Here is a 144,179-nt window from a genome sequence, read left to right on the forward strand (position 1 = left end):
TACTTGAATGTACCTAATCACCCTATACCGTAGTTTTATGTATGCTTCGAGAGAGAGAGAGAGAGAGAGAGAGAGAGAGAGAGAGAGAGAGAGAGAGAGAGAGAGAGAGAGAGGGTAAACAAATACGTATAAAGTACTTGAACGTACCTAATCATCTTATACCGTAGTTTTACGTATGCTGAGAGAGAGAGAGAGAGAGAGAGAGAGAGAGAGAGAGAGAGAGAGAGAGAGAGAGAGAGAGAGCTCTTCTTTACAATTGAGCCAATCCGGCTACACATGAAGCGATTGAAACCTGTTTAAACCAGCTTTAGTGACCTTAAGGTTTTTTTTCTATTTTTTTTTTTTCGTAGTTCTCTTGCCATTTCGCTGGACAGCAACGAAGCTGCGATAAATATAGACCAAATTTTGGAATGATCTTCCCAATCGAATTGTATCGAATTCGTTATATCGGTGGAATTTTTAAAAATTCAATATTTGTGGTAATGCTTTTCCGTTGAGCAGGCTGACAAATGCTTCTTATGTAGTATAACAGCGTTTTATATATATATATATATATATATATATATATATATATATATATATATATATATATATATATATATATATATATATATAGTTTGTTTCTTCATTTCTTTTCCGTAAGGAACTGCTTTCCATATTGGCGACCTTTGGCTCATAGCATTTTGCTCTTACAAATAGGGGTGTACCTTGGCTAGTTGAGAGCCATAAACGCCGTTTCCTCCTTGGGAGGGATTATCCCCAGAAAAGTAAATCCTTCTGGATCCTCAATGTGTCTTTAGAGGTGAGGTTGCAGGCCCCTCACTCTTCTTGACACAAGAGAAAAAGGCTTGTGTGTGATAGTCCAGGATTGAACTCTATCCCCTGGAAATCGTCAGCCGAGTAATGTACAGTTGGACACAAGAGTTCCTGGCACACCTCACTCTGAAGAAGTGCACCCTTTCGCGCCCTTACTTCGCTTCGAGTAACCAGACAGGAATGTAATGGTAGAGGTTTAAAGATTCAAAAGTCGCACATGAATGGCAGAGGCAAGGGACAGTGACATTGCCTTGGCAAGCAGGACAATGCCCTAGAGACTGACTATATCTACATATGATCAGCGCCCAAGCCCCTCTCCATCCAAGCTAGGACCAAGGAGTTCTAGACAAGAGCTGCTGCTGACTCAGCAGATAGACCTATCCTTAGCTCACAAGGATCGTGAGGTTGCAGCGATCAAAGAAACTATCCAGTTTAATCAGCGCCCAAGCCCTTCTCCATCCAAGCCAGGACCAAGGAGGGGTAGACAATGGCTGCTGATGACAGCAGATAGACCTATAGGCTCCCCCAAGCCCCCCATCCTTAGCTCATAAGAATCGTGAGGTTACAGCGACCAAAGAAACTATCCAGTTTGAGCGGAACTCGAACCCCATTGTGGCGTATACCAGTCAAGAACGTTACCACATCGACCACCACAACCCTGTGTGGAATTGCACCCCTGGGTGACGGCCTATTACGGTTGAGCAGCCAAGATCATACATATGAATTTTTGCATAGTCCAAAGGAAATAAAAAAAAAAGTTTATTGATACATTGATATAAGCTATTTCGTTTTAGTTTTGTATGTTAGTGAAATACATATATCCAATTTCCTATTTTCTGTGAATATTTTCTTTTTAAAATAACACTATTTTTGTCTATGTTTTTTCTTACATTATGAAATTAATAACAAAATTTATCTTTTGAATGATGCCAGCACCTTTAGACTATAGTCAATTCTTTTTAAAGAGGCAGATGCACCGACTCGCAGCGGTGCCCTTTTAGCTCGGAAAAGTTTCCTGATCGCTGATTGGTTGGATAAGATCATTCTAACCAATCAGATAGCAGGAAACTTTTCCGAGCTATAATGGCACCGCTGCGAGTCAGTGCAAAGGCGCCTCATTAAAAAAAAAAAAAAAAAAAAAAAAAAAAAAAGATTAAGTGTAGTATGAAGAATAATATATTATTCAAACCAAACAGCACATAAGTCTAGAGGCGTTTCACCAAAATTATAAGGATACATTTACTGTTCTGCATTTCCAAACTGAAGTAATTTATACCATTAACATTTGTATCCGAATCCAAAAAGTTATAACAATATCTTGTTTGTTTTCTGTCTTAAGCAGTTGATACATTTATCAAAAACTAACAATTTTCCTCACACACCCCATCATTTTCGAATATACATTCGTACCTTCCTTTTCCAGGTAGCACGTATTCAATATCATCCTCATCATCTCCTCCTACGCCTATTGACGCAAAGGGCCTCGGTTAGATTTCGCCAGTCGTCTCTATCTTGAGCTTTCAATTCAATACTTCTCCATTCAGCGTCTCCTACTTCACGCTTCTAGGAGATGGACACTCCAAAATCAAAACATCGTTCTGTAGCCTTGGGTAGTGCCATAGCCTCTGTACTATGATCTTCCACTGTCTTGGGTTAGAGTTCTCTTGCTTGAGGGTACACTCGGCCACACTATTCTATCTAATTTCTCTTCCTCTTGTTTTGTTAAAGTTTGTATAGTTTATATAGGAGATATTTATATTAATGAGGTTACTCTTCTTAAAATGTTTTATTTTTCATATTATCCTTTCCTCGCTGGGCTATTTTCTCTGTTGGAGCCCCTGGGCTAATAGCATTCTGCTTTTCCAACTAGGGATGTATCTTAGCAAGTAATAGTAATAATAATATAGGCTTATGTTATTTATGTTCCATCGTTATAACTTTATGAACATTATCACAAATTGCTTTTCAAATTTCAGTGTCCTCTGCTTCAATTTTCTGTAATGTCATACATTAATAATTGTCTGTAGGTGATGACTTATGTCAACCTATGCATCAGTTAAATTTGGTTTCCATTTCAAAAAAAAAAAAAAAAAAAAAAAAAAAACTTCTCAGTGATTTTACACGAAAATAATGGGCACCTTAAAACAAATTATTTTTCTTAAAGAAAAGATCCTTTAGCTTTGTAAGCAGCTCTTCTAGGAGAAGGACACTCCAAAATCAAAACATTGTTCTCTAGCCTTGGGTAGTGCCATAGCCTTTGTACCAATGGTTTTTCACTGTCTTGGGTTAGAATTCTCTTGCTTGAGGGTACACACGGGCACACTATTCTATTTTATTTCTCTTCCTGTTGTTTCGTTAAAGTTTTTATTGATTATTTAGAAAATATTTATTTTAATGTTTTTACTGTTCTTAAAATATTTTATTTTTCCTATTTTCCTTTCGTCGCTAGGCTATTTTCCCTGTTGAAACCTCTAGGCTTATATCATCCTGCTTCTCCAACTAGGTTTGTAGCTTAGCAAATAATAATAATAATAATAATAATAATAATAATAATAATAATAATAATAATAATAACAACTATATTTGGTTATCCTACCCTTCCCCATTTTAGAGTCGGGCATTTTCATCACAAATACATCATATCTTTCAATATTTTTTTCCTGGGGTTATCAATTCTAGAGTCGATTTTCATCGACCATATATATTTCAAGAAATCGTAGATTTTTTGGCAAATGGCATATTCTAATTCATTAATTCTACTCCGAATTCTACAATATAATTAAATTGACGTTCATTTTATCTCTTATGTCAACAATTAGTATATGCTTTTCTACTGTCGTTCGCCATTGAATGCAATTAAGACGTATGCTAAGTCTTTGAATCAAATTTCTGTTACAACCAGTCCTGATTTAAACTACCTATATGTTAAATCAACATCGAATCGGTAAGTCATTTTACATATAATAATTGAGTCAATAAATGAAATCACACTGGTAAAGCTAGATAAGAAAACGAGCTATATAATCATACATATGCAATCGAAATGTACATAAAATTATCAGATAAAGCCATTTTCGACAGATGCCGTGACATTAAAATTGTTTCATAAAATACTGCTTTGCCATTATTGGCGTTATAAATCATCGCATGAAAAGGAAGGATTAATAAGTTGCAACTGTTCAGATGCACTCGTATTCAGCCACTGCTGTTGCAAATCGAGATAAAAGCTTATTTCGGGAAAAAAAAAGCTAGACAATCAAAGTACGATAATTTAACACAACCAGCACGATAGACGACCTCAGCGACTCAAGGGCCCAGAACATTTTTTCGTCCCAGTATCGTGACGGCGAGGCACCGAGTAAGGTGGAAACTATCTTGTTGTGAGAGGTGTTCACCGTGCTCATGTGCTGTAATAAACTTCTATGTCTCGAAGATTTGATTCAACCGACAAAATTACGTCATTAAGAGGGCCCCGGTCGTCAGTCCAGGTTAGATAAGAGATAAATTTGTTATTTTGAGAGTTGTTAAAAGTCAACTTGTGAGATATGTTTGGTGCCGCCAGTGTTCTTAGGCAAACTTCTTCAGTTGCCACAATTGCCTATGTTTACCTATTGCTGGTGACTCGATATTTGCATTAATTAGAGAAATTTCTTCATGGAAATTTGAATTTTTGTTAATGGGAATTGGAACTGTTAATTTTCGGGAATTACAAGAATTAACGTCATTCTAGTATGCAGTGTATCGACACCATATTAGCGTAACTTTATTTAACTCCTACCGGAGATTCTGTAATTGCCCTGTAATACAGTAAAATAGTACCCCATGATCTGTAGCCTTTAAATTTGTAGTAGGCAAACTGCTGAATCACATTGTTTAGGGATAATCCAACTTGAGCAAAATCAAACTATTGTTCTCTAGTCTTGGGTAGTCCCATAGCCTATGTACCGTGGTCTTCCACTGTTTTGGGTTAGAGTTCTCTTACTTGAGGGTATACTTGGGCACACTAAAAATCTTGTTTTTCTTCCTCTTGTTTTGTTAAAAAAAAATTTATAGTTTAGGAAATATATATATTAATGTTACTCATCTTAATAATTTTATTCTTCCTTGTTTCTTTTTTAATCTTCCTTGTTTCTTTTCCTCACTGGGCTATTTTCCATGTTGGAGCCCATAAGCTTATATCATCCTGATTTTCCAACTAGAGTTGTAGCTTAGCAAGTAATAGTAATAATAATAACAGAAAGGTGCAAACGGGTTGTAAGATATATCTGGGTCTAGTAAATAATCGCAAGTAAGTTTTGCACTCGCCACGATAAGCTAGTCTGCATTGCATGGGATTTTGGAATATTTTAAGCCCTAGGAGCCTTTGTATATCAGCGGCCAGTTCCTCACACGCTCATTAAAAATGGACATCAACTAACATAAACTTGATCCTTCACCTAACCTACAAGCCGTATCTTCACATCATATGGTGCAGTGTCCTTTCTCAGACCTTGTGGAGCTTAAACACTTAATCATTGTGCTTATTTGGCGTTATTTTACATTTACATAATCACTGGGGTGTATGTATGATAGCGGCTGCCTAAGAATACGGCAGTGTGATGGGGGTCGCCGGTGGGCGTTTGCCCCCAGTTCTGTAAGTAGGTGAGGACATGGCTTTTAGGTTAGGTTAAGGGGGAAAGTTTAGGCTAGTTGTGCATTTTTTATGCATGCGGGAGGAACTGGCTGCCGATATGCAAAGGCTCCCAATTACCCCAAATTATTTTAATCGGCATATTTCAATAAAAAAATACTAGTGAATTCATTTAAACCCATGACCATGAAGCGCTTGGTAATAATGACCAGGATAATCAAATTCTCAAGTTTGTATAATTGATAATAACACTGAAATGTTAGCCCACAGGGTTAATACGCATAGCGAAACATGTTCCGCTTGCCAGAACATAGGAGCAATGGGAATGTTCAATCGCGAATGAAGCGTGCATACGGCAGAGGAAAAACCAATAAATAATTAGCTAAATTAAGTTAGAAGGTAGTAATACTGTGAATGCCGTTACAAAAGACTTCTTAGAAAATCAGATGGAAGGCCACGTTTTCTATGCGTCCAGAAATCCTGGTGAACGATAGCTCTAGTGGTTTGACCGCGTTTCACTAATATTACTCTGTAGTCTATGCATCATAACTCAGAACGTATGGATTTCTGCCTGAAATTATCAAAAACGTTCAAAATGCCTTTATATACTTATTTTTCTCGTTTTTTAAAGCCATATAACCCAGTTTTAATATAATAATTCAATGCTTTCGTTAATATTACTCTGTAGCTTACCTGCTATAACTCAAAACCTAAGAATTTTCGCCAGAAATCATTATCAAAAGCGTTCAAAATGCCTGTAAATACACATTCCGGTTTTTAAACGGTAAAAATCAGTTTTAATGTGAGAATTTACCACTTTTCTTATCCTTTACCTGGGGAAATATTAAAATTGAATGAGCATTTGTATTTCATTGGAATAGACCAATGATTATTATTTATTAATATTAATCATTTATAGATATTATCACCATTATTGTTATTATTAACTCCAGGGAGTTATTGGGTCCTTTGACTGTCCAGACAGTAGTATATTGGGTCCTCTTTGGTTACGGCCAATTTTCCCCTTGCCTACATGTACACTGAATAGTCAGGCCTATTCTTTCCACATGCTCCTCTCTTCATATGCATGACAACATTGAGATTACGAAACAATTCTTCTACGCTCTAGGGTTTAATTGTAATTGGTTAGGGGCTTCTTTCCTCTTGATAAGTGTAGAAGAGACACTAGCAATGGTAAGCAGCTCTCTCACTAAAGAGTCATCTAGGAGGATACTCCAAAATAAAATTTCAAAAATATTGAGTGAAGGACCACATTTTAAAAGAAAAACAAACACAAGAACACCTAACTCGAAGTTCCCCACCTAACCTAACCTAGGAGCCGCATTCTTACCTACTGGGGGCGTATTGTTTGGCTTCCCACCCAGCTTCACTCCTGACGAGGTAACGCTAAATCATACATATTTTGTAAAGCATAAAACTATATTCGTATTGTATTTCAGACCAAAATAATCATCAACTTCTCCATAATGAAAATTGATTTGACAAGTAATAATGTTTGCACCTGAATTGAATTTTATTTCAATATTGTATAAATTATTTGTCCCTTAATTTGGTGGGTTGAAACAAATTACTTTTTCTAAGTACATATAAAAAATCAATTATTTAATTTAAACCAGATTTTTATTGAAATAATTATTTATTGATTTTTTTTCCATAATTTTCTGCTGGTGATTATTTGTTTTAGCTTTATAAGGGATTTTCTATTATTAAATTTGATCAATGTTGAATGAAACCATAGTTTAATATACATTCCTCAAGATAGTTTTTCTCTTAAAAGTCAAAATTCAGACAAAAGATTTAATCAGAGCGGAGAAGTTATAGTAATTAGTGCCTAAATGTAAAAAAAAAAGGTGAAACAGCAATCAAACAAAAATACAAATTACAGAAGTTTTATTTTAACATGCATAAAACAAAAAATATATTAGGGACTTCTCCAATTGTGTACTGTACTAGCAAGAATAATTTGTAATTCCTAAGAGCGCTGTTAATAAAATAAATACTTTTATAATTTGTATAGTTGCAACAACAACAACAGTGTTCTTAAGAACACCAAGTTTACCCGAAATGGTATTGCTATTAACTAGGATTTTGTTTAAATGTTGCAGTACTTGAAAATAGTAACTAGTTTTGGAACTTTTCTTTTTTTTTCCCAAGGTAATATCTGACAGTGCATTTCATTTTGATTAAAATCCTGATCTTTTTTTTAATTGTGATTTCAATCTATTTGAATAATTTGATGCAAATCAAATCAACCCTTATAATTTGGCATTGAATAATTTGTAGTATATGGAGAGCCTGGTCTTGTAAACAGATACCCATTATTCTTTCCTTAGCTCTTTGAGTTGTAACTAGCTTATGTTCTTAGGCTTTAGTAAAACTCCAAGTTTCTTATGCATAAGTTGATACTAGTAGGACCATCTGATCAAATACTTTTCTTTTTAGAGATAAAGGCATTTTACATTTCATGATGTCATTATGTTCCCATGCTTATCCTTCTTTTAATTTTAATCTTGTATCTTGATCCTTAAAAACTCTTTGTAGGTATGCTATGAATAATTTAGGAGTGAAGGGGTCTTTCTGTCTAACTCCTTTCTCAATTGGAATTTTGTAGTTTTTGAATTGCTCTACTTCTTTTATAGGCTAGGTATTGTCAAGTGTACTAACACAAGATTTGTCTATTCTTTGTTTTTGAAGGGTTTTCATTACTGCTGAGCTTTTGACAAAATCAAAAGCTTTTTTCATAGTCTGTTAATGCCATACCCTGTACATAGTGGTTTGTCATACTGTTGAATTTTTCCATTTGTTGGTTAATTGCTGTACATGTCAATAATCAGTTGTTGAATACCTACATCTAAAGCGTGTCTGGTCTATCGGTTGATTGAAGTCTAGCTGTCTTTCTATTCGGCCTAATATGATCTTTGTAAATATTTTATATGTTGTGGAGAGTAAACTTATTGGGCAGTAATTTTTCAGGTTTCTTGTGTCCCTTTTTGTGATTTAGTATAATGAAGTTTTTTGAAGCAGTAGGTATATAGAGCATTTTTGCAGACATTTGGTGTAGAGTTCAATGAGTTTTAGTACTGAACTATGAAATCTCCATCAATTATTGGAAATTTTTATAGGCCATCCTCTGCTGCTTTGCCTTTTTTCCATGCTTCATATTGTTATGTTTGGTACCAGGTGAAGTGTTTCATTATTTATATTGAAGTTATTTCTTATAACACTATTGTATATTAAGTAAATATCCATTGGCACTCTGTTCCAAGTCTTCTTTTCATCAATTTAATGCTTCCTTTCTGTAGTGTTCCTCAATCGCCAAATCATTTGTCAATAATACAATTTCAGAAACTGTAAGTTGATAAATTAACAATTACATAAACCCAAAACAATAATGTATACAATATCAGACTAGTTAAAAAGTGATTGAATAGTAATAGAAACAAATTATTTCTTGTGCTACAGATATAATAGCATGATAATTCTGGCACCAATTTTGGATCAATCATAACACATAAGAATCATAGTCTTCTTCCACTAGCGTGCTTTTTTCCCATTTGTATGGGGTAACACGGTTGCCTTCTTTTGGAGGACATTGCTTTGGCCTTTGGGGTGGACCGATGTCCCGACCAGCTGCCCTGCCTGACGTCGCTTATACCCCTGTAGCGTATATTTGTGTGTTGTACTCGCCACCATTGCCCTTCCTCCCAGCAGCAAGGAGTCATGGCGTAGTTAGGTCAACAGTTCTAGACGTATGAGATGTCTGTTATCTTTTTAGGTGTTGGAATGGCTGTGTATGTGTGTGTATTAGTCTGTAACACCCATTTGTTTTACGCAAACCTATCTGTCGATAACATACATAATCCTAAGGTGTCTACACGGATAGCAAAGTGTCCACCTTTCTGACTGGCTGGGTGCGGAGTTGAACCCACACCACAGATATCTACGAAGCCTAAGCTTGCTGCCCAAACCGACGTAGCTATCGAGGCTCCAGAAGAATCATAGAGTAAACATGATAATGTTGCTGACATCAATATTTATAAAGGAAGTACATATGTAAATATTAATGTAAAGGTACATACTGTATCTGTGTATACATTCACTTTAGACTGACTATACAAAAAGCAGTTTCTGCCACAACCTAAACAACATATTCCACGAGTACTTCGTTGGGAACGTGAAAAATAAGCACGTGATCTCGGTACAAAGAATTTGACCTGAATAATGGGCTAACATGTTTCTTCACATATGCCATATGCTACTTTCATTAGAAATAATAGTGAGTTGGCTATTACTTTTAATTCCTTTATAGTTTATTTATGAAAGTTTTATTTTAGTGTTACTGTTCTTGGAGTACAGTATTTCATTTTAATTGTTCATTACTTCTCTTCCAGTTTACTTCTCTATTTAGTTTCCTCACTGGGCTATTTTCCATGTTAGAGCCTTTGGGCTTTTAGCATCCTGCTTTTTCACCTAGGTTTATAGATAAGCAAGTAATAATAATATTGTGACAGGATTGTTCCTTAATTTAATAAAAAAAAATAGTGTCTCATCTACTACCATTACAATTGATGAAAAGCCTTTGATATAAATTACATTTAGGAAAACTGGTTTCATAAATAGTAATTACCAGTGGTAGTCCTTTAACCCTGGATAGGTACGGTGGGTCGTTTGCGACCCCGAGCGTCAAAAAAAAACAGGTTTTTCTCACGTGACTCACCCCCGTGACTGAATTTGTGGGTGATCGACCTGCAGGAGGTGTCTCCCCTACACGCTCTAGTAGTGTCCAGATGTGCATTGCTGTAGCTGTACTCCTTCCCCGATTTCTGAGACGCGTCGGGGTCGTTCGCGTCCGAGTTTACCCTTCTAGGGTAGTTTGCATAATTATCAAAGTTATTACGTATTATGAAATTGTCGTAGAATGGTGCAACTTGTATAGGTTATCAGTTGTGGAAAGTCTTGGTGGATTGTTTGGCTACCATGTGCATGTTTTTTTTTTTAGTTAAAATGTCGTTCATAACCACGAGGACCATTTTACCGCGAGTGCCCCTTTTTCATTTTTTTTCATTTTTTTGCCAAGTCATTTTTCCGTAAGATATTGCCAAATAGTGTCGTAAAACTTTTGCTTGTTTAGTGTTGGAAAGTGTGTCTAGATGATCTGGCTACCCATGCATGACTTTGTTTTTGTCAGATACGACGTAGTTATTGGTATATTGGGTATTTAACTGCGGTTACCAATTTGTTTTTTTTCAATATTTGTAAAAATTACTACGTAGTAAGGAATTGCCGTATATTATTCATTTTTTTTTCATGTTTATGTGTTAGAAAGTGTGCCTTGATGGTTGGGCTAACACGTGCATGTCTTTTTTTTTATCTGAGATGTCGTATATTAGAATGTCGGGCATTTTACCGCGAGTGTCCCTTTTTCATTTTTTTTCATTTTTTTGCCAAGTCATTTTTCCGTAAGATATTGCGAAATAGTGTCGTAAAACTTTTGCTTTTTTAGTGTTGGAAAGTGTGTCTAGATGATCTGGCTACCCATGCGTGATTTTGTTTTTGTCAGATACGACGTAGTTATTGGTATATTGGGTATTTAACTGCGGTTGCCAATTTGTTTTTTTTCAATATTTGTAAAAATTTACTACGTAGTAAGGAATTGCCGTATATTATTGATTTTTTTTTTCATGTTTATGTGTTAGAAAGTGTGCCTTGATGGTTGGGCTAACACGTGCATGTCTTTTTTTTTTATCTGAGATGCCGTATATTAGAATGTTGGGCATTTTTCCGCGAGTGCCCCTTATTATTTGTTTTGCATTTTTTTGCTTAGTCATGTTACCGTAAGGAATTGGCAAGTAGTGTCGCAAAACTTATATTTTTATAGTGTTGGAAAGTGTTTCTAGATGATCTGGCTACCCATGCCTATTTTTTTTTTAGCTAGATATGGCGTATATATAAGTATGTGTTCGATTTTCCTGTGATTGCCATTTTTTCGTTTTTTCCCATTTCTTTCAAAATTACTACGTACTAAGGAACTATCACAGAGTAATATTTCATTTATATGTTTATTTGTCGGAAAATATGCCTTGATGGTTTGCCTAGCACGTGGCTGAAATTTTTTTTTTCTGAAATGCCGTATATTAGAATGGCCATTTTTCCACGAGTGCCCCTTTTTATTTGTTTTGCATTTTTTTGCTTAGTCATGTTACCGTAAGGAATTGGCAAGTAGTGTCGCAAAACTTATAATTTTATAGTGTTGGAAAGTGTTTCTAGATGATCTGGCTACCCATGCCTATCTTCTTTTTTTAGCCAGATATGGCGTATATATAGGTATGTGTCCGATTTTCCTGTGATTGCCATTTTTTCGTTTTTTCCCATTTCTTTCAAAATTACTACGTACTAAGGAACTATCACAGAGTAATTATTCATTTAGATGTTTATTTGTCGGAAAATGTGCCTTGATGGTTTGCCTAGCACGTGGCTGAATTTTTTTTTCTGAAATGCCGTATATTAGAATGTTAGCCATTTTTCCGAGAGTGCCCCTTTTTATTTGTTTTGCATTTTTTTGCTTAGTCATGTTACCGTAAGGAATTGGCAAGTAGTGTCGCAAAACTTATATTTTTTTAGTGTTGGAAAGTGTTTCTAGATGATCTGGCTACCCATGCCTATCTTTTTTTTAGCCAGATATGGCGTATATATAGGTATGTGTTCGATTTTCCGGTGATTGCCATTTTTTCGTTTTTTCCCAATTCTTTCAAAATTACTACGTACTAAGGAACTATCACAGAGTAATGATTCCTCTAGATGTTTATTTGTCGGAAAATTTTGTTTACTTTTTTTTTGATTGAATATCATCAAATTTTTTTAGCTAAAATATTGTTTTACATTTTTTTTTCGATTTTATTTCCCTTCAAAAAAATTTTTTGGGTCAGAATTTTAATTTTATAGTCGTAAAATAATCGACAATTATCCAGCAACCCACCATACAATTTTTATGCATATCCAATAATAATTAGATTAGTAAATAACACCTTGAAATTGACATACCCTTCCTACATTTCAAGTGGCAGATTAGGGAGTCTGAGTCAGTGTGGTTGGCGGCCATTTTGTGGACATATCCGAAGCGTAAGCTGCCCTATCTATATATATTCTTGTTCCCTATAGAATTTGTGATATTTTGGTATATTTTTACCTGCATAAATATCATATTATATATTAGATATATGTATTTTTTTACGAAATTTCTAAGTACTCAAAAAATTACCTTTAGATATGGCCCCTGATATAAATGTAATTTACAAAATAATGAAGATTTTTTTACATATTTCTATTTTAGGATAACATATGTTTATTCCCTAAAAAAATTAGCCACTTCCTATTTCATTTGGGTACCCAAAAAAATTCATGAAATTTGGACAAATTTTTTTGGCCAAAAAAAGTTACCCTTTTTTTCTCATTTCAGATCTTCACCTCCATGGGTCTGACTTCATCCAAAATACATCAAGATGTGTCCTAAACATTCAAGAATCAATTCCTAAAAGGATTTGTGTATATATGTATAAACTTTTTTTTTATGAATTTTTATGTCAGGTCTTTTTTTTTTCTACTTAATTTTTTAAAATATTTATAATAAATAGTTTTTCTGCAGATGAGTAGTATTTATCTATACAGTTGTTTTAAGCATTCATTGAAGTTTTTTTTGGCAAAAGAAAAAAGGAGGTTACTGCAAAAACTGATTTTTCAAGAATTTTTTTTGGCGCCGGGGTCGTTGGCGTCCGAGTATACCCTTAAAGGGGTGTCCGAGGAGCGTACCTATCCAGGGTTAAATGACATACGATTTTATACTTGGGTGCATTCACTAACTTTAGGAATTAAGAAATCCTTGTTATAATAAACTGAGTCACCTTTCATAAGGAATTTATTCCATTTACATATGAACAAGGATTTCTTGGTAACTTAACCACTTGTAAACAGTGTAACTATGGTGGTGTAAATCACGCTTCCAAAAGACGTTGCAAACCACAAGGTTTATAATTTAGCGGCTTTGAATAATACTAGAACAACTACAGTATACTGTATATTCATTTCTATTTTATATACTTTATTATTGCTCGTTATAAACGGCCTGATATTTACCCATGTGGCAGACTGGCTTATCAAAATAGCATGTACGGCATCCCAAAACAGGGGAGCAAGGAGATCATATTAAATTGAGAGTGGGGCGAGCCACGGGTTAGCAAAGACCAATTAAAGTAAGTAGGTCAATTAGGTAATTAGGTTAATCCCCAAAAACTTGCTACTGCACATAGCAAAGTATGTACTGCTTACCAAAGCAGGAGCAAGGGAATATGTTTAATTGCAGTTGAAGTGAACCAAATAATGATAATTGAAGTAACATCGTTACACTGTTAATTAGATGTGGGTCACGACAGACTTGCATAGGAAGAACTTCTATTTAATGGGATAGAACTCCCATTTTGTATGGAAGTGGTGGCTTGATCCACTGACCTAGAGGTTCCCAAAATACTAACAAAGCTATTTTAAGTTTACTTAACATTTAAGGGATTCGGTAAGAATTCTCAAGTTGTATTCCTGTGCACATTACCTGCTTCCTTGAGGTCTGTCAAGAGGCAGAAGTTTGACTGCACACAACTATTGGCAAGTCCTTCTCTAAACTAATAACAAGTCTATTTTACATTTTAAGTTTGGTGAACTAATCTCTCTTGGGGAGTGTGAAGAGCATGTTATAGCGTTTGTAATTCTCTTTATATCTCATACATCTGGGTGTGGAGCCAATGGTGCTAATTGTGGCAGGTGGTTTATACCAGTTCCTGGCCACAGGGGATATTTCCTGATGAAAGCTAATTCAACGAATGCTCATCGCTGACCTAAGTAACTGTCGGAAAAGTTGCAACAGTTGTGCCATGTTTCTTTTTGTTATGATTGAGTAATGATGCAGTACTATAACAGTGAGTTTTTATAGCATTGACATTTTACAAAGTAATTGTATTTGTTATAACCATTATACGGTATCCGTTTTTTTTTTATAGTATTTGTGTAATACAGAGTCGTATATATGGCTGTGTGGTTTTTATCCTCAAGCACACTTCGACCTTCTTCGTAAATTTTAATTTTCTTTGAAGTTTGCTGCATTGCTTATACAGTAACTATACTTCATTATTTAGAGATTCTTTTCATTTTACATTTCAGTTTACTGTATTCACAATATGATGCAAATTTCTTTAAATTACACTAAACAATTTTCAAGAGACTGTAGTTGATGCAATTTTTTTCATGAAGGTCTAGAAATTCTTGAGACCAAGGACATTGATCATTTTATCCTAAAGTGGGATGGTTTTGAGAAGTCAAGTCTGCGGGTGATGAGGTATCGTTTCCCATCGCCCATTCTTTTAGAAAACACGTGCACATAGTGACAGGTGTTTTTTTGACAAGTTTTTGTGATTGAACGACTTGTGGCAATGCTTAAAAGAACTTGCCTACCTTAACTACAGACTAGTTATTTGTTCATTAACTCAATAGGGTAGAAACTTTGTACACCGCATGAGGTATTTTATCATACAAGCGTTTATCACCTAAGCATAAGAAACAACTTTGGACCTATGCAGGTCAAAAGGTTATGTGCTTTCCCAATATGCCGAGATGGCAGTCTGAGACACTAATATCCATGTGTCTGCATGAGACAGGTATTTGTTGCTGGAGTTGAAAAGACTACACTCTTAATATTTTACTCAAGGATGTATTTAAATCTTTCAATCTATTTCTGATCCTCTAAGGATCCATGTTCAATTATTGTCGCTACGTATATAGAAAATGTACAGTATTTAGCTTTCTAATGCTTTTTTTTTTCATACAAAATATTAATACAAGTAGGTCAATACGTGACGGTCAATGCTTCCTGGCCAAAGTCATAAACTTCACAGCGACTTTGTTATGGCCGGGAACACCAGTGTGTTAATGCCAACAGAGTTCATAGTTCTGGAATCACATTATGTACTCTAGGTTGTAGGTTTGCAACACAAAGTATTTTATTTATCCAATAAGAAGAATGGCTATTCTCTGGAACCAGGGGGTAGACCTTTTTGGTATTTATCAATTACTGTATGTCCATAGACATGTCGCTCCCACTTATGAGGCTCGGAGATTAAACTTCCTGCTGGCCAAGACTAACCATGAAGAAGATACATGTAGATAATCATTGAAGACACATTTGAAACCTGGTTGGGAGCTTAAGCATCATCAATGTCATTTTATGAGGCTTTCCATTCAAGTGGTTTGTTGCGTGTTGAAAAATATCTCCGCCTTTAATAGTTTTCACACTATATTTCTTGTCTTAGACTAAGCCAGTTTTCCATGATCTTATAGACTTAGGCCTCGCCACTGTTTGCTCCTCTTCAAAGAGCAAATGCCCAAATAATGGGCTTAGTGTTTGCAGCTTCTGAACGTCCGTATTTCTCTTGTTCTGTTATCCACATACATTCTTGGAATTCCTGGTATTGTTATCACAAACTATACCAGAAATTTATTTCTTTCGTTTGCTAGAGCTTTTGCCTATTGGGCTACGGAGCAAGTGTGAGTTTACTAATGAATTTATTCCAAGTAAATAAAAAAGGAAAACGATGAGGCTTGATTCCCGAGAGGTAAAATATCTGCATGTGGGAAAGGAAATAATAAACGAATCAAGGGGGAATATTTCAACTCTTAGCGTAGATGGATGGAATAAATGTACGCTAAATAAACCAGGGATTGCAGACTCCTAGGGTGTTTCAAGGCTATTGTTTTTAAGCAAATGCAACTGTGGCGGAGTTCTCTTGGTTGAGCGTACACTCGGGCACACTGTTCTATTGTTTCTCGTCCTCTTATTTTGTTAAGAGATTTTGTAGTTTATATATGAAATGTTTATTTTAGTGTTACGGTTCCTAAAATATTTTTATTTTAGTTGTTAATTGCTCCTCTTATTTCCTTGTTTCCTTTCCTCACTGGGGTATTTTCCCTTTTGGACCCCCTGGGCTTGTAGCATCCCACTTTTCCAACTAGGGTTCTGGCTTAGCAAGTAATAATGATAATAATAATACAATACGGAATCTGTAACTTGATCTATCACTTTTGATTGTCCTTACTTAATACAGTGTAGTATTTTGCAATCAGATTCCCTGAATCCAAAAGACATTCCATTCTGCACCATTAATTATCCCCTTTAGGGTTGTGGTGGCCGATGTGGTAATGTCGGTGACTGGTGAACGCCAGACTAGTGTTAGTCCCGCTGAAACTCTTCAATTTCTTTGGTTGCTGCAACCTCGCCATCCTTGTGAGGTAAGGATGGGTGGTTTAGGGGAGCTTATAGATCTATATGAGTCATCAGCAGCCATTGCCTGGCCCTCCTTGTTCTTAGCTTGGGTGGAGAGGGGGCTTAGACACTGATCATATGTGCATATGATCAGTCTCTAGGGCATAGTCTTGCACAAAAGGGCAATGTCACTGTCCCTTGCTCCTGCCATTCATGAGTGGCTTTTGAACCATAATCATGGGTTTGCTAACATGATCTTCAGTCTTTTATGAAACTTCAATATTGTAGCGAATACTTCTCCACCATAAGTAGACTCGTCCAATATATATAGGAAGTCAAAAAGATATCTACCATTAAAGGTTTAAAGGCCACTCATGAAAAGCAGGAGCAAGGGACAGCGACATTGCCATATCGAGCAGGACAATGCCCTAGAGACTGACCATGCACACACATGATCAGCGCCTAAGCCCCCCCCCCCCCCCCCCCCCCCTCTCCACCCAAGCTAGGACCAAGGAGGGCCAGGCAATGGCTGATGATGACTCAGCAGATAGACCCCCATCTTTAGCTCACAACGACGGTGAGGTTGCAGCGACCAAAGAAACTAACGATTCTGAGCGGTATTCAAACCCCAGTCTGGCATTCACCATTCAGGATGTTACCACATCGGCCACCACAACCTATTATTGGACGTAAATATTTAGACTTAAAAAGTCTGCCTCGTAAGTAATGAGTATGAAATAAACTTTCACTGATGCATATGGGTGGCAAATATTGGTGCTCTTTTTAGCTAGTATCATGCAAAGATGATAAGTCTTTTTACTTAATATAAGACCAATTAAGGCAACTTGCACTGATTTGGGTAACATGCCGTTCTTGTTAATGATTGATACTAAACTATACTTATAATTTGTATTTTGCAAATGGATATTACACATACTGTAGTTGAATATCATGTAATTCTGTGCTCTGGATAAAAGGATTGATAAAACTCTTTGCTCGTGTTTTCAGTATTACATAATATTTCTAGATAAAAATATGCTATCTATGGAGTTCTTTTGTTAGCCAAATTTGAATCAGAATATTGTAGATAAAATATGTAATCAGATCACCTCTTGGGAACTATAGGGTAGGGTTTAAAAGTACCCATACAGTGTTATATCTACATTTAATTTGTTTTGGTTTTTTAATCTTGTCAACTTTTATGTGCTGTAATCTTAGCATTGTGAGGAAAGATAACTACTGTATAGTTGTTGTCAGGAGAGGGTTTTAACATGGCATTCCTTTGTGGTTGCTATTAAGGTAAATAATTAGAGGTGGCTCAATATTAGGAAGGACTGTGGATTGTGGTGGCCGATGTGGTAACGTCCCTGACTGGTGAATGTCAGATTAGGGTTCAAGTCCTGCTCAAACTCTTTGGTTGCTGCAATCTCACTATCCTTGTGAGGTAAGGATGGGGGGCCATCGGCAGCCATTGCCTGGCCCTCCTTTAGACTAGCTTGGGTGGTGTTGTAGTTAGAAAATGAGGGGAATACATGAATTACTATTTGTGCAACCATTTCACAAGAATTAACTTTTTTTTTGTATAACAATTTCCCCCATTAGATAAAGAAAAATGTTTTTGAAGTCTCATCAATTTTTACCTTTTTTACGTAACTATGTATTGTTGGCTGCCATGAAAACAACAGATCAAACAAATTATCTAGTTTTGAGTTAGTAATTTTGATGCACACATGAAAAGGCAAAGCCTGATGTCAACACTTGTAGAAATTCCCAAAGGAATATTTATTGGTTGGTCTTCACATTTCAGTGGCATCTTGATACATGCTGGGCTTTGTATCATAAAGTTGTAAGAATGAAAGGAGCCTTAAGTATAATGAGTGCCATTATATATTATAAGCTTTTTATATTTTTTATTTATAAATAGATCCTCCTTAGTTTGTTTTTAAGATGTTTCAGATACCAAGAATTACGAAGAGAAAAAATGCATAAGTTATTTAATGCCGTGTTTTTTTTTTTCTGATTAAATTGGGTCATTACCAAATGGAAGTGGTGGTTACTAGATCTCATGAGTTGGTTTATTCAGCAGACTGGAGGTTGTGGGGACTGCACCAGCCAGCCTCCACCTCCTTCTCTATTGATTTACTTGGGAAAGGAAGCAGTTGCCATGTTTGGAAATTTTTGTATTGATTTGTTTGTTGCTTTGCATGTGGTGTCATAAGTTTATTTTGAAGGGAACAATTGCTTTTCTTCAGTATAAAACGTAACTCATTGCTATTCGTGACATTTATCAAAAGAAATAAGGGTAATTAAATGAGAAATTGGTATCTGCAGCTTGGCCTGTACCAGACATGCTCATTCACTTCCGTGCAGCTCTTCTGAATAGATCACTCCAGTTTCCTCTCTCTTTTTTCCTGACGTGGATTTTCTCCTGAAGGGTTATCTTCGGCTGTTCTCTGGTGGTCCTGCAACGTGTGGTACGGGCCCACCCCCCGCCACTGTCCTTTTTGGGGGGTACCCTGATCCACACTGGAAAAGGCTGGGAGAGAAAGAGCTCAGAAAGTGGTCATTTGCTGTTTGTGATTCAGTGGAAAAAAAAAACATTATTCATTTGGAATTTTCATCCTTGAGAAGACAGTTATTTAATTTCTCATCAGGATTACAAGTGATTGTGTTTTGTGATCTGGAATTTTTTGGGGATTAGGCAAGGTTCCGTTGGAAAAGCATTTTTTGGAATTGATTCTTTGTGCCAAACCTGAAAACAGTATTAAGCTACAGTATGGAGCCAGAAGCATCAATCCTCGCTCAGCTCTACTGACAGTTACTGGGCAAGCACACATACCCTGTATGGCGTGTTTATGATGTATGGGAAACTAAGATCTTAAGGTGAGTATGGAAAAATTAAGTATTATAAAGATACAGATGAAACTTCAAAGTCATATTGCTGTTACATGTATGGGTTACCCACAGGATTATATAATACTGTATATTAGGTTCAAAAATTGGACATGATATATGACAAGTTTGCTAAGTGGGAATGAGCCAAAGGGAATGCATGAAAAATGTTTTATTGATTTTCATATATAGAGGTCAAAGGGATGACCTGTGGATAATGCCAACTGTGTGCCACATTGAGCACGCCGTAGACGTGGCCCCTCCTTTAGTGAATGGAAATGTGATACATACGTACAATTTGCCATTAGGGGTTTCTTTAAATATTTCTATGTACTGCACTGTACATTATTACTTTGGGAACTCTCATAAACATTTTTGCCTCCTTTTTCTACCTCTGTCCCACACTTCATCACCAGTTAATCCCTTTGATCAAAGGTCATCCTTGATACAGTCCATCCATCTTCACTTTGATCTCCCTCTCCTTCTTGTTCCCTGTACCTCCTTTTCTTGGGAAAAGATGCAGCCAAAGAAGAAGAATAATAATTGTTAAAATGCAATATTCTTTGTAAATGGGAAGCATTAGTTTCTTATGCTGCTAAGGTTACTTCCATGTGGTTTGGCCTAGAAAACAAGCTTGTTGCATGTGCAGATGATGCTACTCTGCATCAATTCCATCCCCTGAATGTAGATCTGGGGTTGGTGAATCCCTTAATAGAGATTTAGCTAAAATTAGTGCATGGTGCAAATTATGGGGTATGAAGTTGAATCCTAACAAAACTCAAAGTATGATTGTAAGTAGGTCAAGGACGGTGGCTCCTCAACATCCGGATCTCAGTATTGATAATGTTTCTTTAAATTTGTATGACACTTTTAAAATTTTATCTGTGATTCTCGACAGCAAATTTACTTTTGAGAAACACATTAGGTCTGTCTCTTCTTCAATTGCACAAAAAAAAATAGGCTTATTGACAAAGTCTTACAAGATTTTCGGTGATCAATCTATTCTGAAGAAGTGTTTTAATTCTTTCATTCTACCTTGTTTTTAGTATTGTTCTCCTGTCTGGTGTTCAGCTGCTGATTCTCATCTTAATTTGTTGGACAGAAACTTACGGTCTATTAAATTTCTTATTCCTGATCTAGATATTAATCTTTGGCACCATCGTTCAATTAGTTCATTATGCATTTTGCATAAGATTTTTCATAACTCTGACCATCCTTTACATTCAACTCTCCCTGGAAAATTCTATCCTGTTCGTAATACTAGGCAGGCAGTTAATTCTAATAGCCAGGCCTTCTCCATCATGAGGCTCAATACTACACAGTATTCTAGAAGTTTTATTCCAGCTGTTACCAAGTTGTGGAATGATCATTCTAATCGGGTAGTTGAAGCAGTAGAACTTCAAAAGTTCAAACTTGCAGCAAATGTTTTTATGTTGACCAGGCTGACATGAGTCATTTTATTGTTTATATGACATATCTGTTTTTTACATTGTTAATAGTTTATATAGTACATATCTGTTTTGACACTGTTACTGTTTTTAGAATGATATATTGTTAATTTATTCTCATCATTTATTTATTTCCTTATTTCCTTTCCTCACTGGGCTATTTTTCCCTGTTGGAGCCCTTGGGCTTATAGCAGCTTGCTTTTCCAACTAGGGTTGTAGCTTGGCTAGTAATAATGATAATAATAATAATGTACTGCACATTATCATCTTCATCTGCTTTGGATGTTTCTATGTAAAATTTTATAAGTTTATCTGCTTTGGCAATTTTAACGTACAGTCGATACTGTTTGCGGCTTTAGAAAAATTTTCGCTGCTTTACTTCATAGGCTTTTGTGTCATCTTTTTCTTCTTAGGAATCTTTTATGAACATCAGAAACCTTTTATATCCCTTTTAGGTTTTCATGGAGTGTCTTCTTGGTGTAATCCACCTGTTTAAGTTGGCTTTATAGCAGGAGGGAAAACTATCTTACCCAGTAAGGTAATGAAAAGTGAATTCTTAAATCATGCTGCTCAACATCGTGGGAAACATGTTTTTACGGGTGGTTCTGAATTGGCTGTAGGAGTTCAAAGTGTTATTGTGGTGGGAGATATTGTTATAAGGAGCACACTACCATCCCTTTGTTTTGCATTTACTGCTGGGCTGTATGCAATAATTCTTGCAGTCCGACATGTTTTTAAAAATGGTGTGCAAAATAGTTTTTATACCATTTTTACAGATTCTAATAGTAGTCTACTTTTAATATCCCATCATTTAGTACAAGAGGTGCGGGACTGGCTAGTACTTCTGCAGGTTAGGAAGAATATCAGTGTTCACTCCGTTGGATCCCAGCTTACGTTGGGATGGATTGGAATATGACAGCTAAGGAAGCCTCGGGGCTACTTAACACATCCCCCATAAGTATTTCTTATAAAAATCTTAAAAGTAATGTACATTTCCACTGTAAGAATAAGTGGCAGACTCAATGGTTTGAACTGACCACCAATACAAACTTGAAACTAATCCACTCTTCAGTGGATAATGGTCAGCTTGTAATTCTACAAGTGGGGGGATGACATTTTAACCAAGCTGTGTATTTGCCATACACATGCTACCAACAGTTATTTAATGAAGAGTGGAGAGGGGAGGAGGCCCTCTTCTTGATACATGTCAAGTGAATATTTTTTTTTAGATTGTCCTATTTTTAATCCCTAGAGAACACATTCACTTCAGGACAAACCTTCAAGAGATATAATTGGAAAAAATTGTAGTACCTTGAACTTGAAAAGATTTATTATTATTATTATTATTTATTATTATTAATTGCTAAGCTACAACCCTAGTTGGAAAAGCAAGATGCTATAAGCCCTGGGGCTTAAATATCCCGTTGAGGAAAGGAAACTGGAAAAAAAGAAATTTAAAAACATTAAAGTTAATATTTCCTATATAAATTATATTAACTAACAAAACAAGTGAAAGAAATAAGATAAAAGTGTGCTCGACTGTACGCTCAAGCTAGTATTATGTTTTAGCCCTAGTGTTAATTGATTTATTTACTTAATCTTTTTAATTGTCTTATTTCAAATTTAGATGTTATTGTATGAAAGTGGTGTGGTTGGTTTTATAGGTTGAAATTACACCAAATAGTGTAAATGTACGTATACAATTCTTCTTCACCCAAGAGGCTACCTACTGCACTGTTACTGTTCAAGGGCTACTTTCATCTTGGTAAGGGTAGAGGAGAGACTAGCTATGTTGAGCAGCTCTTCTAGGAGGACACTCCAAAGTCAAACCATTGTTCTCTAGTCTTGGGTAGTGCCACAGCCTCTGTACCATGGTCTTCCACTGTCTTAGGTTTAAAGTTTTCTTGCTTGAGGGTACACTCGGGCACACTATCTAATTTCTCTCTCTTGTTTTGTTAAAGTTTTGATAGTTTACATAGGAAATATTTAGATTCTGTTCTTGAAATCTTTCTTTTTTCCTCATTTCCTTTCCTCACTGGGCTGTTTTCCATGTTGGGGACCCTGGGGTTATAGCATCTTGCTTTTCCAATTAGGTTTGTTGCTTAGCAATTAATGATAATAATACAGTTGATTAATTTGTATCGTGTAACATTGAAGGACCTTCAATGCCACAGTGCATGGTTAGAGGCCTAAATTTTACAAATTAATCTTTTAGGATGTTTCTCTATAGATTTGTCATGCTTTTATGCTTTGAAAGCTTTCATGAAAACTCGCCTATCTTTTTTCTGTTTTTGGTACTTTTACATACATACTCATCATTGTTCACTGCTATCAAACCCTTCATAAAATTATTGCTGTTTTTTGTACTGCTTAGGATGTCTTGTGTATCGTCATAATCCCTTTCTGCTTTGAAACATTTCATGATCCGTTATAGTTACAAGAGGATTTTGTAAAACAAATACTTTTGAACCACAACTCTTGTGAATTAAGTTCTTTATGTTGTACCAGATTTTTTACGCTGAACATTTAAGAAAGCTTTTCATATATGATATATATGTGTATATATATATGTGTGTGTGTATATATATATATATATATATATATATATATATATATGTGTGTGTGTATATATATATATATATGTGTGTGTGTGTGTGTGTGCGTGCGTGCGTGCGTGTGTATATGTGTATGTATATATAAAACTTAGAAATGAAAAGGAATTTATTAAATACAGTATTTAATGATCCAGTTGTACCAGTATGCTTAAGGAGTTCTGCTTTAAATTTGTATAGAATGGTGCAGGAGTAAGTTTGAAGTTATCCTACTATTAACTTAGGTTACAACATCAGTACTACTAACTTGTTGCATTCATTACAAAAGTCATGCTTAATGATGCAACATTAAATGGCCATTGCTGTAGAATATGCAGCTGTTTAAAGGCTGCTCATGAATGGCAGAGGTAAGGGACAGTGACATTGCCCTATCAAGCAGGACAATGCCCTAGAGACTGACCATATTGTGTATACATATGAACAGTGCTCAAGCTAGCACCAAGGTGGGCCAGGCAATGGCTGCTGATGACCCGGAAGATTTACCTATAGGCTCCCCCAAGCCTCCCATCCTTAGCTCACAAGGATGGTGAGGTTGCAGCGACCAAAGAAATTAACGAGTTTGAGCGGGACTCGAACCCATCTGGCATTCACCAGTCAGGGACTTTACCTAATCGCCCCTAAAATAATGAACCATTACTGTATATACAAGTACAGTAGTTCACTTTATATAAGGATTCTTAAATTCTGTATTGTATACTTTATCATTTTTGTAAATCTATTCACAACAATGGAGTGGTTCTAAGCTGCTTGCGGGTGTATGTTGATACCGTATGTGCTCCGATAACATTTTGTTTTATGTTTTTTTCAGGGACGATACTCGGGATCCCGTCTGGACCAGTGTAGGTTCACCCTTTACGGGAGCAACTGGAGGTTCACACTTAACGGTTTGCCACCGTGGTACTGAGACTAACACGAGACCTTCATCCTGAGACATCGCAGGCCGTAACGAAGGTAAGGATCTCTCTATTTTCGTGTGTTATCATTGTAATGCGTTTCTGAATGTAACGGCACCTAAACCAGGATATAGTGATCCCACCACATTCTTTTCAACCCTATGGTAATGATTCACTACGCTGCAAAATTGAACTTCTGCGCCCATCCCCCAACATGTTTGGTATCAACATTAGCAAGTTTGAAAGTAAATACTGTACACCCATTTTTCTTGCAAGGGGATTATTTCTTTATTAAACGATTACATCACAAACTTTTAACTTACTGTAGTCTGTTGTTCAAGAAGGAGCACCAGCAAAAGATATCTTCCAGGCATGCTACCTTGAATGAATAATATCCTAAACTTGTTAAGCTTTATACAAAACCCCTCTGATTAATAATCAGTTGATATAATTTCTTGAATATTAGAATCTGGCAGCCAAGTAAATATTTATTTTAGCCATACCAAGGCTTTTCAACTAGGTTTTATCACTTCATACTGAACAGTAAACTTAAAAATACAAGTGGACCTTTAAAAGCCAGGTTGTACAATTTTATTTTATTTAAATGCTTCAGATATCCAGGTATTGTATTTAAAGATATAAGGAACAGTTTTCTGCCCTATTTCTATTACTGTGAAATGCAAAACCCAGCTGTCTTTTATATTCTGACGATTTTGTGCATCTAACACTAAAAAGAAACTTTTCTAATAAGGCTAATGATATCTGTTGGCTAAACTACTCATATTCCTAGGGTTTTCTTCCTCTTGTAGAAAAATTATATGGTGTGTAATATATATTAAGGGGTGAATGACACAACTTAAAACTCTAGAATACATTAATTGCATAAGCTTGTATATTGTACAAAGTTGTGTAGGATTAGCAGGTAGCATGATCCTGAAGATGTAACTTGTTTTGCAAGGCAGTCACATATTTAAATTTGATCTCCCCTTGAGAAATTGTTGTCTGATATCTGTAAGTGGATATGTCAGTCTCTCACTGCTTTCTAAGAACACAGTACTGGTCATTGTTTTTAGACTCTATAGTAGAGTACATGCTGTTTATTTAGAATATATTAAAGGAGTTTTAATTATCTTTTTCATTCCTATACAGATGAATTCTCTCGTTGATTTTATTCAGATTTGTGTCATTTTAACATCTTGTATCTACTGAACTTTATATTTAATTTTATCCCAAGAATTATCAAGTTATAGGTTTCATTCTCTACCAGTCAAGTTCTTAACTTTGTCAAACTTTTGGTTCATTTGTGTTCCCCAAATAGGTTGATACACATTTCCGTGGAGGTTACAGGAACCAAGAGAGACTGTTGAATAAGAACTGTGCCAGTTGAAAGGAAACTAAACGAGGCATTTTTAGATTTATTTTTTTATCGTGGAAATCATGAAGCTGGAGTGCGAATTCTTTACGGGCTCTGCCCGCATCATGCATCAAGAATCGACAATGGATGTTGTCAAGGAGATCGCCAACATGCCAGTTAGTATTATTTTTGTTTTTTAACTTTACATCATTATACTTTGATTATTGATATTTTCCTGAAACTATATACAGTAATAAGGACTATTCACTATATATTTTTTTTAGTATCTTATGTGTGGTTGGGTCCCAGTAACTTCCTCCTTTTGAAGTCCCATCTTTATGGGACCAACCAGCTTAAACTTTCATACAGAGTTGGTAAAACTTTGCTCAACATAAACCATATAGTTTTCTTTTAAATGTAAAAAGTAGTATATCTTTTATAAATTTTTTCCTGAGTACTATAAAGGGGTTTAGTGGTTTCTAGTTAAGGGTTGCCAACCTGAAGAAATATAGTCCTTCCAGAAAACTATCCAAATTCTCATGTCACAAGTGTGAACTACTCATAAATTTCTTTTCCCTCGTCTTCAGGGAAAACCTTCATTGTGATTTTGTTTATTACATTTATTAGATAAGCGTTTGGAAAGAGGTGTTCCCACCATGTGTTGATTCACACTTGAAAAAGTTTCAAAATGTTTACTTCTATTCAAAGGTTCAACATAAACTACAGTAAATGCTGTGTTGCAGCCTAAGTACATAGTTATGTATCAGTGGAAATAAAGATTGTATAAATATTAATCTTTTCAGGGACAGGAAGAACCTTTCTTTGTCCTGAATGTTGGCGATATCGTCCAGAAAATCAAAGTATGGCACTTGAAGATGCCGCGGGTCAAACCATTCTATGGTGAGTTTTTACGCATATATGTTATACATTTGGTATTAGCCCTTTTTTATCTTGATTAGTGTACAAATACCGTGCTGCCATAATCCAAAAGGCTTCTTATTAGTTGTTCTGTGAGTATTTTGGTGCCACGTTTGCATTTGAAGAGTGGTAATTAGTTAGTATCAGCTGTGAACTGGCCAAGTGTTGTTGACTTAACCAGTGGTTATGTTTGTTTTCTGCAGTAGGTAAAGGAAATTGCCGTTTCTTTCCTACTGAATGCAGTGTCACATAAGTATTGCCATGTTGCCCTAGTGGTTTAAAGGTGAATTTACAATTAGGGTAATCTGGATAGTTAGGCTTAGGGATATACTAAACCTTCATGTTATGCTATTAACAACTAAAGCATGAAAAGTTTTCCACTCTAGAATTTATTGTCGATTAGAAAAATTTCAATAATCTGCTCTGTAGTAAAAGCAATTTTTTATTAACCCTTTTACCCCCAAAGGATGTACTGGTACGTTCCACAAAACTCATCCCTTTACCCCCATGGACGTACTGGTACGTCCTTTCAAAAAAATGCTATTTCCATTTTATTTGCATATTTTATATAACTTTGAGAAACTTCAGGCATTTTCCAAAAGAATGAGACCAACCTGACCCCTCTATGACCAAAATTAAGGCTGTTAGAGCAATTTAGAAAATATATATTGCAAAATGTTCTTGAAAAAAAAAATGGCGGGGGGTTAAGGGTTGGAAAGTTCCAAATAGCTTGAGGGTAAAAGGGTTAACCTACATCAGGTACCGTATACAGTATACCCATTTATAAGATGACCCTTCAATCCAAAATTTCACCCCCTGAAATTGTGGGGCAGCTTATACAATCAGTCTGAACATTACACCTTGAAATCCAATTGATGTAATATCGGTAGGCTAACCTTGGCCTTTGTATGATAACCACTCGTGAAAAGATTCACATTATGAATTAGAAAAATATTAAAGGTAAATCAGTTTTTACATTGTAAGTTATTAGCGTAAATAGTCCATTTGAAAAATAATTTCATATTGCTGAAATCAAACTTTTGCCTATATAATGTCAGGTGGTGAAATGTGAAAAACATAGAATTTTCTGTTTAGTTTACTTTGAGTTTCTAAGGATATAAGTAAAATATTTGTAAATTCATTATGTTTATTGAAAGTTGGAAGTTTCATTAGTCATCACTTGGATGTATAAATACGTACATTTGTTTGTTCGTTTGTCTGTTCATTGTGAATGGCTATGAAACGTAAATAAAACTATGGTTTCTGTTTAAGGCGGCGTACTTAGGAAAAACATGATATAAAATCACCTTTTAATTTATTTTACATTTTTATGGATACAGTAAGTAAAACTAAACTAGTAATAACATCATTACAAACCAATATTAGGTAAGATATACGTGTTGCTGCAACAGCTAGCCTATATACAGATGGTTTTGTAACCTGTTGTCTCATACAGATAAAGTTTGTTTGCGACAACGTCGTCATAACTCAAAAATAGCTATTTTTCAGGAAAGCCATTTTAATCAACTAAAACACACTCATATTATGTTGTGTCGTTAGGACATTTAGCGCCTCTAGCGATCAATTTTTTAGCTACAATTATGAAACTTTTACCAAAAAAATCAGCATTTGAAGATGAATACATGTATACGGATAACTCAAAAATAAATTTTTTTGAGTTATGACGTTGTCGCAAGCGAGCGATAAGATAAATTTGGCCTAATTTTTGACGTGGCTTCTTTTATAGCAGTGGCCATTTGGCTGTAAAGTTTAATATTGATATAATGTATTTTGCATATGTAATTGTGCACAGGGTTTGCAGAAGCAATTGTGCACATAGACTTTTGTTGAATATATCGAAAGAGGAACTAGAATGTGTGGTTTATAGTAAGAAAGGGGTGGTAGTTTGTAAGGGGTGTTTTGTGTAATGAAGATGTAGTGTAGAATCTCTGTTTCTTGATGAATAAGTTTAAAAATCCTTTTGGATTCAGGGTTACCTTGAAAAATAATGAAGAGGTACTTAATCATTTTTTTATTGTACATAACTTATTTTTAAAATATTTGGTGACAAATATATTGCACATAGTTTCAAAGAAAGTTACATTAATATTGTGTGACATATACTGTGAATAGTTTCAAGTAAAGTTATATTTATTTTTCTAATGGCTTTAATTTTAAACGGTACTATAGTCAATTTTTTTTAGTGAGGCAGATTTGCACCAACTAGCAAGGGTGCCCTTTTAGCCCGGGAATAGTTTCCTAACAGCTGATTGGTCACAAGTATTTTTGTCCGAATACTTCCCACCAATCAGCGATCAGGAAACTTTCTGAGCTAAAAGGGCACCCCTGCGAGTCGGTGCAAATCTGCCTCCCTAAAAAAAATTGACTATAGAATATTTTCTGTTGGTAAGCTAGTTTTCAGTACCAAATACAGGTACTGCATCTTGTTAAATACTGTTCACCAACATATCAGGGAGATATTATTTCTATTTATTACAAAAGTATTTTACTCTGAAACTCTCTTAACATCTTTCCAGCTGTGAAGTGTAACGACAATCAGACTGTTTTGGAATTGCTAGCTGCTTTAGGCACTGGATTTGACTGCGCTTCTAAGGTAAGAGTTTTTTTTTAATTTGAATAGATTTTATAGTTTGTTTATGAAATATCTGTTTTATTTTTGTTAATGTTTTTAAAATATCTTATTTAAATCGTTCACTACTTATGTCGTTTATTTCCTTGATTCCTTTCCTCACTGGGCTATTTTTCCCTTTTGGAGCCCTTGGGCTTAGACCATCTTGCTTTTCCAACTAGGGCTGTAGCCTAGTTAGTATGATGATGATATAGTGGCAGTGTTCCTCATTGTTGTATTATGTGCATTTTAGTTATGTGTTTTTCTACTTTTTAGTAGTTTTATTGTTTTTTTCTTTTCTATTTTATGAAATTTTACTGTATAATTTTCTCTCATCACTCATGATAAATTCGCTTATAGATTTATCTTTCATCAGCAATCTAAGATTATTTTTTAACAACTTACATATTCTTGAATACAGATAGGTATATATTTTTTTTAAAAACAGGCCGAGATCCAGAAGGTATTGAACTTAGGAGTGGACCCGTCTCGTATCATCTATGCCCATCCTTGCAAACCTGCTTCTCACATGCGCCGTGCTGCAGAACAAAAGGTGTCATTGATGACATTTGATAACAAGAATGAACTGTACAAGGTGCAGGCTTACTATCCTGATGCAGAGTAAGTAGAGTAGCACCTTATTGTCTTGTAAATTATTTTCATTTCTTATATCCACAGGTAAGGGATTTCCTGGCCATTATTGCATATTAAAGTTTATTCCTTTTTTTTTTTTATTTCTTGGGCTGTATATACAGTAGTACCCTCGCCCTACATCATTAATTAGTTCTAAGAGATCCGATGTAAGATGATTTCCGGTTTAAATCTAGTTGTCGCCTTATAAAGTGATACGTGTTGCCTATACGCATGCTTAACACAAAATAGTACTAATAACCTGCCATCATTTTATAAATAAAGTAAATTCTCTCTTAACCCTTTTACCCCCAATGGACGTACTGGTACGTTTCACAAAACTCATCCCTTTACCCCCAGGGACGTACTGGTACGTCCTTGCAAAAAACTGCTATTTACATTTTTTTTTTTTAGCATATTTTTGATAACTGAGAAACTTCAGGCATTTTCCAAAAGAATGAGACCAACCTGACCTCTCTATGATGAAAATTAAGGCTGTTATTGCAAAATGTGCTTGGAAAAAAAAAATGCCTGGGTGTTAAGGGTTGGAAAGTTCCAAATAGCCTAGGGGTAAAAGGGTTAAGAGACAACTAAAAGGGACGCAACGAGGGGACTGGTAATCCATTTCCTGTATAGTTTTCTGCGAGATATCAGAGGAGGAGTTTGGGGGAGAGTGACTGTTCCCCACCAGGACTCACTTAGAACAGATCTGCCAGACTGAGGTTACGTGTAAAAATTTAAAACGTTCACTCCAACAGAAAAACTGGTGCTTTTAAGTGTCGGTGAAATGTGTGTAATGAATGTGTGGTGTTACAATCAAGGGACAGATATTCTATATAAGCTTCATTATAGGGTCTTGGGTATTACGAATAATGAGGGTTCATTTTCCAAGAGGAAGAATTTTATGCAACCTCCAAAAAAGGAGAAAGGTTCCCTTTCGTGCTTTTTATATAGTGTTAGCTACCCCCCAAAAATTAGGTGAATTGCCATGGTATATAGATAGATTAGTTTGAAGGTTTTACTTCAAATAAAGGCAAGTCTATTTATTGGTTTATTACCAGTTATGTAAACGAGGCTAGATCCAGGTAAAGCTCATCACCAACAAAACCTGGCTGGTTAAGTGAGTATTTAGGGTCATATCATCATCAACTCCTCAATAAACAATTATTTCCCCTTGAACTAGAAACGCTTCCATCAACAAACAATTGAGCTTGAAACTTTCCCCGAGAGAAACAGGAGACATTGTACTCTTTCCCAACGATTATTTAAAACAGTGCTGTCCATGTGCAGGGATGAAGATGAATTCAGCAGGGAAGCCAAATTACAATAATTGAAACTTGAAAATCTACATGGAAATATATATGAACATCACTGATGCGACGGGAATACCCCCTGACTTTCCTTGCCTTTATTGTATTTCATTAATTTATTGAGGTCATGTATATATCTATTGAAAGGAAAAGAGGGAAAATTTGGCTTAATTTTTCAGATAAACGCGATAACGGAGCTTCTTCCAGGCTGATTTGAGTCTTTTTATAGTATATTTATGACATCTGTTTTTGACGTTAGTAGTTTATATATGACATATCTATTTTGACGCTGTTACTGTTTTCAGAATGATTTATTGTTAATTTGTTCTCATTTATTTATTTCCTTATTTCCTTTCCTCACTGGGCTATTTTTCCCTATTGGAGCCCTTGGGCTTATAGCATCTTGCTTTTCCAACTAGGGTTGTACCTTGGCTAGTAATAATAATAATAATCTGTCAATAGGGAAATAAAAATTTTTGTTAAATTTCTGTTTATCGTCGTCATTATTGGACGAACTTGCCCTGGTTTTTCCCTTGTAAAGGCTTTCTATTCTGTGACAGAAATAACTAAGTTATTGTCCGCTTTAGCCTCGAGAAGCAGACATGTTTTGAATACCAATATTACAGACCTTCTCTCTTAGGATACTGTACATTAAGATTGGCCCGAGTGATTAATCTGAACCTAGTATGTTTTGCTTAGGCTCAAAGGTGTCATACCTGGTAAAAGTAGATTGTATAGCTAAAAGATTTCTAGATGGTAGATATTCAACCAAAGGAGTATTTGAGAGAGATCTATTTGCATTTGTTTGCCCAAGCCATCTACGAAAATAGAATTGTGTAAACAGGTGGATAAGGTTAGGATTGAACACGTGGAGACCGCATGGAGACACACAGGGTCGCACTGGGTGAAGAGAGCGCGGGGAGATGTTAATCACGTCGCGACCAGAAACTTGCTGACGACCGAGACCTGGCCGAGCACGCTCTCTGACCCTGGGTCGCCTCATGGCACGTATTCATCCGCCAGAGGTACCCACTATAGAAAACGGAGGTAGGGGAAACTACACAAAATTCTGGTCGGTTGGGAGGAGATCCCAGATACTCCTAAGAATGTAGTTCGAGGTAAATATTGTTAGGAAAAATACAAATTACCTAAAATTTGTGATTTTTCACCTCGGGTGGCAGTTTTAAATATTTAACTTGGCCGGTGAATATATAATAGCTGCAACTCTGTTGCCCGACAGACACATACAGTAAAAACTCGCCAGCGATCGCTATACAGGTTGCGGGTGTGCCCACCAGCGCCAACTGTCGGCCAGATACCACTCTCGATGTAAACAAAGACTCAATTTCTTCTCTGTCGACGTGTCGACAAGACGTACTTTACTCGCTGTTGAACCTGGAGTTTTTCCCATCATATTTGGTGAAGTACTTTAATTTGGTTTGAGCTTTCGCAGTACAGGTGTTTTTCTTCAAATAAATTCTTGAACTCTTTTTTGGATCGGATTAATTGTTGATGACTTAGATCGTTTTTTTGGAATTTTCCCTTGACTAATTCAAAATGGCTGACCCTTCACAAGTTCCCAAGTTCAGAAAATGTAATGCTAGGGACTGTCATAGGCGTCTTCCAAAGGCTTCTCTCGACCCTCACACTGTTTGTTCCAATTGTCGGGGTAAAACCTGTCAATTGGAAGATCGGTGTGAGGAATGCGTGGGCCTTTCGGAATTCGATTTTATCAAATTTGAGAAATATACACGCAGACTAGAGAGAGATAGGGTAAGGAGAAGTTCTTCTAGGTCGGTAGATTTTTCCTCTCCACATGCCCCTGAATCTAATCCTTCCCTTGTAGTGGTTGTTCCTAACCCCCCTCCTAGCACTCAGGAACCGTCGATGGCAGACATGATGCGTGTTATTCATGCCTTGGGGGAGAGAGTTGAGTCTTTAGCAAGTGACCGAAATCAACTCATGGCGGGCGTTAAGGAACTCAAGTGCCAAAGTGTCACGAAGGATAGTGTCAAAGTGCCTAGTGTTACGCAAAGTGTTGTGAACAGTGTTGCGCTCGAGGGTTCGTCTGTTCGTGCCTGTCGTCCTCCTAGTCCGGGACCTCTTGCAAGCTCCCAAGCCCAGGGGAGAAGCAATGTCGTACGACTCATGGGTTCGAGAGGCCTTGATCAGCGAACAGACGTTCCCTCTATGGTATCAGGCGTATCTCTCCAAGATCGCCCCTACCAACGTAAGACGAGAGAGCCCATTTTTACCTCGTCGTCCGAAGGTGTTTCTCGTAAAAAACCTTGGACCAAGGTCTCCAGACCTTTAAAGCGTAAGTCGGTCCCTTCAGGACAAGTCCAACGTCCCGGTTGTAGCCACTGGGACAGTTCGGACCCGTTGCCGTCATCTGATGACTGCTCGTCGCCTAAGAGAGGCAAAGTTGTGCCGTCTCAGTCGCTCACCCCGTCTGTTACCGCACCTGCTTCCGTAGACCCTAAATGGGTGTTACTGCAAGACATGCAGTCCAAGCTTGCGTCCTTGATGGAGGACTACAATACGGAGAAGGTTGCCGCTGAACCTACTGGCCAACAACCATCCAAGCGGTCTGTTGTGCGTCCTGTTGACGTTGAGGTAGCTTTCTCGCGTCAACCAGTTGGGGTAGTACCTCCACCGATGCGACCCAGTGTGGATTTCCAGCCGCACGTTGACGTTAAGCAACGCACGGATGTGGTTGGTGACGTTCAGGACGTTCATCAACCATCAGAGGTGACTTGTTTTGACGCGGTGCGTCAACCTCCGCAACCCGGTATGGTGTTGACTGCACAACCCAGACGGTCTAAACAGTCTCGGGTGGACGCTGTGCGTCCTCGCGCACCTGTGGTTGTTGACAGTTCCCAGACTGTTCAGCAGTTCCATGACGCTGCGTCCGGCTCCGTCACGTATGCACCAGTGCGACCGGACTCGGCGAGTCAAACGTTGCCCACACCTTTGCCGTTTTCTCATCAGTTATCGGATGAGGACGTTGCTGAACCACATCCTGAGGATCAACCTTCAGAACTTGATGAGCCTAAAGCAGTTCAACCATCCTTGGACTTTAGAAAAGTCATGGCTGTGTTTAAGGAGTTGTTCCCTGACCACTTTATTTCTGTGGCTCCTCGTTCGCCGCCGTCAGAGTTTGTCTTAGGCGTTCCTACTACCATGCCTGCCTTTACTAAACTCGTTCTCTCTCGCTCATCCAAGAGAGCTTTACGGCTGTTAGGCGATTGGTTAGAGACCAAGAGGAGTTCAGGGAAGACAGCATTTGCCTTCCCCCCATCTAAACTCTCGTCTAGATCGAGCGTCTGGTATGCCACAGGAGAAGTTCTCGGCTTGGGAGTTCCTGCCTCTGCCCAGGGCGACTTCTCAAGTCTTGTAGACTCTCCCCGCCGCCTTGCCATGAGACGCTCGAAGATTTGTTGGTCACCCTCAGACCTGGACCACCTTCTTAAAGGTATATTTAGGGCGTTCGAAGTCTTTAACTTCCTAGACTGGTGTTTAGGAGCCCTGAGTAGGAAAATCTCTTCTGCTGATAAGGATGTTTCCTTACTCATTATGTCCTGCATGGACAAGGCCGTCCGTGATGGGTCCAACGAACTTGCCGCTTCATTCACGTCCGGAGTCCTGAAGAAACGAGAGTCTCTATGTTCTTTCCTGTCTGCTGGAGTGACGCCATGCCAAAGATCTGAGCTACTCTTTGCGCCCTTATCCAAGTGCCTGTTTCCTGAAGTCTTGGTTAAGGAAATTGCCTTGTCTTTAGTGCAGAAGGACACCCACGATCTAGTTGCGTCCTCGGCTCGCAAAGCTCCCCCTTTGCCTGCATTGTCTGCTAGACCTAGGATAGACACTCCAGCGTCTCGGTTTATCCCGCCCTTTCGTGGCAGAGCCTCCAGCAGGGGAGGTGCTCGTGCCGAAGGGAAGAGAGGGAAGAGAAAAGGATCCAAGTCCTCTAAGGGCAGAGTCTGACTGCCCGCAACTTCAGACAGCAGTAGGTGCCAGACTCAAGAACTTCTGGCAAGCCTGGGAGAAGAGAGGCGCAGATCAACAATCTGTGAGGTTGCTCAGAGAGGGGTACAAAATCCATTTTGTACGCAAACCCCCTCTAGCGACGTCCCCCATCGATCTATCTCCCAGGTACAGAGAGGAAGAAAAGAGACAAGCCCTGAAACTGGAAGTATCTCTTTTGCTAGAGAAAGGAGCGGTGGTCAAAGTCTCGGACCTTCAATCACCGGAGTTTTACAACCGTCTCTTCCTAGTATCAAAGAAGACAGGAGGTTGGAGACCGGTGCTAGACGTCAGTGCTCTGAATCTCTTTGTCACAAAGACGAAGTTTACCATGGAGACCACAAAGTCAGTCTTAGCAGCGGTCAGAAAGGAAGACTGGATGGTCTCTCTAGACCTAAGGGACGCCTACTTCCACATCCCCATTCACTCAGATTCCCAACCCTTTCTGAGATTCGTCTTCGAAGATGTGGTGTACCAGTTTCGGGCACAGCTCCTCTCGTGTTTACGAGGCTTATGAGGAATGTGGCGAAATTCCTCCACTTATCGGACATCCGAGCCTCCCTTTATTTGGACGACTGGCTTCTCAGAGCCTCTTCCAGTCGTCGCTGTCTGAAGGATCTCAATTGGACTCTAGATCTGACCAAGGAATTGGGACTCCTAGTCAATTTGGAAAAGTCACAGCTGGTCCCATCCCAAACTATTCTGTATTTAGGGATGGAGATTCACAGTCAAGCTTTTCGGGCTTTTCCGTCGGCCCCCAGAATAGATCAAGCCCTGCTCTCCATCCAGAAGATGCTGAAGAAAGAACGCTGCTCAGTCAGGCTGTGGATGAGTCTGGTAGGGATGCTGTCATCCCTGGAGCAATTTGTCTCACTAGGAAGGCTACACCTCCGTCCTCTTCAATTCCATCTAGAGGCGGTCTCGATCCCAATTTCCGAAAAGATAAAGTCTTGTCTGACTTGGTGGAAGGACAATATCAGCCTACGAGAGGGTCTTCCCCTGGCAGTTCAGATACCCAACCACGTTCTCTTCTCGGACGCATCGGACATGGGCTGGGGCGCGACGCTGGACGGTCGGGAATGCTCAGGTCTGTGGAACTCGAGTCAGAGGAGCATGCATATCAACAGCAAGGAGCTTTTGGCGGTTCATCTGGCCTTGATAAGCTTCGAGAATCTCCTTCGAGGCAAAGTGGTGGAAGTAAACTCGGACAACACCACGGCCTTGGCGTACATTTCCAAACAGGGAGGTACCCACTCACTGACGTTGTACGAGATCGCAAGGGACCTGCTCATCTGGTCAAAAGATCGAGGCATCTCCCTAGTAACGAGGTTCATCCAGGGCGACTTGAACGTCCTAGCAGATTGTCTCAGTCGGAAAGGTCAAGTAATTCCAACCGAATGGACCCTCCACAAGGATGTGTGCAAGAGACTTTGGGCGACTTGGGGTCAACCCACCATAGATCTCTTTGCAACCTCACTGACCAAGAGGCTTCCAATCTATTGCTCTCCAGTCCCGGACCCAGCAGCAATACATATAGATGCCTTCCTCCTAGATTGGTCACATCTGGATCTTTACGCATTCCCACCATTCAAGATTGTCAACAAGGTACTGCAGAAATTTGCCTCTCACGAAGGGACAAGGTTGACGTTAGTTGCTCCCCTCTGGCCCGCGAGAGAATGGTTCACCGAGGTACTTCGATGGTTAGTAGACGTTCCCAGAAGTCTTCCTTTAAGAGTAGACCTTCTACGTCAGCCACACGTAAAGAAGGTACACCAAAGCCTCCACGCTCTTCGTCTGACTGCCTTCAGACTATCGAAAGACTCTCGAGAGCTAGAGGCTTTTCGAAGGAGGCAGCCAGTGCGATTGCTAGAGCAAGGAGAGCGTCTACCATTAGAGTCTACCAATCGAAGTGGGAAGTCTTCCGAGACTGGTGCAAGTCAGTTTCCGTATCCTCGACCAGTACCTCTGTAGCCCAAATAGCTGATTTTCTCTTATACATGAGAAAAGGACGATCCCTTTCAGCTCCCACTATCAAGGGCTACAGAAGCATGTTGGCCTCGGTCTTCCGGCATAGAGGCTTAGATCTTAACAACAATAAAGATCTGCAAGACCTCCTTAAGTCTTTCGAGACCACTAAGGAGCGTCGTTTGGCTACTCCTGGGTGGAATTTAGACGTGGTCCTAAGATTCCTCATGTCAGACAGGTTTGAGCCTTTACAGTCAGCCTCCCTGAAAGATCTCACTCTCAAGACTTTTCTTGGTATGCTTAGCCTCGGCTAAAAGAGTCAGTGAGCTTCATGCCTTCAGCAAGAACATCGGATTTTCGTCAGAAAAAGTTACTTATTCTCTGCAACTTGTTTTCCTAGCCAAAAATGAGCTACCTTCTCGTCCTTGGCCTAAATCTTTCGAAATTCCTAGCTTATCGGAGATCGTAGGCAATGAACTAGAAAGAGTCTTATGCCCTGTTAGAGCTCTTAAGTTCTACTTAGCTCGTACTAAACCTTTACGAGGCCAATCTGAAGCGTTATGGTGTTCGGTTAAGAAACCATCCTTGCCTATGTCAAAGAATGCTTTGTCATATTTTATCAGATTGTTAATACGAGAAGCTCATTCACACTTGAGTGAGGAAGACCAATCTTTGCTTAAGGTTAAGACGCACGAGGTTAGAGCTGTAGCAACGTCCGTGGCCTTTAAGCAAAATAGATCTCTGCAAAGTATCATGGACGCAACCTATTGGAGAAGCAAGTCAGTGTTCGCGTCATTTTACTTGAAAGATGTCCAGTCTCTTTACGAGAACTGCTACACACTGGGACCATTCGTAGCAGCGAGTGCAGTAGTGGGTGAGGGCTCAACCACTACAATTCCCTAATTCCATATCCTTTTAATCTTGTCTCTTGAAATGTTTTAATGTTGTTTTTATGGGTTGTCCGGAAGGCTAAGAAGCCTTTCGCATCCTGGTTGATTTGGCGGGTGGTCAAAGTCATTTCTTGAGAGCGCCCAGATTAGGGGTTTGATGAGGTCCTGTTGTATGGGTTGCAGCCCTTGATACTTCAGCTCCTGGGGGTCTGTCAGCATCCTAAGAGGATCGCTGGGCTCCGTAAGGAAGACGTACTTACAAGGCAGAGTAATCGTCTAAGTCGACTTCCTTACCAGGTACCTATTTATTTTGGTTTTGTTATATTGATAACTGTCAAAATGAAATAAAAAACTCTTAGCTTATACGATGTAAATATATTTAACTCTGGTCTCTACCCACCTCCTTGGGTGTGAATCAGCTATTATATATTCACCGGCTAAGTTAAATATTTAAAAATGATATTTTAATTATAAAATAAATTTTTGAATATACTTACCCGGTGAATATATAAATTAAACGACCCTCCCTTCCTCCCCAATAGAGACGCAGTGGGATGAGAAGAAATTGAGTCTTTGTTTACATCGAGAGTGGTATCTGGCCGACAGTTGGCGCTGGTGGGCACACCCGCAACCTGTATAGCGATCGCTGGCGAGTTTTTACTGTATGTGTCTGTCGAGCAATAGAGTTGCAGCTATTATGTATTCACTGGGTAAGTATATTCAAAAATTTATTTTATGATTAAAATATCATTTTTATTTAACTATTTTTGGCTCAAAGTTTTCGCTACTTTCAGGTTGGTTCTACGAATTCGTTGTGATGCCGAGGATGCGCAGTGTCCACTGGGAATCAAGTTTGGTGCATATCCAGAAGATGCTGCGACTCTCTTAGAAATTGCTAAATCATTGGATCTGAACGTTGTTGGAGTTTCTTTCCATGTGGGATCTGGATGCCGGGAACCTGCTGCATTCTATCGTGCAATTGCCACAGCTAAGCAGGTACAATATTATTTTGATTCTAGGGAGCACTGAAGTTAAAAAGCATTCTATAGTCAATTTCTTTTAGCGATGCAGATTTGCACCTTCTCGCAGCGGTGCCCTTTTAGCTCGAAAAAGTTTCCTGATCGCTGATTGGTTGGACGAGATAATTCTAACCAATCGGCGATCAGGAAACTTTTTCGAGCTAAAAGGGCACCGCTGCGAGTCGGTGCAAATCTGCCTCGATAAAAGAAATGGACTATAGTGTTACGAAACTACTCTGTGGCTATACTTTTTTTTCTTGGCTTTTTGGTATCTAAACATTTTGTAACTAACGAGGAGTTTTACTCCTTTGGATGATTAGCAGGTTTTTTTTAAAAGGAACTAGTTAAAATAGAGACTTAATTGATGCTTCAAGTGACCTGATAGAGCCTAAAGAAAGGAAGTTGGATTCTTCATGCTAAAGTCATCTTGCAATACAAACCTGTTAACCCTTTTACCCCCAAAGGACGTACTGGTACGTTTCACAAAACTCATCCCTTTACCCCCATGGACGTACTGGTACGTCCTTGCAAAAAACTGCTATTTACATTTTTTTTTTTTAGCATATTTTTGATAACTGAGAAACTCCAGGCATTTTCCAAAAGAATGAGACCAACCTGACCTCTCTATGACAAAAATTAAGGCTGTTAGAGCAATTTGAAAAATATATATAGCGAAATGTGCTTGGAAAAAAAAAATACCCTGGGGGTTAAGGGTTGGAAAGTCCCAAATAGCCTGGGGGTAAAAGGGTTAATCATTATATTGCTTAAACTCCGTGAAAATGTGGGCCGTCAGATCTGGTTAGCATTGCTCTTTCACTTTATTCTGTCCTGGTCCCGACTAGGATCAATCAGGTGCACTGCTTGTTCAGCCTATCAATCATTAGTTGAGTTGCCATTGAGGCTTGGCAGATTAAAGTGATGCTCCTTCAGAAAAAAAGGACCCATTCTTGTAAGATGCATCATTCAGTTTGTTTGTTTGTTCTTGGTCACAAACTAATTACAGCAGTAGTTGGAATCTGTTGAAAGGTTATAGGTGCCAGTCTGGTTCTGATCTATATATGCCTGCCATCTAATAGATCACTACCCATTGTCTGTACAACTTTGCTATCTTTGCACAGTTTCTAGTAAGGTGTCCAGACATGTGCGAGATAAAATTGCCCTAAGATTAAATTCTTTATCTTTGAGACTTCAGTGTTCTGAAGTATTAAGAAAGTGGTATTTCAGACTTCATCAGCATTAACCCTAAGGAGGGTTAGGTCCCGTGTGGAAGGGCATGCGAGTGTTTCAAAAATCATCTGTTTGATTCAGAGAGAAAGTTCTTAAGAGTCTGATCGTTTCCTCTAGTCTAGAATAAAGAGAAGCCTTGTTTGTGGTTTTCTATTAGTCCTTAACTTTGGAACAACCTGGAGAGTCCTGTCTAAGAGTCTTTTATCCTTGAGGTACTCCCTTAGGACCTGAAAGGGTAGAGCTGAGTACACACTTAAATGAAGCCGCCCTGGTATAATGAAAGGGCGAGTCATGGTGATGGAAGGACAACTGTTTGGCTTCTCTGCTAAAGATGAACTTTTATCTTTAGAAGGTAGAGATCTTTTAACCCTTTTACCCCCAAAGGACGTACTGGTACGTTTCTCAAAACCCATCCCTTTACCTCCATGGACGTACCGGTATCGTCCTTGCAAAAAAATGCTATAATTTTTTTTTTTTTTTCATATTTTTGATAATTTTTTGAGAAAATTCAGGCATTTTCCAAGAGAATGAGATCAACCTGACCTCTCTATGACAAAAATTAAGGCTGTTAGAGCAATTTAAAAAAGATATACTGCAAAATGTGCTGGGAAAAAAATAACCCCCTGGGGGTTAGGGGTTTGAAATTTCCAAATAGCCTGGGGGTAAAAGGGTTATTAGGTTGTTTTGAACAAATTGTGCTGTATGATAGCCTATGAAGACTCACTTTTCATCAGTTGGGAGTTTGAGGTCAGCTCAATCCCTGTAGTGTCTGTAACTTCACCATCATTATAAGCTAGGAATGGTTTTTTTGGGAGCACATAGATATACCTACCGAGATAATCAGCGGCCATTGTTTGGCTCGCCCTGGTCCTAGCTTGGGTTGAGAGCGGCCTTTGGCACTGCTCATATCCTGCCCCCTTTTCTCTGCCGCACTAAGAGCAACCTTTAAATAGTAAATATAACCAGACCAATGGATTAATTTTTTTTTACTTTATGCAAAGGAAGTAATACTTGTAAAGTCGTGAAGTGACGGATGGACAACTAGGTTTGGTTTAAATGTTTTCATAAGTAAAAGGTAAAGAGCATTGATTGGACTGTGGTTTTAATATTCGGCAATCTGCCATAATAAATGACAAATTGTTAGTAATGGTGATATTGGATTAACTGCATTATTGAGTACATTATGTATATACCTTGAGATTGATTTTTTAAGTAGTTGTAGACCATTCAAGTGTTCTTTTAAGTACTGTAGTTGTAGACCATTCAAGTGTTCTTTTAAGTAGTTGTAGACCATTCAAGTGTTCTTTTAAGTAGTTGTAGACCATTCAAGTGTTCTTTTAAGTAGTTGTAGACCATTCAAGTGTTCTTTTAAGTAATTGTAGACTATTCAAGTGTTCTTTTAGGTTAAAAATCTATTTTTAGTATCGTATCATCATAAACATTTAAAATATGTTTGGAAGTTTTTGAGAAGGCAGAAGCTCTCGAGTTTATACCTAAAATCTTGAGACACCATGGTGAAATTCAAGTATTCTTATAGCTTGAAAATCTGCTTTGTTCTATATCCATGAACATTTGAAATGTGCTTGCAGGTTTTTGAAGAGGCAGAAGCTCTAGGATTCAGCCCCAATATCTTGGACATTGGCGGAGGATTCCCTGGGGGGCGAGGGGAAAGCTTTGACGAGTGGTCTCGGTACGTCAATGAAGGCCTTGACGAGTTTTTCCCAGAGGACTGTGGAGTTAAGGTAATTGTGTTATTTGGAATATAATTAATACAACCTTTAAATTTATTTCATGGAAAGTCAGAAACAGGTTTTTGTATTGTTGTATTGTGATAACTCCTAACTTTACTGATATAATGTATACTCAATTTTTTTAATGAGGCAGATTTGCACCGATTCGCAGCGGTGCCCTTTTATCTCGGAAAAGTTTCCTGCTACCTGATTGGTTACAATTATCTTGTCCAACCAATCAGCAATCAGAAAACTTTTCTGAGCTAAAAGAGCACCCTTGCGAGTCGGTGCAAATCTGCCTCACTAAAAAGAATTGACTATAGTGAATTATATATTTAACCCTTTTACCCCCTAAGGATATACTGGTACGTTTCACAAAACCCATCTCTTTACCCCCATGGACGTACCGGTACGTCCTTGCAAAAAAAATGCTATAAAATTTTTTTTTTCATATTTTTGATAATTTTTTGAAAAAATTCAGGCATTTTCCAAGAGAATGAGACCAACCTGACCCCTCTATGACAAAAATTAAGGCTGTTAGAGCAATTTTAGAAAAATATACTGCAAAATGTGCTGGGAAAAAAATAACCCCTTGGGGGTTAAGGGTTGGAAATTTCCAAAGAGCCTGGGGGTAAAAGGGTTAATGAATTTAGAACTCTGTTTGTGAGGTTGACTTAATTTTTATTGCAGATAATTGCAGAGCCAGGGCGATATGTTGTCGCATCTGCTTTTACTCTAGCTACGTCAGTCATTGCCAAGCGTGAAGTTCTTGATGACAATGATGACCTGGTATCTACTATGTATTACACCAATGATGGTGTGTATGGATCTTTCAATTGCATTTTGTATGATCATCAAACTGTACATCCAGAAGTATTGAAGGTGAGAAAACAATTTTTAAAAACTTGTGACCTTTATGAAGGACGCAGTTCCGGTAGGCCCTGCTGCTTCCTCCGATGCCCTAGATGACCATGGAGGTAGCAGCAGTAGGGGATTCAGCATTATTAAGTTTCATCTGTGGTGGATAATGTGGGAGGGTGGGCTGTGGCATCCTAGCAGTACCAGCTGAATTCGGTCGAGTCCCTTGTCAGGCTGGGAGGAACGTAGAGAGTAGATGTCCCCTTTTTTGTTTTTGTTTCATTTGTTGATGTCGGCTACTCCCCAAAATTGGGGCAAGTGCCTTGGTATATGTATGTATGTATGAAGGAACTTTTCATTCTCAGAGGGGTAAAACCAATCCAAAGGTAATTCTCTCTCTCTCTCTCTCTCTCTCTCTCTCTCCTCTCTCTCTCTCTCTCTCTCTCTCTCTCTCTCTCTCTCTCTCTCTCTCTCTCCTCTCTCTCTCTCTCTCTCTCTCTCTCTCTCTCTCTCTCTCTCTCTCTCTCTCTCTCTCTCTCTCTCTCTCTCTCTCTCTCTCTCTGTGTGTGTGTGTGTGTGTGTGTGTGTGTGTGTGTGTGTGTGTGTGTGTGTGTGTGTGTGTGTGTGTGTGTGGGGAGATATTTTTTGGGTTCATTCATTTTCCAAAACCTGTTGTATTGCAAATAAGGTTTTCCTAATTTTCTCATAATTCAGCAAGATGTTACTGTAAATTTACCAAAGACATGTATGCCCATAATTATCTTTAGCAACTTCGGTAGAGGCGATGTAGTAACGTACATTATTTATAACGTTAGTCATTGGCAACGAGCTAGTGCTTTACAACTCGCCATATGCTCGTATTTACCTTTTCTTGCGTTCCCTTTGTTTTATTACAATACTTAGTACCATACTGTTTTTTTGATAATTCATTTGTATCATTAACGATGAAGATGGTTACCATTAAGTGTGCATGCATTGCATAGTGTAGAGTTATACAGAATAGCTTGAAGGTAATAGACAAAATTACCATATAGATAATCCCAAATGTATGGAAGTGTTCCAGTTTTGAATTTGTAAGTTTTCATTTAATTGCGCTCAATGTTGTGTCTATTGTAGGATTCTGCTGAGGAAGACCACATGCCCTGTTCCATCTGGGGACCAACGTGCGATGGCCTAGACCAGGTTGTCTCCGACATCAAGCTTCCAAGACTTGACTGCGGAGACTGGATTGTTTGGCATGACATGGGAGCATATACATTAGTAGCTGCTGGGACATTTAATGGTTTTCCTCTTCCAAAAGTTCATGTTGCTATACCACATCACACATGGTGAGTCGTCTTATTTTTCCTTCACTGCGAAGTTCTGAATATTTTATCAGCAAGCCGTTACCCAAAGTTTTATAAGGGTTTTCATGTAATTCTATCGTAACTTTTATGTTACCGTGTATTAGATATTAAAGCTGCATCATTAGATGCCATAAATAGCTCTTCTAGGAGGACACTCCCAAATAAAACCAGTGTTCTTTATAGAGTCTTGGGTAGTGCCATAGCCTCTGTACCATGGCTTTCCACTGTCTTCGGTAAGAATTCTTGCTCGAGGGTACACTCGGGCTCTAATTCTATTTTATTTCTCTTCCTCATGTTTTGTTAAAAGTTATCTAGAGTATATGGGAAATATTTATTTTAATAGTGTTACAGTTTTTAGAATTTTATTTTTCCTGGTTTCATTTCTTCACTGGGCTATTTTCCCTGCTGGAGCCTCTAGGCTTATAACATCTTGCTTTTCAAGTTAGGGTCATAGCTTAGCAAGTAATAATAATAATAATTATGAATTGGAATTTTTCTTTTTACAGGTTGTATTTGGAAGAGTACCTTGGAGCAAACTTGAACTTTTGTCCAGTTGATGGAGCTTCTGTGCAGAGTAATTACCTGGACTCAATTCTCACTCCAGCATTTTGTCACCTCGACGCAACCAATCATGACCACCCTGTGAGGTTTGAAGATCAGCTGGCACAGCTTGACATTATTGATATTGGAGAAATGTAAACTCCCTCCTTTAGTTTTCAAGATTATTGACAATGAAGCTTTTCAGCGAATTACAATCATGATGCTATTAGTAATGCAGTGACGTCATTTTAGTATTTTTATTTACTTTTTTAAGAGATGCTTAATCGTTGCTTTCGAGATGGACTTTTCATCGTGGCTGCTCTTGCCTCCAGCAAAGCAAGTCCCTTTTAACTGTAGTTTATAAACATGATCACTATACTAATTTTTTTTTTAATGAGGCACATCTACATGGACTCGTAGCGGTGCCCTTGTAGCTCGGAAATGTTTCCTAATCGCCGATTGGTTGGACATAGTAATTCTAACCAATCAACTAGCAGGAAACTTTTCCAAGCTAAAAGGACACCCCTACAAGTTAGTGGAAATGCGCCTCATTAAAGAAATTGAGTATAGTATGACTGTGGGTGTCAAGAGGTTTTCCCTTGAACACTGATATTCAGTTGTAGGGTTTATTTTTCTTTTTTATCAACTGACCAACCTTATGTCTAGTTAACAGATATAGATCAGGTATTTATTTGTTTGGTATATCAGGTTTAAAAGCCTACCGGTCTTAGATTTATTGTGTCGAAATTATTCGGGTAATGTCTACTGCTTGGGAAGTTCTTACCTGTCAGCTTGCAAAGTTTTATCCAATGTATTTTTTAAGTTATACTGTACTGAGATAAGGTATCAGTATTGACTGGACCTAATTGTCTTGAAGATTGTTGGCTATAGGACCACAGGGTTTGTGCTCAGTATTAATGTCTGTCTATTGGTAAATAGACGTCACCAGTTCTCTGGTGGAGCATGTAACCCCCACGGGATTGTGTATCATCAACTTACGGCACTCGTATGTAGTCCGTATATTATTATATCGTGTATGAATTGGCATATTAAATCTATTGATTTTAGGTTTTCCTTTATTTTCATTCCCCCACACATTAGACTGGTTAGAATGCAACTAATAAATGTGTTATAGTCATACTAAAAAATTCATTGAAGTCATAACCCTTTTACCCCCAGGCTATTTGGAAATTTCCAACCCTTAACCCCCAAGGGTTATTTTTTTTTTCAAGAACATTTTGCAGTATATTTTTTTAGATTGCTCTAACACCCTTAGTTTTCATCATAGAGAGGTCAGGTTGGTCTCATTCTCTTGGAAAATGCCTGAAGTTTCTCCAAAAATTATAAAAAAATATGCAAAAAAAATAGCTTTTTTTTTGCAAGGACGTACCGGTACGTCCACTGGGGGTAAAGGGATGAGTTTTGTGAAACGTACCAGTACGTTCTTTTGGGGGTAAAAGGTTTTAAGATTTAATTTCAAAACTTACTGGTAATTTAATAAGGAAATATAATACTGTTCTTCTGTCCTTTGCCCATTCAGTCTTACATGTTATTTGGAAGAAAGTGTAATCTTTTAACAATCTTGTAATATCACTAGTCATCAGATTCTATGGTACTGAAGATTAATTTCAGAAAATAGCAGTGAAGGACGAAAGATTTCGATTTCCTTTAACCTTGTATTATCTCTGAAATTATAAAGCTCTTCATTATGTAGCTCTGGAAATGTTATTCTGTAGGGCTTTTATCCTTATGTGGATAACCAAAATATCTGATTTACAGCACTAAACATCAACGGAAAAGGAGACATTAATTATTATTATTACTAGCCAAGCTACAACGCTAGTTGGAAAAGCAAAGTACTATAGGCCCAAGGGCTCTAACAGTGAAAAATAGCCCAGTGAGGAAAGGTAATAAATGAACGATGAGAAAAAATTAGCAATAAATTATTTTCAATATTAAACTTACCCGATTATCATGTAGCTGTCAACTCCGTTGCCCGACAGAATTCTACGGAAGGGATACGCCAGCGATCGCTATACAAGAGGGGGGTGTACTCACAAGCGCCACCTGTGGCCAGGTACTGCAGTACTTCTTGTTGACACCACTTCAATTTTTCCTCTGTCGTGCTTCCGGCAAGACGTTCATGGATACGCTTATAATTTTGGAGTCTTGTTCACGGTTTTTGGTGAAGTATTGCTCTAAGATTTCAGCTTTCGCTATTCAGGAAGTTTTATTATTAGCTTAGCTAGCTTTTGGAATTAATTTGATTAATTATGGTGACGAAGAGAGTATGAACTCTCTTTCACCTTTAAATGGCCGACCCTTCCCTTAGACGGAAGTGTTGGTGTCTAAGAGAGTATAGACTCTCTTTCTTAATTTTGCTCACAAAAGTTATAGATTTATTTTATATCTCCCCGCCATTTATAGGCCTCTTCGATTAACTTCCTTTTTTATAAAATTATTAAATTAATTTTTATATTTGTTTATATTCGACCTTTCCTAATAGTAGGCGGTCTTTTCTTGTACCGAAGTTAATTAACATTGAGCCCGTCATTTCGGTTTTACCTGTTAACATATTATGCTATTTTAATGTTTTTGAAAGAATTTCTTTGATAGTCTCGTACTGTTTCAAAGTTGAACTAACGTTTTGTTTTGTCTCTGCAGTTGTTGACGTTCAGAACGTTCAACTTGCGCTCTATCGTTACGATAGAGAGAGAATTTTCACGGTGTCACGTTGCAGTAAGAGTAAACCGTTTATAACGTTTTGTTCATTCTTTCTTAGCTTAATGGTTTTAATTCTAATAAAGGAACTTTTTATTTGGGAAATCTTTCAGTTTTTTTCCTTTAACAATAATATGTTTTAACGAGTATATATGATTGGGCTCTTCTCTCAGGTTCTAAGTCGAGAGAGAGAGAGAGAGATAGAGACGGAGGGAGAGAGAGCTGGATAAACGTTTCGTTCAAGCGAGTAACGTTGTTATCGTTTTTGCTCTTCTCCCTAGTCTCTTTAGGGGAAGAAGGTAAACGTTTCTAGAGTTTATTCTTGTTCTCAAGCTTTATGCGGTGAGAGATTTTAAACGTAGTTTATTTGATCTAGTGTTTAGTCTCTTTCCAGCCACTGAATTATTTATCTTTCATTAGATTTTTCTGTTACATTGTAATTCTGTTTTCGCAATTACTAACTTTTAAAGAAGGATAGAATTGCGTGTTTCAGGTACAAACCACTTAAAGTTTCGAGTTCAGTGAAATAAGTGCAAACAGAAATTCAAAAGTGATAAGTGATTAGCGCAAAGTGTGTCAGTGTTGTGCGTGAGGGTACTTCTTGCGTGCCAGTCGTCCTCCCAGTCCGGGACCTCTTGCAAGCTCCCAAGACCAGGGGAGAAGCAATGTCGAAGGGCAAAAGGGTTCGGCAGGCCTTGATCGGCGCACAGAAGTATCCTCGGTGGTTGCGGGCGTGTCTTACAGAGACCGTCACTCCCACCCGCAGACGATTGAGCCCTTATTTTACTCGTCTGCAGAAGAAATTTCGGGGAGATAACGCTGGACTCAGGTCTCAAGACCTCTTAAACGTAAAGTCCAGACCTCTAGAGTTCAACAACCCGGATGCAGTCATTGGGTTAGCTCTGACTCTCCGCAGTCATCAGGTGACTGCACACCTCCTAAGAGAGGTAAGGTGATGCCGCAACAGACCTCATCTTCTGTTAAGGCTTTGCCTCAGCAGACCTTAGCATCTGCCGACCCCAAGATGACTTTGCTGCAGTCCATGCAGTCACAGCTTGCGGTCTTAATGCGTGAGTGTCAGGCTGAGAAGGTTACACCTCCTCCTGCGATCGCTCCGCCTCACCGCAGTCCAGTCTGCCAGGCGTACGATGTTGAGGTTCCTCAGGATACCTTATACTGAGTTGCCAGTTACCAGCGGTGTGCAGCAACCTCCGCCTTCCTTAAGGCAACCTCAGCAATGGGAGCAGGAATCTTATGCCTTACTTCCTCCGCTTCCGCTTGCGGTTCCACCAGCGAGGCAACAATCTCTTGAGGTACGACAACCTCTTCCATCAATGAGGCAGCCACCTCAGCACTCGCTGCAGCGACCTCAACCCTCCTCAAGGCAAGAGCCTCAACTCCTTAGGCTAGCACCTCAGGAACCTCAACTCGCGAGACAAGAACTGCGTTCTGCGCAGCCGCTACCTCAACTCTCGCAGCTCACACCTCAGGAACCTTAACTCGTTCCTCAGGAACCTGCTACTGCGCATCCGCAACCCTTACAGCAAGCGCAACTCTTGAGGCAGCAACCTCATGCTATGAGTCAGCCACCTCAACGCATGCATCTGCCACTTTCTCCTCAACTTGAGCCTCTTCCCATTCAACTTGGAAATAACAAATGACAATAATAACACCTCATTACTTTCATAACTTGCATTTGTAATCATATACATGTATGCCTACACAAACATTATGATAATGGAGGTTATTTGTATTACTTATATAAAAATATATATGTATTCCTTGCAATATATTTTTAACAAAATCGCAAATATGGCAAAAATATCTTCAAAACAAAAATGAATCATGAGTTATGAATGTAAGGTAAATATTATGTTGATATTAAACCCCATGCAAGCATGCATGAAGTAATGCAGTGTTGCCAACAGGGCGAGTTTCCCTTTCCTGAGGTGAAGTAGATTATAGTACATTTAGTGTAGCTTAATTCTACGATTATCATGCCGGCTATCAAATTCATCAACAAAACAGTCTAAATCAATTCCCTCGGCACGTGCACTTTCAATGGACGGTAATGCGATATTACTCACTCTAGCACTGGTCATGGAATTTCTGAGAAATGTTACACGCCATGCAACACGCTCTGCTTACCTTACAGCATGCTCTACATACAGCATGCTCTGCATACAGCATGCTCTGCATACAACATGCTCTGCATACCTTACCGCATGCTTCTCAGTCACACATCTTTGGTTGTTGCCAACTCACTAGACTGTCAAGCAGTTTCATAACGTTGCCTTCTAGTCTGCTGCTTTTGCACCAGTGAAACCCTCACTGAGAGAACTTAGCTTTTCTCGGATATGGTCCCTGTAGATGAGAAAGTGCTTTTCTCCCTCCTTCTGATATTCCCTTGAGGACTCTGTCATTTGGAGAGGAGCCTTTAGCTGCGTAGCCTCCTATGGACTTTTATTTAAGCATAACATGCTCCCAGGGAAGGTAATGGTTCCACTTCAGTCGCTAACCCCGTCTGTTACCACACCTGCTCCCATAGACCTTGAGCTGTGTTGCAAGACATGCAGTCCAAGCTTAGTCCTTGTTAGAGGATTTTTTTTTGTTTACGGAGTCAGTGTGTCACTGGGAAGACGTTCAACAACCAGCAGAAGTGACTTGTTGTGACGCAGTGCGGCAACCTCAGCAACCCGATAAGGAGTTGTCTGTACGACCCAGACAGTCTAGACAGCTTCGGGTTGTCACTGTACTTCCTCGCTTCCCCATGGTTGACAGTTCACAGACTGTGCAGCAGTACCATGATCTTGTGTCCGGCTCCGTCAGACGACTGGCTTTTAAGAGCTCCCACAAGTCGTCGCTGTCTGGAGATTCTCAGATGGACTATGGATCTGACCAAGGAACTGGGCCTCCTGGTCAATTTTGAGGAGTCTCAGCTCGTCCCATCCCAGACCATTGTCTCCCTGGGTATGGATCTTCAGAGTCGAGCTTTTCGGGCTTTTCCGTCGGCCCCAAGGATCTTCCAAGCCCTAGAATGCATCCAGAGCATGCTGAGAAGGAACCGATGCTCAGTCAGGTAGTGGATGAGTCTAACAGGGACACTTTCATCGCTGGCCCTGTTCATCGTGTTAGGGAGACTCCACCTCCCCCCCTTCAGTATCATCTAGCTGCTCACTGGATAAAGGACATGACGCTAGAGACGGTCTCAGTTCCTGTTTCCGAAGAGAGGAGGTCTTCTCTCGCGTGGTGTAAGAACAGCTTTCTTCTCAAGGAAGTCTACTTTTGGCTGTTCAGAAACCCGACCGCCTTCTCCTCTCGGACGCATCAGACACGGGCTGGGGTGCGACTTTGGACGGACAGGAATGCTCGGGAACATGGAATCAGGAACAAAGGACACTTCACATCAATTGCAAGGAGTTGTTGGCGGTTCTTCTGGCCTTGATAAACTTCAAGTCCCTCCAGCTTAACAAAGTGGTGGAGGTGGACTCTGACAACACCACAGCCCTGGCTTACATCTTCAAGCAGGGAGGGACTCTTTCGTGAAGTTGTTCTAGATCGCAAGGGACCTCCTCATCTGGTCTAAAGATCGAAAGCTCACGCTGGTAACGAGGTTCATTCAGGGCGGTATGAATGTCATGGCAGATCACCTCAGCCGGAAGGGTCAGGTCATCCCCACAGAGTGGACCCTTCACAAGAATGTTTGCAGCAGACTTTGGGCCCTGTGGGGTCAGCCAACCATAGATCTGTTCGCTACCTCGATAACCTAGAGACTCCTGTTGTATTGTTCTCCAATTCCAGACCCAGCAGCAGTTCACGTGGATGCTTTTCTGCTGGATTGGTTCCATCTCGACCTGTATGCATTCCCGCCGTTCAAGATTGTCAACAGGGTACTTCAGAAGTTCTCCTCTCGCAAAGGGACACGGCTGACGTTGGTTGGCTCCGCTCTGGCCCGCGAGAGAATGGTTCTTAGAGGTACTGCAATGGCTGGTCGACATTCCCAGGACTCTTCCTCTAGGAGTGAACCTTCTACGTCTACCACACGTAAAGAAGGTACACCCAAACCTCCACGCTCTTCGTCTGACTGCCTTCAGACTTTCGAAAGACTCTCAAGAGCTAGGGGCTTTTCGAAGGAGGCAGCCAGAGCGATTGCCAAAGCAAGGAGAACATCCACTCTCAGAATCTATCAGTCTCAAGGGGAAGTCTTCCGTAGCTGGTACAAGACCAATGCAGTTTCCTCAACCAGTACCACTGTAACCCAGATTGCTGACTTCCTGTTATATCTAAGGAAAGTAAGATCCCTTTCAGCTCCTACGATCAAAGGTTACAGAAGTATGTTGGCAGCGGTTTTCCGCCACAGAGGCTTGGATCTTTCCACCTACAAAGATCTACAGGACCTCCCTAGGTCTTTTGAGACCTCAAAGGAACGTCGGTTGTCCACTCCAGGCTGGAATCTAGACGTGGTCCTAAGGTTCCTTATGTCATCAAGATTTGAACCTCTCCAATCAGCCTCTTTTTAGGACCTCACATTAAAAACTCTTTTCCTCGTGTGCTTGACAACAGCTAAAAGAGTAAATGAGATCCACACCTTCAGCAGGATCATTGTTTTCACATCTGAAACGGCTACATGTTCCTTGCAGCTCGGTTTTTGCTAAACGAGCTTCCTTCACGTCCTTGGCCTAAGTCGTTCGAGATCCCAAGCCTGTCCAACTTGGTGGGGAATGAACTGGAGAGAGTACTTTGCCCAGTTAGAGCTCTTAGGTACTATCTAAAAAGGTCTTAACCTTTACGAGGACAATCAGAAGCCTTATGGTGTGCTATCAAGAAACCTTCTTTTCCAAGTTCTAAGAACTCAGTTTCTTACTATTCAGGCTTCTGATTAGAGAAGCACATTCTCATCTGAAGGAAGAAGACCTTGCTTTGCTGAAGGTAAGGACACATGAAGTGGCAGCTGTGGCTACTTCAGTGGCCTTCAAACAGAGCCATTCTCTGCAGAGTGTTATGGATGCAACCTATTGGAGAAGCAAGTCAGTGTTCGCATCATTCTATCTCAAAGATGTCCAGTCTCTTTACGAGTACTGCTACACCCTGGGACCATTCGTAGCAACGAATGCAGTAGTAGGCGAGGGCTCAGCCACTACATTCCCATAATCCCATAACCTTTTAACCTTTCTCTTGAATACTTTTTATGGGTTGTACGGTCGGGAAAGAAGCCTTCCACATCCTTGTTGATTTGGCGGGTGGTCAATTCTTTCTTGAGAAGCGCCGAGGTTAAAGGTTGTGATGAGGTCCTTTAGTATGGGTTGCAGCCCTTGATACTTCAGCACCTTAGAGTTGTTCAGCCTCCTAAGAGGAACGCTGCGCTCAGTAAGGAAGACGAACTTATTTAAGGCAGAGTAATGGCTCAAGTCGACTTCCTTACCAGGTACTTGTAATTTCATTGTTATTTTGAATAACTGATAATATGAAATACGGGATACTTAGCTTCTTGATATACATGTACACTGGTTTTCACCCACCTCCCTGGGTGTGAATCAGCTATATGATTATCGGGTAAGTTTAATATTGAAAAATGTTATTTTCATTAGTAAAATAAATTTTTGAATATACTTACCCGATAATCATGATTTAATTGACCCACCCTTCCTCCCCATAGAACCAGTGGACCGAGGAAAAATTGAAGTGGTGTCAACAAGAAGTACTGCAGTACCTGGCCACAGGTGGCGCTTGTGAGTACACCCCCCTCTTGTATAGCGATCGCTGGCGTATCCCTTCCGTAGAATTCTGTCGGGCAACGGAGTTGACAGCTACATGATTATCGGGTAAGTATATTCAAAAATTTATTTTACTAATGAAAATAACATTTTTAAAAACAGAAAATAAATACAAGCATTGCTTGTTAATGGTATTACTATAAGAAAATTTCTCTTGCAGAGCTAATTATTGTAATAATCTATGTCGTGAGAATTTCTAAAAATATATACAAGCACTTGTAACTGGCTTTTCCTGTTAGTTGACTTATCTTTTTAGTGCCTTACAATTTTACGCCAAACTCAGGAACAAAAGTTAAAGGGAATGGGAGGAAGGAGTGTCCTCATTAATGACTGATTGGGTTTGTACATGAATGCCATTTTTTTTAAGTCATTCTAAAAATCCTTCAACTAAAGGATTGCTAGGTAAGCTTTTCATGTCTACCATATGGTAGAACCTGTAAGCCATTGTTCCTAAATTGGCAGACATCTTGGAATATCTTGTTACTAGGTATAGCAAGCTGGGAAACCACTTTTTATTTTTTGTGCCAACGGAATTAACCTTTTTAATAGTAGATTGCATGCTTTTCTCCACCGAAGAATGGCCACGTACACTAATGATAGAGGCTGTCATCAACAATAACATCTTCATTCTTCACTAGATGGAATTAAACCTACACTAATGATAGTGACTGTCATCAACAATATCTTGATTTTTTACTAGTTGGAATTTAACCTACACTAGTGATAGTGGCTGTCATCAACAATAACCTCCTGATTTCTTGTTAGTTGGAATTTAACCTACACTAATGATAGTGACTGTCATGAACAATATCTTGATTCTTTACTAGTTGGAATTTAACCTACACTAGTGATAGTGGCTTATCAACAATAACCTTGATTCTTTACTAGTTGGAATTTAGCCTACTCTATTGATAGTGACTGTCACCATCAATAACCTTGATTCTTTATTACCGGTAGTTGGAATTTAACCTCCACTAATGATAGTGACTGTCATCAACAATATCTTGATTCTTTACTAGTTGGAATTTAACCTGTACTAATAATGACTGTCTAGATTTAAAGGCTACTCATGAATGGCAGAGGCAAGGGACAGTGACATTGCCCTATCGAGCAGGACAGTGACCCAGAGACTGACCATATATACATATGATTAGCACCCAAGCCCCCTTTCCACCATAGCTAGGACCAAGGAGTGCCAGGTAATGGCTGCTGTTGGCTCAACAGATGGACATATAGGCTCCCCCAAACTCTCCATAGCTCACAAGGATGGTGAGATTGCAGCGACCAAAGAAACTCAACGGGTTTGATTGGGTCTTGAACCCAAGTCTGGCGTTCACCAGACAGGGACGTTACCACATCGGCCACCACACCGACTATTTAGCTTTCTACTTTCATCCCTGCTCCCTTCCTACAATCATGCTTGAGAGTACACACAGAAACACTAATATTTAATTACTCTTCTGGGTTTTTTTTTATATGAGAAATTTATTTTAATGTTCCCTTTCCTAATTTTTTTAATTTTAATTGTTCATTACTTTCCTTGTTTGTAGAAGATGACGAATAGAGAAGCATTGATTTAAAAGCTCAAGATAGAAAAGACTAGCAAATCTGACTTAGGCCCTTTGCGTCGATAGGCATGGGAGATGATGATGATGACATTTTTTTTAACTCGCTGTGCTATTATTCCTGCTCGAGCCATTGGGCATATAGCATCCTGCTTTCCCAACTAGAATTGTAGCTGGCCTAGTAAAGCTAGTAATGTTAATGATAATCATGCTATCTAGAAGTTGCACCTTATCACTGAAGTGCCTTTCCTTCCTTAGTACTGTGGCATATCACCGAGATCAGGAAAGGGACGCGTCCAAAGAACGTTGAAGGACATGTTAAAAGTGAAAAGGCCCTTCATTAAAGAAATGGTGCATGAATAAAAGTGCAATGCATCTAATAACCCGCAAAGTGCGTAATTTATATTTTCACCAAATGTCTGGACACAATTTGGTTGCTTACACTAAATTCTAAAAATCTCAAACTCTTAACTCTACTGTGCAAAACACACACACACAATATATATATATATATATATATATATATATATATATATATATATATATATATATATATATATATATATATATGATGAATTTTGCACATTTAAACGTGATTTTCATATTTCAAATAAGCCTTATATATCAACACATTAAAGTCTGGATTCTCTTAACAACCTGATCCCGAGGTTAAGAGAATCCAGACTTTAATGTGTTAATATATATGGCTTATTATATATATATATATATATATATATATATATATATATATATATATATATATATATATATATATATATATATATATATATATATATATATATATATATATTGTGTGTGTGTGTGTGTGTATTTAAATACACAACTTCCATGCGTTTATAAATAAAGTAACCCATAACGTATGAAAAATGAAATTTATTTTGCTTACGAAGGGACCATATCCCTTCCTCGTCAGAAAACAAATGGTTACAATTAAAAAAAAAAAAAAAAAAAAAAAAGTACAGAAAGGTTCTTAAGAAATAAAAAAAAACAAAGTTAGTATAAGTGAAAAATAACAGCATTTCACGGTGGTAATTTTTACACAATTTAACAATTTCTTAATAGTTACATTGTTTTTTACATTATTTGAAAACAGAAATAGATTAAAGAATTTAAAGTCAAATAAATTGTTAAATACGTCAGGACATACGTAACCATAATAGGCTACATCGCAATAACCTAAGGGAGCCAATAATTGTTAAGTAAACCACTTGCTACTACTACTACTATCACCACCGGCACCGCCAGGAAGGAGCAAACTGTGGCGAGGAGCAGTGGTAAGCCAAACAATGTCTTTTATTATCACTGTTAATAAGAACGGAGCGTTTCATATTTATGGCTTTAAACTAATGTAATACTAATGATTAATTGAACTATAATTTTTTAAATCGTGTTGGGACAAAAAATGTGTCATTTTCGAACGAAACGGTCGTTTTTCTACAGGAAAAGTTGGTTTTTACTAGGAAAAGTTACCCTGACGGTAAGATCAGTAATACCATAAATATATTTGATATTTATATTGGCAATAAATCATATAAATGTCTAAAATACTTTTTTAATTAAAAACTATATCAAAATCGGGTTTTTCGATTTAAGTACACCATAGTGACATTTACGTTTTCTTTATCAGATGCTAAAAGTTTAGGAAAATGCCCTTGCGAAGCCGATTATAGACCAACTATTATAGTCTATTGGAGGGCTAATCAAATATTTCCTTGCCAAACTGCGAAATTTTATTGAAAGTAATATTTATAGAAACGCAGAAACATATCTACAAAAGTTATGTCCACATGTAGGGAAATTTACCACAAATCAGGGAAATTTTAGTAGTTTGGGGTAATATCTATAAAAACGCGGAAGCAAAACATCCACATTTAGGGAATTTTACCACAAATCTGGAAACTTTAGTAGTTTGGGGATATCTATGCACGGTTAATCTCATCTATCTTGGAATTATTGGGGGATATTTTAATGTCATTGTGTAAGTAAATATTCAGTGTGTCGGATTAGTGATGTGAAGAATTAGTATTGATAAGATTTATCTAGAGAGAATAACAGATCTATTCTAGTGTTGTTACCGATCTAGACCTAAATATAGCTTATATTCTTTATTTGTTGCTTCTCATCAAGGTATATCTGGACCGTGCTTCTCATATAGTTTTTTTTTTTTTATTATTTCCTTTCCTCGCCGCTTTTCTAAATATAGTTATAGCTTTGCTGATAATAATAATAATAATAATGATAATAATAATAATAATAATAATAATAATAATTTTTACCCATAAACTTTGTTTTTGCAAGAAAGAAATTTACTTATAAGATTATATTATAAATCAAAGTAAGCATAAGCTCCTCGTATATCTAAAAATTTATTCTTATGTAGTTACTTTGTTTCTGTTTCGAGTTGTAAGCACAAGATTGGGGACTGGGTTTTGAACAAGACAAATTTTTGCTATCTTGATCATCATCATCATCATCTCCTCCTCCTACGCCTATCGACGCAAATGGCCTCGGTTAGATTTTCTCCAGTCGTCTCTGTCTTAGGCTTTTGATTTAATAAATTTCCATTCATCATCTTCTACTTCATGCTTCATAGTCCTCAGCTATGTAGGCCTGGGTCTTCCAACTCTTCTAGTGCCTTGTAGAACCCAGCTGAACGTTTGGTGAAATAATCTCTCTTGGGGAATGCGAAGAGCATGCCCAAGCCATCTCCATATGGCACTCCAGTAATCTCGCGTATAGTTTCATTTCTAATCATGGCCTGCCATTTAACTCCCAATATCCTTCTGAGGGCTTTGTTCTCAAATCTATTAAATCTATTGGAGATTGTTTTATTGTCATACCACGACTCATGTCATATAGTAAACACAGAGCTCACTAAACTGATGTATAGACTGATTTTCATATGTAATTTCAGGCGACCTTATTTCCAAATTTTTAATCTAGCCATTGTCTGATTTGCTTTTTTTTCAATCTTTCACTATACTCTAATTATAATTATTGGAGATTATAGTTCCCAAATACTTAAATGATTCTCATGAATCCTTTCTTCTTCCAGTGATATTTCTCATATTCCATTCTCATCATTTGTCTTTCTTCTATTTATCTTGAACCCAACCTCGTGTGATATTTCATGCATTTTCATAGGCAAAGATAAGTAGAGATACATTTTAAAATCAATTATGAATGGTGAATGGCTGTTTAAAATTATAGTTTCCCTCAAATAAAGTTTCATTTTTTGTTTAGAAATGTACGTATCGTTTTCTTTCAAAATATAGAAAAGAAACCAGTAAATACGTTCAGGAAGAAACTTTGGCAAGTTTAAAACAGCTAGCTTAAATACGCTTCGATCATATATATAATTATATACTTGATAGTGATTATGAAAATATCTTTTGAAATATATAATCTAAATAGTCTGTGAGAATTAGTTGAATATATTTTTAATCAAAGAGGTATTTAGCTAATAAAGATAACCGTTTAAACGAAAACTACGGTGGCGGTCCCTGATTGGCTGAAGCAAATCTTTGACTTTGTCGACCAGTTTTAGGGAATTTGTTCCTAAATAGGGAGATTTTAGCTGTTAGTCACACACTTGCCATAGATGATTAACTTCCATTTGCGAACTATTGGTAAAACTTAATTTCACCTTACAAGAGTCACCAATATCCATCAAATTTCGGACAATAATTATCTACTTAGGTAAATATCTAAGGGAGAAATTTAGCTTCATTGTGTTGCCTAAGATTCGCAATATGAAAATCTACTCCTCGATAGAAAATAATTGTTGTGAATGGCTTGCGGTTTGTCAGGTTTTGCTCGTGCACAACACTCGATATGATTATAATTGTATGAAATACTTCAGAACATTTAAATTAAAATTAAGGTGGAGTCTTAATTTCAAATTGTGTTGAAGAATACTTGCTGAAAATACCTGACTTAGGGATATTTTACTGCATGTCTAGGAATATTTTTGACAGCAAGGTAAGCTCGTAATTTTACATTGTGTTGAAGAATACTTGCTGAAAATACTTGACTTACCGTTTGTCTAGGGATATTTTTGACAGCCCGTAAGAAGGAGGTTCAGTCCAGTGGCAGCCACTACGGGCCAACCAAGGGAAAGGCCCGTGCCAACAACAAGTGTTGGCTTTAATACCCCAACAACAACAACAGTGGCAGCCATTGAAGTTGATAAAATACCTGACTTAGGGATATTTTACTGCTTGTCTAGGGATATTTTTGACAGCCCGTAAGAAGGAGGTTCAGTCCAGTGGCAGCCACTACGGGCCAACCAAGGGAAAGGCCCGTGCCAACAACAAGTGTTGGCTTTAATACCCCAACAACAACAACAGTGGCAGCCATTGAAGTTGATAAAATACCTGACTTAGGGATATTTTACTGCTTGTCTAGGGATATTTTTGACAGCCCGTAAGAAGGAGGTTCAGTCCAGTGGCAGCCACTACGGGCCAACCAAGGGAAAGGCCCGTGCCAACAACAAGTGTTGGCTTTAATACCCCAACAACAACAACAGTGGCAGCCATTGAAGTTGATAAAATACCTGACTTAGGGATATTTTACTGCTTGTCTAGGGATATTTTTGACAGCCCGTAAGAAGGAGGTTCAGTCCAGTGGCAGCCACTACGGGCCAACCAAGGGAAAGGCCCGTGCCAACAACAAGTGTTGGCTTTAATACCCCAACAACAACAACAGTGGCAGCCATTGAAGTTGATAAAATACCTGACTTAGGGATATTTTACTGCTTGTCTAGGGATATTTTTGACAGCCCGTAAGAAGGAGGTTCAGTCCAGTGGCAGCCACTACGGGCCAACCAAGGGAAAGGCCCGTGCCAACAACAAGTGTTGGCTTTAATACCCCAACAACAACAACAGTGGCAGCCATTGAAGTTGATAAAATACCTGACTTAGGGATATTTTACTGCTTGTCTAGGGATATTTTTGACAGCCCGTAAGAAGGAGGTTCAGTCCAGTGGCAGCCACTACGGGCCAACCAAGGGAAAGGCCCGTGCCAACAACAAGTGTTGGCTTTAATACCCCAACAACAACAACAGTGGCAGCCATTGAAGTTGATAAAATACCTGACTTAGGGATATTTTACTGCTTGTCTAGGGATATTTTTGACAGCCCGTAAGAAGGAGGTTCAGTCTAGTGGCAGCCATTGAAGTTGGTACAAGCTAGAAGGGTCTTGCGTTTGATTAGTGTTGTGAAAAATTGAGTGACTAGGTAAGAAGGGTTTATTTTCCTTATTTTCTCGCGGATGCTTAATCATTTAAATGCTAGAGGTTCGAATAACGGATATTTGTGCTTACGAAGGTATTAATTGTTCAAGAAAGTTTATACTGTATTGCCATTTAACTGTACCATGGTCTTCCACTGCCTTGGTTCAGAGTTCCCTTGCTTGAGGGTACACTCGGGCACACTATTCTATATAATTTCTCTTCCTATTGTTTTGTTGAAGTTTTCATAATCTATATAAAAAATATTTTTATTAAAGTTGTTGCTGTTCTTAAAATATTTTATTTTCCCTTGTTTCCTTTCCTCACTGGGCTAGTTTCCCTGTTGGGTCCCCTTGGGCTTATAGCATCCTGCGTTTCCAACTAGGGTTGTAGCTTAGAAAATAATACTACTAATAATACTAACACGGCTTTTAACGCGTGGTAAGTTCTGCAAATTTGTTAAACATACTCTATTCGAGAATATGCGAGATTTCCCAAGTATCCTTATCTAGTGTGGTTTGATTTCCACGTTGGAACACTATCGGCGTTTTTTTTATTTATTTTTTTTTTTTTTTTTTTTAACGAAAGGAAGAACTTGAGTAATTAGCTAGTCTATTATTTGCCTACAGTGCTAAATTCTCGATTTACGATGCTGGAGGCTATGGCTAACCGTTTTAAGAGCCCCCGCCCGGAAATAAGGTGCGTGTGTGTATTTTTTATTAAGCCGGCAAGGTAACCCGAAGGCCGTATTACCATGACGTGGCCAATGCTCTTTTAAAAGAAAAATTACGGTACTGATTGTTATTTATTATACTTTTGTGCGCTTATTGTGAATTCCTCGTTCGTGGGAAACAATTGCAAGCCCCAATTCATATCACGAATGATTTTCACGCCATTTCCCACTCCTCTTGGAGAAGGACAACCCCGCAAATTGAAGGCAAGTTGATAATTTTTTTTTTTTTTTTTTAATTGTTAAGCCATTGGTTGTGGTCGTGCGAGAAGTATTGAGTTATCGTGTTGACAGGAGAATAGTTACAGATGGTTTAGAACTATTAAAACCTAGATATATGTCTACTGTAGGCTCCCGAGCCTTTAGATATGCGGCCCTGAGACTGTACAATAAGCTCCCGCGAGACATCCGAACGAATGAAAACATTATAGGCTTTCAAAAGGAAACTGAAGACTTTCTTATTCCGTGAGTCGTTTGTCAGTGATTTAACAGTAAATGAGCAATACGTGATATGAAATGTTGAATGCTCTGAACGAACAAGATATGACAGTGGAGGTCCTGTAGAGAGTGGGGTTCCCCTGCTGTATAGCACCGGAAAAACAGCCGTCAAAGAAAGAAAGATAGCATATGAATGAATACACAGTTAATTCGTTGGTACAAATACATCAGTGAACAGCTTAACATAGCGTATATATAAATACGAAATTATCGTTTTCCACCATATCAGATATTAATTTATAAGTACAATCAATCCTTGGCAATTATACCCAATTATTTTTTAAGATATCTTCCTATGGTCTTAACGTTCACCTTATGAAATTCAGTATTCGTAGACTTACAACTGATTTTTATTAAATCGATTAATTGTCTCAAAATTCTGTCCTGTTTACAGCCTAGTTTGACAGGTCGCATTATCAGCCACACCCACCAACTATTACCATAAAACACCCACACACTCTCTCTCTCTCTCTCTCTCTCTCTCTCTCTCTCTCTCTCTCTCTCTCTTCTCGCTCTCTCTCTCTCTCTCTCTCTCTCTCTCTCTCTCTCTCTCTCTCTCTCTCTCTCTCTCTCTCTCTCTCTCTCTAAATGATCTAATCCTTTGAAGCATTCGGATGTGTACAGGAACTCTCTCTCTCTCTCTCTCTCTCTCTCTCTCTCTCTCTCTCTCTCTCTCTCTCTCTCTCTCTCCCTTCAAGGCAAACGTCTAAATGATCTAATCCTTTGAAAGATTCGGATGCTTATTGGAACATTCTCTCTCTCTCTCTCTCTCTCTCTCTCTCTCTCTCTCTCTCTCTCTCTCTCTCTCTCTCTCTCTCTCTCTCTCAACTACTTCAAGGCAAGCGTTTAAATAATCTAATCATTTGAAACATTTGGATGTGTATAGGAACTATAGATTGAATCCTTCGATATTTTTACATAATAGACGAAGTAGGTCTTGTCAGCACAGGTACTCAAACAATGACGAAATCAGATCCCTAGACACCATATACCAATATTGGCACGTCAATGTAAATTCCATTTAACACATTTAAGTATGAAATGTTCGTAAAAGAAACCCCATATACTTTTTGTAAATATTTATGTAAACAAATGTTTCTATAAAAAAAAAACTTGAAAAAAAACTTTATTTGATTTATTTCCTAATAAATTTTCTTCAGTCAATATTTTTCGTAGTTTTTCTACTAAATTTTCATCAATTAATTTTTTCATAGTTTGCTTTCTACAAAATTTTCATCTTAATTTTTTCGTAGTTTGTTTTCTACTAAATTTTCCTCAGTTCAGTTTTTTCGTAGTTTGTTTTCTACTAAATTTTCATCAGGTCAGTTTTTTTCGTATTTCGCCACTTAACATGCATAATTACCTCATTAGTTATGACGCAATACTTAGCCGAAGTATAAGCGAACCCATGTTTGTTTTTAGACCAGTGTGGACCGGTAGGACCACTCGGCCTTGAGTTGGTTAAAATCAGGTTTTAATTTTATGATATGAAGTCATATCCACTAATATACCTTATCATCGCCTCTGTATACTATAAAGGTAATACCTTGTTTCGTTTTCTATTGTTCGTTTTCTATAAAATCGTTGTCATTTCACGTGGAAGTTATCGCAGGCAATACTGCCTTAAAACCTTGTGTAAGATCTACTGTATATTATTAAGACTTCATCAGCCCTGTTAAACTGGGACCATTAGTTACTCGCATTCCTTCCAAACAAATGGGTTGGGGAGTTATAGGTATAAACGTTATCTTTGCCCGATCGAATTAGAAAAATTTCTATGAAAATGTGCAAAAATGTTTTGTGTATTTATCAATGAACAAATAAATTTTCAAGTAAATGTTTTTTTCATAACTATACAAAGCTAAGTCTTTTAATTAACACTTCAAATCTCAAGTCCTCTATATTATTATTATTATTATTATTATTATTATTATTATTATTATTATTACTTGCGAAGCTACAACCCTAGTTGGAAAAGCAGGATGTTATAAGCCCAGAGGCTCCAACAGGGAAAATAGCCCTGTGAGAAAAGAAAACAAGGAAATATAAAATATTCTAAGAAGAGTAACAACATTAAAATAAATATCGCCTATATAAACTATCAAAACTTTAAGGTTTAAGGTTAAAGATCAAAGTGTGAGCTCAATGGCTTGTCAGGTGGATGGGTGGTTACCCGTAACTACCCAACATAGCTAAAGTTTTATCAGTCACACTCAGCTTTTGTAAAATAATATTCCTGATAAAGGTGAGGATATGTACAGTTAAGAAAGATACAAATTAATTTGAAAATTAGTTTTATTGACTTGGAGATTTTTTAATTGGCGAATACTTGAAATTTTAGTTAGTAGATTAACCTGAGATTTTAAATAGTGGATTGACCCGTGATTTACATCACTGGATTGGCATGAGGTTCTAGATTCAAGTCGGTTGATTGACATGAGATTTAAGTAATTGATTTAATTTAAAATTTGTCACTGGGGTTAAGTTTAATTAATTTAAGATTTCATTGTGTGAATTAATTTGAGATTATAGCCTATTGATTAAATTGAAATTTTGGCCATATGTCTGACCTGACCTCTTCTTAGTCAGTGGATTGACAAATTTGGGATTTTAATTAGAGGTTTGATTTGACTCTAAGCAAGGGTTTGACTTGACTCTAGGTAAAGGTTTTGACTTGACTCTAGGTAAAGGTTTTACTTGACTCTAGGCAAGGGTTTGACTTGACTCTTAAGCGAGGGTTTGACTTGACTCTTAAGCGAGGGTTTGAATTGACTCTAGGTAAAGGTTTTACTTGACTCTAGGCAAGTGTTTGACTTGACTCTAAGCAAAGGTTTAACTTGACTGTTAAGCGGGGGTTTTGACTTTACTCTAGGCAAAGGTTTAACTTGACTGTTAAGCGAGGGTTTGACTTGACTCTAGACAAAGGTTTGACTTGACTCTTAAGCAAGAGTTTAACTTGACTCTTAAGCAAGAGTTTAACTTGACTCTAGGTAAAGGTTTGACTTGACTTTAGGCAAGGATTTGACTTGACTCTAGGCAAAGGTTTGACTTTACTCTAGGCAAAGGTTTGACTTTACTCTAGGCAAAGGTTTGACTTTACTCTAGGCAAAGGTTTGACTTGACTCTTAAGCAAGGGTTTGGCTTGACTCTTTATCAAGGGTTTGACTTAACTCTAGGCTAAAACTTGACTTGACTCTTAATCAAGGGTTTAAATGAACTCTAGGCAAAGGTTTGACTTGACTCTTAAGCAAGGGTTTGACTTGACTAGGCAAGGGTTTGACTTGACTAGGCAAGGGTTTGACTTGACTATAGGCAAAGGTTTGACTTTACTCTAGGCAAGGGTTTGAGTTGACTCTAGGTAAGGATTTGACTTGACTCTAGGTAAAGATTTGACTTGACTTTTAATTAAGGGTTTGACTTGCCTCTAGGCAAAGGTTTAACTTGACTGTTAAGTGAGGGTTTGACTTGACTCTAGGCAAAGGTTTGACTTGACTCTAGACAAAGGTTTGACTTGACTCTTAAGCAAGAGTTTAACTTTACTCTAGGTAAAGGTTTAACTTGACTTTAGGCAAGGATTTGACTTGACTCTAGGCAAAGGTTTGACTTGACTTTAGGCAAGGATTTGACTTGAATCTAGGCAAAGGTTTGACTTGACTCTAGGCAAAGGTTTGACTTGACTCTAGGCAAAGGTTTGACTTGACTCTTAAACAAGGGTTTGGCTTGACTCTAGACAAAGGTTTGACTTGACTCTTAAGCAAGAGTTTAACTTTACTCTAGGTAAAGGTTTGATTTGACTCTAGGCAAAGGTTTGACTTGACTCTAGGCAAAGGTTTGACTTGACTCTAGGCAAGGATTTGACTTGACTCTAGGCAAAGGTTTGACTTGACTCTAGGCAAAGGTTTGACTTTACTCTATGCAAAGGTTTGACTTGACTCTTTATCAAGGGTTTGACTTAACTCTAGGCTAAAACTTGACTTGACTCTTAATCAAGGGTTTAACTTTACTCTAGGCAAAGTTTTGACTTGACTCTAGGCAAAGGTTTAACTTGACTTTAGGCAAGGATTTGACTTGACTCTAGGCAAAGGTTTGACTTGACTCTTAAGCAAGGGTTTGACTTGACTCTTAAGCAAGGGTTTGACTTGACTCTTAATCAATGGTTTGACTTGACTCTTTATCAAGGGTTTGACTTAACTCTAGGCTAAAACTTGACTTGACTCTTAATCAAGGGTTTAACTTGACTCTAGGCAAATTTTTGACTTGACTCTAGGCAAAGGTTTAACTTGACTCCTAAACAAGGGTTTGACTTGACTAGGCAAGGGTTTGACTTGACTAGGCAAGGGTTTGACTTGATTAGGCAAGGGTTTGACTTGACTCTTAAGAAAGGGTTTGACTTGACTAGGCAAGGGTTTGACTTGACTCTAGGCAAGGGTTTGACTTGACTCTAGGCAAGGGTTTAACTTGACTCTAGGTAAAGGTTTGACTTGACTCTAGGCAAGGGTTTGACTTGACTCTTGGCAAGGGTTTAACTTGACTCTAGGTAAAGGTTTGACTTGACTCTAGGCATGGGTTTGACTTGACTCTAGGCAAGGGTTTAACTTGACTCTAGGCAAGGGTTTAACTTGACTCTAGGTAAAGGTTTGACTTGACTCTAGGCATGGGTTTGACTTGACTCTAGGCAAGGGTTTAACTTGACTCTAGGTAAAGGTTTGACTTGACTCTAGGCATGGGTTTGATTTGACTCTTAAACAAGGGTTTGACTTGAATCTAGGCAAAGGTTTTACTTGACTCTAGGCAAAGGTTTGACTTGACTCTTAAGCAAGGTTTTGACTTGACTCTAGATAAAGGTTTGACTTGACTTAACTCTAGGCAAAGGTTTAACTTGACTGTTATGCGAGGGTTTGACTTGACTCTTAAGCAAGAGTTTAACTTTACTCTAGGTAAAGGTTTGATTTGACTCTAGGCAAGGGTTTGACTTGACTCTTAAGCGAGGGTTTGACTTGACTGTAGGTAAAGGTTTTACTTGACTCTAGGCAAGGGTTTGACTTGACTCTAGGTTGACTCGAGGCAAGGGTTTGACTTGACTCTTAAGCAAGGGTTTGACTTGACTCTTAAGCATGGGTTTGACTTGACTCTTAAGAAAGGGTTTGACTTGACTCTTAAGAAAGGGTTTGACTTGACTAGGCAAGGGTTTAACTTGACTCTAGGTAAAGGTTTGACTTGACTCTTAATCAGGGGTTTGACTTGACTCTTAAGCAAGGGTTTGACTTGACTCTTAAGCATGGGTTTGACTTGACTCTAGGCAAGGGTTTGACTTGACTCTTAAGCATGGGTTTGACTTGACTCTAGGCAAGGGTTTGACTTGACTCTAGGCAAGAGTTTGACTTGACTATTGAGCAAGGGTTTGACTTGACTCTAGGCAAGGGTTTGACTTGACTCTAGGCAAGAGTTTGACTTGACTCTAAGCAAGGTTTTGACTTGACTCTTGAGCAAGGGTTTGACTTGACTCTAGGCAAGGGTTTAACTTGACTCTTAAGCAAGGGTTTGACTTGACTCTTAAGCATGGGTTTGACTTGACTCTTAAGAAAGGGTTTGACTTGACTCTTAAGCATGGGTTTAACTTGACTCAAGGCAAGAGTTTGACTTGACTCTAGGCAAGAGTTTGACTTGACTCTAAGCAAGGGTTTGACTTGACTCTTGAGCAAGGGTTTGACTTGACTCTAGGCAAGGGTTTAACTTGACTCTAGGTAAAGGTCTGACTTGACTCTAGGTAAAGGTTTGACTTGACTCTAGGCAAGGGTTTGACTTGACTCTTAAGCAAGGGTTTGACTTGACTCTTAAGCATGGGTTTGACTTGACTCTAGGCAAGAGTTTGACTTGACTCTAAGCAAGGGTTTGACTTGACTCTTGAGCAAGGGTTTGACTTGACTCTAGGCAAGGGTTTAACTTGACTCTAGGTAAAGGTCTGACTTGACTCTAGGTAAAGGTTTGACTTGACTCTAGGCAAGGGTTTAACTTGACTCTTAAGCAAGGGTTTCGGTTTGACTTGACTCTTAAGAAAGGGTTTGACTTGACTCTTAAGCAAGTGTTTGACTTGACTCTTAAGCAAGGGTTTGACTTAACTCTTAAGCATGGGTTTGACTTGACTCTAGGCAAGGGTTTAACTTGACTCCTAAGGAAGGGTTTGACTTGACTCTAGGCAAGAGTTTGACTTGACTCTTGAGCAAGGGTTTGACTTGACTCTAGGCAAGGGTTTAACTTGACTCTTAAGCAAGGGTTTGACTTGACTCTTAAGCAAGGGTTTGAATTGACTCTTAAGCATGGGTTTGACTTGACTCTTTAGCAAGGGTTTGATTTGACTCGTAAGCATGGGTTTGACTTGACTCTTAAGAAAGGGTTTGACTTGACTTTTAAGAAAGGGTTTGACTTGACTCTTAAGAAAGGGTTTGGCTTGACTCTAGGCAAGGGTTTGACTTGACTCTATGCAAGGGTTTAACTTGACTCTTAAGGAAGGGTTTGACTTGACTCTTAAGAAAGGGTTTGACTTGACTCTAGGTAAAGGTTTGACTTTACTCTAGGTAAAGGTTTGACTTGACTTTTAAGAAAGGGTTTGACTTGACTCTTAAGAAAGGGTTTGGCTTGACTCTAGGCAAGGGTTTGACTTGACTCTAGGCAAGGGTTTGACTTGACTCTATGCAAGGGTTTAACTTGACTCTTAAGGAAGGGTTTGACTTGACTCTTGAGCAAGGGTTTGACTGGACTCTAGGCAAGAGTTTGACTTGACTCTTGAGCAAGGGTTTGACTTGACTCTAGGCAGGGGTTTAACTTGACTCTAGGTAAAGGTCTGACTTGACTCTAGGTTAAGGTTTGACTTGACTCTAGGCAAGGGTTTAACTTGACTCTTAAGCAAGGGTTTGACTTGACTCTTGAGCAAGGGTTTGACTTGACTCTTAAGAAAGGGTTTGACTTGACTAGGCAAGGGTTTGACTTGACTCTTGAGCAAGGGTTTGATTTGACTCTTAAGAAAGGGTTTGACTTGACTCTTAAGCAAGGGTTTGACTTGACTCTTTATCAAGGGTTTGACTTGACTCTTTATCAAGGGTTTGACTTGACTCTAGGTAAAGGTTTGACTTTACTCTAGGCAAAGGTTTGACTTTAATTTTAATCAAGGGTTTGACTTGACTCTAGGTAAAGGTTTGACTTGAATTTTAATCAAGGGTTTGACTTGACTTTTAATCAAGGGTTTGACTTGATTCTAGGCAAAGACTTAACTTAGCTCTATGCAAAGATTTGATTTGACTCGAGTTAAGGGTTTGACTTGACTCTTAATCAAAGGTTTGACTTGACTTTTAATCAAAGGTTTGACTTGACTCTTAATCAAAGGTTTGACTTGACTCTTAATTAAGGGTTTGACTTGACTCTTAATCAAAGGCTTAACTTGACTATAGGCAAGGTTTGATTTGACTCAAGGCAAGGGTTGATTTGAATCAAGGCAAGGGTTTGGGTTGACTCAAGGCAAGGGTTTGGCTTGACTTAAGTCAAGGGTTCGACTTGACTCGAGTTAAGGGTTTGGCTTGACTCGAGTTAAGGGTTTGGCTTGACTCGAGTTAAGGGTTTGGCTTGACTCGAGTTAAGGGTACGAGTTGACTCGAGGTAAGGGTTTGACTTGACTCGAGGTAAGGGTTTGACTTGACTCGAGTTAAGGGTTTGACTTGACTCTTAATCAAAGGTTTGACTTGACTCTTAATTAAGGGTTTCACTTGAATCTAGCAAAGGTTTGACTTGACTCAAGTCAAGGGTTTGGCTTGACTCGAGTAAAGGGTTCGACTTGACTCGAGTAAAGGGTTCGACTTGACTCGAGTTAAGGGTTCGACTTGACTCGAGTTAAGGGTTCGACTTGACTTGAGTTAAGGGTTCGACTTGACTCGAGTTAAGGGTACAACTTGACTCGAGTTAAGGGTTTGACTTGACTATTAATCAAAGGTTTGACTTGACTCCTAATTAAGGGTTTGAATTGAATCTAGCAAAGGTTTGACTTGACTCTTAATCAAAGGTTTAACTTGACTCTAGGCAAGGGTTTGATTTGACTCAAGGCAAGGGTTTAGCTTGACTCGAGTTAAGGGTTTGGCTTGACTCGAGTTGAGGGTTCGGCTTGACTCGAGTTGAGGGTTTGGCTTGACTCGAGTTAAGGGTTTGGCTTGACTCTTGACAAAGGTTTGACTTGACTCTAGGCAAGGGTTCGACTCGACTCTTAATCAAGGGTTTCACTTGACTCGAGGCAAAGGTTTGACTTGATTATCAAGCAAAGGTTTAACTTGACTCTAGGCAAAGGTTTGACTTGACTCAAGTCAAGGGTTTGGCTTGACTCGAGTAAAGGGTTCGACTTGACTCGAGTTAAGGGTTCGACTTGACTTGAGTTAAGGGTTCGACTTGACTCCAGTTAAGGGTACAACTTGACTCGAGTTAAGGGTTTAACTTGACTATTAATCAAAGGTTTGACTTGACTCTAGGCAAGGGTTTGAATTGACTCAAGGCAAGGGTTTAGCTTGACTCGAGTTAAGGGTTTGGCTTAACTCGAGTTAAGGGTTAGACTTGACTCGAGTTGAGGGGTCGACTTGACTCGAGTTGAGGGTTCAGCTTGACTCGAGTTGAGGGTTCGGCTTGACTCGAGTTGAGGGTTTGACTTGACTCGAGTTAAGGGTTTGGCTTGACTCTTGACAAAGGTTTGACTAGACTCTAGGCAAGGGTTCGACTCGACTCTTAATCAAGGGTTTCACTTGACTCTAGGCAAAGGTTTGACTTGATTATTAAGCAAAAGTTTAACTTGACTCTAGGCAAAGGTTTGACTTGATTATTAAGCTAAGGTTTAACTTGACTCTAGGCAAAGGTTTGACTTGATTCTTAGGCAAAGGTTTGACTTGATTCTTAGGCGAGGGTTTGACTTGACTCTTAATCAAGAATTTGACTTGACTCTAGGCAAAGGTTTGACATGACTCTTAATCAAGGGTATTACTTGACTCTAGGCAAAGGTTTGACTTGACTCTAGGCAAAGGTCTGACTTAACTTTTAATCAAGGGTTTGACTTGACTCTAGGCAAAGGTTTGACTTGACTCTTAATCAAGGGTTTGACTTGACTCTAGGCAAAGGTTTTACTTGACTCGAGTTAAGGGCTTGACTTGACTCTAGGCAAAGGTTTGACTTGACTCTAGGCAAAGGTTTGACTTTACTCTAGGCAAAGTTTTGACTTGGTTCTAGGCAAAGGTTTTACTTGACTCTAGGCAAAGGTTTGACTTGATTCTAGGCAAAGGTTTTACTTGAATCTAGGCAAAGGTTTGTCTTGACTCAAGTTAAGGGCTTGGCTTGACTCTTAGGCAAAGGTTTGACTTGACTCTAGGCAAAGGTTTGACTTGATTCTAGGCAAAGGTTTGACTTGACTCTAGGCAAAGGTTTGACTTGATTCTAGGCAAACGTTTGACTTGATTCTTAATCAAGGGTTTGACTTGACTCTAGGCAAAGGTTTTACTTGACTCAAGTTAAGGGCTTGGTTTGACTCTTAGGCAAAGGTTTGACTTGACTCTTAATCAAGGGTTTGACTTGACTCTAGGCAAAGGTTTTACTTGACTCAAGTTAAGGGCTTGGCTTGACTCTTAGGCAAAGGTTTGACTTGACTCTTAATCAAGGGTTTGACTTGACTCTAGGCAAAGGTTTGTCTTGACTCAAGTTAAGGGCTTGGCTTGACTCTTAGGCAAAGGTTTGACTTGACTCTAGGCAAAGGTTTGACTTGACTCTAGGCAAAGGTTTGTCTTGACTCAAGTTAAGGGCTTGGCTTGACTCTAGGCAAAGGTTTGACTTGATTCTAGGCAAAGGTTTTACTTGAATCTAGGCAAAGGTTTGACTTGACTCTAGGCAAAGGTTTGTCTTGATTCTAGGCAAAGGTTTTACTTTAATCTAGGCAAAGGTTTGACTTGACTCTAGGCAAAGGTTTTACTTTAATCTAGGCAAAGGTTTGACTTGACTCTTTGGCAAAGGTTTGACTTGACTCTTTGGCAAAGGTTTTACTTGATTCTAGGCAAAGGTTTGACTTGACGCTAGGCAAAGGTTTGACTTGATTCTAGGCAAAGGTTTGTCTTGACTCAAGTTAAGGGCTTGGCTTGACTCTAGGCAAAGGTTTGACTTGACTCTAGGCAAAGGTTTGACTTGACTCTAGGCAAAGGTTTTACTCGACTCTAGGCAAAGGTTTGACTTGATTCTAGGCAAAGGTTTGACTTGACTCTTTGGCAAAGGTTTGACTTGACTCTAGGCAAAGGTTTTACTTGACTCAAGTTAAGGGCTTGGGTTGACTCTAGGCAAATGTTTGACTTGACTCGAGTTAAAGGCTTGGCTTGACTCTAGGCAAAGGTTTGACTTGACTCTAGGCAAAGGGTTGACTTAACTCTAGGCAAAGGTTTTACTTGACTCGAGTTAAGGGCTTGGCTCGACTCTAGGCAAAGGTTTGACTTGACTCTAAGCAAAGGTTTGACTTGACTCTAGGTAAAGGTTTGGCTTGAATCGAGTTAAGGGCTTGGCTTGACTCTAGGCAAAGGTTTGACTAGACTCTAGGCAAAGGTTATACTTGACTCGAGTTAAGGACTTGTCTTGACTCTAGGCAAAGGTTTGACTTGACACTTAATCAAGGGTTTGACTTGACTCTAAACAAGGGTTTGACTTGACTCTTAAGGGTTTGACTTGACTCTAAACAAGGGTTTGACTTGACTCTTAAGGGTTTGACTTGACTCTTAAGGGTTTGACTTGACTCTTAAGGGTTTGAATTGACTCTAGGCAAGGGTTTGACTTGACTCGAGCCAAGGGTTTGACTTAACTCGAGGCAAAGGTTTGACTTGACTCTAGGCAAGGGTTTGACTTGACTCTAGGAGAGGGTTCGACTCGATACTCTAGTTCGGAGTTTGAGAATGCTATGATTTGGGAGATTGTTATGGGTGTGACTTCATATTTAGTCAACAGATTTATCTTCGATTTTAGTTCTCATATTTTTGTACTAATGGATTAATTTCAGGCTTTCAGATAATTATCGTGTGAATTGTGTTGTTGTTAATGGTGTTATTGGGTTACTAATAAATTTGGATAGAATTTCTATCTAAATTACTTAAAGATTGGTTAGCCAGTGAGAGCGAATTGGTTTTGGTTATTCAATTCAGATTTAAGAGAATTAACTACAATTCCAGTTTCAGAATTACGACATATTCTTCTTGTGAGCAGGTTTTTTTTTTAAGACTGGAAAATCAGTAAACTACATCATGTTTGTATATGCCATTCATTGTATTTAGTCAATATTAAGATCAATAGGGAAAGTTGAGGTAGCATTTGTTTTTATGTAGGCTAACAGAGGACTAGAATTCCAATACTTTCTATATTACATCCCACCTGGTTAAGCTGTGGGAGGATTTGTGTGTTGTGTGTTTAATCAATGAGTTAGAATACTCTTTTAGTCAATAGATAAATTTGAAAATTGTTATTCTATTAACAAAAGATTAGCTCGTTGTGCATGTTGCATAAGATTTTTCATAATTCTGATCATCCTTTACATTCAGATCTTCCCGGACAGTTCCATCCTGTTCATAATGCTAGGCATGCAGTTAGTTCTTAATAGCCAGGCCTTCTCCATTATGAGGCTCAATACTACACAGTATTCTAGAAGTTTTATTCCAACTGTGACCAAGTTGTGGAATGAATTTTCTAATCGGGTAGTTAAATCAGTAGAACTTCAAAAGTTCAAACTTGAAGCAAATGTTTTTATGTAGAGCAGGCTGGCAATTCTTTTTATAGTTTATATATAAGTGTGCTACTTTTATAAGCACACATTGAGTATGTGTTGTTTAAGATGTTAAGGCTGGATAACGAAGTACATCTTATTAGCTTTAAAAGTATTTATTCTCTATAAACAACAGAGTTAAACATCTCCATCATAGGAGTGTAGCTGGTTTGGTCGGATGACCAATTCTGGTGAAGTATAGATATGAACTGATTAAATTATCGATATCACAGATATCGTATGCTTAGTTGATGTAGCATTTTAAACACAATCTGATGCATTGGTGTTGACGTTTAAGAAAAATGTTACATTGCCGAGGCTGCATTGTGCATCCTGTTTATGATTTTACATGACTACAGCAAATCTCACGGCTAGCATCTTCATCCAAAATGACATATTACGTCATGTGTTTTAAACATGTAATAACAAATATTTCATTTATTACATATATATGAAATATCTGTTTTTGTGTTACTGTTTTTTAAATATTTTGATTGTTAATTTATTCCTCATGTTGTTTATTTCCTTATTTCCTTTCCTCACTGGGCTAGTTTTCCTTGTTGGAACCCTTGGGCTTTCATCATTTCTTATACCATGTTTATATTTCCACGTGGTTAGAATGTGCATGAAAATTTAGAAATAGATTTACTCTTAATTTTATTGTTTCGAGGAGGGAGGTAGGCGGAGTTAGCTGAGCTAGGGAATTTGTAATTCGCCAGCTGTAATACAATGAATTGTTAGATACAGTATATACTCGGGGTATATACTGAAAATAACAATTTGTTAGATTCATACAAAGGAGCACTAAATACTGGGAGCTTGCAGTTGTGAGAGTCATGCTAACTCTTGCTAAAGATTTGGTTTTGTCAATATATTATAATATTCATAACTGTCTAATTTTTTTAATGTAAGATCAGGTTAGTAATTCGATTCAATAATGATAGGTTATCCAAGAAACAAAAGGTAAAATAGAGCAGCCAATGGTGGATAAAGGCAGGATTAATCAATCATTGGATAAGGTTGGATAATTTTCCTCCATTGATTTAAGGTAACATTGAGTGATCATTAGTAAAAAATAAATTGTAGTTCTGTGTTGAGTAATGTTAAACACGTGACTTCAGGAAGGCTAGGTTGTCGTCATAGTGCTGGATAAGAAAGTCCACGGATGAAGTATTGTATACCCAGTGAATTAAAAAAAAAAAAGAAAAAAAAAACTACCGTTTGATAATATCGTTAATGAATAAATCGAAACTATGATAGCGAGTTAGATAAGGTTTTTCCATAGGTCAGGAGACGGTGAATCTGGGTAGACTAAGCTGGTTTATTGATTGGGTAGTGCCATAGCCTCTGTACCATGGTCTTCCACTGTCTTGGGTTAGAATTCTCTTGCTTGAGGGTACACTCAGGCACACTATTCTATCTCGTTTCTCTTCCTTTTGTGTTGTTAAAGTTTTCATAGTTTATACATACATATACATACATATACCAAAGGCACTTCCCCCAATTTTGGGGGGTAGCCGACAACAACAAGAAACAAAACAAAAAGGGGACCTCTACTCTCTACGTTCCTCCAGCCTAACCAGGGACTCAGCCGAGTTCAGCTGGTACTGCTAGGGTGCCACAGCCCAACCTCCCTACGTTTCATAGTTTATATAGGAAATATTTATTTAAATGTCATTGTTCTTAAAATATACTATTTTTCCTTATTTCCTTTCCTTACTGGGCTATTTTCCCTATTGGGGCCCTTGAGCTTATAGCATCCTGCTTTTCCAACTAGGGTTGTAGCTTAGTAAGTAAGTAAGTAAGTAAGTAAGTAATAATGATAATAATAATAATAATACTAATAATAATAATAATAATAATAATAATGGAAAATCCACTATGATACTGTAGAATATATAATGAAGATTTGACACGACATTTCAATTATGAGAATGATACATTTGCTTGTTAAATTGGGGAAGTTTCAGGGGAAATTTTCTTTGATTTTAGGAGAGTGAAAACAATAATTAGTCATTTACAAAGAACTTTACTCGTGTGTGCTAAGCAATACTGTTGAATAGTTATGGTGTCAATAAATACAATTTTTGGTGAGAATTTATATAGACCATTTTATTATAAATATTTCATGAGAGTTTGTTTGACTAAGTATTGTCCTAGGTAGTGTGTTTTATACATTGAATTATGGTTTAAGTATCTCGAAGAAAATTGCAATAATCAAGAGGTAATATTTTTCCCACTATACAAGTTAAACTTTAGGCTGTAACTTGCTATAATAAGTCATAGACATGTCTAGTTTGTCATTTAAGTTTGTATATTTAATATAACGCATTATTCCTTATAGTTTATAATGCATAATTTTTTTTGATACTCGAAGTATAGTCCTCATATTGAAGCGCACAGTAAAATATTTGAATACGATTATAAATTCTGTAAAATTGACGTCTATTATTCCGTTTTTCAGACTTGAATCATCAAAAGAGACATTCCTAATGACATCAAGATGAATGTCACCAGGAATCCGGGATTTACGACAGAGGAAAATTACAGAAAGTTTCCGAGGATGAAAAAAAAAAAAAACTATCTTTATTTAATTTTGATATCTGAAGGAGTACCGAATAGTCTCAAATGAAGCAGCCAGTCTTATCATGAAACTGAAAATATCTTGAAATGCTTAATTGAGCCATATTTTGAGGGATTGTGTGTTAAGATGGTCACTACAGTCTATTCTTCTTAGAGAGGCAGATTTGCACTGACTCGCAGGAGTGCCCTTTTAGCTCGGAAAAGTTTCCTGATCGCCGATTGGTTGGCCAAGATAATAATAACCAATTAGAGAGCAGGAAACTTTTCCGAGCTAAAAGGGCGCCGCTGCGAATTAGTGCAAATGCTCCTCATTAAAAAAATAGAGTATAGTAAATTTAAAGTAAACAACTAGGCCTAATACAATTTTTAACAGCAATGATATTACCAGATTATTTCAAATTTATCAGTCTTTATTTCTGGAAGCCATGAATTTAATTATTAAATCTATCAACTTTTAATTAGTCTAATAGCAATTATTTTATTTACATTCAAATAGCTGTTAAATCAAATGTCATTTTTCACTGACCTCTTAACATACTTCTAGATCGTATCATTTTTATAATTGTGTAACTACTGTAAACAAGTTATTTATGTGTGTGACTGAAGGGAAATTAACATTAATAATTTTTTTAGCAATTGATTTAAATTAATTTTACAATCTGTATATCAAAGTACTTTAATTGCATGTGAATATAACCTACAACAAACTATTTTAACTATATCATTTTATCTCTATATAATTTCTTCTGTCTTTTTCACTCAAAGTTGAATATAGGCCTATGTTCTCTTAAAAGGTATAGATAGGTTTGCTTCAGATGAATATTGTACAAATTAGCCACATCGTGCCAGTGCTCCCCCCCCCCCCGCCTCTCGTTTTTCACAGGGTTAGGATAGTTTATCTTATTATAACAGTCCACACGTTATTAGTATTATAGATTTATTATAAAAGTAAAAAAAATCTAATGGATACGTTTCAAAATAACCATCATATTTCCTTCCTTCCTTGCAATAATGACGAGATTCTGCTTAACTGATAATTTCAGATAAAGTCCCAGTTTTAGAATTAGTTTTCATATATTTCACTTAAAGGAGAAGCCATTTTATCTCGTATTTCGTGACTGTCATCTAATTTAGCAAATATCACCGAATTGTCTTTTGCACAATGTCGAATCTAGGTCTATGCTCTCTTAAATTATATAAAACGATTTGATTAAGATGGAAAAAAAGTCTGGTTTTCTAATATTGCCAATACAATGTCAAATGTAGGTCTATGTTCTAAAACATATAAGCTGATTTGCTTAAGATGAGGGAAAAAAAAAGTCTGGTCTTCTAATTAGTCAATTATTACCAGTGCTGTTCATTAGTTTTTTTTTCTCTAGGGTTTTGGGGGGGGGGGCACAAATATCTTATGGTCCACCACTCAACACCTGTATAAGTACAGTATTAGTATTATAGAGATTCTAACCTGGTATTAATTTTAGTCTTCTGGAAGTGTTTTAAACTTTATGGATGCTGTTTAAGCAAAGATCTACCTGTAATTCTAGTCTTCTGGAAAAGTTTGTAAATTTGACTCCCTAAAAAGAAAATGACCATAATAGTCGGGACCGCCCATACTGAGTTGGTTTGCTGAGAGCAGTCAGACAAAAGTGTCCCACCATCACTAATAATCGTTAAATATTACACACATTGAGCCAATTTCAATAATGTCAAGTCCCTTGATTGAGCCAATTTCAATAATGTCAAGTCCCTTGACTGAGCCAATTTCAATAATGTCAAGTCCCATGACTGAGCCAATTTCAATAATGTCAAGTCCCTTGATTGAGCCAATTTCAATAATGTCAAGTCCCTTGATTGAGCCAATTTCAATAATGTCAAGTCCCTTGATTGAGCCAATTTCAATAATGTCAAGTCCCTTGACTGAGCCAATTTCAATAATGTCAAGTCCCATGACTGAGCCAATTTCAATAATGTCAAGTCCCTTGATTGAGCCAATTTCAATAATGTCAAGTCCCATGACTGAGCCAATTTCAATAATGTCAAGTCCCTTGATTATTGAGCCAATTTCAATACTGTAAAGTCTCTTGATTATTGAGCCAATTTCAATAATGTCAAGTCCCTTGATTGAGCCAATTTCAATAATGTCAAGTCCCTTGATTGAGCCAATTTCAATAATGTCAAGTCCCTTGACTGAGCCAATTTCAATAATGTCAAGTCCCATGACTGAGCCAATTTCAATAATGTCAAGTCCCTTGATTGAGCCAATTTCAATAATGTCAAGTCCCATGACTGAGCCAATTTCAATAATGTCAAGTCCCTTGATTATTGAGCCAATTTCAATACTGTAAAGTCTCTTGATTATTGAGCCAATTTCAATAATGTCAAGTCCCATGACTGAGCCAATTTCAATAATGTCAAGTCCCATGACTGAGCCAATTTCAATAATGTCAAGTCCCTTGATTATTGAGCCAATTTCAATACTGTAAAGTCCCTTAATTATTGAGCCAATTTCAATAATGTAAAGCCCCTTGATTATTGAGCCAATTTCAATAATGTAAAGCCCCTTGAGTGAGCCAATTTCAATAATGTAAAGTCCCTTGATTAAGCCAATTTCAGTACTGTAATGTCCCTTGATTATTGAGCCAATTTCAATAATGTAAAGTCCCTTGACTGAGCCATTTCAATAATGTAAAGTCTCTTAATTAAATATCACTCATTGATCTATCAAAATGTTATCAATATCATCCAATATTTTGTTTGCATTTTAATGGTCTGATGTAACGTACTGAAAAATGCAAATTGATGATTTTGGCTTAAATTTTTCTAAGTTGCCTTAGTTTTTCCTTCTCTTACAATGACAATATGCTGAGCTTAAAATCTTATATAAATCCCCAATACTAGAATTTGCCTTTTCATATTCAACTAAACAAAGGGAGAGTCAAGTGTGATTATAAAGGTCTCTCTCTCTCTCTCTCTCTCTCTCTCTCTCTCTCTCTCTCTCTCTCTCTCTCTCTCTCTCTCTCTCTCTCTCTATAATTTCCAGATTTTTGCTCAGACAGCCTCTATAACGTTTAAAACGCTCCCAGAAGACTAAAATTACTGTCATCTCTCTCTCTCTCTCTCTCTCTCTCTCTCTCTCTCTCTCTCTCTCTCTCTCTCTCTCTCTCTCTCAGTTAATACTCTCCCAGAAGACACAAATTACTGCCAGATCTTTTCTCAGACAGCCACTATAACTTTTAAAACGCTCCCAGAAGGCTAAAATTACTGCCAGCTCTCTCTCTCTCTCTCTCTCTCTCTCTCTCTCTCTCTCTCTCTCTCTCTCTCTCTCTCTCTCTCTCTCTCTCTCTCTCTCGGAATCAAGGTTATATCCACTAAAATAGGTATAATTGCTTTGAAAACTTTTTTTTTTTTCCCAAGGTGTTTGTAAGTTTGATCTTAAAGATCCATATCAAATATGTATCAGCAATTTCAGTTTAATAATTTTCCCAAAATATCAATATTTTAATTGATTTGGTCACACAACATTCCAGTTGTTTGTTTGCAGTAGTAGATTCTATTTTTTTTTCCATCTATAAACGGGCATCTTTGTTTCCAAGCATTAGAATGACAAAATTGCTATTGAAAGGATAAAATTTATTGTGTACTGGTTTTAAACTTCGTATATTTTTTATTCAAAAGATGCAGTTAACCTCTTCGTATTCTAGTATAGCCTATATTATTATTATTATTATTATTATTATTATTATTATTATTATTATTATTATTATTATTATTATTACTACTACTACTACTACTACTACTACTACTACTACTACTACTACTAGCAAAGCTACAACCCTAGTTGAAAAAGCAGGATGCTATAAACCCAGGGGCCCCAACAGGGAAAGTATAGTTGATAGCAGCTGTAGCTTGGAGCATTTTACTTACTAGATTTATATGTACATATGTAAAGGTTTTATGAAAGGAATAGTAATTAAATTTGAGTTCCTGGGAAGCTTTAGTTCGTCTTTCATGATAGTCTTGGGAGAAGGAAACCATCAGGGAAGTAATTTTAAACCAACGTTTATGGCAAATTTCTCAAAGTGGATGTAGTAAGAATGGTTTTAATGTAAAACTTAAATATCATTCCTAGAAATAGGAAAGTGAGAAAAAGGACATATTTTTAGCAGGAAATATCCTTTGACGCATGTGGTACAAGTCCTATATCATTGGGAAAAGGATTGTATTAATTAAAATAAATCGAGTCCAGGGAATATGAAAAAAAAGTGGGACAGAGGTAGATGGAGAACGTTGGCCAGAAACATCGACCCCACAGAAAGGTGGGAAAAGATGCAGATAAAGAAAAAGGAGGCTTGAAAGAGTATTTATACCTAATGGAAGGGTTAAGATTAAAAACCTGTAAAGAAAATATTCATATTTCTGGTTCTTGATACGTAGGGTAAACTTTAAAGGGATTCAGGAAGGGAGAAATTGTACCCAAGGCCCAGTTTCATAGGGAAAAAATAATTGGGTCGTAGTGCCAAAGCCTCTGTACCATGGTCTTCCACTGTCTTGGGTTAGAGTTCTCTTGCTTGAGAGTGCACTAGGGCACACTATTCTATCTAATTTCTCCTTCTCTTGTTTTGTTAAAGTTTTTATAGTTTGTATAGGAAATATTTATTTTAATGTTACTGTTCTTAGTATATTTTATTTTTCCTTGTCTCATTTCCTTTGTTTCCCTTCCTCACTGGCCTATTTTCCTTGTTTGGGGCCCCTGGACTTATAGCATCCTGTTTTTCCAACTAGGGCTGTGGCTTAGTATTTAATAATAATAATAATAATAATAATATGGGGTTCTTAAAGAAATTTGGTGAATTCCTTCTAAATTTATTCCAACGTAGCATTCTGTAGTATTTCAAAGCTTAGTGCTTGTAGAATAGCATTTACAGAGAGTAGAAGGCAGTGTTGGGGTTAATATTACCAGTTGTGATAGAAATGAAGATCGCATTTTTTAAACCTATCAAAATCGGTTTTATAGGTAAAATTGCATTGAAAATCTAATAGAAATAACTTCATATAAGTAGGATGTTAATTAGGAAGGATAATAAGGGAGTTTTTGTTCTCGGGTAGCAAAGCAAATATGAAATGTTTAAAACCAGTTTTATATATATATATATATATATATATATATATATATATATATATATATATATATATATATATATACGTATGTTTTGTAGATACAAATATCAATAATTATAACTATGGAGACGTAAGATGCTCGTATAAATTTTAACTGTATTGTATTTAGAATAACTTAGATTTTTTTTTGTGAATGATACGTGCTACTTAATATCAATTGCATAAGAAACTTTTTATAGACGAAAATACTTTGATACAAAAGCAAGGGTCCTGAATGATAATCTATGTGATTTTTTTTATACTATTGCTGATTGCATAAATACATGTATTGATTACGTAAAGGTGGATGACTCAACATTTTGACGTTAGTAGTTGATAATATGGCATTACTGAATACTACACGTATTCTAGGTTCATTATAGTCAGAGCTGGAAAAGGTTTATGCATAATATAGAGTAAAAGATATGTGAATAGCTAATCAGAATAGACTACTTCATTCATAACGGAAATGAGAAGTCTCAAGTAATCATTCCTGGGGATTAGCAAGGGGTGGACAGTTAATTCTTGATATCACCCATAATTAATGGTAAACCAAGAGGTGGACAGTTAATTCTTAATATCCCCTATAATTAATGGTAAACCAAGGGGTTGGCAGTTATTTCTTAATATCCCCATAATTAAGGGTAAACTAAGAGGTGGACAATTATTTCTTAATATCCCCCATATTTAAGGGTAAACTAAGGGGTGGACAGTTATTTCTTATCCCACATAATGGTAAACTAAGGGGTGGACAGTTAATTCTTAATATCCCCCATAATGGTAAACTAAGGGGTGGACCGTTATTTCTTAATATCCCCCATAATGGTAATCTAAGGGGTGGACAGTTAATTCTTAATATCTCCCATAATGGTAAATCAAGGGATGGACAGTTATTTCTTAATATCCTCCATAATTAATGGTAAACCAAGGGGCGGACAGTTAATTCTTAATATCCCCATAATGGTAAACTAAGGGGTGGACAGTTAATTCTTAATATCCCCCACAATGGTAAACTAAGGGTGGACGGTTAATTCTTAATATCCCCCACAATAGTAAACTAAGGGTGGACGGTTAATTCTTAATATCCCCCACAATGGTAAACTAAGGGTGGACGGTTAATTCTTAATATCCCCCACAATGGTAAACTAAGGGTGGACGGTTAATTCTTAATATCCCCCACAATGGTAAACTAAGGGTGGACGGTTAATTCTTAATATCCCCATAATGGTAAACCAAGGGTGGACAGTTAATTCTTAATATCCCCATTGTGGTAAACTATGGGGTGGACGGTTAATTCTTAATATCCCCCATAATGGTAAACTAAGGGTGGACGGTTAATTCTTAATATCCCCCACAATGGTAAACTATGGGGTGGACGGTTAATTCTTAATATCCCCCACAATGGTAAACTAAGGGTGGACGGTTAATTCTTAATATCCCCCACAATGGTAAACTAAGGGTGGACGGTTAATTCTTAATATCCCCCACAATGGTAAACTAAGGGTGGACGGTTAATTCTTAATATCCCCCACAATGGTAAACTAAGGGTGGACAGTTAATTCTTAATATCCCCCACAATGGTAAACTAAGGGTGGACGGTTAATTCTTATCCCCCGTAATTAATGGCAAACCAAGGGGTGGTTAGTTATCACTTAATATCCAACATAATGGTAAACCAAGGGGTGGGCAATTATTTCTTAATATCCCCCATAATTAATGATAAACCAAAGGGTGTAGGCTACAGTTACTTCTTAATATCTCCAATAATGGTAAACCAAGGGGTAAAGGCTACAGTTATTTCCTAATATCCCCCTTTAATTAATGGTAAACCAAGGGGTATAGGCTACAGTTATTCCCTAATCCCCTTTAATTAATGGTAAACCAAGGGGTATAGGCTACAGTTATTTCCTAATACCCCCCTTTAATTAATGGTAAACCAAGGGGTGGTCGGTTAATTCTTAATATCCCATCATAATTAGTGGTAAAGCCAGAGAGTTTTCTTGTCAAAATTGGAATAAATATCGAACACCAATCTTCTTATTTAAATTTCAAAAATGAGAAAATGATAGTCTTGACCATTAATTGTGGGGGATAGAACATTTCTGCCCACCTCTTGCTAAATCTTAAGGATTGCTTAACTTACGACGTCTCATTTCCGTTATGGATGAATTAGTTAATCGTAATTAGTTATTCACATATCTTGTACTCAATATCATGTATAAACCTTTTCCAGCTCTTACTATAATGAACCTAGAATAGGAAAGTACTCAGTGGTGGCATATTACTAACCCACTGACGTCAAAATGTTGTGTCATCCACCTTTACTTATTCAATGCATGTATGTATACTATTTGCAGTAGAATATTACATTTTCTGTCATTATCATTCGGGAACTTCACTATTGTATCTTCGAGTATTTTGGTCTGTCAATTATTCTTATGCAATTAACATTGAGGATAATTGTTTACAACACCACGTTCTCCATTTACTCCAAAATATTGCAATCCTGCAGTTCTCATTTTCTTGCTCAGTAATTAGGTGGTTATTTAAATTCTGGGTAAGCAATAATTAGCAAGATATGTTGAGGAAGGGGGAAGGGGTTATAAAAAGAAAATAGCTCGATTTCCTCATCAAACGACTTTAAACTGACAGGTCAACATAGTCAACCAAACAGAATTCGTGATAACAGCGTCCATAAACAGAAGTCCGTGATGCCAGCGTACATTTGATATACTGTATATTCAAAATATACTTAATTAAAATGGATTAATTACTCAAAAGTGTCCATAAACTATGCTATTTACTAATAGTGACCCTTTTGAGTAATCACTCGATTTTTTATTAAGTATATTTTGAATATACAGTTTATCAAATGTACGCTGGCATCATGAACTTGTGTTTATGAACGATGGCATCACGAATTCTGTTTGGATGACTATGTTGGCATGTCAGTTCCAAGTCGTTTGGTGAGGAAACCGAGCTATTTTTTCTTTATAAGCCCTTCCCCCTTACTCAACATATCTTGCTAATTGTTGCTTACACAGAATTTAAATAACCACCTTAATTACTGTGCAAGATGATGAGAACTGCAGGATTGCATTATTTTGGAGTAAATGGAGAACGTGGTGTTGTATACAATTACCTCATTGAGTTGTGCCTATTGTTTACAAACAAATATTTAATACTGTAATACTCATTTTAATCATTAATGAAGGATGTAATAGACCTCTTAAGTAAATATTTATTAGTATATCGTGAAGATATTAAACTTCACTAAACTGTCGATATATTTTGACAGAAACATTGTAACAAGAATTGAGAAATAATAAGCATAAAGAAGTTTTGACATTTTATTTAGTTAGTTTCCCATGGTATATAAAAAGAAACTTGAAAGAAAATGGAATGAAATTAGCAGAAGAACGAAGACTAAAGAAAAATGAAAAAGTAACGACTCTCTTATAATCCCTATGTTAAGCCTCATATGACAGAGTGTTCTCCTTAAACGCCCCCCTACCCCTTCAAACACCAGTAAATTCCTTGTTCCCCACGTAAAAAGGGCCAAAAGACTCATGAAATAGTCCTTTCTCCAAGCTAGCCACTTGTTCTTTTGCACTACTATTGATCCCCCATAAACAGAGTTTGTTCATCCCCCCACTGGGTATGAGAGCAGCAGTAGTGTTTTATGAATATAAAGTACAAAGTCAAGATGGCCGAACTGTCTCGGTATTTCATTTTGGGTCAAAGTCGTCTTCTTAATCCAGCTGTCTGTCAAAAGGGTTTTATTCTGACTAAAGTCATGATAATAATGGCCTTATATTTATCAAAAGCCTCTTATTCAATCTTGGTACAGAAGTATACCTAAGTATGTACTTGCATCTTCCAATTAACTCAATATGGCTGAAGAAAAACTTGGAAGTTTGTTAAAGACTTTTATTGTAGAAGATTAAATACCAAACAAGACAGGTTTTAGTACAACAAGTTTAGTTAAATAATGAATACAAACACTATGAAATCAATGACATGTTTATGTTTTCCATTTATGAAACCCCATTTTCTGAAAGCTTTAAACGCCATAGATTCAAAGAAAACGTATTGTTTGTCACCCATTAAGCTCACAGTTTGACCAAGAAAGACTTCTAGGTGAGTCACCCTTGATCAACCATAGTCTAGTTAATGATAACAAACCGTTTTCTTTGATATCGATCAATGTCCGTTTGCTTTTCTACAGAAAACCTAAAGGTGCGTTTAAAGCTCAGGGTAATATTTAGGTTACATATTTCATGACTGTGTAAGTAAGTAGTGCTTTATCTAATGGATATATAAAATTATTAATAAAAAAAAAGGAAAAAGAAAGCCCACCAAGGCCATCCCCTGTCCCACCTAGTAACGAGAAACTTAGTTATTTTCTGAGGAGGCAATGTTACTAGGCCCTTGAATGCTTTCCTTTTCCTTTTTTTATTTTATTGATAATTTTACAAACAATTATATAAGGATTGTATTTCAAAGACTTAAGGAATAGTTTGGAGATCTCCTGAAGTTAAATGGTAAAACATTTATGTTATTTTCTCACATTACTATACGACAGATTCTGTTGGAAAGTTAAATTATACTTAAACTAGAAAAAAAAAAATCTAAAAAGTTAAATTATACTTAAACAAGAAAAAAATCTAAAATGTAAAACCAACACAAAATCTAAAATAAGTAACAGTCATTTTCAAGCCTTTTGTACAATTTCAGAACAATCCATTACTACAGACACCTAAAGCTTTCTCAAAAGCAGACAAGATTCACAAATGCCAAAGTGCCTCCCTGGCTCGTCCCATTTAATGCACATAATTGAGTCAGGTAAAAGAGAAGAGCCGTGCAAGACTACTGCCCTGACCATCCTTGCTACTCCTCCCAGCAGACAGTCAGATCGGACCGAAGTACGCATTCATCTTACACGTGGACACCTGAATCGCTTTAGCTGTGTAATAATGTTCTCAAATGCTAACCCTAGGAAAAGTGAGTTTAACCTGAAACACTACTTTAAGGCTAAACTAAAACAATAATAGATTTAATATAACGATGATAAATCACCTTTTGAAAATGCTGATAGACAGTGCTATGAAAAATTATTCTAATTGAATATTTACCTACAGTTTGAGGTTGATTAAGTTTTAATACAAAGTTGATATAAATCCTAAAGAGAAACTTAGGCCTATATACAATTAATCCCCCCCCCAAAAAAAAAGCAATACTCCTAGAAATATGATTGCATACCTATCGGATAGTTAATCTCACTACATAGATACTATGCTCAACTTATATTTTTATAATATACTCTCCAGCTTATAATCCCTAATTTTAGTGTACTATTCTCTGCATTCAAGCCCTTAAAATACTCTTATCCTCTTATAACTATTCATAATATTATCCTCCCATTACAATATTTTACTATATCATCCCCTGCTTTAATCTAATACTCTACTATCACGAGAATATATCCTCAGCTCATAATCAAAGGAGGTGAATCTTTATTACGAATTTTACGCTGGTCCTTTGTAACTAAATATATAACTATAAGATGCGGTCAAAAGTTGTTATCAAGCTTTTAAAGTTACCGAAGTGAGCTCAGATATGAGACACACACAAGACAAGCTGAGATCAATTTCGCGGAGTTTAATATTCGCTACTGAAAATCGGCCCAGAATGAACACATTAAACCTTTCACTGCCATTGGTGACTTAGCCAAAACTAGAAAAGTTAAAATCTTTTAAAATCACCTAAACCATAACAAGTTGATAGTCCTTGTAAAAGGTCTTGGTGATTGCTTTCCAATAGATATAAACAATATAAGGTTTGTGCGATCTTGAAAGACTTGGCTATATCAGAAGTTTCGTTGAGCCCTGTCCACACGATCGAGCATGCTTGACAGGCAAACAGTGATACCAGACCACAACAGTTAGTAAGAATGAGGGTTAATAACGTCAGAAGCGGGAAAACCACAGACAGGGATCTCGCATCATAGTGTTACCATATCCCTGCTTTTAGTTTTCCTCCTTCTGAAGTCATCAACCCTCATTTTCACTAACTATTGTGGCCTGGTATCAATGTTTGCTCGTCGGGCATGCTCGATCGTGTGGAAAGGGCTTTGAATTCACCACTGGCACTGAAAGGGTTAAACAGATCCTATTTTGATATTGTTCGTAACACAAACGTCTCTGGGCTCATAAATACCTTTCAAAGTAAGAGAGTTTAAATTATTACCAACGAAGGCAAATGTATCTTTAGATTATTAAATACTTAATTACCTATGATACCCAATATTTCAACAAGATAATGACATAATAAGTTTGAATTTATTATGATTTTAATTTAGAAAAAAATAGAAAGGTTTTTGTAAAAGATATCCACAGGACCATTTCTAAAAATATATATATAATAATAAAGAGCTAAGCATGAAAATTAAAATTTTTCTGAACAAAACGACAACTTGTAATCCTCTATTATTTACTTTTTGCTGACTTTATGAAGACAACTATATTTTACTTATAGTTTAAAAACCATGCAATATCACGAAGCTCTAAAATCGAGAAATAATTGCTTTTTAAAGATGTTTTATAGAAATATCAATGAAAACAGAATTTTTGAGTAAAAAGGGTAATCTTAGAAAGTTAATATTATATTTTTAGGTATATTCTAAGCTTAATTATTAAGATTATAACGCAAGCTATTTAAAAACTTTTAAATTGCAACCTTTTTATATGCGCTGCTTACTGAAGCTGAGTATTCTACACTTGTGGAAAAAAATACTTATTTTTTGAAGAACTTCGAATTTGAAGCTTGCCAATGGGCTGACTGACTGGGTGTTGTATTTACAAAATGGATAGAGGATATTTTTCACCTTTTTATATAGTAAAATAAAATTTCTTCAGAAGTTACGTTACAAAAATTACAATGAAAACCTGTAAATCCTATTTTATACCCATATCTAAATAAAAAAAGCTGTAACTACAATCCTTTGTCTGAATTCTTTAAGCATACACTACCATAAACTGACTAGCCTTGTCCACCCTGGGATATGATCTATTGAAGGGAATTAGGCAAAAGAACGACCAAACTTCTCCATAAGAATCTCACACCAATCACTCTTCAATACTAGCACAACAATCCCTTATTCCTTGCAGTGGAATTCTTACCAATTTCATAGCACTAAGTTCTTACGCCTAATATTTCCAAATTCTCATCATGATTAAATCAAACTCTGATATCAGAGATAAAAATATACGGGGTTTTTAACAATTTTTGCTATACTGATGTGTGATGAATAACAATCTTGGAGAGTAAAGGAGAATTTAGTAAGAACCAATGGAGCTCTTTACTAATAATAGAAAAAAAAATATATCATCTGACGGGTTATCTTGTTATTAGCATTTTTAAGAGGGAAACTGGATTGAATTTAGTAATATAGCCCAATACCTCGTGCCTGCGAAGCCATTCAACGCCAGAGACTGATCGTGGGAAACGGGGTAGGTGCATTTTGAAGTAAAATTTCAAGAAATTGGAGAGCAAGATGGAAGAGTGAACGCAGGAAAGGAGGAGGTAAAGTTTATGATTGGAAAGGAGGAGGTAAAGTTTAAGGTTGGAAAGGAGGAGGTAAAGTTGAAGGCAGGAAAGGAGAGGTAAAGTTTAAGGTTGGAAAGAGGAGGTAAAGTTGAAGGCAGGAAAGGAAGAGATAAAGTTGAAGGCAGGAAAGGAAGAGGTAAAGTTTAAGGTTGGAAAGGAGGAGGTAAAGTTGAAGGTCGGAAAGGAGGATGTAAGTTGAAGGCAGGAAAGAAGGAGGTAAAGTTGAAGGTTGGAAAAGGGTGAGGTAAAGTTGAAGGCAGGAAAGGAAGAGGTAAAGTTGAAGGTTGAAAAGGAGGAGGTAAAGTTGAAGGTTGAAAAGGAGGAGGTAAAGTTGAAGGCAGGAAAGGAGGAGTTAAAGTTGAAGGCAGGAAATGAGGAGGTAAAGTTGAAGGCAGGAAATGAGGAGGTAAAGTTGAAGGTCGGAGAGGGAGGAGGTAAAGTTGAAGGCAGGAAAGGAGAAAGTAAAGCTGAAGGCAGGAAAAGTGAAAGTAAAGTTGAATGGTTAGAAATGAGGAGGTAAAGTTGAAGGCAGTAAGGAGGAGGTAAAGTTGAAGGCAGGAAAGGAGGAGGTAAAGTTGAAGGCAAGAAAGGAGGGAGGTCAAGTGAAGGCAGGAAAGGAGGATGTAAAGTTGAAGGCAGGAAAGGAAGAGGTAAAGTTGAAGGCAGGAAAGGAAGAGGTAAAATTGAAGGCAGAAAAGGAGGATGTTAAGTTGAAGGCAGGAAGGAGGAGGTAAAGTGAAGGCAGGAAAGGAAGAGGTAAAGTTTGAAGGCAGGAAAGGAAGAGGTAAAGTTGAAGGCAGGAAAGGAAGAGGTAAAGTTGAAGGCAGGAAAAGGAGAGGTAAAGTTGAAGGCAGGAAAGCAGGATGTAAAGTTGAAGGCAGGAGGTAAAGTTGAAGGCAGGAGAGGAATATGTAAAGTTGAAGGCAGGAAAGGAAGAGGTAAAGTTAAAGGCAGGAAAGGAAGAGGTAAAATTGAAGGCAGGAAAGGAGGTAAAGTTGAAGGCAGGAAAGGAGGATGTAAAGTTGAAGGCAGGAAAGGAGGATGTAGAGTTGAAGGCAGGAAAGGAGGAGGTAAAGTTGAAGGCAGGAAAGGAGGAGGTAAAGTTGAAGGCAGGAAAGGAGGAGGTAAAGTTGAAGGCAGGAAAGGAATATGTAAAGTTGAAGGCAGGAAAGGAATATGTAAAGTTGAAGGCAGGAAAAAGAGGAGGTAAAGTTAAGGTTGGAAAGGATGTAAAGTTGAAGGCAGGAAAGAAGAGTAAAGTTGAAGGCAGGAAAGGAGGTAAAGTTGAAGGCAGGAAAAGGAGGAGGTAAAGTTGAAGCAGGTAAAGGAGGAGGTAAAGTTGTAGGCAGGAAAGGAGGAGGTAAAGTTGAAGGCAGGAAAGGAAGAGGTAAAGTTGAAGGCCAGAAAGGAGGAGGTAAAGTTGAAGGCAGGAAAAGGAGGAGGTAAGTTGAAGGCTGGAAAAGAGGAGGTAAAGTTGAAGGTTAGAAAGAAGGATGTAAAGTGGAAGGCAGGAAAGGAGAGGTAAAGTTGAAGGCAGGAAAGGAGGTAAAGTTGAAGGCAGAAAAGGAGGAGGTAAAGTTGAAGGCAGGTAAAGGAAGAGGTAAAGTTGAAGGCAGGAAAGGAGGAGGTAAAGTTGAAGGCAGGAAAAGAGGAGGTAAAGTTGAAGGCAGGAAAGAGGAGGTAAAGTTGAAGGTTATAAAGCTGGGTACTTTGTTTTTGGCAAGATTAAAACTTTAAAATTCAAGTGACATCAAAAGACACAACTTTTAATAATGCACTGGACCACTTTAAAACTGTAAGTTCTTTTAATGTGGACAATTTGTAAATTTCTCATTTCATTAATTCCTTTAGAGATCCATAAAAATTTTCCTTCTTTCTTTTTCAAAAAAATATTCCTTACAAATAACAAGTAAGGTTTGCTATTACTTTGATAACTATCCGTGTTCGGGTGTGAAGTATTTTAATCATTATAATATTAATCAAAGTTTTCGCTAGTTTCAAATAGGATAGATTGATACTAGTTGGCTGATAGAATAAAAGAAAACTGGCTAAAGTCCAAGCAATCTAACAAACGAACATTGGCTAAAATGGCCTGACAAAAATATCAGTTACGAATCAGCCCAAGATGCAATGTATAATGTAATAATTTAAAAATCTCTATACTGTACATTGGCAAGATACCGAGCCATAGAGGTAGTTAAGGTATTATGAAATATCTATATTTACGGTGTTAAATGCACTTTCAAGTATGATATTCTAGTTATTGTGAACTTTGCAGGTTAAAAATTTTAAGTCTCTTACAATGCTATGAATTCTCAAGGAAGGCTACTGTTTAAAGACAGGACTATTTCTGCACATCAGTATAGCGATAAACAAAAAAAAAAAAGAAAAAAGAAAAAAAAAAGCTACCTAAAAATCAATACATCTTCAAAACACAGGTAAAGAAGACACATAAAAGTAATCTTATGGAAATGAAACTTTCATACCATGACCAATGTAATGAAATGAATAAAATCTTTGCCATAAATACAGGAAACTTCTCAATTAAAACACACAAACCTGATGAGATTCTTTTTCAACTATCTATAAATCTATTCTTCATGCCAAATCAAAGATAACATATTCAAGAACTTATTACACAGTTATTCTAAAAATGATTAAAAGTGTTATTTATCCCTTCTTTATGTCATGGGCACAAACGACCCGAGCCAAGAGACAAAATGGAATTTATGAACCGAGCTGTGCACCTTTTCAGAGAGCCCAGGTATCTCGCCATAATAAATAGTTCTGAATTAAAGACTTCAAAATTACCCCTCTTACCAAATTCCTTGAAATAATTACGTTAAGTATACTTATCATTAATCTCTAACATTTTAATTATACTTTAATTTGAAATGTTTATGAAATTTGGAAATAAAAGTTACCACTGATTACGCAATAACTTCAAAAAGAACATAAACAGGTCTGTAGCACATTGAATCATAATCCTTTTTACATTAGATACTTTCCACTACTTAAATTACACAGTTCATAACAAATTCACATATTTCTGTCATTGATACAAGTTCATAAAACTTTGCTAGAAATGAAAATGACAGTACCAAAACCTGTACGTTTGACATTATAACCTCCTACAATGCAAGTTTCTTAAACATTCTGAAATACTTGATTTGAATAAGATTATTTATAAAAAATTCTAAATTCTGATAAACCAAAACAACTTAAAGAATTTGAGCCTTTTGATAAAGTTAATAATGGTATAACACAGCAATAATTTCGTGACTTTAGCTGTCAGTATAAAACCCTGCACTGACAAGACAGCGGGATCAATAAGCAGACTAAAATCCAAATGTATACAATACAGGCTGTTGGCCTTTGACAAGTACAATATATTCAGATAAACACATGGAGCTACAGCTCTCAAGACACCAGTAAAAGAATGAACAAATTATGTACATGGGGAATAAAATAATAGTCTAAAAAGATCAAGTGGTTATTCTAGCTAAGATCAGGGACTACCTCATGGACCCTTCAGCCCTTTTTAGTGTGAGGAATAGTGGCAAAATACTGATGCTCAAAGAGGAGGGGGGCAGTGGGGAGACTCATCAGCCATATGAGGCGAGAATCTTTGGGTTTTTTTATAACATTTCCAAATTTGGGATAAGGAAGGATCAAGGATGGGGAGTGGGAGATCTGAAATTGGAGGCAAGCATCAGGTTGAAATAAAAGAGAACCTCTTCATATTCCACCCTTAATGGAAAACGTGTACATAATCTCATAATCTCACAATAATTTTAATAATTAGCATTTTACTATTCAAGGTATATTCATGTAGCACCATGTAGATAGAGAGAGAGAGAGAGAGAGAGAGAGAGAGAGAGAGAGCGAGAGAGAGAGAACTGTAGTAAAGTAATACAAAAAGTCAAAGGGACGAAGTGAGAGAGAGAGAGAGAGAGAGAGAGAGAGAGAGAGAGAGAGAGAGAGAACTGTTGCAAAGTAATACAAAAGGTCAAAGGGACGAAATGAGAGAGAGAGAGAGAGAGAGAGAGAGAGAGAGAGAACTGTTGCAAAGTAATACAAAAGGTCAAAGGGACAAAAAAGAGAGAGAGAGAGAGAGAGAGAGAGAGAGAGAGAGAGAGAGAGGACTGTTGCAAAGTAATACAAAAGGTCACAGGGACGAAATGAGAGAGAGAGAGAGAGAGAGAGAGAGAGAGAGGAGAGAGAGAGAACTGTTGCAAAGTAATACAAAAGGTCACAGGGACGAAATGAGAGAGAGAGAGAGAGAGAGAGAGAGAGAGAGAGGGGACTGTTGCAAAGTAATACAAAAGGTCAAAGGGGTGAAATGAGAGAGAGAGAGAGAGAGAGAGAGAGAGAGAGAGAGGGACTGTTGCAAAGTAATACAAAAGGTCAAAGGGACGAAATGAGAGAGAGAGAGAGAGAGAGAGAGAGAGAGAGAGAGGGGACTGTTGCAGAGTAATACAAAAGGTCAAAGGGGTGAAATGAGAGAGAGAGAGAGAGAGAGAGAGAGAGAGAGAGAGGACTGTTGCAAAGTAATACAAAAGCTCAAAGGGACGAAATGATGAGAGAGAGAGAGAGAGAGAGAGAGAGAGAGAGAGAGAGAAAAACTGTTGCAAAGTAATACAAAAGGTCAAAGGGACAAAGAGAGAAAGAGAGAGAGAGAGAGAGAGAGAGAGAGAGAGAACTGTTGCAAAGTACAAAAGGTCAAAGGGACAAAGAGGAGAGAGAGAGAGAGAGAGAGAGAGAGAGAGGACTGTTGCAAAGTAATACAAAAGGTCACAGGGACGAAATGAGAGAGAGAGAGAGAGAGAGAGAGAGAGAGAGAGAACTGTTGCAAAGTAATACAAAAGGTCACAGGGACGAAATGAGAGAGAGAGAGAGAGAGAGAGAGAGAGAGAGAGAGAGAACTGTTGCAAAGTAATACAAAAGGTCAAAGGGACGAAATGAGAGAGAGAGAGAGAGAGAGAGAGAGAGAGAGAGAGAGAGAGAACTGTAGTAAAAGTAATACAAAAAATCAAAGGGACGAAGTGAGAGAGAGAGAGAGAGAGAGAGAGAGAGAGAGAGAACTGTTGCAAAGTAATACAAAAGGTCAAAGGGACGAAATGAGAGAGAGAGAGAGAGAGAGAGAGAGAGAGAGAGAGAACTGTTGCAAAGTAATACAAAAGGTCAAAGGGACAAAAAGAGAGAGAGAGAGAGAGAGAGAGAGGAGAGAGAGAGAGAGAGAGAGAGAGGACTGTTGCAAAGTAATACAAAAGGTCAAAGGGGTGAAATGAGAGAGAGAGAGAGAGAGAGAGAGAGAGAGAGAGAGAGGACTGTTGCAAAGTAATACAAAAGGTCAAAGGGACGAAATGAGAGAGAGAGAGAGAGAGAGAGAGAGAGAGAGAAACTGTTGCAAAGTAATACAAAAGGTCAAAGGGACAAAGAGAGAGAGAGAGAGAGAGAGAGAGAGAGAGAGAGAGAACTGTTGCAAAGTACAAAAGGTCAAAGGGACAAAGAGAGAGAGAGAAGAGAGAGAGAGAGAGAGAGAGAGAGGACTGTTGCAAAGTAATACAAAAGGTCACAGGGACGAAATGAGAGAGAGAGAGAGAGAGAGAGAGAGAGAGAGAGGACTGTTGCAAAGTAATACAAAAGGTCACAGGGACGAAATGAGAGAGAGAGAGAGAGAGAGAGAGAGAGAGAGAGAGAGAACTGTTGCAAAGTAATACAAAAGGTCAAAGGGACGAAATGAGAGAGAGAGAGAGAGAGAGAGAGAGAGAGAGAGGACTGTTGCAAAGTAATACAAAAGGTCAAAGGGACAAAATGAGAGAGAGAGAGAGAGAGAGAGAGAGAGAGAGAGGGGACTGTTGCAAAGTAATACAAAAGGTCAAAGGGACAAAATGAGAGAGAGAGAGAGAGAGAGAGAGAGAGAGAGAGAGAGCCAACTATTGCATAATCATATAAAAGGTCAAAGGGACGAAATTTGACTAACATTTAAGAATTTTTCACATATTAAAAAAAAAGAAATAAAAGATACCGCACTTTTCTTTATCTTCAACACATAAATCCAAAGTAGTACATTATTCTAGTTTGTTTTCATTCTTAGAAAACATAGAATTATAAAATGGGAAAATGAGAATACATTATCTTTAATAAAAATTAAAACTAAATTGATATCAGGTTGCTGCAGATGTTTCTACGAAGATTTTTTTCTTATATATTATAAACAATTATTGGAACTAACATTGACCACTCAAATGGGCAAGGTCTTCTGTTGTTCTATAGTTAAGTACTGATACTTTTTATCAGATAAAAAGGGTGAGAATAATTATAATAAACTATACTAATTAAGGAGTTTACACGATATCAAGCTTTGAATATTTGAGTATTCTCTTATCTAATACCAAAGGGATGAATCAATCTTTGCTAGTTATGTGATCGTTTGGCAGATGGCATAGGAAGAAAAACTTAGGTGCTACATTTGACAACATACCTTGAATCCCAATGATACAGAAGTTCTCTTTTAAATATCCCGAAAAATGTAAAAGTAAAATTATTAGTAATATGTGTAAATCTTATATGAACCAACTGCAAAAAATTTGCCAATTATATCTTATTTCACAGAGCAACACCAGGTAATTCTGGAGCCTCAAGATTGACAAGAAAACTGGAACCCAAAGAGCAACAAGATAACTGCATAAGAATGAGCATCAAAAAAAACTCTTGTAAACAAGAGAGATTGACAAAAAAATTAAAAAAAATTACGGTATAAAAACAAGAAAAAAAAGAAGATTGACATGAAATAGCTCCTTAGACCAAGACTTGTAGTGGATAACTCCATTCAAAGAGGTTTGTTCTTAATAATTCCATAGGCAATATAGTGCTCCAAATAATTCATAGACCAAGGAATGTTTCAGATAACTTTATCATCCAATGAGTGCCAAGACAACTTCAAAGAAGTGTTATAAATAACACCAAAGAAGAAATGTGTCCAGAATAACTTCCAAGACGAGAAAGTGTCATGAATAACTGAAAAGACTAACGAATATGGCCCGAATAACTCCATAGGCAATGTGGTCACCTGAATAAACCAGTGTGCGCAAAAGAAAAAAAATCTGCTAACGAGGATCAACAAAAAAATTGTAATTCAAATAAATGTTCTAGGTGCCTTAATAAGCCAAGAAACACCTTGAATAACTCAATAGGGAAAGGATTCCCATATTACTAAATAGACAGACGAATATCCCAAATAACCTTAAAAACAAACACGTGGAACCTGGATTTCATCACAATCCATGGCTAAGGAATTCTTCAAATGATCCCTTAGACTAAGGAGTGCAATTTAAGAAATTTTAAGCAAATGGGGACTAAGGAGTGTTATCACAAAATTTTAGCATATCAAGGCTTTGCCCAATAGCCAGTATTTGAAAAAAGAAAATTCAGGAAACAGGGGAACTCTGTAAAGCTTTTTTTTTAATAGAAACTGTCCAAAAATTTCCAGAGTACTATAGAAAGCTTAAATCATACCTAAGGAATGTTATCAGAAATCTTGGCAAATAAAGGCACTGCTCAGTAATTAGTATTTGCCTGGAAAAAAATCATAAACCGAGGGGAACTCTGCAAGAATTTTCTTAGAGAAAGTATAAAAAAAACCTGAATAGAAAAGAAAGCTCAAATCAGAATTAAGGATTGTTATAAAAAATCTTAGTAAATCAAGGCATTACCCAATAACCAGTATTTGCCAAGAGAAAACTCACAAAACAAGGGGAACTCTGCAAGACCTTTTTATTTAATAGAAAGTGCCTCAAAAACACTGAATACTGAAGAAAGCTCAAATCAGAACTAAGGAGTGTTATCAGAAAGTTCATTTGTTTGATGTTGCCTAACACCCCACCCCTATCAGTGCCTTGGTAAATAGATAGAATATATATAATAACATTATCCCACATGTGACCAGAAAAATGGCAAAGATACAAGCAGTGTGGTCAAATCAACTTGGAAATTAAGTGGCACACTACTGAAAATTATATAACCTTTTTTGTAGTCCTGATAAAACAAGGTATATTACCAACATTCTTATACGTCCTATAAATATGGAAATAAAAACTTTTTTTGTAGTGCTGATAAAACAAAGCACCCCCCAAGAGAGATTAGTTCACCAAACGTTCAGCTGGGCTCCACGAGGAACTAGAAGAGTTGGAAGACCCAGGCCTACATGGCTGAGGACTATGAAGTGCGAAGTAGGAGATGATGAATGGAGAAGTATTGAATTAAAAGCTCAAGATAGAGATGACTGGCAAAATCTAACAGGGGCCCTTTGCGTCACTAGGCATAGGAGGAGATGATGATGATGATGATTAATGTCCTACAAATACGAAAAAAATATCATAACTAAATTTTTAAATTGTTGACAATACATTAGTGAGAGTAAGATTTAATATTGAGGCTTCTGGTGAATTTAGTATGACAGAAGATGGCAAATGACTGAGAAGGATATCAAAGTTATTAAAGTGGCGATTCACTGATAGTTCAAGTTGCCAATAAAGTATAACTGGATTTTACTCTTACTGAAATTTTCAAATAAAAAACTGACACCAGCATCTATATAGTTAAGACTTAATCAATAAAATTAAACCTATATGGCACAGACAGCAACAAATTTCAAGATTTACCGAAAAATATTGAGTTTTTCAATTGAATTTTAAGAGCCAACTGTGACAATAATTAAGCAATATCAAGCACTTAGAGCCTCACTGTTTAACAGATCTACAGTAAATTTTTGAAAATGACTAATCCTTCCCCACACCTAAACCCATGGAATGCATTTTTGTTCTTCTTGAAGTCACAGATCCTGAATTCCAGTAGCACAGTAGAACAAAAGTTTTCTTGAGAATAATGGACATTATTACATCTACATCATTGCATGAAACCAACTTTATCCTGAAAAAAAGAATTATGAATTACTTCTCTTATAATTCAAGGCAAATAAAACGCTTTGATAGATAAACTCAAACATGATAAATTATCATATAAAAATTCTTTTTGATGAGATTATAGCCAAAAATATTTTTGTTTTTCATAGCTATTCTTTCATGAAAATTAATATAAACAAGAACACAAGTGTTCAATAGGTTCAGTTTATAGAACTATTTTATCCTGTGATCTAATTAACTAATTTATATTTTATATAAACAGAACAGATTTAATTTCTTAGTTTGCTTAAATTAGAGCTCTTATATGGAAACTAGCTTTCACAAATGCAAATAGGGCTATCAATTAGAGTACGCAAAATTATCTAGAAACTATAAGGAACATCTCAAGTAATCTAGAAATTATAAGGAACGTCTCAAGTAATCTAGAAACTATACGGAACGTCTCAAGTAATCTAGAAATTATAAGGAACGTCTCAAGTAATCTAGAAATTATAAGGAACGTCTCAAGTAATCTAGAAACTATACGGAACGTCTCAAGTAATCTAGAAACTATACGGAACGTCTCAAGTAACCTAGAAACTATACGGAACGTCTCAAGTAACCTAGAAACTATACGGAACGTCTCAAGTAACCTAGAAACTATACGGAATGTCTCAAGTAATCTAGAAACTATAAGGAACGTCTCAAGTAATCTAGAAACTATACGGAACGTCTCAAGTAACCTAGAAACTATACGGAATGTCTCAAGTAACCTAGAAACTATAAGGAACGTCTCAAGTAACCTAGAAACTATACGGAACGTCTCAAGTAACCTAGAAACTATACGGAATGTCTCAAGTAACCTAGAAACTATAAGGAACGTCTCAAGTAATCTAGAAACTATACGGAACGTCTCAAGTAACCTAGAAACTATACGGAACGTCTCAAGTAACCTAGAAACTATACGGAATGTCTCAAGTAACCTAGAAACTATAAGGAATGTCTCAAGTAATCTAGAAACTATAAGGAACGTCTCAAGTAATCTAGAAACTATACGGAATGTCTCAAGTAACCTAGAAACTATAAGGAACGTCTCAAGTAATCTAGAAACTATACGGAACGTCTCAAGTAACCTAGAAACTATACGGAACGTCTCAAGTAACCTAGAAACTATACGGAATGTCTCAAGTAACCTAGAAACTATAAGGAACGTCTCAAGTAATCTAGAAACTATACGGAACGTCTCAAGTAACCTAGAAACTATACGGAACGTCTCAAGTAACCTAGAAACTATACGGAATGTCTCAAGTAACCTAGAAACTATAAGGAATGTCTCAAGTAATCTAAAAACTATACGGAACGTCTCAAGTAACCTAGAAACTATACGGAATGTCTCAAGTAACCTAGAAACTATAAGGAATGTCTCAAGTAATCTAGAAACTATACGGAACGTCTCAAGTAATCTAGAAACTATACGGAACGTCTCAAGTAACCTAGAAACTATACGGAACGTCTCAAGTAACCTAGAAACTATACGGAATGTCTCAAGTAATCTAGAAACTATAAGGAACGTCTCAAGTAATCTAGAAACTATACGGAACGTCTCAAGTAACCTAGAAACTATACGGAACGTCTCAAGTAATCTACTCTCAAGTAATCTAGAAATTATAAGGAACGTCTCAAGTAATCTAGAAATTATAAGGAACGTCTCAAGTAATCTAGAAACTATACGGAATGTCTCAAGTAATCTAGAAACTATACGGAATGTCTCAAGTAACCTAGAAACTATACGGAACGTCTCAAGTAACCTAGAAACTATACGGAACGTCTCAAGTAACCTAGAAACTATACGGAACGTCTCAAGTAACCTAGAAACTATACGGAACGTCTCAAGTAACCTAGAAACTATACGGAATGTCTCAAGTAATCTAGAAACTATAAGGAACGTCTCAAGTAATCTAGAAACTATACGGAACGTCTCAAGTAACCTAGAAACTATACGGAACGTCTCAAGTAACCTAGAAACTATACGGAATGTCTCAAGTAATCTAGAAACTATAAGGAACGTCTCAAGTAATCTAGAAACTATACGGAACGTCTCAAGTAACCTAGAAACTATACGGAACGTCTCAAGTAACCTAGAAACTATACGGAACGTCTCAAGTAACCTAGAAACTATACGGAATGTCTCAAGTAATCTAGAAACTATAAGGAACGTCTCAAGTAATCTAGAAACTATACGGAACGTCTCAAGTAACCTAGAAACTATACGGAACGTCTCAAGTAACCTAGAAACTATACGGAACGTCTCAAGTAACCTAGAAACTATACGGAACGTCTCAAGTAACCTAGAAACTATACGGAATGTCTCAAGTAATCTAGAAACTATAAGGAACGTCTCAAGTAACCTAGAAACTATACGGAACGTCTCAAGTAATCTAGAAACTATACGGAATGTCTCAAGTAATCTAGAAACTATACGGAACGTCTCAAGTAATCTAGAAACTATACGGAACGTCTCAAGTAACCTAGAAACTATACGGAACGTCTCAAGTAACCTAGAAACTATACGGAACGTCTCAAGTAACCTAGAAACTATACGGAACGTCTCAAGTAACCTAGAAACTATACGGAACGTCTCAAGTAACCTAGAAACTATACGGAACGTCTCAAGTAACCTAGAAACTATACGGAATGTCTCAAGTAATCTAGAAACTATAAGGAACGTCTCAAGTAATCTAGAAACTATACGGAACGTCTCAAGTAACCTAGAAACTATACGGAACGTCTCAAGTAATCTACTCTCAAGTAATCTAGAAATTATAAGGAACGTCTCAAATAATCTAGAAATTATAAGGAACGTCTCAAGTAATCTAGAAACTATACGGAATGTCTCAAGTAATCTAGAAACTATAAGGAATGTCTCAAGTAACCTAGAAACTATACGGAACGTCTCAAGTAACCTAGAAACTATACGGAACGTCTCAAGTAACCTAGAAACTATACGGAATGTCTCAAGTAATCTAGAAACTATACGGAATGTCTCAAGTAATCTAGAAACTATACGGAATGTCTCAAGTAACCTAGAAACTATACGGAACGTCTCAAGTAACCTAGAAACTATAAGGAACGTCTCAAGTAATCTAGAAACTATACGGAACGTCTCAAGTAACCTAGAAACTATACGGAACGTCTCAAGTAACCTAGAAACTATAAGGAACGTCTCAAGTAATCTAGAAACTATACGGAACGTCTCAAGTAACCTAGAAACTATACGGAACGTCTCAAGTAATCTACTCTCAAGTAATCTAGAAATTATAAGGAACGTCTCAAGTAATCTAGAAATTATAAGGAACGTCTCAAGTAATCTAGAAACTATACGGAATGTCTCAAGTAATCTAGAAACTATACGGAATGTCTCAAGTAACCTAGAAACTATACGGAACGTCTCAAGTAACCTAGAAACTATACGGAACGTCTCAAGTAACCTAGAAACTATACGGAACGTCTCAAGTAACCTAGAAACTATACGGAACGTCTCAAGTAACCTAGAAACTATACGGAATGTCTCAAGTAAACTAGAAACTATAAGGAACGTCTCAAGTAATCTAGAAACTATACGGAACGTCTCAAGTAACCTAGAAACTATACGGAACGTCTCAAGTAACCTAGAAACTATACGGAACGTCTCAAGTAACCTAGAAACTATACGGAATGTCTCAAGTAATCTAGAAACTATAAGGAACGTCTCAAGTAATCTAGAAACTATACGGAACGTCTCAAGTAATCTACTCTCAAGTAATCTAGAAATTATAAGGAACGTCTCAAGTAATCTAGAAATTATAAGGAACGTCTCAAGTAATCTAGAAACTATACGGAATGTCTCAAGTAATCTAGAAACTATACGGAATGTCTCAAGTAACCTAGAAACTATACGGAACGTCTCAAGTAACCTAGAAACTATACGGAACGTCTCAAGTAACCTAGAAACTATACGGAACGTCTCAAGTAATCTAGAAACTATACGGAATGTCTCAAGTAATCTAGAAATTATACGGAGTGTCTCAAGTAATCTAGAAATTATAAGGAACCTCTCAAGTAATCTAGAAATTATAAGGAACATCTCAAGTAATCTAGAAATTATACATAACATCTCATGTAATCTAGAAATTATACGGAAAGTTTCATGTAATCTAGAAATTATAAGGAACATCTCAAGTAATCTAGAAACTATACGGAATGTCTCAAGTAATCTAGAAATTATACGGAAAGTCTCAAGTAATCTAGAAATTATAAGGAACATCTCAAGTAATCTAGAAATTATAAGGAACGTCTCAAGTAATCTAGAAATTATACGGAATGTCTCAAGTAATCTAGAAATTATACATAACATCTCATGTAATCTAGAAATTATACGGAAAGTTTCAAGTAATCTAGAAATTATAAGGAACATCTCAAGTAATCTAGAAACTATACGGAATTTCTCAAGTAATCTAGAAACTATACGGAACGTCTCAAGTAATCTAGAAACTATACGGAACGTCTCAAGTAATCTAGAAACTATACGGAATGTCTCAAGTAACCTAGAAACTATACGGAACGTCTCAAGTAACCTAGAAACTATACGGAACGTCTCAAGTAATCTAGAAACTATACGGAACGTCTCAAGTAATCTAGAAACTATACGGAATGTCTCAAGTAACCTAGAAACTATACGGAACGTCTCAAGTAACCTAGAAACTATACGGAACGTCTCAAGTAACCTAGAAACTATACGGAACGTCTCAAGTAATCTAGAAACTATACGGAATGTCTCAAGTAATCTAGAAACTATACGGAACGTCTCAAGTAATCTAGAAACTATACGGAATGTCTCAAGTAATCTAGAAACTATACGGAACGTCTCAAGTAATCTAGAAACTATAAGGAACGTCTCAAGTAATCTAGAAACTATACGGAACGTCTCAAGTAATCTAGAAATTATAAGGAACCTCTCAAGTAATCTAGAAATTATAAGGAACCTCTCAAGTAATCTAGAAACTATACGGAATGTCTCAAGTAATCTAGAAATTATACGGAGTGTCTCAAGTAATCTAGAAATTATAAGGAACGTCTCAAGTAATCTAGAAATTATAAGGAACATCTCAAGTAATCTAGAAACTATACGGAATGTCTCAAGTAATCTAGAAACTATACGGAATGTCTCAAGTAACCTAGAAACTATAAGGAACGTCTCAAGTAACCTAGAAACTATACGGAACGTCTCAAGTAACCTAGAAACTATACGGAATGTCTCAAGTAACCTAGAAACTATACGGAACGTCTCAAGTAACCTAGAAACTATACGGAATGTCTCAAGTAATCTAGAAACTATACGGAACGTCTCAAGTAACCTAGAAACTATACGGAATGTCTCAAGTAATCTAGAAACTATAAGGAACGTCTCAAGTAATCTAGAAACTATACGGAACGTCTCAAGTAACCTAGAAACTATACGGAACGTCTCAAGTAATCTACTCTCAAGTAATCTAGAAATTATAAGGAACGTCTCAAGTAATCTAGAAATTATAAGGAACGTCTCAAGTAATCTAGAAACTATACGGAATGTCTCAAGTAATCTAGAAACTATAAGGAATGTCTCAAGTAACCTAGAAACTATACGGAACGTCTCAAGTAACCTAGAAACTATACGGAACGTCTCAAGTAACCTAGAAACTATACGGAACGTCTCAAGTAACCTAGAAACTATACGGAACGTCTCAAGTAATCTAGAAACTATACGGAACGTCTCAAGTAATCTAGAAACTATACGGAATGTCTCAAGTAATCTAGAAATTATAAGGAATGTCTCAAGTAATCTAGAAACTATACGGAATGTCTCAAGTAACCTAGAAACTATACGGAACGTCTCAAGTAACCTAGAAACTATACGGAACGTCTCAAGTAACCTAGAAACTATACGGAACGTCTCAAGTAATCTAGAAACTATACGGAACGTCTCAAGTAACCTAGAAACTATACGGAACGTCTCAAGTAACCTAGAAACTATACGGAACGTCTCAAGTAATCTAGAAACTATACGGAACGTCTCAAGTAATCTAGAAACTATAAGGAACGTCTCAAGTAATCTAGAAACTATACGGAACGTCTCAAGTAATCTAGAAATTATAAGGAACCTCTCAAGTAATCTAGAAATTATAAGGAACCTCTCAAGTAATCTAGAAACTATACGGAATGTCTCAAGTAATCTAGAAATTATACGGAGTGTCTCAAGTAATCTAGAAATTATAAGGAACGTCTCAAGTAATCTAGAAATTATAAGGAATGTCTCAAGTAATCTAGAAACTATACGGAATGTCTCAAGTAACCTAGAAACTATACGGAACGTCTCAAGTAACCTAGAAACTATACGGAACGTCTCAAGTAACCTAGAAACTATACGGAACGTCTCAAGTAATCTAGAAACTATACGGAACGTCTCAAGTAATCTAGAAACTATACGGAACGTCTCAAGTAATCTAGAAACTATACGGAACGTCTCAAGTAATCTAGAAACTATACGGAACGTCTCAAGTAATCTAGAAACTATAAGGAACGTCTCAAGTAATCTAGAAACTATACGGAACGTCTCAAGTAATCTAGAAATTATAAGGAACCTCTCAAGTAATCTAGAAATTATAAGGAACCTCTCAAGTAATCTAGAAACTATACGGAATGTCTCAAGTAATCTAGAAATTATACGGAGTGTCTCAAGTAATCTAGAAATTATAAGGAACGTCTCAAGTAATCTAGAAATTATAAGGAACATCTCAAGTAATCTAGAAACTATACGGAATGTCTCAAGTAATCTAGAAATTATACGGAGTGTCTCAAGTAATCTAGAAATTATAAGGAACGTCTCAAGTAATCTAGAAATTATAAGGAACATCTCAAGTAATCTAGAAACTATACGGAATGTCTCAAGTAATCTAGAAATTATACGGAAAGTCTCAAGTAATCTAGAAATTATAAGGAACATCTCAAGTAATCTAGAAATTATAAGGAACATCTCAAGTAATCTAGAAATTATACATAACATCTCATGTAATCTAGAAATTATACGGAAAGTTTCAAGTAATCTAGAAATTATAAGGAACATCTCAAGTAATCTAAAAATTATAAGGAACGTCTCAAGTAATCTAGAAATTATAAGGAACCTCTCAAGTAATCTAGAAACTATACGGAATGTCTCAAGTAATCTAGAAATTATACGGAGTGTCTCAAGTAATCTAGAAATTATAAGGAACGTCTCAAGTAATCTAGAAATTATAAGGAACATCTCAAGTAATCTAGAAACTATACGGAATGTCTCAAGTAATCTAGAAATTATACGGAAAGTCTCAAGTAATCTAGAAATTATAAGGAACATCTCAAGTAATCTAGAAATTATAAGGAACGTCTCAAGTAATCTAGAAATTATAAGGAACCTCTCAAGTAATCTAGAAATTATAAGGAACCTCTCAAGTAATCTAGAAACTATACGGAATGTCTCAAGTAATCTAGAAATTATACGGAGTGTCTCAAGTAATCTAGAAATTATAAGGAACGTCTCAAGTAATCTAGAAATTATAAGGAACATCTCAAGTAATCTAGAAACTATACGGAATGTCTCAAGTAATCTAGAAATTATACGGAGTGTCTCAAGTAATCTAGAAATTATAAGGAACGTCTCAAGTAATCTAGAAATTATAAGGAACATCTCAAGTAATCTAGAAACTATACGGAATGTCTCAAGTAATCTAGAAATTATACGGAAAGTCTCAAGTAATCTAGAAATTATAAGGAACATCTCAAGTAATCTAGAAATTATAAGGAACATCTCAAGTAATCTAGAAATTATACATAACATCTCATGTAATCTAGAAATTATACGGAAAGTTTCAAGTAATCTAGAAATTATAAGGAACATCTCAAGTAATCTAGAAACTATACGGAATGTCTCAAGTAATCTAGAAATTATACGGAAAGTCTCAAGTAATCTAGAAATTATAAGGAACGTCTCAAGTAATCTAGAAATTATAAGGAACATCTCAAGTAATCTAGAAATTATACGGAATGTCTCAAGTAATCTAGAAATTATAAGGAACGTCTCAAGTAATCTAGAAATTATAAGGAACATCTCAAGTAATCTAGAAACTATACGGAATGTCTCAAGTAATCTAGAAATTATACGGAAAGTCTCAAGTAATCTAAAAATTATAAGGAACGTCTCAAGTAATCTAGAAATTATAAGGAACATCTCAAGTAATCTAGAAGCTATACAGAATGTCTCAAGTAATCTAGAAATTATACGGAAAGTCTCAAGTAATCTAGAAATTATAAGGAACGTCTCAAGTTATCTAGAAATTATACGGAACGTCTCAAGTAATCTAGAAATTATAAGGAACATCTCAAGTAATCTAGAAACTATACAGAATGTCTCAAATAATCTAGAAATTATACGGAACGTCTCAGGTAATCTAGAAATTACAAGGAACGACTCAAGTAATCTAGAAATTATAAGGAACGTCTCAAGTAATTTGAGGTGTAATATCTAAAATACTAAATTCTAGACTGCTCATTACGGAAGTATGTAATTAATTTGTTAATATATATTAATTAAATGCCATATCAGTTATTTTCTTTTTCAAAAATACTAGCATGACCAAGTAAGATTTTCTATTTACAAAAAACTATACAAAAGTTAAATTTCAATATTCAACAGAAAATAAAAACTTCCAAACTTAAAAATTCATAATGACTTGAAAGACCTTCAGGGTAAATCTTATTTATGCACATAAATAGACTATAAATAAATATATGCCTTATTTAAATCGGGTGTTTATTACTTCTATCAAAACCTCTCAAAGAAACTCGTCTACAACCCGTATAGATTTGCCTTATTCATATATATTACTGATAGCTGGATTAATAAAACCTTAAATACAGAACCTTAGTCATATAACCTTTCTACTCATAAGATATTTTCTGTTATCATACACATAACAGTAGGCTACACATAAACATACATACATACATATATAAACACAAGCAAGCACACACAAGTGTATGTATGTGTATATCGTGTCCATTCATTTGAGCGAAGTCAAGTTGAGCGATGTCACGTTCGCCGAAGTCCTTTTTAGCGAACTTACATTTTGTGCATTTTGAGCGATACTCATTAAGCGATGTCAGTTTGAGCGAACTTTGGACAGTTTTCACAAGATGAATTGAGCGAAGTCTATTTGAACGAAGTCAAATTGTGGAATATGATGAATATATATATATATATATATATATATATATATATATATATATATATATATATATATATATATATATATATATATATATATATTTGTAAAAAAAAGAAAAAATATCTTTTGGTTTAAAAAAAAAATAAAACTAAAAGGTAATTTTTTTTTTATTTTGTACAGAAAAACATATAAAAGCTAAAATGTAAAAATACTAGAAATTCGTGAAATATACCTATAATATATAATGTAAATTTATTCAAAATGTAATATTGTAAGCTAGGTGTTTAAGGTAAACAGTAATTTCTACATCTTCCCTAGAATCAATAACGCTCTTAAGTCTTCTTTTTAAATTCTCATATTTCCTCTTCTTACGTAAAGGCTCTCTTCCTTTCTTAATGCCTCTATTAGGAGCCAGACTGTTGGGTGACTACATGAAAGACTTCCTTGGAAAGCAGTATGCCATCCTTCCACGGCATTGTTTGTTCAGGGAAAACCCATTTGAAACCTCTCGAAAACGTTCCACAATGATAACGGAAATCTGGGTCTTCTCCGGTTGTTTGACATTAGGCGGCCGATATAGGTATCTTCAAAATAATCGAAAATTACGTCGAGATCTTCGTCATAACTTTCCAAATTACGCAAGGCTTCAAACCCTTTTATGACATCACCCGTAGGAAGAAATGCCGTGCAGGTCATCATATTGATCAACGTCCTAACATTTTCTTCGTTCACATATTTTTCTCTCAGCCCCACTTTGATTATTTTTCTCCACCCACACTGCCCTAAATGAAAGAAACATCCAGCAAGTTCATCTGATAGACCAGCGATAGCATTTTGAAGTAATCGCCTTGGTGGATCATGTGTTGTTGCAGCAGCTTTTCTATAGATATAACCTTTATATGCTATTTTGTTTTTGCCGCGACTAGAAAGTATAATATCCATGATGGGTTACTTTCAAATGTTTCTAAGAAAAGTCTACATAAATCGAAATTTCAAAGTTAAGAAAACGAAGTGATATGCATATCTTCAATAACCATTCAAGTATTATATTATTAACGACCATTTTAGTTAACAACCATTAGTTACAATCGCGGTAAATTAAGTTAACAACCATTAGTTACAATCGCGGTAAATTGAGTTAACAACCATTAGTTACAATCGCTTAAAATCAACCTTCGTTGAAATTGTCAATCGCTCTTAAAGTTTCGTTCAAAATGACTTCACTCAAAATAACTTCGTTCAAAATGATTTCGCTGTAATAAACTTCGCTCAAAAGGATGGGAACCATGTGTGTGTGTGTGTGTGTGTGTGTGTGTGTATATATATATATATATATATATATATATATATATATATATATATATATATATATATATATATATATATATATATATATATATATATATATATATATATATATACATTATATATATATACATACATACATACATACATACATATATATATATATATATATATATATATATATATATATATATATATATATATATATATATATATATATATATACACATTATATATATATACATACATACATACATACATACATACATACATACATACATATATATATATATATATATATATATATATATATATATATATATATATATATATATATATATATATATATAATGTGTGTGTGTTTTATAGTTTCTCTAAAAGTTTACTCTTTTAGCTAATATTACCAAGTTTCCACTACTCTTAAACATAGTTTGTTTCATCTCTCATTGAGATAATTTCAGAGATACTAGTTAATTCTGTAAGAGATACTCTAAGAGCTAATGAACAAATCTTCAAAACATAAAGCAAGAAAAACTGATTATTCCATTCTAAAAAAAACTCACTGTCGTTATTCTATTCCCCGATGAGGTGTTGATTTGCTTACCTTGAGAGTTATAAGCTTAGTATGGTTTTGTCAGTAAAACCGAAGCCAAGATCATACTTACAAATAAGAACCAGGATTACTATTTGTAGATGAATATGGGAAGATCATTTTCTGACCCATTCTTTTTTATATAAAAAATACCTCTTAAGTCTTTCAGTTAATGAACAGGGAGAACCACAGGAAAATTAAATTTACGATTCACTATAATGCTTGGCTTACATAATTTCATGTAACATATATGGCAGCTACTTATTGAAACCAAATGCTAACAAAGCTTTAGTAGTTATAGTTAATCTAAACATCTTCCTATCAATATGCTGTAAGTTTTAGGAACCATTCTTATGAGGTAGTTTTTTGTAAACTCCTGCCATTGAAACTGTTTTATAAAAAAGGTAGCAACCTAACTCATTTACTACTAAAATTGAATACCAACCACCTTCTAATACTTCGCCATAATCTAAACATCTTTCCCTCAATGCTGTAATTTATAGGGACCAATCTTATGAGGTACTTTTTTGTAAACTCCTCTCATTGAGACTATTTTAGAAAAACTGTAGCAACCTAACTCAAAAAACATTCAATATATCCTTCTTCTCTTATGGAGACAATACATATGTATAAAGATGGTTGACCCTAGATTAGAACTTTTAAATTTTATATACATATACCAAGGCAATTCCCCCAATTTTGGGGGATAGCCGACATTAAACAAATGAAAAAAGGGGACCTTTCCTCTCTACGTTCCTTCCAGCCTGACAAGGGACTCAACCGAGTTCTGCTGGTACTGCTAGGGTGCCACAGCCCGCCCTCCCCCGTTATCCACCACAGATGAAGCTTCATAACGCTGAATCCCCTACTGCTGCTACCTTCATGGTCATGAAAGGCCACCGGAGGAAGCAGCCGAGCCTACTGGAACTGTGTCACAATCGCTCGCCATTCATTCCTATTTCTAGCACGCTCTCTTGCCTCTCTCACATCTATCCTCCTATCACCCAGAGCTTTCTTTACTCCATCCATCCCCCCAAACCTTGGCCTTCCTCTTGTACTTCTCCCATCAACTCTTGCATTCATCACCTTCTTTAGCAGACAGCCATTTTCCATTCTCTCAACATGGCCAAACCACCTCAACACATTCATATCCACTCTAGCTGCTAACTCATTTCTTACACACGTTCTCACCCTCACTACTTCGTTCCTAATCCTATCTACTCGAGATACACCAGCCATACTACTTAGACACTTCATCTCAAACACATTCAATTTCTGTCTCTCCGTCACTTTCATTCCCCATAACTCTGATCTATACATCACAGTTGGTACACCCACTTTCTCATACAGAACTCTCTTGACATTCATACCAAACCCTCTATTCCTTACCACTCCCTTCACTGCCCCAAACACTTTGCATCCTTCATTCACTCTCTGATGTACATCTGCTTCCACTCCATCATTTGCTGCAACAACAGACCCCAAGTACTTAAACTGATCCACCACCTCAAGTAACTCTCCATTCAACACAACATTCAACCTTGCACCACCTTCCCTTCTCATACATCTCATAACCTGACATTAACTCTCAACTTTACTTTAAGAAAATAATTTCACTAAAAGAAACTTCTTGTGATGATTGAGAATTGGTTATACCTTCTAATCAGAAAAAGAAAACGTGCAAATTTCACAGTCGAAAATTATTCTGCAACCATATTTCTAACACTTTGTATGATACCTCCAATGTCATTCTCAATAAGATATCGTTTTATCAATACAACCTTAAGTAGAACTCCATTCTGTCCTTAAGATTTTCTCAGCTTGTATAAAATCCGTGTATGACAGTGGCATGGAACACGGTAATTTTCCCTTACAATTTATGCATTAAACATTAAATACATTAGTAAATTTAAAATTATTATTTCTCTTTAAACCTGTTCAACTTGCTAACATTCGATGTTAGGTAAAATGATAACATTTGCTGTTTATAAGAAATCACTTAAAAATAATTTGTGTTATTTTTCAATGAACCTGAAAGTCTAGGTCTATTGACAGAAATCCTTTTATTGCTGGAAGGAAAATTGTAATGTCAATCATATAAACCTTGCACTATCATAGTAATAGAATAACTAAACTCGCCTCAAACATCAAACAAGTGATCCCAGGTCAAATAAGATTTTGAATAATTTAAGACTTGGGTGTATGTGAAGTGAAATACTAAACTTACAAATAATCAATATTATTCTTTTTTGCTATGAATTCCAAGGCAATATTGCATTTATTAATTATCCAACAAGTATCATACTACAGGTTTAAGATATATAGCATTCTATGGTCCTAAGGACGCGTCTTTAAAATCTATGACCCATGAAAGTAAACTATCTACTCTTACATTAGCAACTGCATCTCTGATAAGACTTTTTCGAGAAATGACAAATTCGAAGATAATTTGTATTTTTCCTAACCATACAAACCTTAGCTATTTACATTGGGTTTACCTTTTAGCGCAGCTGAAATCACGAGCCAATAGTTTTAACGAGGGTTAATTACCCCTGCGCTAGTTAGCAGGGGGTAGGGGAAGGGTAGCTTGCTACACCTCCCCCCCCCACACACACCGGTGACTTGCTTCACTTCACTTAGAGGTAGGACTTGACTTGGGGGTCAGGGATGGCGGGCACATATGTGTAAATAGCTAAGGTTTGTATGGTTAGGAAAAATAAAAATTATCTTCGAATTTGTCATTTGTTCCGTAACCAAAATACAAACCACACTATTTACATTGGGTGACTTACCCCTTAGGAAGGGTGGAAAGTCCCCAGCCTTACTGACTTTGGCTTGCCCGGGGGCTCAATCCCTCAGTGAGCAGCACTAGAGAAAAGGAGCCCCTGTACCTCACAAGTTCCTAGCATTGTTAGGAACGAGTGGCCTACATAAGCAGTGTGTGGAGGAGAGTGTGACTCGTCCTATGAAGTTGACCTTGAGACCTTTAGATAGGAATCCAGGATAGGACGTTCCCAATACCACCTCGTCAGGGTATGGGGGACGCAACAGTATTAAGCTTAATACTAGGAGCACAAAGAAGCATGGGTTACCTGCAGAGGTCGAGGTCAGCTATGTGAGGACCAGGATGCTGCTTCCCTAAGAGAGGGGAGAATGAAGAAAGAAGTAAGGGTCAGACATACTCTTTCATTCACGCAGACTAAGACCGGGTAACAACGCCCTCAACCTACTGCTACTTGTCCAAAAAGGAGCCTGAGGTTAGACCAGCTGTTGTGCAGCCACCACAGGGCCGATAGAAAACGTATAGAGGCTCCTGTGGGTCACGTCTTGCAGGTAGTGGGCTGTGAAGGTCGTCTGACGCTTCCAGACCCCAGCTTGAAGAACCTGCGTCACAGAGAAGTTTCTCTTGAAGGCCAGGGATGTAGCAACACCCCTGACATCGTGTGCCCGAGGGGGACGTGACGGAGGAGGGTCTGGATTCAAGGCATGGTGGATAATCCTTCGAATCCAAGCTGAGATGGTGTTCCTGGTGACCCTCCTCTTAGTCCTGCCTGTGCTCACAAGCAAAGCTCGCACTTGAGGACGGACTGCAGCCGTTCTCTTCAAGTAGTGCCTCAGACACCTCACTGGACATAGTAGCAGCTGGTCTGGGTCGCTTGTTACAGAACGGAGACTCGCGATCCTGAAAGAGTCGAACCAAGGATCCGGCACTCCAGGATTCTGAGTCTTGGCAACAAACTCAGGGACAAACCTGAACGTTACCTCCCCCCATCCCCTTGAATGGGCGATGTAGGAAAGCCATCTTCCAAGACAGGTGGCGATCGGAGGCCTGGCGTAATGGTTCGAAGGGAGGTCTCTTAAGAGACCTGAGGACTCGAACCACGTTCCAAGGAGGGGGTCTCACTTCCGACTGGGGGCAGGTAAGCTCATAGCTACGTATGAGTAAAGAGAGTTCTAGCGATGAAGAAATATCCACGCCCTTCAGCCTGAAGGCCAAGCTTAAGGCTGAGCGATAGCCTTTCACTGCCAAGACCGAAAGGCACATTTCTTCCCGCAGATAAACGAGGAAGTCCGCTATTGCTGGAATAGTGGCATCGAGTGGAGAGATACCCCTCCCACGACACCAACCACAAAAGACTCTCCACTTTGCTTGGTAGACTCCCTCAGAGGACCTTCGCAGGTGCCGAGACATTCTCTCCGCAACCTGTTGCGAAAAGCCTCTCTCCGCAAGGAGACGCTGGATAGTCTCCAGGCGTGAAGCCGAAGCGAGGCCACGGCCTTGTGAGGGACGCCGGAGTGGGGTTGTCTGAGAAGCTCGTGTCATGGAGGAAGTTCCCTCGGGAGCTCCGACAGGAGCTGCAGAAGGTCCGGGAACCATTCCGCGTGATGCCATAGCGGAGCTACCAGAGTCATCGAACAGTTGACCGATAGTCTGGTCCTGTTGAGCACCCTTCTCATCAGACAGAACGGTGTGAAGGCGTACACATCGATGTTGTCCCACCGTTGCTGGAAAGCATCTTGCCAGTGCCTTGGGGGTCCAGGACTGGGGAGCAGTACAGGGGCAGCTTGAAGTTCAACGCTGTCGCGAACAAGTCCATAGTCGGGGAACCCCACAAAGTCAGGACTTTGTTGGCTATCTGAGGATCCAAAGACCACCCGGTTCTCACTATCTGCGAGGCCCTGCTCAGACTGTCGGCGAGCACATTCCTCTTGCCAGGAATGAAGCGAGCTGATAGTGTTATCGAGTGGATTTCGGTCCACCTCAGAATCTCTACTGCAAGATGGGATAGCTGCTGCGAAAAAGTGCCTCCCTGCTTGTTGATATAAGCCACTACCGTGGTGTTGACGCTCATCACTACCACGGAGTGACCCGCCAGGGACCGTTGGAACTGCTGAAGAGCCAAAAAGACTGCCTTCAATTCTAGTAGGTTGATGTGTAGGCACTTTTCTGATTCTGACCAAAGCCCTGAGGCCCTCTGGTTCAGAAAGTGCGCCCCCCACCCTTCTTTTGACGCGTCCGAAAACAGAGTCAATTCCGGGGGGAGGACGAGAAGACTCACTCCCTTCCGCAGGTTCTCGTCGACCAGCCACCACCGCAAGTCCGTCTGTTCCAAAGACCCCATTGGGATCAGAATGTCCGGAGAATCGGATCCTCGATTCCACCGGAACTTCAGCCGCCACTGTAGGGATCTCATCCTGAGGCGGCTGTTTGGAACCAGACGAGCCAGGGAGGATAGGTGACCTAAAAGACGTAACCACGACTGGGCGGGGAGCTCTTCTCGCCTGAGGAAGGGTTCCGCCACCCTCCTCAGCCTTGCTATCCGGTCGTCTGATGGAAAGGCTTTGTGGAGATTGGTGTCTAATAGCATGCCTAGATAAACCAGTCGTTGGGACGGCTGCAGAGAGGACTTCTCGAGGTTTACCACGATCCCCAGATCCTGGCAAAGATCCAGAAGCCTGTCTCGGTGCCGAAGAAGGGTCGACTCCGAGTCTGCTAAGATCAGCCAATCGTCCAGATAACGAAGGAGACGAATGCCGTTCCTGTGCGCCCAAGATGAAATCAGGGTGAACACTCTGGTGAACACCTGAGGAGCTGTGGAGAGACCGAAACACAGCACCTTGAACTGGTAGATCTTGTTGTCTAGGCAGAATCTCAGGTACTTCCTGGAAGACGGATGAATTGGGATCTGGAAGTACGTGTCCTTTAGATCCAGTGTGCACATTAAGTCTTGTGGTCTCACCGCAAGTCTGACCGTGTCTGCTGTCTCCATGCTGAACCGGGTTTGCTTGACAAACCCGTTCAGAGCTGAGAGGTCAATGACCGGTCTCCAGCCTCCAGACGCCTTCTTTACAAGAAAGAGTCGACTGAAGAAGCCTGGGGAGCCGTTGACGACCTCCTGGAGAGCACCCTTCTCGAGCATGGTCTCGACTTCGGCCCGAAGGGCCAGCCCCTTTGCCGACCCCGTGGCATAGGAGCTCAACGACACTGGATTCGCTGTCAGGGGAGGTTGAGATGTTGTGAACGGGACGCGATAGCCTTGTCCGATCACTGAGACCGTCCAAGTATCGGCCCCGTGCTGCTGCCACCTGCGGACGCAACGCTGAAGGCATCCCCCCACAGGTGGACACGCAGGGAGACTGCCACCCCTAGGGCTTGCGGCCGCAGCCGCCACCCCTAGGAGTCTTGCCTCCCCTGGAGGACTTACCGTCCCTCTTGACCTTGGCTGGAAAGGGCTGGGGCTTAGACACCACCTTCTTAACTGCCGGTGCCTGCTTCGGAGCCTTACGAGGCTGCTGCTGCTGTTGCGGCGGAGCTGGAGGGCCCTATGGAGGAGGGAGTCCGTGCTGGATTTCCTCCACCTCTCAGCCGTTCGCTCCATGTCCTGAGGCTCAAACAGGTTCTCCCCCAGAAGGGAAGCATGTCTGAGCCTCTACACATCCACAGCGGGGACCTTCAGATGGAATCTCTCGGTTACAGCATCGCGCCGCTTCAACACCGAGTTGGCCCACAAGGTGGTAACCTGGTGCGCCAAAAACTCGATGGAGCGGGTGCCCGAGAGTAAGAAGGTCTCCAGGGCCTTTCTATTGGTCTCCTTGGACAAGACCTCGGAGCGCAATAGGATGCCCAGAGTTCCTAGCCAAAAGTCCAGCCACGAAGTGGCCTGCATGGCCCACTTCGCGACCTTTTCATGGCTAAGGATCTCTGCCGCCGAGAACGACACCTGCCGGGCAGAGCGCTTCTCAAGGGGAACTCCCTTCGCCAGCTCCTCCACGGAGTGATGGAGAGGAAGAGCGAGGCTGGACTCACCCAAGATCTCAAAATACCTCCTCTGCTGAAGACGAGGAGGAGGGATGAGCTTGTTCCCGGCAGAGGAACGACTGGAGGAGGCAAGAATCGCGAGCTAAGCGTTGGCCCTAGCTCTGGCACTCTTCAGACCCCGAGACCAGGGCAGAGCCGCACTGGACTTAGGGGCCTTCCGAACGTCAAACACTTCATCTAAGATAGTCTCCTTGCCTTCACGGGGGGCGATCACAGGGTCCATAAGCCCGTTAAGTTGCCTTATCAGGCTCAGGACCTGCCAGAAGGCATGTTCGGATTCCTGCTGATCTCCTCCTTGCGGGCTGGCAGCTAAGTCTCCTGTCCCCGGAATCTCTTCCTGGGGTGAAGCGTGTACGTTCCCCCGGGGAACCGCGGGTTCCTGGCGAATCCTCGAAGATGATTTCGGGATGGTCTTGGAGTCCTTGGATTCCCCTCTGGGAGGGATACAGGATCCCAACAAAGAGGTTCGAGGAGCCCCTTCCTCACGAGACGACTCTCCTCCATGAAGCGGAGTCTCCCCCCTTGGTGCCGAGGGGAAAACTACCGCTTCACTGGACTCACCCGAGGACGGAAAAGCCTCGTCCACGGGAGAAGGAGAAAACACTCGAGCAGGAGAAGGGGGCTCCGCGACAGCACTCTTGGGAACCAACTTCGCCCTGGGGGAAGTCACCACGAAGTCCACTCCTCTCTTTCTCTTCAGCGTAGGAGAGGCAGCCGTTGGTTTGTTGCCCTGATCGGCGAGTGCTGGTTTCATTACCCTCACTAACGCTCGCATCAGAGGACCAAACCAAGTCTGTTGCTCCATGGACACAGAGTCCAAAATCCTCGCTGGAGGGAAAGAGATCGGGCGATCCTTTGGAGTGGACACCACAGTACCTGCCTGAAAAGAAGGGGGGGAAGAATGATGCACTAACCTCTCCACAGTGTCTTCCCTGTCCTGCACTACAGTCCTGCGTTTGGATGGAGGCAATCCCGAGCGCTGTCTAGAAACACGCGTTCCTGCTGCTACCACTGGCTGCGAAATTCGCCGCGAACGACAATCGCGCGGGCGCGCAGGCGTGAGGGTGTCCGGGTGAACGAGCGCGTGGCCGAGTCGGCGAACGAATGCGTTGACGCGATGGCGAGGGAACGCGTTGCTGCGTGGGCGAGGAAGGTCGCTGGCAACGTAGATCAGCAGGCGATCGGTGGTGAACTGGAGAACGCTGACGCGCAGGTGAGCGATGGCGCGTTGTCGCATGGTGATGCGTTGGCGAGCGATAGCGCGCAGGACGCGCAGGTGAATGATCGCGCGATGGCGAGCGATAGCGCGCAGGACGCGCAGGTGAATGATCGCGCGATGGCGAGCTAGCAGATGGCGAACCAAGTCCTTCCAGAACCTCTGGTCGACGACGCGTTGGAGAACGCGTGTGCGCAGGTTGTAAATCACGCGGGCGGTTCAGAGATCGCCGATAAACAGGTGATCGTTGACGCGTAGGAGAACGCTGACGAACAGGCGATACTAGGATCGTCTGTGAACGTTGGCGAGCAGGTGATCGCTGGCGAGCAAGGGGGCGACGCGTGAGATCCTGTGAAGGAACAGATGGCGCGGCGCGTTCATGAACAGGAATAGGAAGAGCGTAGGCGCGTGGGGGAACATGTGCTTTTGAAACACGCGCTGGAGAACGCGGACGATGTTGCGTAGACACAAGATGAGGATCGCGAGAGAGCTCAGGAGACTGATGGCGCGCAGGGTGTCCAACAGGGACTGCAGGATGATCAGAGACAACAGGGGAGCGCTGCCAAGCAAGAGGGCGATGATCCTCAAAAGAGCGCTGACGAACGGGAGAGCGCTGACGCTCAGAAGAGCGCTGACGAGCAGGAGATCGCCTGTGCTCTAACACTGCAGAAGGGCGAGTAGGAGAATGCTGGCGCGCTAAGCGCTCTTCAGGAACCACAAGGTGTAGGATGTCCTCAGGAGAGCACTGACGAGGAGGGTGAACATCAGGAGAGCGCCGGCGAACAGGTGAGCGCTGACGAGCAGGAGAGCATTGACGAGCAGGAGAGCGCTGACGAGCAGGAGAGCGCTGACGAGCAGGAGAGCGCTGACGAGCAGGAGAGCGCCTGTGCGCTAACACTGCACGTGAAAGGGAAGAATCCCTTTGCCCCGAAGGGATCGTTGCCCGTCGGGTGACGAGTTCCCCAGAAGGTGAAGTTCTAGCAGGAGTAGGAGAACGGTCTGCAGAGAGGTTCAAAGGAGCAGGAGCTGTAGGCTGAGTACGACGAGGAGAGTCCCCTTCGGAGGAAGAAGATCCAAAAAGGCGCCTCTTAACCCACTTATAAGGGGAAGGGAGGCCCTTGCGACGCAGCGGACAGTGAGCCTTACGGCGAAGGCGGCCACGGGGAAGATCATCAGGACCATCAGTCCTCCGAAGGGGAGTCTCAGTCAAGGCACTTCCCTTAGAGGGAAGCTGAACAGCAGAAGAGCCCGTAGGACTCACTTCCCCCTTCGAAGGATGTAGGGAAGGGGGAGGAGAGCCGTCAGCACCATCATCCTCAATTGCACCTGCAGAGGATTTCTCCGCCCCGTCGGAGGCCTCTGCCACCACGACGTCGACGATAGACGGAGGGTCTACCTCTGCTACCGCCGGCGACTGCTTAACGGCGGCACCCAACGAGACAAGGTCAATCAAGGCGACCCTGAAGGGCAAGCCCTTAAGCCCCAGGGAAGCCCAAATCTGTAAAAGATCATCATTAGACAACGAATTATCAATAACCTCCCCCGGAGGAGGAGGGGGAACCGCCCCGCTATGGGAGGCGACGCCCTCTCCCCCCACCCAAGGTCGGGAAACAGAACTAGGGCCTGCGCTACCACTCGGCCGACTCTCCTTAGGAGCCGGACGAGGGGGAGCTTCGGAGGAGGTTTGGGCGGTGAAAGAAGAGTCCCGAGAACCTTCCTCCTTCAAGGCAACCCCCGAAGGAGAACGGTCTCTCTTGGACTTCTTCTTACGCCGGCGGCCAAACCTCTCCCACTGGGAGGCAGACCACTCCCTACACTCACTACACATGTTTTCCTGGTCACACCGTCGGCCGCGACACTGAGGGCAAAGGGTGTGAGGATCCGTATCCAAGGCCGACATAAAGGTCTCACAAGGGCGGCCGGCAACACCAGGGCACGTACGCATAGCAAAGATAATATAAGGTAGTCAACTTCATACACACACACAAGCTGTAGTAAAGAAAAAGCAGAAAAAAAGATTAAAGGCTGTTAACGAGGACGATGGACAGATACGTCTGTTCATCGCCGAGCCAAAAGTGAAGTGAAGCAAGTCACCGGTGTGTGGGGGGGGAGGGGTAGCAAGCTACCCTTCCCCGCTAACTAGCGCGGGGTAATTAACCCTCGTTAAAACTATTGGCTCGTCATTTCAGCTGCGTTAAAAGGTAAACCCAATGTAAATAGCGTGGTTTGTATTTCGGTTACGGAACAACTTAACTTTAAAAAATTATTTGTCTATCTAGAATGACCCGATAGTACCAAGACATAAAAGTGATAAGGTATAGTAATGACAAAATCTATGACCATCTCACCAAAAACTATTTGAGAACAACCTCACTTTCAAGAGAATTTCTACAATAATGGATTTTTACAGATATTACAGTATATGTTCAAAACTATATTGTAAACTGTACATAAGCTGCCTTCCAAAGATATTAATTACCTACTCTGTAACCTGAGGTACAAATTTATGAAAAAAAAATAATTACAGAAAATTTAAACTTATCTTTAAACTGATATCAGTTGAATCTTGCAGCCTCCTTCCCTGTTAACAGCGTTGATATAAATAAGAATAATTCAATCTTGTGATATCAGCATTCTGTTTGGTTTCACCTCTTTCCCATATTATTAGAGGGATTGGGTTGCCCACTAGAAAGTTTCCTGTTTACTGGCTTTGACCTTTGGAGTTCAACTGTGAAGGTAAATAAACGCATCTGAAAGTGAAATATCTTTACTCCAAATGTTCATCGTAATGCTATAGTTAATTTGATACATAGTGTCATCACTTTTTTAAGATTATCCATTAAAATAACTGACATATTCAATATCTTAATGTTATAACTAATTTGATACATAATCACTTTTTCAGATTATCCTTTAGAATAACTGGTACATTTAACTAAATTCTTTAGAAGCCTATATAAGACACTTTTGAGCTCTAAACTTGATCATGCTGTGTTATTCAACAAAGGCACCAGATGGAAGAACAGTGCTAATAACCAGAGTTCATGTAAAAAAACAAGAATAAGACAATGTTTAGCCTGGATATTTATCCAAAACTATTTTAGCAGCCATGTGTAATATAAGATTAGTGCTTTCATATCAATCTCGTTTTTTGTAAAGATAGTTTTCTGATATTTAGAGAATTGCCATTGCATTGGTAATATTTAATTTGAAGTATTAAGAAGGGAATAAGATTAAACTCGCAATTATTTAGGTAAATAGATAATCAAGAATAATTATTTTTTTTTTAGTAGTCTCGGGTGCAAGAATAAAAGATCGAGGACATTGAAATATTTTCAAATACTTAAGTTATCTGGAAAGATTTCAATGAACTGACTAATAGAATACGCAGATTCAAATTCAGTGAGCTTTATTTATCTGAAGAATGTACTAAGCCAATTATCAATAAATTGGCCATCTTAACAAATATCAGATCTTGCCTAGTTCTTACTATTCATGTGTTGTCAACTAATCCCTCCCTGGCATAGCCCAACATGTGAGTTGGCAGACATTAGATATAAATCTTTAATGTCTACTTAGAATGTGATTTTTTTCTCCATTACCATTTTCCATAAGTAGATGTGAGGATAAGTTGACGAGCAGAGAGAGACTGACAATTTACTGAACTTGCAAAGGTCACTATATTACAGAGTGCGGACGGATAAGTAGCCCGGGAGGGAAACATTTCAAACCCCAAAAGTCCTTGTGTTTACATTCAAAATAAATTAACAAATACCAAGGCGGTAGCCTAAGGAAATATACAGTATAATACATAGAAATAAAGCTCTCAAAGAGCACAACATCGTGATACAAAAATTCACTGTGTGGAACAAATAATAAAGTTACAATTATCAGAAAAAAGGGGGAGGAAACACAGCGAGTAAGACAAAGTCCTTACTTACATAATAAGTACAGTATTAGTATGATTTATTGACAGTGGTCATATGGAACATTGCTATGGTTAGTGGTGGTTACAAGAGTAGGTGTAGAACTGGAGTGGGAAGCGGTGGTTACAAAACTGGGACAAGAAACGATGGTTACGGGACTTCCAGAAAAACAGTGGTTAAGAGACAAGAACAATAAACATTGGTTAACAGACTCGGAAGAGAAACTGTGGTTACGAGACTGGGGTGAGAAACGGTGGTTATGAGAATGTGCTGAGAAACAGTGGTTATGAGAATAGGCTGAGAAACAGTGGTTATGAGAATAGGGTGAGAAGTGGTGGTTAAGAGGCTGGGCCGAGAAGCAGTGATTACAAGACTGGGCCGAGAAGCGGTGGTTACGAGACTGGGCCGAGAAGTGGCATTTACGAGACTGGGCCAATGAGCAGTAGTTATGAGACTGGGCAGAGAAGTGGTGATTACAATACTGTGCTGAGAAACGGTAGTTACGAGACTGGGCCTAGAAACAAGGATTACAAGGCTTGGCTAAGAAACGGGGGTTACAAGACTCGGCCGAGAACCAGTGGTCACGAGACTGGCCAGAGAAGTGGTGGTTACAAGACTGGGCTGGGAATTGGTGGTTACAAAATAGGGCTGTGAATTGGTGGTTACGAGATGGCTGAGAAATGGTGGTTATGAGACTGAGCTGAGAAATGGTGGTTACAAGAATGGACTGAAAAAATTGTTGTTAGGAAACTCCCGTAAGAAGTAGTAGTTATGGTACTACACCGAAAGAGGTGGTTACGAGAATGGGATGAGAAGCGCTAGTTATATGACTGAACTGAGCAGCTCTGGTTATGAGAACAGGCTGAGAATTGGCAGTCACGAGTGGTTACAAGACTGGGCCTAGAATCGGTGGTTACGAGACTGGGCAGAGAATCGGTGGTTACGAGACTGGGCAGAGAATCGGTGGTTACGAGACTGGGCAGAGAATCGGAGGTTACGAGACTGGGCTGAGAATCGGTGGTTACGAGACTGATAAGAGAATCGGTGGTTACGAGACTGGGCAGAGAATCGGTGGTTACGAGACTGGGCAGAGAATCGGTGGTTACGAGACTGGGCAGAGAATCGGTGGTTACGAGACTGGGCAGAGAATCGGTGGTTACGAGACTGGGCAGAGAATCGGTGGTTACGAGACTGGGCAGAGAATCGGTGGTTACGAGACTGGGCAAAGAATCGGTGGTTACGAGACTGGGCAGAGAATCAGTGGTTACGAGACTGGGCAGAGAATCGGAGGTTACGAGACTGGGCTGAGAATCGGTGGTTACGAGACTGATAAGAGAATCGGTGGTTACGAGACTGGGCAGAGAATCGGTGGTTACGAGACTGGGCAGAGAATCGGTGGTTACGAGACTGGGCAAAGAATCGGTGGTTACGAGACTGGGCAGAGAATCGGTGGTTACGAGACTGGGCAGAGAATCGGTGGTTACGAGACTGGGCAAAGAATCGGTGGTTACGAGACTGGGCAAAGAATCGGTGGTTACGAGACTGGGCAAAGAATCGGTGGTTACGAGACTGGGCAAAGAATCGGTGGTTACAAGACTAGGCTGAGAAACAGTGGATAGGCGACTGGCCTGAGAAGCGAAGGTTGAGACAGAGCCGAGAATCAGGGGTTATGAGACTGGGCAGAGAATCAGTGGTTATGAGATTGGGATGAGAATCGGTCGTTATAAGATTGGGCAAAGATGCAATGGTTACAAGACTCGGCCGAAAATCGGTGGTTACAAGAAGCGGCCAAGAAATGGTGGTTTCGAGAATTGGCAGAGATGGTTACAGGACTGGGCAGAGAAATGGTAGTTACGAGACTGGGCAGAGAAATTATGGTTACATGACGGGTTCAAAAATTGATGATTATGAAACTGTGCTGAGAATCAGTGGTTACGAGACTGGGCCAAGAAACAATGGTTATGAAACTGGGCTGAGAAATGATGGTTATGATACTGGGCCGAGAATCGATGGTTACAAGACTGGGTCGAGAATCGGTGGTTACGAGACTGCCGAGAATTGGTGGTTACGAGACTTGGACATGAAGCGGTGGTTATGAGACTGGACCAAGAATCGGTGGTTAAGAGACTGGGCCGAGAAACAGTGGTTATGAGACGGCCAAGAAACAGTGGTTATGCGACTGGCCCGAGGAACACTTTTTACGAGACTGGGTCGAGAAGAAGTGGTTATGAGACTGGACTGAGAAGTGGTGGTTACCGAATGGGGCAGAGTAAAACTGGTTATAAGACTGGGCCAAGAAACACTGGTTACGAGACTAGGCCGAGAAGCGGTGGTTACAAGACTGGGCCGAGAAGCGGTGGTTATGAGACTGGACTGAGAAGTGGTGGTTACCAGACGGGCCGAGATACACTGGTTATGAGACTGGGCCAAGAAGCAGTGGTTACAAGAATGGGCCGAGAAAACGGATTTTGAGCGAAGCGAAAAATCTATTTTTGGGTGAGATAGCCATGGCGTCCTGATGGAAGGTTCCTTTTTGGTAGCTTCCTTGGGTAAATAACTACTAAGATATTCCCAGAGAATTTAACCACAGGTTATCACAGAATTCTAACTTCTGGAGCAAGTATCCTAAAGGTTTCCCTTTTAAGACATCGTATATCAACAGGGGACGCATGTATTAACGCGCCACATAGCTATCTACACCCCGAACAGAGTTAATGCTTCGGTGTGTAAGGGCTGAGAATAGCTGGGAGCCGTTCCATAGCTAATCTCATTCGTGGCTACTACTGATACTCGAGACGTAAACAAACGGGCGCCATTGCTTAAATGACGTCACGTCCGTCTTTATCCTGAAGCCAGTTGCTTGCCCATCACCATGATACAGCAGAGCAGGGTGGGACCTAAAACTGGACGAAGTAGCAGGGAGGGTCCATCAGGACGCCATGGCTATCTCACCCAAAAATAGATTTTTCGCTTCGCTCAAAATCCGTTTTTTGGGCTCAAGCCATGGCGTCCTGATGGAAGAATACCAGAGAATCAATGTATCGTGGTAGATTTTCCCCTAATAGTAAGTGCCAAGGCATTGACAAATTAGCATAGTAATCTTGGTAAAGAACCGTAGGGAAGAAGCATCCTGCCCCCCTTGGCAGTGAAGTTCCCACGGGCCATGCCGACGTCAAAGTGGTATTGAAGGGCTATTCATCCTGATAGAAGAACTTGAAGATTGGAGATGAAGCTGAATGTTTGGTATTTGTATAGGAACATTCTGAAAAGCAGACCAGTGGTGGTTGGGCACTGTATGTTGAGAAGGATGATTCATCTCCAGGGTATGAAGAGTAAGTATTCGTATTGGAACATTACATAATCAGAGTGAATATAAATTAAGAGTTAGTATCTTAATTTCTCCATAACCATAAGGAAAAGGGGATAATAAAACTATGACAGGCATGTATTTCATAGTAAGTAGGAGCTGATTGAGACGCACAGGTAATAAAATAGAAATTTTATTTCACAAATGCAGAAATTAAATAAATTACAGCAATAAGTAAAGTTCATTTACAGTAATTATAATGTACATAGTAATAAAGACTTGCTCTTGAATCTGAAAAGGAATTTCAAGTTTATTTGTAGGCACTCGTTCTCGAGGAACGCAAGTCTTTGATTAAAACACATCATGCTCAGGGCATGCGGCACTTGTGTGACAACTATGACATTTCACCTGGGATAAGAACAGTTATAAAAGCACTAAGTGTTTTCGACATCACTATGTATCGCTCGAGGGTCAACATAGGCACCCGAAGAGTTAGAGTCCCAAGTAACTCACTGTTCTACGCAGAGTTAGGTGCAGGTTTCATAACACTACCTGCGGCTACCACAAAATGTTTGACTTCGTGCACTTGTTTCGCATAATGTTTAAAGAAAACGCGCGAGGACTTCCAGCCTGTGAAGTTTTTAAGGCTTTCAAAGTCCATACTCTGAAAGAAATTCAGAGATGATGCAACTTTCCTAGGATCATGGCCAGCGGGTGTACTGTCAGGATCCGCTCTGCGAATGAAGTAGGTGATTTTCGCTCTTAATTGTCTCAGTGACAGGTCGCTGCCCGATGTTTCTCCTTTGAAGAGTTGGCCTCCACCAAAGTTCGAAGTTCTGCGAAGATAGACCTTGAGGCTCTCTACTGGGCATAGAGAGACATCTTCCTTCAGGGGGCATATTCTCCAGGGGCCCCATCTTTTGGTGGGTAATTCATTTTTGGCGAGAAACGTCGGATCAGGGGAGAGGGTAACGTCTCCTGTATCGGTAAACAGGATGTGTCCGTCTTCTCTTGATAATGCCACTATTTCGCTGACTCGAGCTCCCGAAGCAAGAGCAAAGAGAAATATAACTTTCTGAGTCAGATCCTTGAGAGGGCATGAATCATTATCCAAGTTGGAGGCGAAATGGAGCACCTTGTCTAGTGACCAGGAGATCGGTTTCGGTGGGGGTGCTGGGCGTAGGCGAGCACATGCTTTCGGTAGTTTGTTGAAGATGTCGCTGGACAGATCAATTTGGAAAGCATATAGAATTGGTCTGGTCAAGGCCGATTTGCAGGTTGAAATCGTATTGGCTGCTAATCCCTGTCCATGAAGGTGAATAAAGAAGGACATGCAGAAATCAGTCGTGATTTCTTTAGGATTTTTTGTCTTGACGAAGGAGACCCATTTCCTCCAGGATGATTCGTATTGCCGTCTTGTGGATTCGGTCTTGTATTCCTCTAGGAAGTCCAGACTTTTCTTCGAGATCCCAAACCTCTTCTTTGCGGCTAGGGAGAGAAAATCATGAGATGAAGGTCCTTGATTTTCGATGTTGAAGCGAAGACAGTCGACTTCTGTACTTGTTGGGAGAGAACTGGGCCCGGGAGAGGGATCAGCTTGGGCTGCAGCTCCAGGACCAGGGGGTACCAGTTGCTCCGGGGCCACTTGGGAGCCACTAGGGCCGCTGTCCCTTTGAAGGTTCTCAGTTTGGAGAGGACTTTCAACAGAAGGTTGGTGGGAGGGAACAGGTAGATCTTGGACCATCTGTTCCAGTCCAGTGACATGGCATCCACTGCTTCTGCCTTGGGGTCCTCGTACGGGGCCACATACCGAGGAAGTTGATTGGTGTCGCTCGTTGCAAAGAGATCTATCTGAAGTTCTGGGACTTGGTGAGAGATGAAGGAGAACGATCTTGCGTCTAGAGACCATTCCGACTCTATCGGGTTTGTCCGAGATAGAGCATCCGCTGTCTCGTTGCGGAATCCTTGTAGGTGAACTGCAGACAGGTGCCACTTCTTCTTCTCTGCCAGACGGAAGATTGGGAGAAGCACCTGATTTATCTGGGGCGATCTTGAGCCTTGGCGATTGAGACAACGAACTACCACCGAGTTGTCTAGGGTTAGACGAATGTGGATCGAGGGCGGCGGGGATAATTTCTTCAGAGTTAGAAGGACCGCCATGGCCTCCAAGATGTTTATATGGAACGTCTTGAACAGGGGAGACCAGGTGCCTTGAGCCTGTTTTTGGTGGGAGTGACCTCCCCAACCCTCCAGCGAAGCGTCCGTGTGGATGTTGAGTGATGGAGGAGGGTGTTAGAGAGGAATGGACCTTTTCAGGGCCTTTGCTTCTGACCACGGCTTTAGGAGAAGTCGAAGTCTGTTTGGAAGCCGTCTCTTGAGGTCTCTTCGAGCGATGGATGCAGAACGTCTCCAGACTCCCGCGGCATCCTTTAGCTGTGCACGAAGCACTGGGTTTGTTACTGAGGCGAACTGTAGAGAGCCTAGAACTCGTTCCTGCTGGCGTCTTGAAATTCGTTTGGATTTCAGCAGTCGCTTGACAGACCCTGCTATTTCCTTCCTTTTCTTCTGGGGGATGGAAAGGCGGTGTGACTGAAGGTTCCATTGGATTCCCAACCACTGGAACTTCTGAGCTGGAGAGAGGCGAGATTTCTTCTCGTTGATCTTGAATCCCAGGTGTTCTAGGTACTGGGTGACTTTGTTGCAAGATTTTACACAATCTTCGGGCGATGGAGCCCAGACTAGCAAGTCGTCGAGGTAGGCCATCACCTGGACGTTTCGGAGGCGGAGCTGTTGTACTATGGCGTCCGCCAGCTTTGTGAAGATCCGAGGGGCCACGTTGAGGCCGAAGGGCATGGCCCGGAAGGCGTAGCTTTTCCTTTGGAGTCGAAATCCTAGGTAGGAGGAAGCGTGATGGTTCATTGGAACTTGCCAGTAGGCATCCGCCAGGTCTATGGAGACCGTGTAGGAACCTCGAGGCAGAAGGGTCCTTATCTGTTGAAGAGTCAGCATCTTGAACTTGTCGTTCGCTATGAACTTGTTGAGGGGGGATAAGTCCAGAATGACTCTGAGTTTGTCTGAGTCTTTCTTGGGGACACAAAACAGTCTCCCTTGGAACCTGGTGGACTTTACCTTCCTTATCACCTTCTTGTTCAAGAGATCTAGGACATATTCTTCCAGAAGGGGGGTTGATTGTTGGAAGAATTGCTGGAAGGTTGGGGGTGGTTGAGTCCAACTCCAGCCTAGACCCTTCTTGACGATGCTGTGTGCCCAGGGATCGAAGGTCCAACGATCCTGGAATTGGCGGAGTCTTCCTCCCACCGGAAGCACTTCATTGCTTCTGGTGTCCCGAGGGCTTGCTGCCTCGGCCGCTAGCTCCCTTTCCTCCTCTGCCTCTGGAGGGACGGCGAGATGCGTCTCTGCTTGCACCTCTGTTTGAGCCTCTACCTTTGGGACGAAAGGTAGTTGTCTGTTGCTCGAAAGCAGGGGTGAAGACCGGTGACTGTGACAACACCGGTTGGGTGACCAATTGAAAGGTCTGTTGTGGCTGAGCTGCCACTTGGGAGGTAGCGGGTCCCGGAAAATGACGTCTTTGTTGACGTTGCTGGGGTTTCTGTTTTAGGGATTTCCTCTTAGGTTGAGGTCCGTCGTCCTGAGAGGGTTTCCTTTTTCTTGACATGCCCCACTTGTGGAGAAGGTTCCTATTCTCCGTGGCGGCTTTGTCGGTGATTTCCTTCACAAGGTCAGAAGGAAAGAGGTGTTTACCCCAGATGTTGGAGGAAATCAGCCTCCGGGGTTCGTGTTTCACAGTGGCACCTGCGAACACGAATTCACGACAGGCTCTCCGAGCCTTCATGAAGTGGTACAAGTCCTTCATCACGGTTGTCATGTGGGATTTGGAGAGTACCATGTAGTGGTCTGGTACTCTGGTGTCACAGGCCATAATTTCAAGTTGGACTTGGTGAGACATAGATGCTGCGAGCTTCTCCTTCGTATCTTGTTCCCGACGAAGGAGGTGATCGTTGAGCTTAGGGAGGTCTTCGTTAAACTGACGTCAGGCGACGTCAGGATCTAGCTTTCCCACGACGAAAGTATGCTGGATATCCTTCCAGTGTCGAGCGTCAGGGGGAGTGACTGTGGAGAAGGGTCTGCACTCCTCCAGTACAGGGCAGGCTTTCCCCTCTTCCACAGCTTTAAGGCACGCAGTGAAGGCCTTTTCCAAGAATGGAAGTACAGTACCACATTTTCAGGTGAGACATAAGTAGGGTGCTTCTTGCTCAGGGCCGGAAGCTTAGAGCAGGTAAAACCCCTACTCTTGAATGTGTTGGCTAGCATAGCCTGGGCCTTCGCGAGATCGAACACTATCTCTTCCTTCGGTTCGGTCTCTTCCTTAGAGGCAGGTTCAGAACGAAGTCGGACCTAACAGTCCGGGTAGGCCTCAAAGTTTGGGAAGAACTCCACGTCTTCCAAAGGGACCGTGCCGATCTTGTCGCTGATAAAGATCCTGCCGGTCGCGATAACCATATGCTCAGCATACCTCCACGGGTTGGCATGTGAGCAAGCGGGGAGATCCTTAACCGAAATCCTCTTTGGTTCTCTGGATCCCATCATGGACCTGATGAACTCCTGATTCTCCTTTAACCTGTCATCCATGACGGCTCTAATCAACCGGATCATTTCTTGAGTGGAAGAAGAGGGATCCGGGGTCGTGGAGGTAGACGGGATAGATACTTCCGTCGGTGTAGGAGTAGGAGCGGAGATGGAAGGAGGAGCGACCTCTTGCTCCGATTCGGCGTATTCCACCTGGTCTTCGTCATCTTCAGCTCCTTGAGCCATAAGAGTCTTCTCCGTGTCTTCCGAGACATCCGACATATGTTCGTCATCTTCAGAATCCAGGCGGCACTCGTGCATGGACTGAGCCATGACAACATCAGGTTCCACTGTAATTTGGACAGTGGGAATCACATCCTTGGGTACCACTGAATCAGGGGAGGCCTTAGGGAACAAGAGTGACCTCATTTCTTCAGTGGCCAGGTACGGTCCGGTGGCATTCTTCTGGAAGCCACGCACCCACTTGCGTAGCTTCTCCCGAGAAGTGTCCCTGACCTCCGCTGAGGGAGGGTTATGGAAGGCATCAACTAGTTGAGCCTGGCAGACCGTACAATTCAGTGGGTCCCAGAATTTCAGATCCCCTTTCTTGTTAGCACAAGGGGCGTGAGTCCTGCAAGCCGTATGCCCGTAGAAGTGCGGGCGTTTCACAGCGCAGAAGTCGAAGTCACACTTCATCTGCTCCTCCTGTGGAAGAAAGAGAAAATGAGTATGGGGGAGTCATAAGAATGGTTCTTAAGCTAAGTTAAGATTAATCATTAATATTAACTTAAAGAAAGGGTGTGATGCATAGAGATTGAAGTAGTAAAGAAAACATACTCCATGCATCTCGCCCGTCTGGCTACCGCAAGCTTTATCCCTGGGTAATCCGAGATGGCCGAAGGCACAGGATAGTATTCCCTGAAATTCCACAGGGCAATGGAATTCCATGGAAAACCAAGGATAAGTTTGGGACTGAGATCACTCAGTCCCAAATTAGGGAGCTAACAGGTCCCTTAGGGTAACTGCTTCCGGCAACCAGCCACGCTAAGATGCACGCAGCATGCTGGAATATTGAAGAATGCAAAGGGACAGCATGATTACTAATAGAACAGTACCTAAGCACTGATCTAAAGAGTGTAAACAGGCTATCTGTTTGCAGTGTAGGGCTATCAGTATACAAGTGATAGCTAGGAGAAGGGGGTGCAAGTATCCTTGACGCCTCCGGGAGGTTCCGGCAGACCTCCGGCACGCCGGAGGCCGCTCCAGCAGAGTTTCTGGCATTAGGACAGACAAAATGTAAGTCAAGAGTAAAGCCAGGGTGGCGGCCGCCGGCACAACGGCGGCACGCCGGCAGAGGAGCGGCGGCTCCGGCGGTTGGAGGATGCCGGATTGGTGACTGGGATAAGGATGGTTATAGCTGAACCAGGTTGCCGGCAGTGAATGCCGGCACTCCGGTGGCCGACCGGCAGGCGGACGGTGAAGCTAGGAGGAAGGAGGAAGGCCGTCGGCGGGAGCCGGCGGCGGTCGACAGTCCCCCGGCAAGCGGAGGGGCTGGCGGCATGAGGGTAGGGGAGAGTCACCAAGGTAGGAGGCAGGTATCGCCGACAGTGGAGGCGGCAAGGGACCGGCACCCGGATAGTGAGAGAGACAGGGGGAGGGATGTAAGAAGTCCAGTCATGGAATCCAGACATCCCCCCCCCTGAGAGGGTGTACCCATGATAGAGGCAGGCTCTATCACCCAGGAGCCGGGGTCGTAGAGGACCGGGAGCTAGGGTAGCCCAAGGGAGGGCTAGGGGACACCCAAGAGGGGAGAGACCTCCACATGCAGAACGCATCCAGTGGCTAACCCCATAGGACACTATGAAGGGTATATGTACCAGAGCGGACTGCACAAGGAAGCTCAAGGTAGCCCTATCACTCCGCCCTAAGGAGGAGTTGTAGGACAGGGGACAGATGGGTATAGACTAACTTAAGTGTAGGCTAGGCTATACAAGAGATAGGTGGGGAGGGGAGAAGAGAAGAGTCTTTCAAGGAAGGGGTTCTGTACCAGAGCGGCCACTAGGGAAAAGGGAGGACACTCCCTAACCTAAGATAAGGCCGCCAGGCTGAAACGGTGCATGGGTACAGTTTCAGCATGGGACAGAGTAACCTTCCAAAACCTAACCTAGAACAGGGCTAGGAGCCCTGAACTAGGAAGGATAGAAGACATATCGCTATGGCAGGACAGTCATAGACTATTCCTAGCCATAGAGGAAGGGCTAGCCTAACCTCACTCTCGGACGCAACCCTAAGGGGGGTTCATTCCCTTAGGGAGGACTGAGAGGCAATGAATACTCCATTAGACACTTGATCCCCTTACTCAGAAAGGGAATCAAGGCTAAACAGAGGGAGTGCCAAGGCAGGGGATGAAGGAAGCATATAGGGGTCCTACAAGTAGGTTAGGTTAGGAAGGGACACTAACTAACCTATCCCCTATATGGTCCCTGAAGGCGAAAAAAACACTTGCATCACGGTCGAAAGTATTGTAAAATAATGCCACTATCTTCATAACTTAGCCTAGGATCACTAATAAAATCATGCATGAACACTTATATACAGGCGCTCTGGCCTGGGGGCTATAGTAGCCGACTGGTATGAGGTCAATCGATGACCGATAAAAAGCGTCGAAACACGATATAAAAGTTCCTAGCTATGAAGACTAAATAAACTAATGTAATCGATTAGTAAATAAGGCCGGAAGCGTTGTTGTGGCTAACTAAATAAGGTATGCATAACAACAACGACGCCATAAAATGGCGGGTCCGGTAGAGGCACAGCTCTGCCACAAAACAGCAATTATCTCGGAAAGTAATATTTACTTTACGGTCAGAGCTTAACTAAACAATACTGGAACCTTGTACTCAACTTTCCAGAAGAAGGCGAGGCTGAAGGTAGCGACATTACGTAGATGCAAAGCGATAAGTGAAGCACAGGGAAAATCCGTCTAAGTAGGGCGAGCTACTGAACAAAGGATAAAGATGGACATGACGTCATTTAAGCAATGGCGCCCGTTTGTTTACGTCTCGAGTATCAGTAGTAGCCACGAATGAGATTAGCTATGGAACGGCTCCCAGCTATTCTCAGCCCTTACACACCGAAGCATTAACTCTGTTCGGGGTGTAGATAGCTATGTGGCGCGTTAATACATGCGTCCCCTGTTGATATACGATGTCTTAAAAGGGAAACCTTTAGGATACTCGCTCCAGAAGTTAGAATTCTGTGATAACCTGTGGTTAAATTCTCTGGGAATATCTTAGTAGTTATTTACCCAAGGAAGCTACCAAAAAGGAACCTTCCATCAGGACGCCATGGCTTGAGCCCAAAAACAGTGGTTAGTAGACTGGGCTGAGAATCAGTTGTTCTTGATAGTTACGAGACTGGGCAAAAAATCGGTGGTTATGAGACTCAGCTGAGAAATGGTGGTTTCGAGACTGGGCAGAGAAATGGCAGTTTCAAGACTAGGCAGAGAAGTGGTGGTTATATGACAGGTCCAAGAAACGGTGGTTATGAGACTGTACCGAGAATTGGTGGTTATGAGACGGTGCCAAGAATCTGTGGTCACGAGATGGTGCTGAGAAGTAATGGTTATGAGACCGGCCTGAGAAAAAATGGTTACGATACTGGGCCGAGAAACAGTTGTTGGGAGGCTGGGTCACGTATCAGGGATTGCAAGACCGCGCTGCAAATCGGTGGTTACGAGACTGGGTCGAGAAGTGGTGGTTAATAGGATGGGCAAAGAATTGGTGGTTACGAGACTAGGCCTCAAAAAAATGGTTACGAGACTGGGCAGAGAATTGGTGGTTACAAGACTTAGCTGAGAAGTGGTGGTTACAAAAATGGACCAAGAATTGGTGGTTACGAGACTGGGCTTTGAAATGGTGGTAACGAGACTGGGCTGAGAAGTGGTGGTTATGAAACTGAGCCAAGAAACACTGGTTATGAGACTGGGCTAAGAAACACCGATTACGATACTGGGCTAAGAAACACCGATTACGATACTGGGCTTGGAAGCGTTCTTACGAGACTGGGCCAAGAAACACTGGTTATGAGACTGGGCTGAGAAGCGGCAGTCCCGAGACTGAGCGACAAGAGGTGGTTTTGAGACTGGGACGAGAAACGTTTAGGAGCCTTGGGCAAGAAACTGGGGTTACAAAATTGGGTGCGAAATGATATTTTGATTATAAAATAAATTTTTGAATATACTTACCCGGTGAATATATAATAGCTGACGTCTCCGACGGCTCGACAGAAACACAAAAACTCGCGAGCGATCGCCATGAAGGTTGCGGGTGTGCCCACCAGCGCCGACTATCGGCCAGATACCGCATATACATGTAAACAGCCTCAGTTCTTCTCATTCCGCTGGGTCTCTATCGGGGAGGAAGGGAGGGCCTATAATTTATATATTCACCGGATAAGTATATTCAAAAATGACAAATTCGAAGATAATTTGTATTTTTCCTAACCATACAAACCTTAGCTATTTACAAAGGGTTATTACTTTTAGCGTAGCTGAAATGGCGAGCCATTAGAATTTAACGAGGGTGTATTACCCCCGCGCTAGTTAGCGGGGGGGTAGGGGAGTGGTAGCTAGCTACCCCTCCTCCCCCTCACACACAGGTGAATACTCACTTTCACTTAGAGGTAGGACTTGTCTTGGGGGACAGGGCTGGCGGGCAAATATGTGTAAATAGCTAAGGTTTGTATGGTTAGGAAAAATACAAATTATCTTCGAATTTGTCATTTGTTCCGTAACCGAAATACAAACCACGCTATTTACAAAGGGTGACTTATCCCTTAGGAAGGGTGGAAAGTCCCCAGCCATACTGGCTTTGGCTTTACCCGGGGACTCAGAATCCGAGTGAGTCGCACTCGAGAAAAGGAGTCCCTGCACCTCACAAGTTCCTTGCACCGCAAGGAACCATGTGGCCTACGTAAGCTTGTGTGTGAAGGAAGAAGTGTGACCCGTCCTAGGCAGTTGACCTGGAGTTCCAGAAGGAACTCTGGGTTAGGACGTTCCCAATACCACCTCGTCAGGGTATGGGGGACGCGACAGTATTGACTCAATACTCGGAACACAAGGAAGCATGGTTTACCTGCAGAGGTTCGAGGTCAGCTATGCAGAGACCAGGATGCTGCTTCCCCGTAGAGGGGATGATGAAGAAAGAAGTAAGGGCCAGACATACTTCTTTCGTTCATGCAGACTAAAACCTGATAACAATGCCCTCAACCTTCTGCTACCTGTCCAAAAAGGAGCCTGAGGTTAGACCAGCTGTTGTGTAGCCACCACAGAGCGATAGAAAACGTATCGAGACTCCTGTGGGTCACGCCCTGCAGGAAGCGGGCTGCGAAGGTCATCAGACGCTTCCAGACTCCAGCTTGTAGCACCTGCGTCACAGAGTAGTATTACTCGAAGGCGAGGGACGTTGCGATGTATCCAACATCGTGCTGTAGGGCGACGTGACGGGGGAGGGTCTGAAGACAGGTCGAGATGAATGTCCTTGAGTCCGGGCTGAAGAGGTATACTGGTGACTCTCCCCCCATGTCCTCCTTGTGTTCCCAAATCGGCTGCAACTGAGGCCAAACTGCAGCTGTTCCCAGCGCTAACCTCTCGATTCCTGTACTGGCAAGAAAGAGAAGGTCTTGGGACATCAGACACAGAATGGAGACTCAAAATCTTGAATGAATCGGACCGAAGGGTCGGGACCCTCAGATTCTGAGTCTAGCCAACAATTCAGGAGCGAGCCTGAATGTTGCCTTCTCCTCTTCCTTAGAAAAGGGGGGGAGTAGTAAGAGACCAAGAAGATTGCTTACACACTGGCCGTGGCCAGAGTGAGCAGAAGACCCAAGGCGGAATACAATCCGAGGCCTGTCGTAAAAGGGTCTTGAGAAGATCTCTTAAAGGACTAAAAGTCCGAGCCATGCTCCAAGTTGGAGGTCTTCCTCCGACTAGGGCAGGGACGATCGTAGCTTCGCATGAGCGAGGATAGATCCAGCGGGCAGGAAAAAGTTATTCCTTTAAGCCTGAAGGTCAGGGAAAGGCTGAGCGACAGGCTTCATTGCCAAGAGCGGAAAGGAGTTTCCTCCCGCCGAAAGGCAATAAGACCGTTATTGCTGGAGAAGAGGCCTCACGGTAAGAGGTATATCTCCCACGGCACCAACCACCTTAGACTCTTCACTTTGCCTGGGAGACCCCTGTGGATGACTATCGCAGATGACGCGACCTCCGTACCGCGACTGTAGCGGGTTGTCTCTTCTAGAGGAGGAAGCGTAGTGTCTCCAGGCATGAAGCCGAAGCGACGCCCCGGTTCGGGAGAGATGTCGCAGTGTGGTTGCTTGAGTAGTCTGCGCCGTGGGAGAAGCTCTCCCGGGAGTTCCGTCAGGGGAAGCAGAGGGTCCAGAAACCGTTCTGCGCATAGTCCCAGTGGAGCTCTCCCATTGAAAGGTTGACAGACAACCTGGTTTTGTTGAGACCCATTGTCCGCAGACAAAAAGGAGGGAAGACGCAGGCGTCGAAGTTGTCCCACCATCACCGGAATGCATCTTGCCAGAGTCTCGGGGTCTGAGACTGGGGGGAAAACTAGCGGAAGCTTGAGGTTCCAAGCTGTCGCGATCAGGTCCCCCAGACCAGCACTTGCTGGTTACCCAAGGTCAAAGACCCTTAGGTACACTCTCTCTATGAGGCTCTGCTCGGATAGTCTGAGAGAAACATTCCCCTGCCTGGAATGAGAGAGCCGATGGTGGAATTGAGAGAATCTCAATCATCCCGGTATCTCTACTGCAAGATGTGAAGGTGTGAAAATGCGTCCCCTGCTGGTTAGCATGAAGTCGACACGCAACGGGGCGACTTGGCAGGAGCGGTAGGATCTGAAGAGGGGCCAGACTAAGGCCCTTAAGCCTGCCTGAATGATGGAGAGGTATCCTTCAGGTCTTGACCATAGGCCTGGACCGGAACATGCCCCCCCCCCCCCTTTCCTTTGACGAGTCCGAGAACCGCATCAAGAATGTGGGGAAAGGACGAGAATATCCACTACCATCAAGAGGCTCCATAGGTCAACACCCATTGCAGGTTTAATAGTTCCGCTGGTCCCATAGGGCCAGGGAGTCCGGTTAAACATTGGCTGAAGCCACCGGAACTTGGATCGCCCCACATGGAACTTATCCTGAGGCGACCGTTCGGACTATAAACGGGTCAATGAGGAAAGAAGAACTAGGAAACGTTCCAAGGTAGGGCTGAAAACTCTGCTTGACTGAGAACAGGTACTGCGACTCTCCTCAGTCTTGCCACAGTCAACCGAAAGGAAGGCTCGGAGGATGTGGTAACAGAATCTGGCGTCCCCAGGTGGTCACCCATCCAAGTACCGACGTTGCTTAACCTCGCTGGACGGACGAGAAGCGGGGTTTCCAACGTGGTAAGGCGGTTGACTCAATATCATGGCCAGATACTCCAGATGTTGAGGCAGAGGAAGAGAAGGCTCCAAGCAAAATACCATGAGCCCACACTCATGGTCAGCATTCGGAAGCTTTTCCCGGCGCTGAAGAAGGTCGAAACCCGAGCCTACCGGAGTTGACCAGCCCTCCAAACAGCAGAGGAGGCGGAAGTCTGCACCTGAGCGGCCAAAAGGAAGGCAGGGAGAGTTCTCTGGGGAAACACACCTGCTATGCCACGGCGGGATAGCCACACTGCATCATAAGCAGGAATACTTGCAGTTTAGGCTGAATTCGACGAGCACCCTGGAAGATGGATGGAATGGAAACTGAAAGTACCCGTCCTTCCGATCCAGGGTTAAAGGAGTCCTGTCGCCTCGTTACCAGTCTGATCGATTCTGCTGGTCTACGCTGGCCGAAGTTTGTTCGACAAACTTGATCAGGGCTGAGAGGTCGACTATGGACATCCCCTCTCAGATCCTTCCTTACAAGAAAGGATCGACTGAGGGGGCCGGGGGTGAAGCCGTCGATGATCCTAAGGAAGACCTTCGCCTAAGGTATGGATCATTCTGCCCAACCGGGCAACTCTGCTGATGCTATGGCATAGAGGTTCAGAGACACTGAATTCGCTGACAGAGACGGCAGGCGCGATATCCTTGGCTACTCACAGAGATTGTGCGGGAATGGGCATCGGGAAGCTGTCATTCGGATGAGTAACCTTAAGCATCCTCCCAGCGAAAAAAACCTGCAATCCTAGAGTTCGTGAACTCCTTTTAGGACTATGCCCCCCCCCCGGGGGAGTCTCCCGTGCCATCTGTTCCTGACAGGAGGAAACTGCAATTGGACACCTTGTCCCAGTTGTCGTAGCCGATAACTTAGGCCGACGTGGTTGAAAGAAAAGGGAGCTGGAGCCCTGCAGAGTCTGGAAGAAAGCGCCTTGGAGGAGTGAAACCGGAAGTCGATTTACTCCGCACAGCAGATGTTTAAGTCTCTGTCCTTGGGCAAAGACAAAACTCTTCTCAAGGATGGAAGGGTGTCTGAGGTCGTTGACCTCCACAGATGAGACACCCGAAGGAAGCCTTCAGTCAGTGCGTCCAGATGGTACAACATCGAGCTTGTCCGCAAGTAGATACTTAACGACGAAAGGCCAAGGTGCCTGAGCTCGAGAGGAGGAAAGTACCCTTGATCTTCCTGTAGCTTCCTTGAACCAAACCTCGGGCCGTAACCGAGGAGGGAAAGAACCTGGTAAGCTCCCAGAGGAAGAGGTAAGCAGTCACCCCTTGTCCGATGGAGAAATCTTCAACGGAAAGCCCCCCCGCCAAAAATCCTTCCAGGGCGGGAGAAGGAGAGAGTACTCGTGCAGGAGTGGGGACCCTCGAGACCGACCTCTTGGGAACCAACTTCGCCCTGGGGGAAGTCACCACGAAGTCCACTCCTCTCTTTCTCTTCAGCGTAGGAGAGACAGCCGCTGGTTTGTTACCCTGGCCGGTGAGTGCTGGTTTCATAACCCTCATTAACGCCCGTGCCAGCGGATCAAACCATGTCTGCTGCTCCAAGGACACAGAGTCCGAAATCCTCGCTAAGGTGAAAGGGATCGGGCGATCCTTTGGAGAGGACACGACGGTTCCTGCCTGAAAAGAAGGTGGGAAGAATGCTGTACTGACCTGTCTTCGTCCTGCACTACCAACCTGTGCTTGGATGGAGGTGATCCCGAGTGCCACCTAGGAGCAGGCGTCCCTGCTGCTACCACCGGCTGTGGAATTCGCCGCGAACTATGGTCGCGCGAGGGCGAACGGTCGCGCAAAGGCGAATGGTCGCGCGGGCGCACAGGCGAGTGGTCGCGCGGGCGCGCAGGCGAGCGGTCGCGAGGGCGCGCAGGCGAGCGGTCGCGCGGGCGCGCAGGCGAGCGATCGCGCGGGCGCGCAGGCGAGCGATCGCGCGGGCGCGCAGGCGAGCGATCGCGCGGGCGCGCAGGCGAGCGATCGCGCGGGCGCGCGATCGCGCGGGCGAATGGGCGTGACGGCGAGGGATCGTGCTGCCGCGTAGGTGAAGAAGATCGCTGGCGGTAAGCGATGGCGAGCAGCATGTGTAGGTGAATGATCGCGTGATAGGGTGCGATGGTGATCAGCATCCGCAAGAGGGCGATTGTTCAGGGTGGTGCGATGAGGAGCAGCATGCGTAAGCGGGCAATCGTTCAGGGTTGTGCGATGGCAAGCAGCATGCGCAGGTGAATGATCGCGTGAAAGGGTGCGATGGTGATCAGCATCCGCAAGAGGGCGATCGTTCAGGGTTGTGCGATGAGGAGCAGCATGCGTAAGCGGGCAATCGTTCAGGGTTGTGCGATGGCGAGCAGCATGCGCAGGTGAATGATCGCGTGAAAGGGTGCGATGGTGATCAGCATCTGCAGGAGGGCGATCGTTCAGGGTGGTGCGATGAGGAGCAGCATGCGTAAGCGGGCAATCGTTCAGGGTTGTGCGATGGCACGCAGTTGAGGGTCGCGCGATGGCGATCAGCATCCGCAGTTGAGGGTCGCGCGATGGCGATCAGCATCCGCAGTTGAGGGTCACGCGATGGCGATCAGCATCCGCAGTTGAGGGTCGCGCGATGGCGATCAGCATCTGCAGTTGAGGGTCGCGCGATGGCGATCAGCATCCGCAGTTGAGGGTCGCGCGATGGCGATCAGCATCCGCAGTTGAGGGTCGCGCGATGGCGATCAGCATCTGCAGTTGAGGGTCGCGCGATGGCGATCAGCATCCGCAGTTGAGCTAGTAGCTGGCGAACCATGTTCCTTCAGAAGTGTTGGAGAACGTTGGCGTGCCAGCTGTAACACACGTGGGCGATCCGGAGATCGCTGGCGAGCTGATGATCGCTGACGAGCTGACGATCGCTGGCGAGCTGATGATCGCTGACGAGCTGATGATCGCTGACGAGCTGATGATCGCTGACGAGCAGAAGGCTACGCGTGGAAGCCTGCGTAAAGAAGAGTCCTTGACCCCGACCTGAACCGAAGTTCTAGATCGCGAGGGCGAACGTGGGCGCACAGGGCACGTAACAGGAACCGCAGGGAAGATCATCTTGAAAGCGCTGACGAACAGGAGAGCGCTGACGAACAGAAGGGCGCGCAGGGAAACCCTGACACGCAAGGGAAGAACCCCCGTGGGGGCAACCCTTTGCCCCGAAGGGATCGTTGTCCGCCGGGAGACTGATGTCCGTCGGAAGACCGCTGTCCGTCGGGGAGACTGATGTCCGTCGGAAGACCGCTGTCCGTCGGGAAGACCGTTGTCCGTCGGGAAGACCGTTGCCCGTCGGAAGACGAGATTAGACTGCTGTCCATCTGCACCAAGACGGAAGATCGAGAAAAAGAAGTTGTAGGCTGCAAACGGAGATTCAAAAAGGCGCCTCAAGCACCCTTATAGGGAGATGAGAGGCCCTTACGACGAGGCGGACGGAGGGCCTTACGGCGAGGGAGGCCAACAGCAACAGCAACAGAAGAAACCTCCGAAGAGGAGTCTCTATGAGTGTACTCTCTCGCGAACGAAAGAGAAACACTTCGTGGAAGAGACTGGTCAGCCAGTGACCTAAAAGGGGCAATCCTCCGAAGAGGAGCTCCTGCAGTTGCCCAGCCCCTTGAGCGAAACTGCAGGTGCGACCGCTCAGCACCAAGAGCATAGTCGCACGAAAAAAAGGCAAGAGAAGAACCCCCCAAAGAGGAAAAGCTCAAGCCTGGACAGGAAAAAACTTCCCTCGGAAGGAAAGTTATCCGCCCAAGGAGGCAAGCCTCCTGACTGTTCTAAAATGAACTGGAGAGCTGTCCGTCGACACGGGAGTACTACCAGTAGAAGGAGACACGCCCCTGACGACAATACAAGGGGGGAGGCAGCAACAGCCGAATCCCCAGGACTCAACCAGACAGCTCACACCGTTGCTATATTACAGAAACGAACTAGATCGGTAACTGTAAAAAAATAAAACAAATAATATTAGTACACATTCATTCCCCCGGGAAGGCTCCGAAGAGGAATCCCGAGGAAAAGGAACAAGAATTACACAACAGGCACGTGCCCTCACAACCACTTACACTCGCGGAAGGAGAGCTGTAACCAAAACAGAATTATAACAATTATAATTATGTAACTATGTAATTATGTAATTTAAAAAATGAATGAACACTAAAGAAAAAAACGAAAACCCCGAAAGGAATCGTTCTACAAGCTGAAAAATTAACAACTACAATTAGATTCATAAACTAATTGAGACAAAATGTACGGCGTAGCAACCCCACCCACACGGGAAGGAAGCTACAAGGGCGTAGTAAAACATAGTAAAAGGGTGAACGACCTCAAGAGAGAGAGAGAGAGAGAAAGACCGAAGTCAAACTCGATCGCAACCCATAAAATTAGGCCGTGGTGGCCTAACTGCCGAGGCCTCCACGTAGATATCGTACACTACAGACACACATCTGAAAAGGAAACTTACTATTTCTATACTCAAATATATATACAAACATGAAAACATGTTTACATATATATTGAGTAAAAGAAAAGTAAGCGAATAAGTAAAGACAAAACAGACAATGGCTGCCAAGCGAGGACCAAGACAGAGACGTCTGTCACAGTCCGAGCCAAAAGTGAAAGTGAGTATTCACCTGTGTGTGAGGGGGAGGAGGGGTAGCTAGCTACCACTCCCCTACCCCCCCGCTAACTAGCGCGGGGGTAATACACCCTCGTTAAATTCTAATGGCTCGCCATTTCAGCTACGCTAAAAGTAATAACCCTTTGTAAATAGCGTGGTTTGTATTTCGGTTACGGAACAAATTTATTTTATAATCAAAATATCATTTTTAAATATTAAACTTACCCGGTGAATATATAATAGCTGATTCACACCCATGGTGGTGGGTAGAGACCAGTATTAATACAATATAGGCGTATATGCTTAGAGTTTTTGACAGTTATATCATAACAAAACCCAAATAAATATAGGTACCTGGTAAGGAAGCTGACTCAGAAGATTACTCTGCCTTGTTAGTTCGCTTTCCTCACGAAGCCCAGCCATCCTCTCAGGATGCTGAAAGACTTCCAGGAGCTGAAGTATCCAGGGCGACAACCCATACAACAGGACCTCATCAAAACCCTTAATCTGGGCGCTCTCAAGAAATGACATTTGACCACCCGCCAAATCAAAAAGGATGCGAAAGGCTTCTTAGCCTTCTGTACAACCCAAAACAAGATTAAAAACATTTCAAGAGACAGATTAAAAGGATATTGGAATTAAGGGAATGTAGTGGTAGAACCCTCACCCACTACTGCACTCGCTGCAACGAATGGACCCAGTGTGTAGCAGTCCTCATAAAGAGTCTGGACGTCTTTTAAGTAAAATGAAGCGAACACCGACTTGCTTCTCCAAAAGGTCGCGTCCATAATACTTCGCAGAGATCTGTTTTGCTTAAAGGCCACGGAAGTTGCTATAACTCTTACTTTGTGCGTCTTAACCTTAAGCAAGCAACGGTCTTTTTCACTCAAGTGAGAATGAGCCTCTCGGATTAAAAATCTAATAAAATACGACAAAGCATTCTTTGACATAGGCAATGATGGCTTCTTAACTGAGCACCACAAGGCCTCAGATCCACCTCGTAAGGATTTGGTACGAGCTAAATAAAACTTAAGAGCTCTAACTGGACACAGTACTCTTTCAAGCTCGTTGCCTACGATCTCTGACAGGCAAGGTATATCAAATGACTTAGGCCAAGGACGAGAAGGCAGTTCATTTTTGGCCAAGAAACCAAGCTGAAGTGAACATGTGGCTTTATCTGTGGAAAAGCCGATGTTCCTACTGAAGGCATGGATCTCACTGACCCTTTTAGCCGAAGCCAAGCACACTAAGAAAAGTGTCTTGAGGGTGAGATCCTTCAGGGAGGCTGAATGTAATGGCTCAAACCTGTCGGACATTAGGAACCTTAGGACCACGTCTAAGTTCCATCCAGGAGTTGCCATACGACGCTCCTTAGAGGTCTCGTAAGACTTAAGGAGATCTTGGAGATCTTTATTATTGGAAAGATCTAAGCCTCTATGTCTGAATACAGACGCCAACATGCTCCTGTAGCCTTTAATAGTGGGCGCTGAGAGGGAGCGAACATTTCTCAGATGTAGGAGAAAGTCTGCGATTTGGGCTACAGAGGTACTGGAAGAGGAAATAGATGCTGACTTGCACCAGTCTCTAAAGACTTCCCACTTCGACTGGTATACTTTGATGGTAGAAGCTCTCCTAGCTCTCGCAATCGCTCTGGCTGCCTCCTTCGAAAAGCCTCGAGCTCTTGAGAGTCTTTCGATAGTCTGAAGGCAGTCAGACGAAGCGCGGGGAGGCTTTGATGAAGATCCCTTACGTGGGGCTGCCGTAAGAGATCTATCCTTAGAGGAAGACTCCTTGGAACGTCTACCAGCCATTGAAGTACCTCTGTGAACCACTCTCTCGTGGGCCAGAGGGGAGCAACCAACGTCAACCTTGTCCCTTCATGAGAGGCTAACTTCTGCAGTACCTTGTTGACGATCTTGAACGGTGGGAATGCGTACGCGTCCAGGTGAGACCAGTCCAGTAGAAAAGCATCTATGTGGGTCGCCTCTGGATCTGGGACTGGCGAGCAATAGGTCGGGAGCCTTTTGGTCAACGAGGTGGCAAAGAGGTCTATGGAGGGTTGACCCCAAGTCACCCAAAGACTCTTGCACACGTCCTTGTGGAGGGTCCATTCCGTGGGGATCACCTGACCTCTCCGACTGAGACAGTCTGCCAAGACGTTCAAGTCCCCCTGGATGAATCTTGTCAACAGGGAGATGCCTCGATTTTTTGACCAGATGAGGAGGTCCCTTGCGATGACGAACAGTGTGTGGGAGTGAGTGCCTCCTTGCTTGGAGATGTACGCCAATGCTGTGGTGTTGTCTGAATTGACCTCTACCACTTTGTTTCGAAGAATGCTCTCGAAACTCATCAAGGCCAAGTGAACCGCTAATAGCTCCTTGCCGTTGATGTGCATGCCCTTCTGAACCGACGTCCAAAGACCCGAACATTCCCGACCATCCAGAGTCGCTCCCCAACCCAAATCCGACGCGTCTGAGAACAACACGTGGTTTGGGTTCTTGACTGCCAGGGACAGACCCTCTCTCAGACTTATGTTGCTGTCCCACCAGTTCAGGCATGCTTTTACTGGCTCGGAGACCGGGATTGATACAGCTTCTAAATTCTTGCTCTTGTTCCAGTGTGAGTCTAGCTGGAACTGGAGAGGGCGAAGGTGAAGTCTCCCTAGCGAGACAAACTGCTCCAGGGATGACAGAGTCCCTACGAGGCTCATCCAACTTCTTACTGAACAACGGTCTTTTTTCAGCATGAGTCGGACTTTGAGCAGGGCTTGCTCTTTTCGGGTGGCAGACGGAAAAGCCCGAAAAACTAGACTGCGAATCTCCATCCCTAAATAGAGAATCGTCTGGGATGGAATCAGTTGAGACTTTTGTAAGTTTACCAACAGTCCCAACTCCTTTGCCAGAACCAACGTCCAGTGAAGGTCCTGCAGACAGCGATGACGGGACGATGCTCTGAGAAGCCAGTCGTCCAAGTACAGGGAGGCTCGAATTCCCGATAAATATGATATTTTGATTATAAAATAAATTTTTGAATATACTTACCCGGTGAATATATAATAGCTGACGTCTCCGACGGCTCGACAGATTCCAAAAACTCGCGAGCGATCGCCATGAAGGTTGCGGGTGTGCCCACCAGCGCCGACTATCGGCCAGATACCGCATATACATGTAAACAGCCTCAGTTCTTCTCATTCCGCTGGGTCTCTATCGGGGAGGAAGGGAGGGCCTATAATTTATATATTCACCGGGTAAGTATATTCAAAAATTTATTTTATAATCAAAATATCATTTTTAAATATTAAACTTAGCCGGTGAATATATAATAGCTGATTCACACCCATGGTGGTGGGTAGAGACCAGTATTAATACAATATAGGCGTATATGCTTAGAGTTTTTGACA

The 144,179-nt window shown here is 40.1% G+C and overlaps 2 protein-coding genes and 1 long non-coding RNA gene across 4 annotated transcripts; all 3 read left to right on the forward strand.

Annotated features, from left to right (window-relative positions):
* Nucleotides 1–4,135: 4,135 nt before the first annotated feature.
* LOC137652164 (ornithine decarboxylase 1-like) lies at nt 4,136–46,120 on the forward strand. 2 transcript variants are annotated; one of them, XM_068385371.1, is made up of 11 exons: nt 4,136–4,304; nt 24,527–24,669; nt 25,930–26,141; nt 26,769–26,865; nt 29,421–29,497; nt 29,961–30,133; nt 39,128–39,329; nt 42,169–42,321; nt 43,000–43,191; nt 44,284–44,495; nt 45,020–46,120. In XM_068385371.1, exons 3-11 carry the CDS (start codon nt 26,049–26,051, stop codon nt 45,210–45,212), a joined length of 1,392 nt encoding a protein of 463 aa, XP_068241472.1. In that variant the 5' UTR covers nt 4,136–4,304; nt 24,527–24,669; nt 25,930–26,048; the 3' UTR covers nt 45,213–46,120. The 2 variants fall into 2 exon arrangements, with proteins under 2 accessions (XP_068241472.1, XP_068241473.1); XM_068385372.1 differs by lacking the exon at nt 4,136–4,304 and adding an exon at nt 19,185–19,649.
* Nucleotides 46,121–60,133: 14,013 nt separating this feature from the next.
* Nucleotides 60,134–76,504, forward strand: LOC137651883 (uncharacterized). Its single transcript, XR_011046116.1, has 2 exons — nt 60,134–60,371; nt 75,863–76,504. It is a non-coding gene; the product is annotated as an uncharacterized lncRNA (long non-coding RNA).
* Nucleotides 76,505–116,761: 40,257 nt separating this feature from the next.
* Nucleotides 116,762–122,405, forward strand: LOC137652566 (TATA-binding protein-associated factor 2N-like). The gene is made up of 3 exons (XM_068386054.1): nt 116,762–116,857; nt 120,837–121,029; nt 121,663–122,405. The coding sequence occupies exons 1-3, from the start codon at nt 116,762–116,764 to the stop codon at nt 122,403–122,405; spliced, it is 1,032 nt and encodes a 343-aa protein (XP_068242155.1).
* Nucleotides 122,406–144,179: the final 21,774 nt, after the last annotated feature.

This window comes from Palaemon carinicauda, chromosome 13 (genome assembly GCF_036898095.1).
Source record: "Palaemon carinicauda isolate YSFRI2023 chromosome 13, ASM3689809v2, whole genome shotgun sequence".
In the NCBI taxonomy this organism is placed as follows: Eukaryota; Metazoa; Arthropoda; class Malacostraca; order Decapoda; family Palaemonidae; genus Palaemon; species Palaemon carinicauda.

What these genes read in the sequence shown, in the direction of transcription:
- LOC137652566 (XM_068386054.1), top strand. Translation starts at nt 116,762, where the DNA reads ATGGCGAGGGAACGCGTTGCTGCGTGGGCGAGGAAGGTCGCTGGCAAC. An exon ending in TGGAGAACGCTGACGCGCAG is followed by an intron (nt 116,858 to 120,836) that starts GTGAGCGATGGC and finishes ATTTATTGACAG; the next exon opens with TGGTCATATGGAACATTGCT. An exon ending in ACTGTGGTTACGAGACTGGG is followed by an intron (nt 121,030 to 121,662) that starts GTGAGAAACGGT and finishes GAGAATTGGCAG; the next exon opens with TCACGAGTGGTTACAAGACT.
- LOC137652164 (XM_068385371.1), top strand. Translation starts at nt 26,049, where the DNA reads ATGAAGCTGGAGTGCGAATTCTTTACGGGCTCTGCCCGCATCATGCAT. An exon ending in AGGAGATCGCCAACATGCCA is followed by an intron (nt 26,142 to 26,768) that starts GTTAGTATTATT and finishes TAATCTTTTCAG; the next exon opens with GGACAGGAAGAACCTTTCTT. An exon ending in GCTTACTATCCTGATGCAGA is followed by an intron (nt 30,134 to 39,127) that starts GTAAGTAGAGTA and finishes CGCTACTTTCAG; the next exon opens with GTTGGTTCTACGAATTCGTT.